This window comes from Lemur catta, chromosome 16, assembly GCF_020740605.2.
Source record: "Lemur catta isolate mLemCat1 chromosome 16, mLemCat1.pri, whole genome shotgun sequence".
Lineage (NCBI taxonomy): Eukaryota > Metazoa > Chordata > Mammalia > Primates > Lemuridae > Lemur > Lemur catta.
Window position 1 is genome coordinate 44742431 of NC_059143.1, and position 144179 is coordinate 44886609.

Genomic DNA, 144179 nt, shown 5'->3' on the forward strand with positions numbered 1-144179 from the left:
TTTTTCATTCAATTAGAAAGGATCATTTTGGTTTTGAAGTTTTTATTCTATTTTCATAATAAAACACTAAAAAAATAAAAAACCAAACTGTCGACTTAGAATTCTTTATTCAGTGAAAAATCTTTAAAAAAATGAAATTGAATTTGTTAAAACTTTGCCACCAGCAAGATTCCAGGACCAAACAACTCCACTGGTGAATTCTGCCAAAATGTAAGGAAGAAAAAAACACCAGTTTTATATAATATCTTCCCAAAATTTGAAAAAGAGATATTTGAAAATAAGACCAGCATTACTTTGATATCAAAACCAAGGACATTGGGCCCTTTGTGGTGGCTCATACCTGTAACCCCAACACTCTGGGAGGCTGAGGCAGGAGGATCACTTGAGGTCAGGAGTTTGAGAACAGCCTGAGCAAGAGTGAGATCCCGTCTCTACTAAAAATACAAAAAATTAGCCAAGTGTGGTGATGCGCGCCTGTAGTCCCAGCTACTCAGGAGGCTGAAGCAGGTGGATTGCTTGAGCCCAGGAGTTTGATGTTGCGGTGAGCTATGATGATGTCACTGCACTCTAGCCTAGGCAACAGAAGACCCTGTCTCAAAAACAAACAAACAAATAAAACAAAAATATTACACAAAAGAAAACAACAGACCAATAATCTTCATGAACATAGGTGCAAAAATTCTAAACAAAATTTAATCACATTGAATGTAACAATATGAAAAAAAAGACGATGCTGATAAAACCACATTATTTCTGTGAACAAAGCCAAATTTTGGATATCTGAAATTGAAGCTTTGATCAGAGTTTATGTAATGACTCTTGAAAGTGCGGACAATTGATGTAAATCTCAGAATTTACCCCTTCCATTGTCCCTCCCTTCCATTGATATCAGCTTCAATATGGCTTTGATTTGCAGCCAGAGGAACTTCATGATGTATCTCCCAGGGAAGAGCTTCCAGACCAACGCACTATGGCTTCCCTGCTACACTCACCACACAGAGAAAAGACCAGAGCGTAACCTCTCGGAAGTGAAGGGACTCTGAAGGAGAGAACCTCAGGGAGGGCCGGTCCACGCACACTCAGTTTTCCCTACAGTCACCTGTCAGATAACTCTTCACATGACAGAGAACAGTGGCTGAAGTCTCTTGCCATGGAAACACATGGCCAAGGAAATGGAGGTTCTTCCTCAACATGTAAATTAGAGATATTCCATAGCAATGTTTTAAGATTTTTTGTGTAAATAATGCCAGTTGAAAATAATGGCTTTTTTTTTGGTGTGTGTAACTAGTACGATCCAAATCAAACATGCCTTGAACACCTACTGTGTGTAAAGAACGTGCTTACCACGGGAGAACATGAGGATAAATAACTACTAGGATGAGCATATGATGCTGTACGAAAGCTTAACTGGTATCTGGCATGAATTTTTAGAAACTCACTCTTAGGCAATAATTAAAATATCAGGTGACAGTTCTATAAATCTGTCATTTAGATTAAAAAGCAGGTGTTTCCATTCCAGGGTGGAGTATTTGCCAATAACTCTCTGGAGATCTGTCCTATTCATATCTGCGACCAAGACAACAAAGCTCTAAAAAGGCAGAAAGGTTGGAAAAAGACATGAGCATGGTCTGCACTAGATTGATTCTACTTTCTATTTGGCCATGACTCTGGATTAATTTAAAAAGTAAAATATAATAGCAGCCTAGCAAATGTCGATCTCCAGTGTCCCATTGTTTCTCGACCCTCCTTTGTTCTGCCCTTGATCTTAGTTTGCCTGGCAAAGCTTAGACTAAAATGTCTGAAAACAGCAATGATGTTCTATTGGAAGAAATAAAGGAAAGAAATAAGAGTAGTGTTTAAAGGGTATAGAAAGAAATGACTTTCCTTTTCTGCTTCAAATTGGAGAAAAAAATGTGTGATGGGACTTGAAATAGTGTTTCCATCACAAACGCCGGTGGCTTATTTAACTTGGGAGGATTAATTTACTGTGGGTGGTATCCTGGTTTATCATCCACGGAGAGGTAATTTTAAAAATCTTTGACCTTGTCAGTTTGGGGGTCACTGCAGGTTGGAAGTGTTGTATCTGCTATGTCACCTCTAATTTTCAGGAGTTTTTCTTGCCTCAAGATGTTGACCTTGCAAATCCTCAGTATTTATTGCTGGTAGGTTTCTACCTACTACAATTCTTCCACTGAATCTTGAATCTCTCATCCATTTTTCTACTTGTAAAACACATCATATTTTCTAGTAAAGAGGCTTTATTTTTTAGAATAATACAAAAAGAAAAGAGGGATAAACTAACTTCTGTTACTTACAGTGTGCTCAACAATGTCCTCAGTACTTGATAGATGATCTCATTTGACACTTCGAGCAATCAAATGTGCAGTATCATTCTCTCTTGCAAATCTGGTGAGGGAGGCTCAGCCAGGTTAGGCAACATACTCAAAGATACACAGAACAGAGATTTAAACCCAAGTTCAATTTCAAAGACTTTTCATTCTACCACATTTGACCTATGACTATTTCTAAATTTAAAATCATCAAAAATATGCATCTGTACTGAAAATATTTTACACACTCACAACAAGGTATTTTCCCTTTAAAGATAATTTTTCTGACAAGCTCCCAGGAAATAGCCGAGGGAGCACCGAACTATCTACTTCCTTAGGAATTTAAGTCATAATTTCTTTCTTATGCCTTCAGTCTGGAATATCCACTTCAGTGTCTACTGTGGACTGAATTGTGTCCCCTTCATCCCAAATTCCTATGCTGAAATCCTAACTCACACTGTAATGGTATTTAGAAATGAGAACTTGGGAGATAATTAGGGTTAAATGAGGTCATGAGGGTGGGGCCCTCATGACAGGATTAGTGCCCTTATAAGAGACACCAGAGAGCTTGTCCTCACCTCCCTCCCTCTCTCTGCCACATGAGGACACAGTGAGAAGATGGCTGTCTGCAAGCCAGGAACAAGGCCCCACCAGAAACTAACCATACTGGCACCCTGATAAAGACTTCCAGGCTCCAGAACTGTGAGAAATAACTTAGTTGCCTAAGTTGCCCATCAGCAGTAAATATAGCCCAATTATAGTAAATACAACTATGTGGCAGCCCAGGCTGACTAATACAGAGTCCTTCTGAACTCAGTTCAGGGGACGGTTCTCTTCAGCCACTGTTTGACTTGCTTCAATGTCCAGTGACTCTTGGGCAGCCCAGGATCCTCTTGATGGGCCAAGAGCTGAACCACAAATGCAAAGACTTTCAGATATTTTATGAACAGTGAAGAGCTACTTTCTAATAAGCCACTGAGTAAAGGGTTACTGAGATTTGGCACTCATGAATTAAAATGATCACTTTAGAGTTTACTAGAGCTATGTACTAACACAGATGGACTCCAAATAGCAAAATTTGCAGTCTTACTTGTGTTTACACAGATACTTACAGTTGAAGATATTTTCAAAGAAGATGCTTTAAGTTTTGAATTAGTTGTTTTAATTGTTGTTATTTTTGTTTTTTAAAACAATTCTTATTTTGAAATAATTATAGATTCACAAGTCATTGCAAAGACAATACAGAGAGATCCCATGTACCCTTCACTCAGTTTCCACATTGGTTACGTGTTATGTAACTTTAACACAGTATCAACACGGGAGATTGATATTGGCACAATGTGTGTGCACAGTTCTATGTTGCTTTATCACACGTGTGGTTCCTGTAACCACCAGCATGACCAAGATACAGAACTACCCCGTCACTACCGCAATCTCCCTCAGGCTACCCTCACAGTAATATCCACCTCCTCCCACCATCTCTAAGCCCTGGCAACCTCTCACTTGTTCTCAATCTCTATAATGTTGCCATTTCAAGAATGTCATACAAATAGAATCATATAGTATGTGACCTTTTGAGATTGACTTTTTTCACTCATCATAATGCCCTTGAGATCCATCCAGGCTGTTGAGCATTAGTGTCCTATCGAACTGTAACAAATTACCACAAACTTAGTGACTTAACACAGATTTATTATCTTATAGTTCTGGAGGTCAGAAATCCAAAATCAGTTTCGCTGGGCTAAAGTCAAGGTTGTTGGCAGGGCTGTATGCCTTCTGCGGTCTCTAAGGAAAAGTCGATTCCTGCACCTTTTTCTCACTGCTAGAAGCTGCTTATATTCCTTGGTTCCTGGCTCTGCATCATTCAGACCTGTTCCCATCGTCACGTCTCTTGTCTTTGACTCTGTCTCTTCTGCCTCCCTCTTTAAACAGCACTTGTAATCACACTGAGCCCCCCAGGATTATCAAGGGTAAACTTCCCATCTCAACGTCTCTAACTTAATCACATCTGAAAAGTCCCTCTTGCCATGAAAGGTAACATAGTCACAGGTTTTGGGAATTATGATGTGGGTGTCTTTGGGAGGGGCCTTATTCTGCCTACCACATTGGGTCTATCAATAGTTTGTTTCTTTTTATCTTTGAGTAGTAATCCCTGGTATAGATACAGCACAATTTGTATAACCACTCACCCACTGAAGGTTTCCAGGTTGGGGCTATTACAAATAATGCTGTTATGAATAATCATGTACAGGTTTTTGTGTACACAGAAGTTTTCACTTCTCTGGGATGAACAATGGTATAATAAGTGCAGTTTAGATATTTTTTTAATTGCCAAACTATTTCCCAGAGTGGCTATACTATTTTATATTCTCACCAACAAAGTATGAGAGATTCAGTTTCTCTGCATCCTTGCCAGCATTTGATATTGTCATTATTTTTTTATTTTACTCTTCTTATAGATATATAGTGATATTTCAACATTTTCTTACTTTGCATTTCCCTAGTGGCTAGTGATATTGAGCATCTTTTCATGTGCTTATTTGCCGTCCATTTGTCTTTGTAGGTGACCTTATCTTCATGTCTTTTGCCTATTTTCTAGTTGGATTATTATTTGTTTTACTATTGAGTTTTGAGAATATATATTCCAGACATGAGTCCTTTGCAAGATATGTGGTTTGCAAATATTTTCTCCCAGTCTGTAGCTTGTCTTTTCATCCTCTTAACAAAGTCTCTCCCAGAGCAAAAGCTTCAAATTTTGATGAAGTGTAATTTATTGATTTTTTTTTCTTTTCTAGATCATGCTTCTGGTGTTATATGTAGGAGATCTTCATAAAGTTCTACATACTGAATATTTTCTCCCATACTTTGTTCTAAAATTTCAAAATTTTTTTGCTATAATCCATTCTGAGTTAATTTTTGTATACGGTTTCAAATTTAGTTTGTTGTTTGGTCTGTAGATATCCAATTGCCCCAGACCATTTGTTGGAAAAGTTATCTTTCCCCATTGACTTGCTTTTGCACCTTTGTCCAAAATCAGTTGAGCATATTCGTGTGTGTCCGTTTCTGGGTTACCTGTTCCATTCCATGTTCCATTGATCTATGTGCTCATCCCCTCCCAAATGCCGTGCAGTCTTGCTCCCCGTAGCTAGATAATTAGTCTAGAAATCAGGTAAAGTGACTGTAAGGTTTTGGATAGGCCGGCGCCAGAGAAAGAAAGACGAGCAGAGTTGAAAGGGGTAAGCAACGAGGCTTTACTGGGGTGCTCCCGGGCGAGGTTCACGGGCCCCAAGAGAGAGAGACCCGGGAAGTCGCATTGCCCAGAAGTCTGAGTGGGTTTATATATGTTTTTAGGGCTGGGAGTAGGGGTTTCTTTGTCAGGAAGATTTATGGTGGGGGAGAGCAAGGAATTTTCCGTTGCAGTTTTAGGGTGGGTATTGAGAAATAGGAGGGGCTGGTGGTATGTATGGATTCCAGGAACTGAGACCCTTATCAGGGTAACCATCCAGGTGTGACTATTCTTTAACTTAGCTGGGCCCTGCAGGCATTGTTTTTGGCAGGTCTTGTGGGCTTCTTCTTTTTCCATTAGGGAGGGGAAGGGTGCCCGCCACCAGCCTTACAGTGATTACTTCTTCTTTGTCCTTCTTTTTCAAAATTATTTTAGATAGTCTAGTTCCTTTGTTTTTCCATATAAATTTTAGAATAATCTTGTCTATATGTCAACAAAAAATCTTGCTAGAATTTTGATAAGGATAGTGTTAAAACTGTATCTCAATTTAGGGAGCACTGACATCCTTATTATATAGAGTCTTCCAAATCATGAACACAGTGTATCTCTTTTTATCAGTTTTTCATAGTTTTCAGCATACAAGTCATGTACATATTTTGTTAGATATACACCTAAATATTTCATTTATTCTTGCATTTTAATAATAAACTATTGTGGGTGTAACTTTATCATTAAAGTTTAATGTGGTTTACTTAGTTAGTCCTTAAGCAAAAATCATAAACTAAACTCCCTCCAGGGAAAATTCAGCCTGTAGAGAATTGTACTGGGGAGAGATTTCTCATTCAAAACTCCATACTTCTACCCTCTGTTGGAAAATTAGGAAATCTGGTTAACACTGGGCTTCACATTCTTACACTGCAACAGTTAGCTGAAGCCAAGTAGTGTCCACCCCTTAGAAGAGGCCTACTCTCTAGGTAAGCATAGCCCCCACCGCATGTAATAAATGCACACGCAGTGAGGTCTGGCCTCATTTCCTCATTGATTATCATTCTGACCATGGTAGGCAACTGAGTTTCCACTCCTGCTTTAAATTGAGTGGTGATTCATATTGGTCTCAACAATATTTTTGACTTATTTATTAACATTAGGTTTTCATATACCAACAATAGGGCATATAATACATGTAAATTATCCACATCCTCAGGTATTTACTAAGCAACTATGTATATGTATATAGTAGTATATACTGCATATATGTATATATGTATATATATGTGTATGTGTGTGTTTGCCCCTCCCCAAAATGTTCTTGTGGTACTTCATTATCATCAACTCTTTCTCCCTGGGCAACAAGAGAAAACAGAGTAAGTAGTCTTGGAGGTCTTTTACATAATCTACACAAGTCATTATTTTTAAAATGTATAAGATACAGTATTTAATATGGTCTTTCTAGTTTTCTAAAGCACCTAATAAGATATTGCAGATAAGATTAGTGTGGTTCTAAGAGGTTAAGTGATCTTTTCAATGTCACACAGCTACTGAGGGCCGGATGTCCCAATATTAAGCCCAGTGAACAGCAATTGCTTGATTGAAATAAAAATAGTATGTGGCAGCAAAGCTACCAATTGCATTCCAAAATCCAAACAATAAATTGGATGTCCACAAACGTGCACTAACTCGAAAGTATCTTTTCAGTTATGGTTGTCTATAAAGGTCAGGCAAATCCAATTCCTGATATACTGTCTTTCAAGAGTTGAAATGAAGGAAAGATTTGAAATTTGTTTCCTTTTGGCAGGAATAGTCACCCCTGATAGGAGACCAATGGACATTATTTCTTGCACCATGACAAGTCACATGCTGTACCACAAAACACTGTCCTCTTCCACCATTTTTCCCACACCACAGCTGTAGCTCACAGACACAGCCATTTCCTACTCTCTACTTATGAGCTATAATTCCACAAAAAGATCAAAAACTAGAGTGGAAATGACACACCCAGCCGAGGGAGTCTTCTGTATGGGAGCTCTTCTCCATGAGTTGATATTTTGTCGCAGGGACTCCTTAGGTGGAGATAAACCTCTGGTAAACAAACAGAGGTCCTGTCATTTTTCTCAGAGTACTTTTTCAGGTCTGAACTTGTACTTGCCAAGGTATTTTCCCAAGAATGTATCACCTGAGATACGGGAGGTTACATTTCAAAGCTCTACCAACAAGACTCTTGATTTTCCTTCTAGGAATGAGAAAAATGGATTTCCTTGGGTTAACCAAGTGCACTCCGCTTATCCCTACTGTTCGGTCAAGTGCATGACAGAGATGACAGAGTTAACCCAGTCCCCATTTAACCACTCAGCACCATCTATACATGGCCAGGGAGGAGAGTTCATTTTTAATATCCCACTTCTCCTAATCCATTATCCATGATAATCCATGTGTCCCCTGGGTACTTAATCATCAAAGCAACCATAAAGCTCTTTTTGAAGATCAAATGGTTCTTTAATTCATTTACTTACAGCATCCTGAGTTATAGAAAATTAATCAGAAGTGTAAATGGGCCACTAGTCCAAGTTTCTCCTGGAACCAGTTAACAAGGTAACAAGTCAGTAGTGGCTTATGTGCCAGGTGGGTCCAAATGCGGAGCAAATCACCCTGGCTGGTTGCTTTTCCCTGCACTCTTCCTTCTAACTTAGCTCCCACTGCCTGCGTGGCCTGCCTGCCCTCCTAGATTCATGGATGAATTAACAAAACCCAGCCCGCCCGGGAGCTAATTAGACTTTAAACTTTCCGGTGAGGGTGCCGTTAATTCTCATCTTCCCTTCTGCATCCAGTTAGCTGAAACCATTTAGGGAAATCACCCTAGGTCTTTGAACTCTCAAAGAAGTAAGAAAGCAGTAATTTTCATTAAGGAAAAGCACCGTGTTCCAGGCTAAGTTCCATCTTCCTTTATTACTGAGAGACTGTATCAGATTTTGCCAAAATGGCCAAGGACACGGGTGGCCACTGTGAAGCCTCTTGGCCTCCAGAAAACCCCAAGGTCATTATTATAGCTCCCTCTACATTTTTCAGTTACCCAATTAAGAGAAAGGATCATTATTTCTGAACCACTCAATAAAAGAAATCCCAATGCCATAATAACTAGAAATGGTATATTGGTATTATCCTTTATCAAGATTTCCTTTGCCAAAGGAGAAGGATTAACTTGAACAAAGAAAAACTGCTGACTCCAATCACGAGAAGAGGCTTTTTAATTATTCATTATGCAGTAACTGTTCTTTGGTTAAGGTAAAAAAAAAAAAAAAGGCTTCTTCTAAATAAAAACCCATTCACATTCATAGAATGGATGAAAAGCCCTGCATTTTCTATGTCCTTCCCGAATGTCTACTCAGCATGAGGTCTCTTTATGTGAATTTTATATACGAAAGATATGAAAGTACATTTGTGCTGGCTGAAACATCAGCCAGGAGAGTGGGAAGAACACAAATAATAACGGAATGAACCCAGGGACCCCGGGAGAAGGAACAGTAACCAGGGACAGGCAGCCCAAGGGGAGGGGTGCTGCAGACGGAGCAATGCTGGAGGCACCAAGGGTGGCCTTGGCCTCTGTGGGTGGGACCGGGGCTGTTATCACTCAGCCCTGCTGCTGACTGCTGGAGCTGCGCTCAGCCTGGCTCAGGGTGCAAGCAGGGCATGGAGAAAGATGCGATGTTGTTTCCTCTGCAAGAAAGACGAGTGTATGACTCCCATTGGGACTTAATGGAGAACCAGGAAAAAATCAAAGAGAAGGACCCAGGATAGGAAGTGGCTCAGCTTGAGGATCTGGATGAAGTAGACAGCTCTTGAGAATGTCTACCTTGCTCTCCTCTTCCCTGGAGCCGGATGCCATCTGAATCTGGGAGACCTGGGCTGGCCTCCTGAGCACATCCACCCTGGGCTTGCTGAGCATCCCTACACTGGACAAGTGCTTTTGTTGTGCCCTAAGCATCTGGCCTGAGAAAGACATCATTGATGACTGTTATGAACTGAATGTTTGTGCCCCGCCCCCCCAATTTATATGTTAAAGCCCTAACCCCTAATGTGATGGTATTTGGAGATGGGGCCTTTGGGAGGTCATTAGGTTAGATGAGGTCACAAGGGTGGGCCCTCATGATGGAATTAGTGCCCGTATGAGAAGAGACACCACCAGAAGACAAAGGAAGAAGGTAGCCATCTGTAAGCCAGGAAGACAGCCCTCCCCAGGAACTGAATCAGCCAGTACCTTGATTTCAGATTTCCCAACCTCTAAAACTGTAAGAAGGCCAGGTGCAGTGGCTCATGCCTGTAATCCTAGCACTCTGGGAGGCCGAGGCAGGATTGCTTGAGGTCAGGAGTTTGAGAGCAGCCTGAGCAAGAGCAAGAGCAAGACCCCATTTCTACTAAAATAGAAAAAATAAGCCAGGCATGGTGGCACGTGCGTGTAGTCCCAGCTACTCAGGAGGCTGAGGCAGGAGGATTGCTTGAGCCCTGGAGTTTGAGGTTGCTATGAGCTAGGCTTGCAGCACAGCACTCTAGCCTGGGCAACAGAGGGAGACTCTGTCTCAAAAAAACAAAACAAAACAACAACAAAAAAAAACTGTGAGAAATAAATTGCTGTTGTTTAAGGCACCCAGCCTATTGTATTTTATTATGGCAACACGAGCCAACTAAGACAATGGCTCATTCCTGAGAAGGGGTCATAACATAGGGAGCACTTATGGGTATAGCCAAGGAAATAATCTGTGAAAACACAAAGAATAAATCTTTATTTGCTCTTATATTTTGGCTAAAGAGAGCACACATTTGTACGGGCTTACTCTTCACTTGTGTGACTTTCACTCCAAGGAGCAAGGCTTGGTGAAAACATCCGTAAGGGTAAGAATCAAAGAGACAGTAATAAACCTCTGGAAGAAGAGTACAAACCTAAATTTATTTCATGACATTGGTTATCGTTCTCTGTTTATACGTGAGCACCCAGCCAGTCAGTGGCCAGGCTGTTGACCCTCACGTAAGTCTGGGTCAACTCCCTGCCTGCCCTTCCCAGCGGATTCCAACAACAACACTGTCCAAGACGGAGTGTTTTTTTTTTTTCTCTCTATCTCTCTGTGATTTACAAGGATCTAATTTTGAACCCCAGTTTCTACCATTTACTAGCAATATCACCCTAGGCAAGATGCTTAACGACAACGATTTATAAAATGGGTTATGATACTTGCCACTTGGGCTTGTAGTGAGAATTTAATGAAATAATATGTAGAAGGCATCTGGCACGATGCTTGGCAAAATGCTCCTTAGATATCCCAAAAGAGAAGAGGAAGAGTTTGTTAGTGGGAGTGGGCCATCCTTGCAGTGGAACGGAGGCTCTAAAAGGCAGTGTTAAGGAGTAGCATGGTGCCTGTCTCCTTTATGAGTGAGATTTCAGTCTAGTCACCATGGCTGTTCCTTTTGTTCCACTGCAGTGTCTCCAGCTGCCTGGAGCGTGTCTGCTTCTACTCTTGATTAAATGGCGAAGAGAGGATATTCACGACAAGCAAGAATTTTCTAGTTGTTGCCTAAAAGCAACAATTTTTTATTATTGCTACTTTCTTTTCCATTGCCAGTGCTTTTAATGGAATTGCAACAGTAATGTTGTCCCAAGGTGATGGGCCACTATGACTGAATATTATCCTCGGATTCTATTTCTTTTATTAAACAAGTGGGACACAGGCTCATCTCATGAATGCTAATGTGATCAAGATCGTTGCCCACTGGAAAAATGCGTTCTAATTGAGTCGTGAGAAAGCATGCCTTGCCATATCAAACAAAAGGAAATCAATAGCCTTCAAAGGATTAGAGCTCCCAGAGGCTGGATGGGACAAGGGAAGTAATACTATTTTGTCAAAATAATGTTTTTGAAAAAAATTTCAAAAATCTCTCCTTCCATGTATAGGATGGGTTCATTTAAGCATTTTATTTTTCTTGTCAATAAAGTGTCAAAGCGATTTGACCAAATGTTGAGGTGAACACGTGACTGCAGTCTCATTACACACACTCTGCCAGCTTGCTTAATGATCAGCTAGGTATTTTCCTCAAAGACTTGGCATCTTCCTAAATGGGAATCAGGCCAGGGTATCTAAGCTATACAGACTCAGTTCTCCCTCTTATCCCACCCCTCTTCCCTCTCACCACCACCGACCGATGTGACATGCTGGGGTGCCCCAGGGTCTTCATCACATGCTCCTCCAAAAGGAAAATCAGATTCCAGCCTCTTTTTTCTTTCTACCTTTGCATTAAGAAGAGATCCCTGCAATTTACTGTGATGACTTATGCAAAATGAGAACAGCCATGGCCAAAATGAGTTAGTGAATGTTCCTCGTGTAAGACACACAATACGGTGACACAGAAAACTGAGCAGGCACTTTGCCAAGACATGAATTGAGGTATTTACACAGGGCGAGTTGATGAGCACATCTCATCTTCCAATGGAAACCAAGCAGGAGCATTGCTGCTTGTAGAATATTAATGTTATATGCTAGAGGGCTAATATTGCATGCAAGTGCTTTATTAGCCTTGGCCTTGTAACCATGGGAGAGAAACACAGTCGGAGAGGAAAGGACTGTGCACTTGCTGAATCAGGTATTGGTCGAGCACTGCCATGTCCTAGCTGGCAGCTGCAGGGATTTTCTAGAATAAAAACAAGTCCTGGCCTCCACTCTACAAGGACAGGCTTCTGTGGACAAGATGATACTTTTGTTCATTGCTCTTGACCACTAGGCAGTAAGGCCCAATTTACTAAAAGCTATATTGTCCAAATGCCTGCTCGCGGAATTAGAGGTAGGAATTCTTTTGTGGCCTTTGAGATGGGTATGAACAGATATGAAGTCTTTCTTTACACACATGGTTCAGCTAATTATTAGCATCAAATGATCCAATTCTCTGATGTCCCATAAAACATCTACAACTGTCTCTCTGCTCATAGACAAAAGAAGTAGTTTGAAAACTGAGACTGCGATATGTAAACAGGAGTGACAAGGCATACGTGCAGCTCTAGAAGTTACTACGGCAGGCTCTGCAGATCAGAAACCCAAAGATCATTCGTAACCTTTGCTCCCTTGCCTTCCTCAACTATAGAAGCCAGAAGGGTAAAACATTTCATTCCTAGGCTCCCTCACGGCTAGATGTGGCTGTGATACACAGTTCTGGCCAATGAGATACAAGGAAGTCACTGGATAGAGCTTTCAGGAAAGTTCTTTAAAGGGACAGGCTTGGCTAGCACAGCCTACTGTCCGTCAGCCTTTCCTCTCCCTCATTTTCTTTCCTAAAACAGGTGTGACTCCTGCCGGTACAGCAGCCATCTGGAGACCATGAAAATGAAAGCCACTTGCTAAGAAGAGAATGGAGGAAGAAAAACAGGTCTTGTCCTTGATGACACCTGGAATTGGTGTACTTGTCCAGGATCATCTACCCCCAGATCTTCTGTCGCATGTGGCAAATAAACCCCTTACTTGTTTAAGTCTCATCAGTTAGACGTTCTGTTACTTGCAGCTAAATGCAATCCTAATGGATACACTTAATCTGAGCATTCGACATCTGCCAGCTCAGCTCTGTCATTCGGCCACTTATCCTGGCAACAGATGTTTGCATCTATCTTGACTGACGCCTCCCTGGGCCTGCACTACTGCTATGGTACTGGACAAAATCTGTCATTTGCCAGACTTCCTGAAAATAGTGAGTAGTGGTGATTATTCCAACTTTGTTTGCTATTTAAATTCTGAAATCTTCATTACTAGTGTATGTTTGCTTAATTTGATGAGGTATAGTTATTAGGAATAGAGGGAAAAACAAGGTGTTTTTTAACTACCCCCCAATCACAGCACTTCTGACACCAGATGTGTGGGGGATTCTATCCACACTGTCTCCCATGAGATGGTGTCAGATCCCACAGGTTAAGGGCTCAGTCCCACAAGACTGCCCCCCATTTCAGATGCCAATCGCAAGCCCCAGGTTGTGTCCTGTGCTTCTAGCTGAGTGGCGATTAATCAGGTTCCCATGACCCCCTTCTTGGGTTCGCTTAATTTGGGAGGACAGCTCACAGAACTTAGGGAAACACTTACTTATATCTAACAGCGTATTATGAAGGATATTAGCGAGTATACAGATGAAGAGATGTGTGGGACGAGGTATGTGGGGAGGGGCGTGGAGCTTCCATGCCCTCTCTGGGCTCACCACCCTCCAGGAACCTCCATGTGTTCAGCTAACTAGAAGCTCTCCCAACTCAGACCTTTTGAGTTTTTGAGAAAGCTTCATTACGTAGGCATGATTGATTAACCTGGAGGTTGGAGGATGGTGCTGACAGTCCCAACCTTCTAATGCCTTGATCTTTCTGGTGACCAGCCCCCATCCTGAACCTATTTAGGGGCCCTCAGCCACCAGTAAAATCATTAGCATACAAAAGACACTCTTATCACTCAGGAGATTCCAAGGGTTTTAAGAGCTGTACGTCAATGGGGACAAAGACCAAAGATGTATTTCACAATATCACAATGGCGTATGATTTTTCTGAATTTATTCTAAACCTCCTTTTCTTCCTAATGCTTCACATCACTTTTGTAAACAAAGTTCTTACAATTTCCACCTGGAGACTGCCACAGGGTCCAATTCCACCCACTCTTTCAATCACAAAGCTAAAATATCCTTAAAGATCATCTTCTACACAGAACTCTTCCCAAAGACTCCCTGTAGGCAATAGTTTTTATTCATAACCCTTGTATCAGACTCCGCAGCTAGCTGAAGGACAACAGCTCCTGCTACAGGCCCATAAATATTTGATGGTTGATCTTAACAGTTCCTAAACATGAAACCACTTTGTACAGCATCAAATTGTCCCCAAAGACTCTTCGAGCTGAATGGTTGGCTCTAGTCACTTTACTTACCATTTGTGGCATTCCTCCTTCCCCTTGAGGAACTTGACATAAATCAATAGGAAGCAATTTGTCAAATGTATAACGTGCGGCTTATTGGTAATTATCTTAAAACCACAGCATACACATGATATGTATGTGGAAATGAATGAAAAGTATCGCTGCCTAAGAGTGTAAAATCTTCTCAGGGAGAAGGCAAACATTGCCCAAGTGCCACACCTACCCCTCCAAAATTATTACTCACCACAAAAGAGAAAGGGTAATAATTAGCTAACAGTTACATGGCACTTACTATATGACAGGCTGTGCTGAGCACTCTAAATACAATAGCTCATTTAATCCTCACAACAACCCTATAAGGCATTTTTATCCCTGTTGTACAAGTGAAGAAACTGAGGCACAGAGAGGCATGGATATACTAGATGGTGAAGCTTAGATTTGAAAGCAGGCAGATGACTCCTAAGTCTACGCCTTTCCCACTATATTTTACTGCCTGTGGTGGACGCACTCTAGGCTGGGCCCCAGAACCCCCACCACTTGGTGTTCGTGCTATGTGTGATCCCCTCCCCTTGAGTGCAGGTGGGACCTGTGACTTGCTCTTAACCAACAGAATATGACAAAGGAGATGGGATTTTACTTCCATGATTATCTTACATACAGAGCTGAGCGTGGCCTCTGTCCAACAATCGGCAAGAAACTGAAGCCCTCAGTTCAACAACCCTCCAGGAACTGAATTCTGCCAACAACCATGTGAGCTTGGAAGTAGATCCTTCCCCAGTTGAGCTTTCAGAGGAGACCAGCTCCAGCCCACACATTAATTACAGCCTTGTGAGAGTCCCTGGAGCAAAGGACCCGGCTAATCCAGGCCTGGACTCCTGACCCACAGAAACTGTGAGATGATAAGTGCATGTTGCTGTAAATTGCTAAGATTACGGTAATTGGATACAGAGCAATAGACAACTCCTATGTGCTTCTTGCAGTAACTCTCACTCTGGAATGTAAATCTGGCTTGTCACATGTCGTCACTACCATTGGAGACTCAGAAGGGTGGGAAGGTGAGAGGTTGGTGAGGGATGAGAAATTACTTAATGGGTACAATGTACATTATTCAGGTGATAGTTATACTAAAAGCCTAGACTTCACCACTATGCAATATATCCACGTAACAAAACTGCACTTGTACCCCTTAAATTCATATAAAAAAAGTTGTCACTAAATGAGAAAACACGATTACCATTGTTTCTGTTAAAAAGCCTAAAAATATGCATCCAAGGGAGTCTAGGTGGAGGTGGAGAACCAAATCAGTGCTGTCACGTTCGTGAGAAGAGAGCTGACTGTTCTCCATCACAGCACACTGGCTCTGACCCTGGTTAACACTCGACTTTGAGGCTATAGAGATATGTGCTGCAAGAGAGCCGGCCAGCAGAGAGATGTATGATACCTTACGTACTTTTGAATCATTTTTTCAACATCCCCAATAGTTCTTATGGTCTTTGCTTTTAAGAATTATGTTTTTTGCTGTCATGTTGCATTATGTACGAGTGAGCACTTGGGATATGAGGAGCTAAGAAAAGGCTGACGACCCAGGATAAGGGGGTGACCCAGACCCCGGGAGGTGTCAGCTGGGGCCAAAGCCAACATCTGAATGTAGGACATCCGTGCAGAAGTGTGGGATCTGGGTGAGGCTTAAAGGATCAGGCAGGTATCAAAGGTTGGATTAAGTCATTGGTTCAGAATCTAGGGAAAATGTCAGTGTGTGAGGGACTGGAAGGTAAGAAGAGTATGCAAACGAGAAATGAGTTCATGGGAGATGCTGCATGATAAGCCCAGCGCACCAGCAGAAGGAAAAGCCTTGATGACCAAAAGCTCCCCTTGGCCTCAGCCCAGTCAATGGCATCCCCTCCAGAGCACATCAGGGAATGGTCCTCAAGCAAGGCTGAGAGAGGAGTGAGAGCCCCTAACTGGAGAAGAGTGGGGGGCACAGAAAGGGGTGGCTATTGATATTTGCCCATTGGCTCTGCCGTATCATAGATTCACATGACCATCCTTCTGGATGGTTCTCCAGGATGTGCAGGAAGGGAATGGAAGAACCAAGCATAGATTCTTCATGCCAGGATGGATCTCAGGGCTCATCTCATCATGTCCTCTCATTTTACAGACAAAAAGGAAACTGAAACCTAGAGCGGTTGGCAATGTGTCCAAGCTCACGAGAGGCAGTGTCAGAAGCAAGCCATCAGCGGGGCTCTCTTCTCAATGCCACTCCTGCCTTTAATCAGCAGGGACTTGAGAGCCAGAGCCCTTGGCCCTGTGCAGACAAGTGATACCACGTAGCCAAGTGCTAAATTGCACAGGCAGGCTATAAGTGCTGGAGGGGTTCCCAAGATGAATGAAAGAGTGTCGGGGTAATTGGAGATGACGTGTGAAGAAGGTTCAATCCAATCTAGGCCATGAAGGATGAGGAGAGGCTGTGTGTTTTTTCTAACCAAGTCTAAATTTTATCAGATTCTCCAACTTCCTCCTCCTCAAGACAAGGACTTTAAACATTTTAACATCTCCAAATTTCTGTATTTTCCATCTTTGACATGTTTGTCTTGTATATTATGTACAAGAGTTTGGAAATGTAGGAAAAACATAGCTTATTATTTTGGACAATCAACCCAACATGTTTTAACAATATTTTTGTGGACCACACCTTCTCCTTTCACGTTCTTCCGTAGGAAGTTTAGTAGTTCGTTCAGTGCGTTCAGCAAGGGTCTCTCACTGCAAACCCTCCCAGCTCTCATTTTCATGCTTGCCTAAACAAACAAACAAAAAAAGGCTTTCCTCCACCATTTTATCTAAAATAGCTCTTTTTACTCTAATTTTTTCATAGTACTCATGTAAACATGAATTTATATTGTGTGTGTGAATATAAAACATATGTATGTATTATATTATACACGTGTATTATATATGTGTGTGTTCCCCCCACTGAATTCTCAGTACCTAGAACAGTGCCTGAAAATAAATAGCTATTAGATATATAGCTCCCGATAAATGAACGGTTCTACATAGATGTGGGGTTTTGTGGCTGTTCAGTTCATCCTTCTCGGTGTTTGGAACTGAGCTCTTTCAATCTTAACATCCTCAGTCTGGAAACGTTGGCTATGTCCTACATTAAGTGGTTTAGGACTCTGTATTAGTCATGGTTCTCCAGGGAAACAGAGCAAACAGCACCCATATACTGAGAGAGAGAGAGATTTGGAAGAATCGGCACACGTGATTATGGGGTAGGCCAACAAGCAGGAGCCCCAGGGATGAGTTGCAGTGTTTTTTTTTTTTTATTGTCATTGTACTTTTCAAATATTAACTCATTTATTTCTCATAATAGACCTGTAATGTACTATTATTACCCCATTTTACAAATGAGAAAACTGAAACATAAGAGACTGACCTGTGTCACCACGATTCAAACCTGGACATTCAGGCTCTACAATCAGTGTTAAATGAACCCTCTAGTCAGCCTGTCACTGTGTTTGGCTTCTTCTCAATAAAAAATATCTATGCCAAGTGTTGTGGAAAAATGTTTTATATGTATTGTCTCATTTAATCCTTACAACAACCACAAGAGGTAGGTATTGCTATTTTCCAAGCATTTGCAGATGATGAAATAAAAGCTCAAGAAGTTAAGCTCTTTGACTAGTCACACATTCAGTAAATGGTGGAACTCATGACTCAGATCTTGGTCTTTATCACTCCAAAACCATTTAATATTTATGCATCTCAATTTTTCTCTAAATTTAAGAAATTTGGCTACTTTTAAGACATTTTGCAGCTACAGAGGCTTACCTATCTATATTTTAAAATATTCTTTGCTAAAATTTCAATAATTTTAGAATTAATTTGCAAAAAAGCATTTCATTTAAAAATGATTTTGCAGATAAAGCCCAGATATAGTCCATCAGACATTAATTTTTAATATTTTCTTATAGCTATCATGTGTCATCTTATTGATACCAATAGGAAATTCACAACTAGGTGGAGACAAAATTAGGATCAAAAGGAGAAAAGATACAAAATGCATATAACTGAGTTTATGTGAGAAATAGAGTAGAGAAATGAGGCATAATGAACCTGAGAATGGATTTGCCAAATGTTAATTGCAAAGTATATGGATTCCTTTTACTGCCCTGTGATTATCTGTTGGTTAGGAATATTGTGAGATGGTTTCAGTTTATAAAATATCTGTAGCTACTATTGCTTATATTCATGACAACAGAGACAATATTGAGAGATCATGTGGAATTTTATAGATTTACTATTCCATGCTTGAAGAACATAATTAACATTTTGTAATTTTTAGTTTATTATACAAAAAGGAATTCACCATCAACCCAAATTATTACTAATCTGAATTATTGAATGTTTACTGAAGAGACGGAGGGTATATAGAACCAGAACAGTAATTATCAACATAATATGATGAATGGTTAAAAGAGGGAATACCTAAGCCAGAGAGAATCTTTAACCAAAGCAACTTGATGGCATTGGTATTCAAAGAAAGAGGTAGTAGCGAGCAGATGCAAGCAATAATGGGGTGGTAGAGGATTTAAAAATGGTAATAAGATTGACTAAAATGTGGTCCTAACTTTTATTATCATCATGTGCTGGCAATTCTAAACAACATCAGTAATAAACTACTCTTCACTGAAAAGATCTTTGTTAGTGTAAATTCTAAACAGTTCTTGTTCTTGCTGAGTTTCATAATATACATATGTATTTTTTTAAAGCATAGTTTTGTTACTTATCCTTAAAAAAACATTGCATACTACTCAAAGTTGTTTTGAAAATTTCCAGCTATGTCATTGTGCTGAAATATGTAGACCTGACTATATAGGATCTTTTTGAAAATAATTTTTTAATATATAAAAATATTCTTTGGATATAATAGAAACACAAGTATTCTTTATTAAGATAGTAAGAATAAGTTTTGCACATATCCATTTGAATGTGCTGATTATATAATTTCTATGTCATCCCTAAATTTTGCTTTTATCCATTTGGATGATTAGATTCTAAGGAAGGCATATTAAAGCCATAAGCAGGGTTGGAGTTTCTAAAGCACTTCTTGTATTTCGTAGCTTCCTTATATCCTTCCTTGGCTGCATCCTACATCCAAGCCATCAGTGTCTCTTGTTCACTCTACCTTGGGTCATTACACCAGCCCCAGAACCACTGGCCCATTCCCATCACCAGCCTCTCCCATATGGATGGCTGCAGAGCCTACTCTTGCTTCTCCCACTGCTCTTAGAGTACCTGTGTCGACACAGGGGCCAGAACAACAGTGACCCTCTCGATACCTGAGATCACCCCTTTCCTCTAACAACAACCCTCCCATAGAATATCAGATCTCTCAGAATAAACACTTTATGTCTTTGTTATGGACTCCATGGCCCACCCCACCTTGTCTTGACTCTTATGCCCATCCCCTCCAGGCCTGTCTTTCTAAACCCATAAAACATGCTCCTCCATCTTGTTTCTCTCCTGAGAAAGGCACATTTCCTGTTTCTCTCCTAAGGAGGCACACTTCCTATTTCCCCCATGGACAGGACACTTCCTATTTCTCTCTTAAGGCAGGCACACTTTCTGTTTCTCTCCTGAGAGAGGCACACTTCCTGTTTCTCTCCTAAGGCAGGCACACTTCCTGTTTCTCCCCTGTGCAGGATACTTCCTGTTTCCTCCCTGTGCAGGACAGTTCCCGTTTCTCCCCTGTGCAGGATACTTCCTGTTTCCTCCCTGTGTGGGACACGTCCTATATCTCTCTTAAGGCAGGCACACTTCCTGTTTCTCCCCTGTGCAGTGTATTTCCTGTTTCTCCCCTGTGCAGGACACTTCCTGTTTCCTCCCTGTACACGACACTTTCTGTTTCTCTCCTGAGACAGACTCACTTCCTATTTTTCCCCTGTGCAGGACACTTTCTGTTTCCTCCAGATGCAGGATACTTCCTGTTTCCGCCCTGTGCGGGGCACTTCCTGTTTCTCTCCTAAGGCAGGCACACTTCCTGTTTCCTTACTGTGTAGGACACTTCCTCGAGTTGCAGTTTGAGTCCAAGGACCCTGCTGGCAGAATTCTCTCCTCTTCCACAGATCCCTGTCTTTATATTAAAGTTTTCAACAGATTAAATGAGGCCCACCCACATGATAGAGGGTAATCTGCTTTGCTTTAAGTCTACTGGTTTAAATGTTCATCTCATCTAAAAAATACCTTTATAGAAATATCTAGAATAATATTTAACCAACATCTGGGTGCCATCACCTAGCCATGTTGACACACAAAATTAACCTTCACAGACTAAATCCCACCCTACATGGGAAGTGCTCCATTTGTGCCACCCAGCCTTGCTCCTGTTTGGCTTGACAGCCTCTGTTTTCTCCTGGAACTGATAACTCCCAGCTGCCACCCACCTCTGGCCTCTCTAGTGGAGCTATTTCCTGCCCAGGTCTCCGACTTCACACAGGGATTCTAGTGTCCCACCATGGGCAGGGCAGGCCCTGCAGACTTTCCGAGGTAGCCACTGGAGTTTAGTGCCCACCCCCCTTATGTGGTCATGAATCCTCTGGGCCATGCAACTTCCATCCCTCCCCCCTTACTGTGAGTTTCCTCTGCATCCAGTTTCCCAGAGGCTTTTCCTTTTGTTTTGGAATAGAGTAGTATATTTAAAAAAAAAATTTTAAAGCAACATTCCATCTTACACAGCTAGAGTAGAAGGCGGGAGAATGTGTACACACTCCCTCTGGCATCTTGACAGGAAATTGGTAGGAACTACATAGGTCTGGGAGAGATGGCAAGACATCCTCGATGTAAAAAGCTAGAGGACAGAAGGGAGGAGCGTGCTCTATGCAGAGGAAAAGCTAAGAACATTCTAATGCTTGAGCACCTGCTATGTGCTGGGAGGTGTGCGGGTGCTGGAGACAGTGAATGCAAAACATAGGCATTCCTGTCCTCAGCAAGCCCCACCCCACTGCTAGACTAGAGTAAGCATGTAGGGCAGAGTGGCAAACAGGATTCCATAATGAAGGGTGAGATTTTAACCTCAGAAATCAGGTAAGAGGTTTTGACTTGGCCTCCTAGAAAACAGATAGCTGCAGGTTTTTGGAGCTTGGGAGATTACATCCTGAACGTTAAGTTTAAGGAAGCAAGTTTAACAGTGGAAACTAGAGGCAGTGTATCAGTGAGGGGTAGAGACATAATTCCTGGTCACTCTTTGGACATTACCAATTTAAGTTTCCTATCTCAGTGTAATTGTTTTTAGTACCCCTTTCAAAGTGTCCCATTTGAATGATAAATTACAAGGTCACCTAGCTAGAAGTTCAAGAGCAGAGGATAGGGCCTGTGGCCTCTTTGCCTTTGTGCCTTGAGCACACTGTCCCAGACACATGTAACAAGCATCTCACCATCTGCCAAAAACATTGATGACTCTTACAAAGGAATCAGAGCAGTTAGGAAGGTAGCAAGAGCTCGCAGGTAATATAGTATTTTATGAAAACAGAGTTTCAAGCAGAAGGCTGTGGGTAAGAGAATCTTGTCATCCAGGGAAAGCAAGAACACTGGAAGAACTGAAATGAACACAGGCTTCATAGACAACTCATTCTAGCTCTAGGGCAGGGAAAGTACAAGGCAAGCCTGGAGCATCCGGGGCGAAAAAGCAAGAAAGCACTGCAAGACTAAGGGGGCCTCTGTCAAAGGACACAGGACCTGGCTTAAAGGGGCTCCCACTGGCCACATCTGTGTTGGTTTGAGCATCAAAAAGAATAATGATGGCTTTGGATTTTAAAACGGAAGAAAAGAAAAGAAATCCTGAGTGCATACTGATGTTGGACAAAAAGGGATCGGGGGCAGCTCTTTATGACATGAGAACACCAGCCAATAAATGTAGAAGGAACTTGAAAGTTTCCACTTTGCAATCATCAGCACAATAATTGGGTGAAGCAAAGATCATCACTGCATGTTAAAACACCGGACAAGGTGTTGGAATAGGACATCTGCACGGTCTAAAACACTACTTGCTAATCACAAATAGGAACAGATACTATTAAAGTGGAGAAATTTGGCAGGCAACATAGTAACCAAACCTAGCCTCACGAATAACTGGACAAAATTGACATCATGATGTGACGCAACTGAAGTGCGCAACATTGTTTATATAGTATTCTTGCCAAAACACAAACTAAAAAACCCAATGTTTAACCTGAATCTAAACATGAGGAAACAAGCAAATAAGTCCAGAATGCGGACATTCTACAAGACAATTGGCCTGAACTCTTCAAAAAGGTCAACTATTATGAAATTTCAGAGAAGAGGATGGAACGTTCTAGAATCTAGATTAAGGGAGCCCAAAGAAATAAAACAATCAAAGACAATGTATGAAACTTATTTGGGTCCTGGATTTAAAAAATAAGAACAACAACAAAACTTCAAAAGACATTTTGGGGGACAATTGAGCGTTTTGAATATGAACCGTTTATTAAATGATCTTATTAAATCAAAGTTAAATTCCTTGTGAATAATAATGACTTTTTTTCCTAGGAGATACATGCTCAGGTATTTACAGTGAAAAGCATTTAGGTGAAATGTCATGATAAAGGCAACCTTCTTTCAAATTGCTCTGCCAAAACACACACAAATACACACACACACACACACACACACACACACACACACACACACGGGGTGGGGATGGGCCAACCATGGCAAAATGTTAGCAATTTGGTGAATTAAGGTGAAGGATAGGTGGGTATTCATTGCATTGTTTTTTCGGCTTTTCTATAGGTTGGAAATTTTTCAAACTACAAAGTGTGGGTAAAAACCAAGCAGTGAAAATGAAGAGGGTGTTGGGGCTCAGAAAATGACTCCCCAAAGTGAAGGCCTCAGAAGCAGCTTGACAAGCAAAGTTTCCCTCTCTGACCTTCTCTTGCCCTCCTGTCTCTCACCCCTCCGGCTCCCCTGAGGCTAGACACAGAAACTACAATCCCTCTTCCCCAAGGCGGGTCATAAACAACCAAAATCCCTTTCCCCAAAGCCGGCCATAAAACCTAAACATATTACCCTCACTTTCCCCTGCCTTTCTGTGTCAGAACTGGCCATTGGAAAGTCTCTGACCTACCTTGTCTGATTGTGGGTCCTAAGACCCCCATGCTTGAGAGGGTCCCGCCCCACACCCAGGAGGAAGGATGCTGCACAGAGAGGCCAAGAAGAACCAGAACAGCCAGGCCTTGCTGGGTTTCCCCACTCAGTCTGTTAGCATTAGATCACGCCCTTTTGGTCCAATCACAGTTCTACACAGATGCCCATTCTTCATTGAACCTAAGAAGTCCATAAAAAAGGACTTCGTCTCCTGCATCTTTGGATCTTCATTCTGAAGGCTCCTGTGTCATGTAAAACTACGATCAAATAAATTTGTTATGCTTTTCTGTTAACGTGGCTTCTGTCATAGGGTGCTGGTCATGACCTGCATGATGGGGAGGAAAGGGATCACCCCCTTTCTGCCCCTACAAGGGCATCTGCCAGGCTTCAGGGGTGCAGTTGATTTGGATGGTAGAGAGAAAGGAGGTAGCAGAGAGAAAAGAGGTGAAAGACTGTCAGGAAGAATGAGGCTGAAGAAATAAAACAGTAACCAAAGGAGTAAACGGTCAAATGAAAATGTTTTTGCTATTTTTCTTTTTTTAAATAGGAGAGTTGCAAAATGGTTTGAAGGTAGAGGAGTAGAAGAGGCCGACGCCAGTGAGAAAAAAGGACAAGCCAAGCTGGGAGAACATTATCTTGCCCAGGAGACAGCATCTGGCACTTAGTAAGCTTCATTATTATTTTTAGAGATAGGGTCCAGCTCTGTCACCCAGGCTGCAGTGCAGTAGCACAAACGTAGCTCATTGCAGCCTAGAACTCCTGAGCTCAAGGGATTCTCCCATCTCAGCCTCCTGAGTAGCTGAGACTACAGGCGTGTGCCACCATGCCCAGCTAATTTTTTTAAAAGAATTTTTTTGTAGAGATGGGGTCTCACTATGTTGACCAGGCTGGTCTCAAACTCCTGGGCTCAAGTGATCCTCCCACTTAGCCTCCCAAAGTGCTGGGATTACTCTGTATATTAATTAAGGGTTATAATTTTTATCATTGTTACAGTTATCATCATTGTTATTACATACCATTTTTAAAAAACTTAATAAAGACATCATACACATGCAAACAGGTTTCAACACCCTAAGTTGCATTGCCAAGTTAGTTCATTGTAAGATACACACAGAAAGAACTTCTACCAAGAATTCTGATTAGTGGTGCAATTCAGTTAAATTTAAGGAAATAAATCAATTTCATTTTTACATGAATAGGTAGCCAGGTTTTTAAAAGTTTATATTAATACAATTGTTTCAGATGCAATGACTGACTATATATGGTAAAAATTTGATAAGGCAACAAAATTATAGTTTCTATAAATCCAGAGCTCCATAGCAGGACTACATCTATAAACTGTACCTGTACTGGAAGCTGCTTTTGTAGGGACTGATGTGCTAATGCACTCTTACCTGAGTCTATTTATCATAGAGCAGTGCCATACTTTACTCATTGTTTCATTACACCAAAGTCCATGCTGCCTGTGCACCTCCAGGTGCCCTGTGTTCTCTGAAAAATGTCTTCATTCTCCCCCATCCACCTTCTCCAAAGACTTTTACCATGTCTACTTTCTGTGTAAAATTTACTCCATTATACAACAAACAATTATTTAAAAAATTATAGAAAGTATCAAGTGACTATTTAACAACTATAACGAAGTATTTCAATATTTTAGCAACTTAAATGGCTGTTCAGTGCATACCAGTCTATTAGCTTCCAACTCTTTCTACACAGCTACCTATCAAGACTTCATACTAGCCAGTCCGGCCCCTAGAAGAAAATCTATTGCCTATCCTTTAGATAAATTTTTAACCTTATTACATGAAGAGACCAAAAATTAGCTATTTTAAGGCAACTTCAACAGAACCGGGGCTTGTAGTCATCCTCCTCAGATCCCATAGCACAGAACCCATAGCTCTGGGGCAGGTGAAAATATGTCATTTGTGTTTGTCATGTGCCAGTGGCTTTCTCAACATCAGTGCGTGAAGCCAATGAATTGCAGTGTCCACCTGTTCTGGAGGAATTCACAGGGAAGTGTTCACACAATATCAACCCACCACTGGACCCGTTCCTGCTCCTTCCTCAAGCAGTACCAGGTGGGAATGCAACTAGCCCACCTCACTGCTGCCCATCACCCAACATTAAGGGGGCGTAAGAATAGCTTTCCTATCATATCCTCCTGTTAATGCTGCTGTTTACATAGAAGCCACAAACTGACTGCAGTGGGTTGAACAGTGTTCTCTCCCCTCGAAATTATGCTCACCTGGAATCTATGAATGTGGCCTTATTTGGAAATAGGGTCTTTGCAATCATGTCAAGATGAGGTTGTACTGGATTAGTGTGGGCCCTAAATTCAATATGACCACTTTTCCTACCAGAAGAGGGAAATTTGGACACAGACACCCTGGGAAGAAGCCCATGTGAAGATGAAGATTAGAATGGGGCATCTACTCATCATGCCAGCAAACACCAGCAAGGAAGGAATCTTCCCTAATGCCTTTGGAGGGAGCCCGACCTTGCTGCTACCTGGAGTTCAGACTTCTAGCCTCCAGAACTGTGTACAAGAACATGTTTCTACTGTTTTAAATCACCTAGTTTCTGGTACTTTGTTTTGGCAGCAGCAGCAAACTACTATGCCGACCAAGACACAATCCACTGCCAAGAGAGTTTCACACCCACTAGACTGTTAGCGTCATGAGGGCAGGGACCATGTCTATCCAGATCACGGTCATAACCGTACCCCATTTTCAACAGTGCCTGGTACACACAAGGCACCCAATAGAGTTTAGATGAATACAAGAGGAATTAGTATATCTGGTCCTCATAACAGCCCCTGGTTTACATTTGACTGAGCATCAGCCCAAAGCCTCACAGCAGGAGGGGGCTCCAGGCCCAGAATCCACTCCTTCACCCCCAGGGAAGCACTGCTTTTGTACATGTAAGTGTGCACCTGGACGTCCTGGGCCCACGGTTTGCAGTGCCGTGCTTGAAAGTCTCCAGGGTTGCCCAAGTGTGAGGTCATCCTGCTTGTGGGGCATCTCCAGGCTGTGAACTTGACCTGAGATCACCTCTTCAGATCACTTGGTCTTTCATACCAGTCTTGGTCTGGTAGCCACATGGGAGCTCCAAATTATCATATGAGCAAAATTCTTTGGAAAATCAAGTCAATGTGGTTTCTTACTCCTTTCTAACCATGACTTCATAGAGCTCCAGGTAAATGATGGGAGGAAAAAGTCACAACTTGAAATACTGAGCCGATCTGCTCAAGAAGATGTGGTAAAGGTCATATTGGCAGCCCCGCAACTCCAGTCAAGACACCTTTCATGTTACCAGGGACACGGGAAAATTGCAATTTCAGACATTAAGCATCAACAAGCCAGAATGATAGTCCAGGTTCTTGGCAACCATTGACAATTAAAAATGTTTCCGTTTGCTATGAAAACAGAGCCAAAATACCAATAATTTCTCATCCTGAAACTCAAATCCAGCTCTGATTTCCATAATTACCTAGAAATGAATTTTAAAAGTCCTTGGAAAATTCAAGGATCTTGTTATACCAAAGATGAAGTCAAATTTGAGTAATCCTTCTCAATACCTGCCTGCCAACACCGTTTGTTCTCAGGACTGCCATCCGGGAGAGAAAAATGCACTCACTGTGCTGCAGATTATGTTTAGGAACAGAAAGCAGGGATTACATCATGTGCACAAAGCCGGGGGCCTTATACTCAGACAAACCTAGCATTGTATAAGGCCAGGTTCTTAAAGGACAGGAATAAAATCTCAGCACTCCGTGCCTTTCAGAGCAAGGGTCCTCCCTCGCCCAACCCTGTGCTCCGGCAAATTTGCCCTCAAGACTTTTCCTCCCTCCAGATACATCAGTTTGTCTCCAGAGTTCACCGGCTTCCTTGATTCCCAAAATTTTATTACAGGAATTACATATCCTTCTGGATCAGACGCCAAAAGCAAGTCCAGGCATGAAACGCTGTGCTTGATCACAGCATTCATTGCCTTTCCTTCAGCTACCTTTCCAGAAAGGCTCCATCCCCTTTACGGACATCCATCCTCAGATCTCTGCCACCAACATTAACAACAGTCTTCCTTTGACCCCAGGTCTTCATGGAGTTCTCACCCCTGTCTTTCCTGTCCTCACAATCCATCTTCTGGAAATGGTGATCAATACCTGCTGCTGACTTCCTCGCCTCCAATTCACTCCGTAAACCACAGGACTCATCACTCCCCAGCACTGCACTTAAATTATCCAAGATAACATGACCACACCTTAGTAACCACCAAAGAGCACAAAGGATTCTTCCCAGGCCTTATTTTTTTTTCACTTTCATTTAACAATTCAGATTATTAATGACTCCTTGCTTTGAAAATCTCTTTCCACTTAGGTTTCTCACCACCATTTCTCCTTCTATCTCTGGCCACTCATTCTGTTTCATTTTCCGATTCTTTTTTTTTTCTATTTGCCTCTCACATTTTAGGGTTCTCTTAGGTTCTACCCCTGGTCTTCCTGCCCACATCCTCCATATATTACTGGGTAATATCATCGACACTCAAGGTCTTCTCTACCACACGACATCTTTGCCAATGACACACAAATCTAGGTTTCCACTCAGATATTGCACATACCCCAAAAAAGCAATGTGTTCAAAGCTGAATGCTTTCTTTACCCCAATATCTACTCTTTCTCTAATATTCCCTTTCCTTGATTATGGTGATACAGTTGACCCTTGAACAAGATGGGGTTGGGGTGCTGATGCCACTCCCCCCGTGCAATCGAAAATCTACCTATAATTTTTGACTCCCTCAAAACCTAACTACCAATAGCCTACTGCTGACTGGAAGCCTTACTGATAACATAAACAGTGGATTAACACTTATATTGTATGTTATATGTATTATATACTGTATTCTTATAAGAAAGTAAGCTAGATAAAAGAAAATGTTATTAAAATCACCAGAAGAGAAAATATATTTATCATTCACTAAGTGGAAGTGTATCTTCATAAAGATCTTCATCCTCATCATCTTCATGTGGAGTAGGCTGAGGAGGAGGAGAAAGAAGAGAGGTTGGTCTCATTGTCTCAGGGGTGGCAGAGGCAGAAGGAAATCTGCATGTAAGTGGACTTGCAGTTCAAATCCATGTTGTTTAAGTGTCTGTGGTTCTAGTGAAGCCACAATTGGAAGTCTTCTGTGACTTCTCCTCCAACTGCATATGCCTCTTGCCTATCCCAAATTGTCTGCCAAATTCTACTTCTTGAAGAGAAACAAGATATACTGTCCATGTCTTTGTATCTTTCAACATGCCCTCTACCTGGAATACCGTTAGCTACTTTTTTTTTTTCTGCCCAATGGCTTTCATCTTCCAAGACTCAAATACCACTTCCTACAGCTCGAGCATCACCTCCTCTAGGAAGCCTTCCCTCTGCCCCACCCTCAGGTGGCTTCAGGCCATGGCTCTTGTGCTGGGAGCAGATAATGTTCACCTCCTACAAGCTTGGGGGTCTCCACACCACACCCATGGGTTGACAAATGGCTCCCTTTGATGTTCTGGCCAAAAGCTGAGGTTTCAAACAGTGCTCAAAAAAGGCATACACTTTATAATCAGCTTTATTGAAGTATAATTTATATACATTAAAATTCATCAATTCTGTGTGTTGATGAGCTTCAACAAATGCATAGTTGCCTACCATCACCACAGTCAAAATATAGGTACATTTCTATCACCCCAAAAGCTCCCTCATGTCCCCTTGTAATCAATCTCCTCTCCCTATTTGCAGCATCTGGCAACCATTGATCTGTTTTCTTGCACCAAAGTTTTACCTTTTCTAGAACTTCATGTTGTAGGAGACTAGACTATGACACCCCCAAAACATGAAGGATTGTTGAGCCGAAGGCAATTAAGAGGCAGATACAGGAAAGCTCTCTTTTTTCACTTACTTATTGGTCATCTGTACATCTTCTAGGGTAAAGATTCTATTTAGATCTGCCCATTTCTTAATCAAATTGTTTGTCTTATTATTGAGTTGTAAGAATGTTTTATATACTCTGAATGCAGGTCTCCTAGGAGATATATATTTTGCAAATGTTTCCTCCAGTCTGACATGAGAAAGGTGTTGCATTTTGACAAATAAGAACTTGCTAATTCAGAATCCCTGGAAATGCAAACCCATGCAGCCTATGTATTGATGTCTGCAGAAGAACAGCCAGACTCTGGGGGAGGGAAGTAAACAACATGAGTTTCCATAATTTGGCCTTAAAAGAAGCTGCTCTCTGATTTCACCTCCATCGCCTGATTTTCTAGCATTTTAGTGATTCCAGTTATTTTCTCTCCTATGTTACTTTCTTTCTGTAGCTGTTGCCATTTTAGGCAGAAACATGTAGATGGAACATCTGTTTGTTTCTCTCCTGACACAAATGAACGCCCTCGCTTCTGCATTTCATAGTGAGCCCAAAATATAGTGTCAATAGCAACAAAGCAACTCATATGAAAACTGTTTCTAATTATTCCCAGTTCAACCTCTGGATGCCATATCATTGCCTCTGAGTTTTTCTAGGGACCAGCCTCCCTGACTTCTTGGGTCTTTGGAGGAGGTAGGAAAGAGAAAGTCGCCATCTGAATATTCCCCGTGATATACATCGTTTTATGAAAGCATTGACCCCATGGAAAAGAATTTCTGTTGGAAACATAAAGCAAGCTCCAGTGTTGGCCCAGTGGTACTTGGATCGAGCATCACATAGACCACGAGTTGACACATACATTAGAGTTTTTCATCACACCTGCCTGTTCTCAAATATCCAGAGGGGGAGAAGACATGGGTGACGACACTGTAAATTAGAATGCTGATGCCTGCCCAGTTGCTATTCTGCCATTCTTCCGTACTAGAAAGACTTGATGTAACGCACTCAGCTGAAGAAATTGTATTTCCCAGCCGCCCTCAGAGATAAGGGTGGCCATGTGACACAGTTCCAATGAATACAATCTCAACAGAAGTCACTGGCAGGGCTTTCAAGCTTGCCTTTCCTGCAGCAGCCATCTCAGGACTGTCCCTGAGGAAAAAGTCACAGAGTCACAGAGACTATGGCCTGGCACTTTGACCACTGAACCAACACCAGTAACTGTCCACCTCTGGACCTCTGGTCATGAGAGAAAAACCAACCCTCAGATTGTTCAAGATGCCGTTTTCCAGTTCTCTTTCTTGCTGTTATACACAGTCCCTGACTAACGACTTGGGTTCTAGCTCCTGCTCTTGACTGAGCAGTGGTGGGAGCTTGGGCACATCCCCTCCCTTCTGGGGTTTCTGGTTTCCTCATTCATGAGAAAGGGAGGCAAGGGGCCGACTTCTTGCTTCTCAGCCTGGCGTACAGAAATGCTACTGATTTTTGTACGCTGATTTTGTATCCTGAAACTGGACTGAATTCATTTGTCAAATTGAGGAGTCTTTGGCAGAGCCTTATAGGTAATACATCCACGTAACAAAACTATACTTGTACCCCCTAAATCTATAAAAATAAACATAAAATAAAATACAAAAATAAAGACAGGGAAGTAAGGTACAAGACGCCTCAGAACCATTCCCGCAGGAAGAGGCCACCACTGTGAGGCATCATTTCACATTCAGCGTATCAGACGCATTTTCCCAGATCAGGTGTCTCTGGTGACAGGAAACGCAGGCCATGGTTCTGGCGTGACTGAGATGTGCTGATGTCGCAGTTCTTTCTGACCCTAGGACTGCTCTCTTACTCGGCCCCAGGACCTAGTGATTTGATTAATGACTGATGGAGTGTCAGTTTTTGCTCTGAGGACAAGTCTCCCCAAGTTTCCAGGAGAGTCCCAATTTTCAACATATTTTTTTCTAGAACTCAGATGCCAGTCATCAAATAAATCTTCTGTCTCAATGTTTTTATACTTGCCAAGCCACATGCTGGGTAGGGGTTTAGATATGGCCTCCTGCTCATGGTAATGTCACTCTGCTCCACCCTAAAGCCCTGGCCACGCTGACCTTCTTTCCCCAACTCCTGGTGTGTATTTGGCATGGCGCAGGCAGATTCCCCTTGGCCTCGCCCCTGCTGCAGCCACCGCTATGGTGCCAGGTCCATTTGGGTTTTGCCAGTTTCCCACAGACATGGCCAGAGGGTGCCTCATCCTGGCCTTCTCCCCTCAGCTCCTGCTTCCAGCCTGGGTGTGTCTCCGACAAGGAGCTGCTCTGAACTCACGTGAGCCACCGGAGCGGGGGCTCAAGGGAGCTGCTTTCCACCAACGGTGCAGAATTCTTGGATAAATGCTTCCCTGTTTGGCCCCTTGGGCAGCCAGTTCTAAGAGCATTTTATGAGGCTTCTCAGAAGCTTCCAGCAGCACTGAGCACCAGAGGCTTGCAGCAGCAACCAACTGGACAATGCACCCTTGTTATGGTTTTCCCCACTCTGTCCCCAACTCTGTCCCCTACTCCTGCTCCCAGGATCATGTATACCCCCAAGTAAATTACTGGCAGGCCAGCCTTTCTTGGACCCTTTTTTCAGCAGAATTCAATCTGGGATAGAGGATACTAAATGAACAAACAAATAAATAAATGTGTGTAAATATTTGTGTGTGTGTGTGTGTGTGTGTGTGTGTGTAGGGTTTTTTCCCTGCCTTTCTAATTTAGGGTTTGGTCCCTGATACATTGAGTCATTCAATCCCAGTCAACCACCAAGTAATTGACCATGGTTACATTCCAGCTTATGCAATTGTTCCCTTCCACACGGTTTTGCACAACCCAGATTTTGCATAAGTCAAAATCTAGGTTATCACCCTGGATTTTAAAGGTGCAGAACCTGTAATACAAACATGTATGTGTATAATATCAATTAAAAGAGATTTCACTGCTGAAGTCACCAAAATATTTTCACATACAATAGAAGAAGGGCACTGGCCCCCTTACTAGGGGCTTAGCATTTTATTTTTTTACTCTATATCAATTGTCTTTGATTTACAAATGCCCCTCCACTCTCGTTTTCTCCTGCTGGCTTTTGGACAAGATTGGAAGGATGTAAGTGTAAAGACACAAACACCCTGGAAATAACATTGGTGCAGTAAGAAACCCCAAAGGAGCCCCATAAACATGAAAAGGACATGCCTGTCCTCTTGGGCTTCATGGCATTAGTTTATACTGTAGCTTAATATGCATTTTCATACATAATGCAACCTCTTCCACATCTCTAACATGCTATCAGCACCTTCTGCAACAATTTGAATAGGGTCAGGTTTGCATTAGGCACGGCTCACAGGACCTGGGGGCTGTCTTAGATCAGGAAGCATAAAGGGAAGCCTTGTTTGCAGTCTCTGCTCAGCCTCTCTCAGATACTAGGAGTGGAAGTTTTTCCTAGTTTTCTGATATTTATGAGTGGCCTTAGAAAAGAGTCTCCATGAGTCCATTTATTTTTAGCTATCATATTAAATATACCAGCAGAAAAATACAAGATGAAAAATCCCAAAGTTTGCATGCCTGCTTCCCAGCTAGAGTCACACTGCTTAGAAGCTGAACCCAGCCAAGTCCCGAGACATTAATATCCTGGGAAAGAATGGAGCGTGCTGGTCCCTCAGGGATCCTGTCTTGGGTTTGAAGGCATTTTTCACTCTATCAGGTGAAAGGAAACACATATTAGCCAAATACAGGCAGATTGCTCAGACGCCATAAGATTCCCAACAGAGCTCCTGAAAGCTTTTCTGACCGATCTTCAACTGCAAGCTTATGCCCAGGCAAACTGCACTGGAAGCTGATGTTCCAACGTGGCTAACAGCTCACCAGAAGCAAAGCAATCCAGACCTTCAACAGATCTCTTCTACGAAAGGCTGAGGGGGGTCGAGATGCTTGGGCTCAAAGCGTGTAAACCCCCACTCCAAGGACTGTTTGGACTCCCCGCTGGGTAGGAGGGTCAAGGGTAGGATACCAAGAACAGAAGGGACTCGCTTCTCAGAGTGATCACTCCCTCTGCTGACTGCCATACTGCCATTCCTGATATCTCAACGTTGTGAGCCTGAATTTAAGTAAAAAATCAGCTTTAAACAACCAGGGTGAGATCTTGTTTACATGCCTGGAAAGGTCATTATCAGCCTTTAGGCCACCATAGAAAAATGCAATGCCCTGATCTGTTAGCTTCTCCTGCTTCACAAAGCCCTTGAAATCTAGTGGGATCTGGGCTCAAGATTTGCTGGATCGGATGAGGAGGAGGAGCTGGAACCAGGACCCCATATGGCATGTAGGAAGAAGCCCCTCTTTCCTTTCAATTCCAGGGTAAACTGGAGAGGCGTCAGCAGTTCCTGAACACCTCTGCCCTCAGGGACTTCAGACAGGAACAAAAAAATTAAGGGACTTTGAACGATTGTTACCAGCAGAAGTCTGGAAAATGACCAAGTCAGGTATTTGCTAAGCTATTTAATGAGGCTGCATAAGCAATAAGAAGAGCTTGATAGAGTTTTAGGGTCACTGAAGTTTCCAGGGTGAATTAAAGAAAGCAGTGAAGTAAGAGGAGAGTGGATTTAAAAATTAACCTGTGTGTGAATGTACTATGTTCGGAACAGGAATTAAAAAGCAAACAAGGATTAATTGATCCTCTCCTCCCTCCAAAGCAGTGCGTTGGCATTTCAGGAGCAAAATGGATTGGTTGAGAATACTCTCTGCTGGGTAATTAAACAAGGAGGTCGATCAATACTCAGTAGCTGGGATTTAAATACCCATCGACAAGCAGACAGAGGAATCCAGAAGGGAACAGAAGAATTACTGGTTGGCCCAGACAAGATTGGGTTTTAAGATTTCTGCATTAAAAAAAAAAAGAAGAAGAAGTGGAAGAAGAAGCACCTTGCTCTCTGCACCTCTCTCGCTTTAAAAACCTCTTTGATTCAGTATGAACCCCAGCAAAAATAAAGATCTCCACTTGGAGCATTTCTCTTGGTGGCGGGTGACAGATGCAAAGGGCCCAATTTGTGATTACATGGTCCACTTCTGCAGCTGCAATTAAGCTGCCTGTTAAGTTCGCATAGCTAAATAAAAATTACAATCAAGTTACATATTAGCTACCTGGAGCCTGCCTTCCCAAGAGCTAGAGGCTGGGTGAGAGAGCCAACTTACAGCCGAGCTGGCCTGAGCTACCTTGCTCTTTGCTGTGATTTTTAAACCATATGGGGCATGAGCATCCTGTGTAGGCCCAAACTGGAGCTGCCCAGAGATGGCTCGTGGCTAATCTGATTAACGGGTCCACCAGGTGTGTGCCAAGACACTCAACTCCCAATCAGGTGAACCTGATCTAACTCTCCTACACATGATGGGCCCTTCTCTTAGCACCTACCAGGCATAGGTGGGAAATCACAGGACCAAGGACAAAGGCAGGAGCAGAATGGGCATGAAGGGGAAATGACCTGTTATGAGAAAGGGTTTAGGGCACAGAAATCGCCATCACTGTTTCATCTGTTGCTGTTGTTTGTTGGTCTTGGGATTCTCTAGGGAGAAGATAAAACTGAAGGAAAATCTAAGAGTAACAGCTCACAATTGGCCCAGCAACTAACGGCCACCTTTCAGGAACTCAATCGTGATTTCCTGGATTCCTGGGCCCTTCTGGGAGAAACCAGTTCTTTCTACATCTTGCTTATAAAGATTATAAGCTTTCTGGCTGAACAGAGTGAGGAAGAAGATGACCCTACAGTGAAGGGCTCTTGGAGACACAAATAGCTACAACACCCCAGAGGAAGCAATTGATTTTATTCAAGGATTTACCCAGGGATTACTTTGGGGTAGGTGTCTTGGAGGATTTATATCTTGGAGGATCCATATTATGAGATTCTAGAGTCATCTGAGATGAAAGTAAAACAGTGGTTTCCAAAGGCTGGGGCAGGGGGAGTACAGAGTTTGTGTTTAATGGATACAGAGTTTCTGTTTGGGATGAAGAACAAGCTCTGGCCGTGGATGGTGGTGATGGCTGCACAACTAGGTGAATGTACTTACTGCCACTGGAGCATGCACTTAAAAATGGTTAAAATGGTAAACTCTATGTTGTATGTATTTTGCTGTAATAAAAAATTCTAGACTCAGTGATGACAATGTTATTTCCTGCATAAACCATATAAACAGATGACCTACTGCTGAGGTTTCTCCAGGTTTTAAACATTGCATTACCGAGGCTGCCAAAAAGATAAAGACTTTAAGGAATTAGAGACACACCTGTATCCATTCTGCCGAGACTTTCACGTGAAACATTTCCCAAAGCACATGTGAGCCCAGGCCCCCATGTCGCCAGCCTACTGTGTGTACGTCTGCCTCAGTGCCCCGTGCCCTCCCCATGGCCAGGCAAAGCTGCCGAGGAGCCGGTGGCTTTCCAGCTGCCAACCACCTGCCGGGCTGCCTTTCTTTCCCAAACATCATTCTCTCTTTCTTTCCCAGTTTCAGGAGAGGATCTAATATACTCATTCACGCTGAGGTGTAAGGGCCTCAGAAGACTTACACAGCCCACCCAGGGATATTGATATTTACGTTTCACCTGGAAGCTAATTTTTTAGCAAGAAGAATTAAAATACAGAAATGGGAATAGAGTTTGCAACCTCTCCATCTCTTTTCTCCCAGCTGTGTTTTTCAGGGCTCAAAAGCACATAAGGCTTCTAATCAGATCCTGCCTGTACTTTTCAGACAAACTTGGAAATTTCTTTCCCAAAGTCTCTTCCCCTGGTCAGTTTCTCCATCACGCACTCCTTTCAGAAGCCCAGACCCGACTCTTGCCCAGAGTCCCGTGCCAAGTTGAGTTATTCCTTGGGCACAGAAATGTCTCCAAGGCACCTTCTAAATCTGTCAAGGCCAATTTAAGAACAGAAGGCTGAGGCCAAACGGAGAAGTTGGGGAAGCGCTGATGGGGAACAGAGCTAGCCCAGGCCTGAAGGCAAATTGTTACTAATCTGATGAGCGACTCTAACCAAAAGAGACCACGTGGACGTTGGCAAAGGGCACAAGGAAAGTTCTATCTTCACTCAAGCCTGTAGCCTGTCCTAGAACAAAGGAGCAAAGGTTCCTTAAACATAAACACAGCCAACTCTCTGGAGAAAAACAGTCTCTCTTTTATAGTATCTACAAAATCAGAACCAGCAGGGGCCAGACCCAGGAATCTGTATTTTAAAAAGGCTCCCAGGAGGTCGGGAACCAGTGGTCTAAATTAAAAAGTGGTATCAAATAAAAAGCCAATGTAGAGTGTTTTGTGTTGGCTTTTGTTCTATGCTATTGTGGACATCAATAGAGAATGTGACATTTATCTTATTTACTTATTTTTCAAAACAGCAGAAAGACGCTGAGATAGGAGATTATGCTCAACAAGGCAGCTCTAATGACCATAAAGGGTCTGTTGTATCACACTCAGATGAATCACCAAGTGTCAGCAGTGACAAACCCGGCAGAAATATGTTCCGTGCCTTTGGTTTTCTTCTTCTCCTGGATGCATGAAAACTCTTTTTCCCAAGCTGAGTTTAGGGGCAAGAGGTCCTTTTTCTTTCTGAATGGGAGGAGTCTGGGGGTGACACAGGGGGCCCAAAACAGAAGGGAGGCCCAAGGAAGTCTGCTATCTAGAGGGTGAGCTACAGTGGCACCGTGGACTCCTGCACAGAACTGTCCTCAGATTTAGGGAACAGCCGGGCAAGGCTGACTCTCAGTGCACAGGGAAGCTGCGCCTCTCTCGCGGGGAGTCCATGTCAGCACCCACACGTGGGGGAAAGGCCCCTTTCAGAAGGGGCACAGCCTTCCTCCATCTGAGAGAGCTACCCCACCAGCTCCCACAACCTCTTCCTCCCACTGCTCCCCTGTGCCTTGGCCTCAGCCCTCTTTGGTCCCTCTCCCAAACTCTCTATTTCTCCCTGTCATCCAGCCTTGAAATCTTTGCTTCTGGGAGGTATAATGAAAAGAGAAACGGACTCGGAGCCTGAAAATCTGAGTCCAGATCCCAACACTCTGACTTCTTGGTCATCTGGCTTTGAGCACATAACCGACACTTTTGCATAGCTCTGCACCTCTGTTCCTAATAACAATCCACCCTGGGGCTCTTGTGAGGCTCAGATAAGCTATGCAGAGTATACTTAGTAAGTGTATCAATCTCTGCACAGATGCACACACATGTCTTGGTTTTGACAGATCCTCTTGCTTGCCGCCATGTAATCAGCCCCCAGATCTTGCTGACTCTGGTCTCCTTTGGGTCTTCCCACCCATTCTGGCTTTTCCTTATTCATTCATTGCCACCACTGCCCTCCAAACCTACTCCCTCCAGTTGGCCTGCACTGGTTGTTCACTGTCACAGGATGAGCTTGTTAATCTTCTGGTAGCCATCAGTGACCAGACGGGTCTCCTCTCCCACCGCTCACCCAGGCAGCCCGTTACAATGAAAGCAAGTCTCCGACCAAATTCTGACACACAGACATGCCTGTCAGCCGGCAGGAACGCAAACTTCACACCACCTGCTTTGTAAGCTCAGCAAACGTCAGACCACCTGGTTTGTCCCCGCTCTCTGTCCTTTCACTTGAAGCAGACGTGACAAGGAGCTAGCAGCAGGATTCAGTTAATTGGTCAAATGACAGAATTCTCCTTAAGCAGATGGACACAGACTCTAGTGGAATTCTAAGGCCCCAGACCCTGCTCAGCAGGCTACCTCCACTCACCCTCGGGGCTTCTGCAGTGGACCAAAGTCGATTCTCCCTTTTATTTTTAAGGGGTGGGGAGGTGAAGGGGGAATTTCATACAAGCTTTTCTCCCACAATCAAGCTTTAAAAAACACCGCCACCCCCGCGTTCCAGCTGCAGGCCAAGGAGGAGCAAGCCAGGGATGGGACGCCGGGCGACCCTGGGGACCACAGCAACCAGCCCATGTAGCCCGCGCTGACGCCACAGCTGCAGCCGGGACCTGCAGGTTGAGCGCGAGCAGCGAAGGCTTGGAACCCCGGATCTCCTGTGACCCCAGCAGCCTGGACCCCGGGGTCAGGGGCCTCGACTTTGGCCAAGCCAGGGTTGGCAGCGGCACACGGGGGCGGGAAGCGGCCGTTCAGCCTCGATGGCAGGAGGTCCAGCACCCACGGACCTCGCGCTCCACGTGCGTGCGCGGAGCAGGTGCTGACCTGCGTGGCCCGGGCCGTGCCCCGCTGTGCAGGCGGCGAGCGTGGAGAGGAGCCTGCCGGCGCCGCGGGGGACGAGGACTTCCCGGACCCGCCTCGCGCTCTGCGGCCGGTGTCCCAGGCCTGGCGGGCAGCGCGTGGGGGACCCCCAGGCGGCAAGCGAAGAGCCTGGCAATCCCGCGCTGCAGCCGCCACCTGCTCGCGCTGCCACCTGCCAAAGAGAATTCCTTAGCCCCGGCGCATGGATCTCTGCGCCAGCCGCAGCCACTGCGGTGGGTCCTTGTGGGGCGCACAGAGGTAAGGCCGGGCCGGGGCGCCCACGCGCACTCCTGGTTGGCTTTGCCTTTACGGGTCTGACCGGCGGGACGGGGCCGAGCTTGCTCCTTTGGAGGTTGCGGCCAGACTGGGTTGGCTTGCCAGCCTTGGGCTACGGAGGCGGAGAACAAGTGAGGAGGAGCTGAGGAGTCCACCGACCCGGAAGGCTCTACCCCAAAGAAGCTTTCGGCTTGAGCTGCAAGGTGGGGTCCACCCCTCTGCCCCTTGGAGGGCGACCCAACCTCCCCTGAGTGAGAAAGGCGGAAACTTGTACCCACCCCGGGGATATGTCGTCCTGTGGGAAGACCTGGGGAAGTTCCACAGAGCTGTCTACCGGGGAGAACTCGAAGTGCAGATCTTTTACTGCAGCAGGGTTGCTGAATAAGACAGACGAGAAGAACAGGACTGGCTCTCCATTTGGCCTGTGCCAAAGGCTATGCACAGATGGTAACTTTCCTGCAGGACAGAAAATGTGAGCTCAACCCCTGTGACGGCGACAACAGGACACCTGCGATGAAGGCCGTACTGGCAAAGGAATGTGTCATTATGCTCTTAGAACGCGGTGCCCATCCCAATGTTGCGGATGCCTTGCAGCAACACTGCTCGCCCCTGTGCTGCGTTTAATGGTGATTTATCAATAGCAGCAAAACTACGGTTCTCATGGTGCCACTACGGAAACAACAAACAAGGCAAAAATCACACCACCTTTGCTTGCTCTGAGAGAAAGAAAAGTGGAAGTGGCAGAATTTTTAATAAAGGAAAAAGCAAATGTAAATGTAGTTGATGGCATGCAAAGAACACCACTCAGGCTTGCTATACGTTGTGGATCATCAAATATAGTCAGTCTTATTCTCCAGCAAAATACTGGTATCTTTGTTAAAGATTACCTTGACCAGACTGCAAGAGATTATACTGTTACTACTGGTTATCATATGCTTCATGAGCACATTTTGGAATATAAAGAAAAAAATGAAAGCTACAAATCCTCCTCAAAGTAGCTATCTAGGGTCTCACCGTATTGCCCAGGCTGGAATGCAGTGGTGTGATCATAGCTCACTGCAGCCTCAAACTCCTGGGCTCAAGCCATCCTCCTGCATCTGCCTCCCAAAGTGCTGGCATTACAGCCGTGAGCTGCCATGCCCAGCCTGTTTTTGTAAATAAAGTGTTATTGGTACAGGGCCACATGCATTCATTTAAAAAAAAAAAAAGTAGATGGATGCTGGGAATTTTGTAAATGAAAGAATGTTTTTAGCTTTCCAGTTTTGTTGTGTGTTCTAGTGCTTTTCCGTTCATTTATTCAGCAAACACTCAAACTCCTAACACAATCAAAAATTGCGTAAGCCAGGAAGAAGGTGAGTAAGTTAGATGGTGCCCTGACTTCAGGGACTCTCAGTCAGGAGAGGAGGACCTGACATTGGAACTGACAATAATAACTCAAGGACGTATGTGCAGAGGCTACAGTGGAAGCACAGGAGAAGCCTTCCTGAGAGGGAAACTATCCAAAGATGCTTCATTCTAAAGCAGAGTATTGTGCTAGCTGGACTGAGCCCTGGGGGATGAGTGGCGAGTTAGGCTGTGGTAAAGGGAGCGTTCCAGGCAGAGAAGACAAAACAAAACAAAACAAAACAAAATCCAACAATAATAGCTAAATCTATTACACTCCTACTCTGTTCTAGGCCCTTTCTGAGAAATGCCATGTATGTGATAAATGAAATCTGAAATCATGTACATCACTTCTTTCTCCCTCATAACCACACCCTGAGATAGATACTATTATTATCTTACATTTTACAGAAAAACTGGGCCCGAGAGCATTCAAGATGACTTGCCTAAGTCCACACTGCTAGGAAGTAGCAGAGCTAGGATTTGAACCCAGGTCTCTCTGATTCCTAAGCTATTTAAACTACAGTCTTTTCAGCTGCGCCATACAAACAGCTGAATGGGGCTGAGGCTGAAGTTCAATTAGAGACAGAATGGTGTGCAGTCAGGTTGCAGAGGTAGGTCAGCCAGAACGTGTGTTCATGGTTCATTTTCTCATCCTGAGCATGACTACCTGAATCTATCACATTTCTCTGTTTTTACCATGGGATTAAACACACCACAGGGGCTTGACAGAATTGAGTGACTGAGTTTAGAGGGAAAGAAGTTCCAAAAAAGATTATTGAGCCAACCACTACCTGGGTGGGTAGTGATTCATCCCTTCTTTATAAAATGAGCTGATTTCCCTTTTAAAATAGGGTTTCCAACATGCCCAGCATCAACAGATATTTGAGTGTCTTCCATGAGGCACACACTGTTATGGGCAGTGGGAATTCAGCAGGGCAGAAAATAGACAAGGTCTCTTCTGTTAAAGAAATTAAAACAACCTTCCCCTGACATGACCTCTCTTATTCTGAAAAAACGCCAGGGAAGTAACAAGCAACCATTGACCCTCGCAGTGGGCATATCCAGAGGTGGGCCCCGCATTTGCAAGGTTTCGCCACGCTCGGACCCACCTGGCCACGGCCAATCCTGTAGCCCCTGTTATCATTGCAAGATCCGCACCCCCCAAGGGGCCCAGGGCCTAGGCTCTTATGTGGCCACCAAAAACTTCTTCAGGGGCTATCTTGTGACTTTCTGAGGAGGCCTAGAGCAGGCAGGACCTGCTGGGTCAGCTCTGCCCCCCAGAGCTCTGCATGCTTTGGCCTAAGAGCCCAGCCTCAGGCCAGGCCGGGGATTTTTCCCCTAAGAAGAATGTACCTCTGTTCGAACTCCACTCTGCAGTAACGCCCATGGTGCCAAAAAGGCACAACAAAAAAAAAAAGTATTCAAACAAAGCATGTGATGTGGGGTCTGGTTTTCAGATCTCATTTTCTTTCTTACTCTGAACCCAAACATGCTGAATGGGGCATCTGGAAACATCTGGTTGTATCTGAACAGAGGTGGCAGGGGGATGGCAGGCCCTCGAGGCTGGCTGGGCAAAGGGTCGGGTTGGGGGAGGAAAGCAAGCCAGGTGCTCAGATGGAAGGTGGGGCAGAGGTCGCTTGTGTGGTGTCTCCCGTGGCAGACTGCAGGATCCTGCTGACCGGAAGCTCAGGTTTCCTCAGGAAGTAGCCCCTCTTCTCAGCACCCCCGAGGGACCAGCGTGTTGAGCTGACAGAGGCCTGGTCCCCTGCACCAGGCTCACCTCAGAGTCCTGTCCCACCCTGACCCTGTTCCCACCTCCCACCTCCCTCACAGATTGTGACCTTGTCCCCAAGTTGCCCCACTCATGCCCCGCCCCAAGGGCTGAAACAACTGTCCCTGCCAGAGGCTCCCTCCTGGGGCTTCTGGGGGCAGCAGAGGTTGTGTATCTGCAGTGTCAGCGTCTCCCAGCCTCCGCCCTGAGGCCCGGGGCATGAGGCATGAGGCTTGAGGCATGTTTTGAGAAGCATTAGTGTACCCTTACCTACCTTTTCCCCAGTCACAAGTTGCCCTGCCTGTATACAAGTTTGGGAAACAGATATTTCAATTTTCTTAGGCAGTTCTTGTATATATCAAAATTGAAAACGATCATTTCTTTGGCAACTAGAAACCTTTCATATAAAGCCTGGAATCAGAAAATTTCCAGCTTCTGCTGGGAACAATTGGCTCAAGCACCTATATCTCTTCCTATATAAAAAATTTTTAACACACACATTGAGACATACAGTTGACCCTTGAACACCACGAGTTTAAACTTATATGCTGACTTTCTTCCACCTCTGCCACCTCTGAGACAGCAAGACCAAGCCCTTCTCTTCCTCTTCTTCCTCAGCCTACTCAACCTGAAGATGATGAGGATGAAGACCTTTATGATGGTCCACTTCCACTTAATGAACAGTAAATATATTTTCTCTTATGATTTTTCTCAACATTTTCCTTTTTCTAGCTTACTTTATTGTAAGACTACAGTATATAATACATATACAAAATATGTGTTATGCTTAACAGAATTTCAATACAAAATTTTCTAAGAAGCTCAGAACAGATGCAGAGAATGTTCAAAGTTCATGTTCTAGTTCCTACTCAAGAAAGCATGTGTAGCAATATGTTTCCTTACCCAAAAATATGCTGGGGTCCGCCTGGAAGTCAAATGCTTCTTTGGCTTTCTGGGCAGATTACTGCATGGTCTTTGTCTAGGTCCACTTAACAACCAGTGCAAAGGCACAGATTTTACAAAACCCTGACAATAGTCATTCGTTCTGAATAGAAGACAAATTTCTTTGCCTGAGTAATAATTTTCTAGCATCTGTGGGAAAGTCTTACATTCAGAGAAACGCCACAGTTCTGGCACCAGAAAAGAAGGAGCCATCTGGCCCCTCTTGGGTTCCTTGGCTTGAGTTCCTGGGGCCATTGTTACTCTCGTTTGGGAGGCCTAATGCAAAGGCATTTCCTAGGTGAATGGGGACAACAGGAGACAGGTAATAAGCTGGAGCTTGTGACAGGAGGAAACACATGAGCGTTGAAAACCCTCCCTTTGAAAGAACCGACCACAGCTGTGCACCACCAGTACCAGGGGATGTAGAAGGTGGGGATGTAGGAAATCTGGTCATTGTCATGCGGTGGGGAAACTGCAGTGTTTATAAAAAGATTGCTCTGTGTGCTCTCTTGACAAATGGTGGCCCACGTGCAAGTTCTAGGAGCTATATTTAACACATTAACTGCCATGTGTGTTGTATTTAACTCATGCTAGTTTTGAGCTGGGGCCTCGTGAAGCATATGTAACTCACATGTCTCTTCACCTTGGGAGCTGTGTGAACTAATTTTCAAGTTGCATATAACTCATGCACTGAAAACAATAAAAAATAACAAACTTTCATTAAATTAGAAAGGATCATTTTGTTTTCAAATAAACACAGTAGACCCAAGGGAAAAAAATTTTTTTCTAGTGTGGCAGTCATGGTGTTAAAGGGGCAACTTTTTCCCAATAAGGGAAGCAGAGAATAAATTTCTATGAGAAAGAGGCAGAAAGGACATTTTTGGAAAAAATGCTTTTGTAGAAGCCAGGTCCTCTGGGGCGGGGTGTCCACAGATAATTGGTTTAGTGCCTCAGTAATTAGCCACTACAGAAAAACACTGCTGTAGAGGACGGCATTCCACAGCACACGTAAGTGGTGCAGTTTCGGGGTGTCAGTTCTACATTCCTGGAACCCTGGGAACCCCCTGTGTGCCTTGACAGCTGGGGTCCCAGGCAGTAGAGAGACGAAGCCCCTCCTCCCAGTAACGCCTGGAGTGCAGGGAAACCAGTGTAGACTTTTCTTCCATTTGCTTTCTTTTGGTTTTTTCTTTTTTTTCCCCCAATACTAAGTTGGTACCAGAGTTTTTCCATCTTCTTTGATGAGGTTTGTCCGTGTGCTTCCCAGACTCGGCCAGCCTCGGCTCTGGTGCGGCCTCGGTGGCTCCAGGCAGAAGTAATAACAAGCAGACAGCATCTGCTGTGCCCCTGGGACAGGCAGCCACCGGAGCCAAAGGCGCCTCCCGATCCAGGGTGTTGGGCACCTGACCGGGCAACCTCTTAAATCAAAGCAGAACTGGCAAAGAGAAAATTCTCTGCCCGAGGACACGGTTCTGGAACATGGACAATAAATGGAACATTTCTTAGCCTCGGTGGTCTAATTTTATTTATGAAATCGTATCATGTGCAGTTCCCTCCTCCTCGCTCATTGACTGGACTTATAAACAGCTGCCATCATGGCGGGCAGAGAGGAGGAAGCCCTGCCACAGCTGTAGGAATAGTCAAGGCTGGTAAACAGGTCGGAAAGCAACGGATGGGAACAAAGCTCTATGGACCATCTAGAATATGCCGGGCGAGCACTTTATGAGCATGATGTCATTAAATCCTCAGCACAACCCCTCGCACCCCCGCAACCCAGGCACAAGTTCAGGAATAAGAACTGAGGAATAAGAACCCAGGAATAAGAACTGAGGAAACAGAATCCCAGTCCCCTTTCTGGACAGATAGAAAAGTACCTTTGTCAAATGTACTACAGAAGCACTTATCAGTTCTTGCATTCTCAGAAAGTTTATAATGGAGCAGGAGGTATTTAGAAAAAAGAACAAAAAAATGTGCAAACATTTACAAAAAGAAGTTTCTTAAATGTCATTCTGTAGGCATGGCAGATGGCAGGTGGGGACTGCAGACCAAACGGTGCTTTGTTCCTCTGACAATAGTGACTTCTCCCGCTATTTGCCAATAGTGACTTTAAAAGCAGGAAAGGATGACAAATACTTGGAAAACATGAACTGAAATAAAGCTAATACTTCTCAAGTACTTACAACGTGTCCAGCACAGCTCCAAGCACGTGGCATTGTTGACTCATTGAACCTTTACAACACTATGAGGTAAGTGCTCTGAACAGGCCTATTTTACAGTTGAGGAAACTGAGGCACAGAGAGTTAGGCAGCTGCCAAAGCTTCTAAGGCCAGTGAGCACACCAGTCAGGATTCAAACCCAATCTGACTCTAGGGTCCCTACTCTTAGTAATTACACTGCTTTGCCCTGGGACATAACTAAGCAATTACACCACACAGAAACACAAAACTCACGCGACAGGCCAAAGGGCTAGAAAAGGCAGATTTGGCCTCATTCACTGCCCGTGTCATGGCCAAGAAAACCTATAGTGACTGCTGTCAGCACCAGGCGACATGGGAGACATATGTCTAATTAAAACAAAACGTATTTTTTAAGCCCAGCACACAATTCTCTTTGAGTTCTAAATATAGCTGGGCAAAGGTTCAGATTTTAGTTGGAAATGGCCAGAGGCGAAGCAACTGTTAAAAGTAGCTTGAATGGGGCAAGTTGGTGTTCTGCTTTCTGTTTCGGTCGGATTTCCCTTTTTAAGGAATACAAGAGACATGCCTGAAGTCAAGTGTTTGAGTAAATGTTGATGATATTTGCTCACCCTCCCTTGTCAAGCGGATGGTGCCCACATGGAGCACAACGCATCCTTAGCAAGACACTGAGCACCCAGGGGGGTCCAAGGGTGTCTCCTTGAGACTTGAGCCTTGATCCAGAGATGGAGGCTCACTGCCTGGCCGTGGCGCCCCCTGGAGTCTGGGCCTGCATGTGCAGGGGTGACAGGCAGCCAGCCAGGACGAGGGCCTGGCAATTCTAACGCACCCCCACTCCACCCCCCTGCTACCATGTAACCTGGAATGATCTCCTATCTTTCCATCTTGGGCAGGGCAGTGGGTTTGAGCCCTGGCAGACGCTTTGAGAGGGGGTACTCATGGAAGGCGGGTGGAAGAGTCGGGGTGTTTCTCTCATTCCTTGTCTTTTTCCTCCCTCTCTGAGGTAGGTGCAAGCTCCTGACATAGACAGCAGAGGCCTCCTTGCCACAGAGCGCCTCGTCACACTGCTGGGGCGGAAGGCAGCTGCTAAGAGCAGTGGCCAATGGGCTGTCACTGCCCAGCGGCCACTGCCCCTCTCTGCAGGCTCCTCTTCCTCCCTCCTTCCCTGTTCTCCCTGCAGGGAACTTCCAGCCATGCCACACACTGACATGGGTGGAGCCTCTGCCCCAGTTAATTTTACAACCATGGTCAGCAGCATCTCTGCCCAGCTGCCCAGAGAGGGGTCCTGGGAAGGCTTCTCAGAGCCCAAGGCTTTGGGGCAACGTCCAGTGTCATGCAGGAGGTTCCCATCAAAAGGAAGCACAGAATGACTGAGCTGTCAACACAGTCCCTTCCACCGCCTGCCACTGTCCCCAAATCCTCCACACGGGAAGGCTTAGATCATCTATAGGACAAAGGTGTCTAAAGTCTGAGGACCACTCACACAAAAACACTGAAAAGCTGGTGAAAAAAGGCAAATCCCAGCCCCCCTGAAGCAGAATCCCTGAGGGTAAGGCCTCAGAAATCTGCAATTTTAGTAAAAAGTCCCATGAAACTTGGAGAACCCCTGCTCTAAACAGCCTTGATCCCAGTGGGGGCATCTTAATAAGCAGGTGACAAAGTGACGAAGGCAGGATCTGAGGGGTAGGACCCACCCCGGGGAGGCCAGAGAGAGGGAGCAGGAAGCCCAGCCCTGCCCCTAGGGAGCTGCTGTGCCCCGAGGCCCCAGGGGCCTCTTCCTGGAGCCCCGGCTCCTGGGAGCACATCAGGAGGTGAAACCCCTCGCCCTCCATCCAGCCTCCTCAGTGCAGGGCCTTGCTGGTGTCAAGGACATACCTGTCCCAGGGTATGTGCGTTCAGGTGCCCTTGGTGGCAAGTGTTAGGATTGTACATCAGGAGAGGATGTCTTGCTGGACTCCTTCCAGATGGGTCACATGGGGCCAGATGGAGGGGCGCCATAGGTGGCAGTGAAGAACCACGCAGGGACGGGCTGGGCTCCCACGAGGGCACAGGCCTGCCCCGGAGGTGGAAGGGAGGGGAGACAACTGGGGCATCTGCATGATCCCCTGCAGGCTACCGGGTAGGCTCAGAGAGCGCCACGGGGCACAGCCCCTGTGAGTTTAGGATGTTGCACCATGCGGCACCCCCGAGCCGGGACTCAGGCCGGAGCAGCTCCAGGCCCCATACAGATGGCAGCCACAGCACCTGGCCCGATCCTGCTCCTCTGCCCTGTCCCCTGGGGTCCCCTGTCACCTCTCCACATTTGCTCAGGCCTCACAGTTAACCTAGCGCGTGTAGAAGGTGAATCTGTCTGTGGACCCAGGCTCTACGGGGAGCCAGCCAGTGTGGCCATGGACGCTGCCATATTCCTAGGGAGGTTCTGCGCTTGGCACGTGCCTGCTCCCCTCAGCCGGCTGCAGGAGTCTGCTAGGGCCGCTGTGCCAAGTGTGAGGCTGAAACAACACAACTGCGTTCTCTCACAGCCCTGGAGGCCAAAGCGTTGGCAGGGGTGGTTCCTTCCGGAGGCTCTGAGGGAGTCTGTTCCCGGCCTCCTCCAGCCTCTGGTGGCTGCTGGCAGTGGCTGGCGCTCCTTGGCTCACAAATGCATCACTCCATCTCTGCCTCTGTCGGCTCGTGGGCTTCCTCCCTGTGTGTCTGTGGCTCTTGTCCTCTTCTTATAAGGACACCAGTCATTGGATTAGGGACCCAGCTACTCCAGGATGACCTCATCTTAACTCAATTGCATCAACAAAGACCCCATTTCCGAACAAGGTCACATTCACAGGTACCAGAGGTTGGGACTTGAACATATATTTGGGTGGGGGGAAGGGGACTCACAACACTTGGATTGAAGAAGACTCAGTGACCTAAGATGTCATTTAACCTCCCTGGGCTGCAGCTTGCTCATTTGTGAAGGAAGGGGTTAAATTAGACTGTGCCTTCCAGGTTTAATGGTCTCTGAACCTGCTTTCCCCTCTGCTTACTCTGCTTCCCCCTCGGATTGGAAACGGGCTGGTGTCCGTCCCCTGCCCTCCCCCTCCCTCTCAGTCCCACTTGCGAGTCTTACAGCCGGCAGGGATTTTTGTCCAATATCCCAGACCCCACACTCAGTTTCTGGTGCACAACAGAGTAAGAGGTTTTCACATGCACACAAATCCCCGCAGCTCCCTCCTGGCCTGGCGGCCACTCACCACCCAGCTCGTCACAGGCCCTCCCGCAGGCTCCTGTCTCTGGTTCCTTTTATTTGTTTTCGTTCCCCACTCTCATCCCTGTCCTACACAGCCCAGTTCCAGTCTCTCTTTCCGCCCATTGTTTAGCTGCCAGCCAGCCTGAACGCTCTATTTGCCGCCTTTCTCCCCATAAGCACCTTTGCTTATACAGAACACACAGAGTTTGGCATCTTGTCCACAAACTGTCCACGGCTGCAGGTGCAGCGGGGCCAGCTTCAGGCCGGGACAGCAGGCCCATGTTTTTACCAAGATGTGCTGCTACTGGCCTGGTGTGATTCCCTCCCCCGCCCGTGCCTCAGTTTCTCTCATGGATAATGGAGTGAGACTCTATGGGACTAACAGGCTCCAGGAGCGTGAATGAGGGTGAGCAGGGGACCCCAAACGCACCCTCTTTCCAACTCATGTTTGACCCACTCAACTCCAAAACAACAGATGCAACTTCCCCAGATCTGTGGCTCCTCGAGTGGCGAGGATCAGGCCAGGGCTGGCTTCTGCTCGTGCAGCCCACCCCCCAACTATTGAGATAAAAGCTTCTAAGGATGGCCCCCATCTAGGGATCAAAACTCCAGGCTTCAGGGGCTCTGAGGAAGCACAGATGCCTGCATTAAAGGCAGAGCCCTGGTCATCTATTTTGAGTCTAAATTTTCGGAGGAATGCAGTCAGCTGTTTTGTAAACTGCGCTGACGCAAAGCTGTGTCATGGCAACTGGTGCAGGCAAGCTCTCTCAGGAGAGGCCGTGTTTACCCTTGTCACAGAGACTAGAGGTCAACAAAAATGTTACAGAGACTGGAGGTCAAGAGCAGGAGTGCAGAGCCCAGGGGGGAAGGTGGCAGGTTCTACCACTTTCCAACAAAGGAGGCCATGAAAGGAGGAATCCTTGGGACCTCCCTATTCCTTTGCCACGTCCTTTCCCGGGCACTTGCATGCATGACTTCGTTTCAGCTTCATAACTCTCGCAGCATGGCAATCACCGTTTCTGTTGCTGTTTTAGCTGAGGGGAGAGAGGGTAAATCATCCCCCAGATACACATAGTGAAAGAGAAAGTGAAGATTTGGGCCCGATGCCACGCTCTCCTTGTGGTGTGAGGGGAGGGACGGCAATACGGCTGTCCTGAAGGGGTAACAGGTTTCAGGAAATGATTTTGTTTCATCTTAGGAGAGAGGCACGCACACTTGTCAGGGGGGAAAGGAGCTAGCAGCAAGGGGAAGAGGAAGGACTCCAAGACCAAAAGGAAGGTCAAAGCCAAGAGGAGGGCTGTTCATCCCTTCTTCCCAGAGTTGAGGAGGGGAGGTAAAAATCAGAGATCTTTCTCCATTTGGAACAGTTTGCAAATAGCCTCACGGTTGCACCTTCCCACTGCCTCGGACGGGCCTCTTCTCTAACAGGGGTCAACCAGCAAGGCCTCCTGTGGCATCTTTGCTGAGTCATGGCCAAGTTTGCCTAGAAAAGCTCGGCTATTGCTGATTCAGTGTTCAGTCCTCTCACTACCGGCCTTCAGTACCCCGGATGAGGTCTTCAGTAGGAAAGGGCAGAGACCAACAACGTGAAAACAGAGAGAGGGCATCACCTGGGTCAAGTGTGGTATTTAAAAACCTAGAAAAAAATGACATTTTTAATTCCTCTGTCATCAGAGTGAGTCTTTGTTATTATTACAGAACTTTAGCGCCCCAAGATGACACCTTTTATTCCTAAGTCTGCTACACACGATGCTAGAACCTGGCTGAACACCGCAAGCTCCACTTCAGAGGGGGAGAAACTGAGTCACAGAGCAAGCACCAGACCTGTCCAAGCTCAGCGGAGTCAGAGACTCAATTGAATAATGGTCTCAGAGAAAGGGTGAAGTTCAGTCTTCCAGCAATGGGCTAAGGTGTCTTATTTTGTGTCAAGTAATAAAAATTCAGGATTTTAAAGTACATTCCCTTACTTACCCCGGAGGGCTCAAGCACTCTTTCTTTTTGCTTTTTATGACTCTGTTTTACCTATAGACGTAAGTGGCACTATAAATCCCGAATAGCTTCCCACCTGCTGCTCCCTAGCGAGGCTTGCAGTGATTACTAGATATAGTTCCAGGCTCTGCAAAATGATAGGAAACTTAGAGAGTTTGCTTTCTGCTCATGTTTACCAGGGGGAGAGGGCAATTTAAACAGCATTTCATTATCTCAAAAGAGGTGGCAGTAAATATGTTCTTCTGTTACCGAGGACAGGTACTTAACTAATTGCTATTACTGGAGATGTTTACATTGGAATTAGAGTAAAACTTTCAAGTTCGAACACTTTGCCTTTCCTTATTAGACAATCCTGCACTAAAATGTCACTCTTTAAGACCAGTTGCAGCTGGAACTCAGTGTTTCCTTGAACAATGGGGGGAAGTAGGGAAGGGAGGATTGCAGCATCTCACCTGCTCCAACCCCCATGAGGCCCCACTCACGCCGGACCACTGTCTAGGCTGCCTCCCCGCTTCCAGATGGGAAGAAATTGGTTGACAATCTGCAAGTTGTCTTTTAAAGAGGACAACACCTGCTCCAGGCCCCAAGTTATTAAGAAGTACACATTAAACCAGAATCTCATTACAGCTGTCAGAATTGCAATGATTGACAGCTGGGAAATCTCATTATGCATTTCCGCAGTATTGCAGCAAAGCTTTGATTAGTACTTAGGTATTCACACTTGCAAAAGCAGTTCTTTCATTTGCTCTTAAAGAATTGTTGGTAATGCTCAGGCCCAGCATTGAAACTCTACAGTGTGCTGAGGAGGAGGCCGGTGCTGCACAAAAAACCAAGATATGTTCTGTTTTGTTTCTCAATTTTAACCTGGCTGGCTCACCTCTGATTTTCCCTCTCTTGGACAAAGAAGGAGCTGAACAGAAGTTATTCAGTCTGTGATTTGTGCCAGGAGATGACACAGACTTGCTCTTGACCTCTGGAAATCATTTCCAAATTTCTATATGTATGGAATGAATGGCAAAGCCGGCCATTTTAAGATGAATAAATCGAAGTGCCATCTTTATCTGCAACCAAGAAGGATCACATCCATACATTTGGTTAAATAAAACTCCACAGTTGCAAGAAAATTAGCATGTGGTCAGTAAAGATATTTTCACAGAATCTTGACTTAATATTTAAAGTCATTGGTGACTAACGGTGAAAAATGAGATTTTTACTATTCCTACCCCTTTTGGCAGAGCATATAGCACTGTTGTACTACAAGGGCTGTAAGTTCCGCTTACTGGAATAGTTTTTGGAAATAGTGATTGTGTTGGTTTTTGAGCTGTCGATTCTCCACCCCAAATCCACTATTCCATGCCCTGCTTTGCGATTCTGCAGTTGGGATGCCGTAAATCTCATTTCTCCTTTTTTCTGCTCTGTTAAAATAACCCTTATCTGATGTAGAGAGTTTTATTTTACTAATACCTATTCCAAATAAAAAGAGATTTTTGAAATCCAATATTCATTCCCATCACAACTCTCCCACCTGGGGCACTTTATGGAAATGGAAGGCTTGCTGAGGCCTCTAAGGTCAGGGACTGCCCTGTAGATTAGACTGTCATCAGCAATAAGGAGCCCAGACCAGATGTGCATGCCGCAGCTCTATCCCAGAAAGACCTGCTCATTCTACGAATCTTGTGATACACAGATAATTACAGAAAACCGTTGCAAATCGCCAAGGCCACATAAAACTCTCTATTCCCTGCAATACCCACCCCAGCTAACTAACCACTCTGAACACGGACGAAGTAAACACTGGGAGCAGTGGAGCCTGCAGGGCCCTGAGTTGTCTCTTTGTAGGTCTTGTACAACAGGACACAATCACTCAAGTTCCCTTGCAAAGCACCACAAACCTGAGCCCTGTACACCCCTCCTGCGCAGCGGGGAGGGCAGAAAAGAGGCTTTGATGAGCCAAGCGGCCAAGGAGTTCTCACCAGGAACATCAAATTCCACCTCCGAATCCCCAAACCAAACTTAATAATTTCCATGTTAGCCATTTTTAATATATTGACAGTCAGTCTCTGGACACCTCCAGAGACTTTCTCTTGAAATTTCAATATTCATAAATGCTATTGATAACTGTAGCATTTTCCCTGTAAAACACATAAAAGAAAACATGACGAAACAGTTGAGGACGCTAGGTAAGTCACTACGAATGTGAGTGACCGGCCCCCACTCCCCCGCCCAGCCTCTTAGGGCAAGAGATTCAGATCATGTCTCAAGAAATTAAATTCCTAAGTCGCGGCTCTTCTAGGTCATTTGCTAATGGTGCCCAAGAATAGTCTAGCAAATAGTCAAAGCCGGGAAAGTTAAATCTACAAATGCCAGGGGTCTAGTCTGTGTATTTACATTGGTTGGTCTATTTTGATTAAAATCTAGTAACTAAAGCTCATATGAAGTGAGCATGCAGCACGATGCATTGAAAATAGAAGGAAATTTGGAGGTAAGCTTTACATATAAGTCCTCTGGCACAGAGTTTGACCTCCCAAAGCCTTGGTTCCTTCATCAGTAAAATAATGGTATCTACTTCCACATGCTGTCGTGAGGAGAAATGCAACATCTTATGCTGAAACACTCTACCACAAGGAGAACCTCTAAGCCCAGGAACTACTTTATGGCCCCTGATACCTCCACGGCTAACACAGTGTCAGGCATGTAACACATGTTCAATAAATGTTTGGTGACCGACTGAATGCATGAATGAATGATATGATTTACTGAAATGTCCTGACAGCATTGTTGTGCTCCGAAGGAGTTTGCATTGATCTTAAAGGAGCCCCTGTCAGGAGAGAAGCAACCCAGACACTGGAAGGATTTGAACCACTTCGAGTCTTAGACTGTGTTGTAATTCGTTTCAATATGATCTTTCTCCTGAGAAGCTTTAAAGAATTTTCCAGGAATTATATCATTAATCATGGGTCCTGATAAGAAAGAGAGCAAGAAAACAGCATCCCAGCTACAGCAGCTGCATTGCAGGGAAAGAAGCCGAGGGACAAGCCTGTTTACCTCCATCTGCTGTCCCCTGCCCTTGGCCTTGTGGGACTCAGAGGTTAGCTGTTTCCAGAAGTCAGGGAAAAAGAATGGCAAACACCTGTCTTTGGGCTAGAAGTAACCTACCTGCATTTCTGCTGGCAGACTATATTCTTGTTTCTTCTTCACTCTTCTGGAATGGAGAAAAGCCGTGGATGTTCCCCACTGACCCTTGATATGGTGTAGCCTGATGGTGGAATTTGCTCAGTAAATACCATTGCAGGTTCTGGCTTCTCTATAAAACAGCCTCAGTACTGAGATGAAACAGGGCATGGAGATCATTTGGCCAATGTCCATTCAATCCTCTTATTAACATGTCTGGCCTCAGCTTCATGCTTCTAATAAAAACAAGACCCCACAGCTTAGACTGTGGAAAGGGAAGGCGCTGACTGTCCCCTGTTCCTCGCCAGCCCTGTTTCACAGCCACTGCAAAGTTGTCACAGTCACAGGCCAGATGAATTTCCCAAGTACTATCAGTAGAAATGTTGTTGCTTCAAGGAATCCGAAGATGCTGTTTATGTTGCTCAGAGCACTGGGCGTTACACTTAAATGTTAGGCAAAGCTATGAATAAAACTCAGGCCTATTTACATGTGGCCATATTCCTTCTGAGTCTCCTCGGTAAGACACCAAGGATAACAGCAAGGAGAGAGGCCCCTCACAGCACCCTGAAAGGGCAATCCAGTAGCACCGCCGCCAGCAGCTACTTAGGAGCATGGAACGTCATATCAAGGTGATTAGTTATTGGAAGTAGAAAGTAGTAACCTGGGATAAATGGCAAAAAACATTTTTTTTTCCCTGAGCAGTCATACATCAGGGATGTCAAAAATAATAGTTTGACGTTAAGTTCTATAATCATGAGAGATTCTACCAACGTTCAATGGTTCCTAATAACATACTAAATCTGCGACTGAATGTACTTTGTAAGGCACATTTCAGTGAATTATCTAGAAGCCTGTCCTTCCCCCTTGACCATGAGCTCCTTGGGGGCCTCCCATAGAGTAGATACAGGAAGAATGAAAGGAAGGAAAGGAAAATGTGAGTCACTGCTGAAAGGGGCATACTAGAGAAGACCCCAGAGGGGAGGAGAGGACTCTGGGAGGGACAAAGGAGAGCCAAGGAGGGTGTACATTTTCAAAGTTGACCAGCTCCTTGAGTTGAGCTCAGAGGTCTCCCCAAGCAGAGGCAATACATGACAACAAATACATATTTACGTTCACCTAACATCACTTTCACCATCTTTTCAGGACTTGCTCATTGATAACCAATTTCCTTGGGCTTTCTGGATGCTTCTTTCAGTCCCTGTTAGGCAGAGCCCTGGAGGACGGAATCCCAGATCTGCCATTCGCTAATGCTTGGCATCTCCTTAAACTACAGTTCTTCAACTGAAAATAAAGATAATAATAACTACCTGGGAATATTGTGAAGACTAAGTGTCCAAGGAAGTAACTATCACAGTTTGTGATAGCACTTGATTGGAAAAAAAAAAAAACCACTGGATATGTGCTATATTCTAGCAACCTTCTACTGCTATGGGCTGACAGCTGTCAGATTCTATAACACACTTGGGAGGTGTGAGAAGATGGGTGGCCCAGAAGTGTTAAAAAGTAGGGATTATTACAGGAGAGTATTCATCCAAATACCCACACGGCACCATCGTTCTCTCTCCATGAATATTATTGCTCCTTCTTCAGTTAAATGATTGTTGTGAACTATGACTTTTCAGGGTCACAGAGTGGAGATTCAACAGAGCAGAAGACTTACGGGCACACAAAGACCCTGTCTCTCCTGTGATAATTCAGACCAAAACATCACCAGCTTCATCTTGGATAGGCAAATAAAAAACTATATGCATAGGAAGCCTTTCTCATCTATATGTTCATCACTTAACTGAATCATCTCAGAGGCCTGTTCAGAAGCACTGGGAAAGCACAGCAAGGATATGATAAATTCTTATGTCAGGAGCAGCGGAAGCAATGTGGTACAGCCGCATGGGCGCTGGAGAGCCGGAGAGGCGGGTCCTAGTCTTACCGGTTACATAGCTGTAGGCAGGTTCCTTAACTTCGCCAAGACTTGGTTTCTGTCTTTGTAAAATGGGGCCATTAGTGTATACTTTGCAAGGTTGCTGGGAGAATTAAATGAAATGAGGTCTACCAAGCCTATGGCACATAAATATTTGTTTTTCCTCCTCTTGAATTCCTCTTATGATGACACATCAGGTTTATACCATATCATCAATCATTAGCTTATTCCATTCATTATAATATAGGCTGATAATCTGTATTCTTACTTAAGGGCACAAGTACTTTGCCTAAGAGAATTAAAGAGATCTGGCAGTAGTTTCAATTACCCTTCTGTGATGCAAGCTTCCGGTGGACAAGGAATGTGTCTTACTCATCTTTTTATCCCACAAGGTGTCAGACACAGTGCTGGTCACCTAGCGCTGCTCAGTAAATATTTGTGGAAAGTGAATCATTTGTCTCAAAATATTTAGATGTTCCGTTTTATTAGTTCTACACGGCATCTCCAAAATAAATCATGGAGAGCCTCAAGACACATCTTGTTCAGTGGTTCGTTTCCACCTTGAGTTTTTCAACTCTTGGGTTTCCAAAGGGACCTACAGAGTTGAGAAATTTGGGAATTCTGTCATTTATTCATTCTTTTCATGTTTTCCTTTCTCCCTGTTGGGTAAGGCAGTGAGTAGAGCCACCAGATAGTGTGATAGGATCCCAGATCTGTTGTTGGCTCCTTGTGGGACTGCAGACAAACTTTGTTACCTCCTCAAAACTAGATTATTATTCTGATTATACCCAAATTTATTTAAATGAAACAAAAGGGATGGATCTATTATTCCAGGGATAAGTATAGTAGCTCCTGCTTCTGGTTATATTCAGCCCAGCAGAACCATTTATAATTGCAGATAGAAAAAGTGGTGACCACAGGTATTTGAAGTGTTCCCTCAAACTCAACTCACAAAAAGGATATTTTTTTTTATTTTTATTCTCACTAGCTTGCCCAGGCTTCCAGAATCCCTTGTACTAGAGAGAGGTTCATTCTCTGGGGTTAAGGCATTATCCATCTGCCATCCTCTTTCTCAAAGTCAACAGTCAGACTATTTGCTTATGAGTTTGAAAATAAGAGGCTTGTTCCTCAAAAGATTAAACACAGAATTACCATATGATCCAGCAATTCCACTCCTGGATTTATACCCAAAGAATGGAAAGCAGGGATTCAAACAGATACCTTTACACTAATGTTCATAGCAGCATTATTCACAATAGCCAAAAGGTAGAAACAACCCAAGTGTCCATCAACAGATAGATGGATAAACAAAATGTGGTATATACATACAATTCAATATTATCCATCCATAAAAAGGAATGAAATTCTGATACCTGCTATAATACAGATGAACCTTCAAAACATTATGCTAAGGGAAATAAGCCAAACACAAAAGGACAAATATTACATGATCCCATTTAAGTGAGGCACCTAGAATAGTCAAATTCACGGAAAGAAAGTAGAATAGTGTTGCCAGGGACTGAGAGGAGAGGGAATGAGGAGTTATTATTTAGTAGGCACAGAGATTCTGTTTGGAATGATGAAAAAGTTCTGGAAATAGTGGAGATAGTTGCAAAACATCATAAATGTACTTAATGCCACCGAATTGATACAGTTCCATTGTATTTTACTCTCTAAATTCTTGAAGTATGGCAATTGCTATTACACCACGATGAAATTATTTTTGGTTGATTGATGGTAATGATTAAATTTAAAATTCTAATAGGAAAAAAAAAGGAAACTGGATTCGCCCACCAAGTTCACCTCAACCTTAAAAGGGAGGGGTGGGAAATGAAGTCAGATGACCGAGACAAAATGATTCTGATCCTCAGAAGCCACAGCTGTCTCAGAGCACTTTAATTTCTCCATTGATTGATTGACTCCAAACCACGGCTAAATGTCTGAGGCGCAACTTCTCATCCAGAAAGTTCAATTATATAGTGTGAAGTTAAGTGAAGGAGTGTTTTCTGTTGAGGGGATGATGGCGAGAAGAATCGGTTTTAAATGGGTTTTTGGAAGGAGGAAGAGCATGAGGAATGGGGCCTACAGACTCAAACACTGAGACTGCCACTGAACAGCCACCTCGGATCTGGGGGACCCGGAAGATGAAAGCGTTGTTTTATTTTGAAGGCACTTTCAGCAGACAATGGAAATGACATTGGAGGACTAACCACAGGAACTTGACCTTTTACTGCCCAGATAATGTAGGCAACCAGCTGCTGGGATGACTTAACACTGAATATTTCACAAGTCTCATTTCAACACCTAAGTGTGTTAAGGTCACGATCTTGTGAAATGTCACACCTACGCTCCTTAGCACAAAGTTTAGAAGAGGTGGTTATTGGAAGTCAGATGGGCCACAGAGGGAAAGTGAAAACTGCAGATGTCTGACAATGGTTCCTATAGAACGAGGCCTGTCCAAAGGAAAGAGTATTTGCTGTGTTTTTAGTAAACACACCATATCAGAAATCTCTGCTTCTTGCTGAATTCTTGGGCCCTAAATCGCTTCTGCGAAGTTGTTTTCATCCCGGCTCACTATTGAAAGATGAAATTCTGAGAAAAGGTTTTTCTTCTCCATGAGTCATGTTAATTGGCCTCCTCTGAAAGTAAGGGGGCGCCTGCATTGATGAACAGCCTTATCTGCAGAGAGCAGCCTCGCAGGACAGCAGGCAGAATTTGTAGTCGGAGTTTGCAGCGTCAGCTGGGCTTCGCCTGGTACTGACTCCAGCACCTCGCACAGGGCCCTGCAAACGGCCTTCCCCACCATCGCTCACCTTGGAAGCTTCCCATCGCCCTTTTGTCTTCACGTCCACTTCCACGCCTGCGGACCATGCTGTAGTCTATCCATTTTTCCCACAGGTTCTCTTCTAGGGGCTGCACGTATCTTTGGGGACTGAAATGGCTCCATTTTCCTTACTCCTGTTTTCTGTCTCCCTTGGCAACCTGCCCTTTGCAGTGTGTATGTCGGGCCTCTCTGTTGATAAAAAGAGGCCCTGGTTCCAGCCTGCTGAAAGCAGAGCCAAATCTCAATTTTCCCCACCTGATTTAGCCTTTAATAAGATTTTGGAACACACATTTGGAGTTGGATCTGAATTCCCATTCCATCATTTACGACTTATCTCGGTCAAGTTCCTTAACCTCACTATGCTTCAATGTCCCTTTTCTATAAAATAGGGCTAATAAGGCCTATCTCAAGGGATTTTTGTAAGAACTTAATAAAATGTCATATGTCAAAATGCCAAAACCAGCTGAATACCTAAGTGGTAGTTCAACCTCCTTATTAGCTGGAGCCTGCTGGTGTAATATATTGCCTGCCTTAGCAATTATTTCAAAGATTTTACTTTTGTTATTTATTGTTTGGTTTTTCATTGTTTTTAGTTGTTTAATTAAATATCTTACATATACCAAAAATATGTATATGTTTAAGGTATAAATAATAACACGATAGCCCCTGAACCTGTTTTAGAAAAACAGTGTTACTATTACCTGTGACACAACTGAGCCCCCCATCTCCTCCCCTCTCTGATAAACAATTATTTTTTAATTTGAGGATCACTCCCTTGCTTTTTTGTTTATGGTTTTAACTTCATATTTGTATCCTTATTATTTTATAATTTTTGACTGTGCACTCATGTTCCTTAGAACTTCATCTTTGGGATTTTTTTCAGGTCTGCATGAAAGACAGTTTTCTCCAGAGAGGACTTCTATTTCTTTTGCCAGATGCCTGCGGCACCAATTGACCCTGGCCTACCCTTGCCTTAAGGTTTAAGGAGTCACCAAATGTTGTAAATTTTTGGCAACAAATATGTAGGAAGTAGGCTTATAATTCTGAATTCTCAAGAAAGATTCATTTTCCCTCTACTCAGCTCCAAGATTCAAGATGGGCAGTTTCCTGGTAGCTTCCCCTCCTCCTTCAGCCCAGGTGTAGATTTATTTCCAGTTCACCATTACCCTCTGGACATTGCCCTTTGAGTCTCAGCTTTATGCACAAGACCTTTAATCATAGGTGGGTCCTGGGTTTTGTCAAATGTTCCCACCCCTACTAGGCTTTGAAAGCCAAGCTCGAGTTGACTGGGTATCAGTAAATACACTCATGGCGAAAGGCTGATTCAGTGCTCTATCTACTTCCATAGGTTAAAGCTTTACTTGGCTTTTGGTATCTGAGTATCTCTACCTTCTTGCTCGCTCATTGATGCATTTGAAAATAATTTTTCAATAATTTCAGGGGCAGAGTCAGTATGGTATCCAGCCTAGCATGTTACCAGAAATGGAAAGATACCTTTAATTTTGGCAGGTTTCTAATGAAGTGTGAATTAATTTGACAATGTCCAACCACATGTCCAGTAAAATAATTTAAAAGGCTTGTTTTTTCCCCAACATTTGTATGAATTGATGTGCAGCTGCTGCACGTGTAGCTTTAAGTCAAGGAGATGGGAAGGGCAGTAGGGAGGTCATGTACTTTCCTGTCATCTCAAGTAAACTTTCAGCTAGATATTTGTCCTACTCCTCAAACCTCGTCTCATGTCCATCTCCACACAGATGGACTATTAAAATATTTTCAGACATCCCTAATGGAGATGAAATGACTTTGAATCCCTCTGCTTTGCTAAAGCTGAATGTATCTAGGAAAATATAAAAACATTAGCCTAGATATTTTTAGGCAACATTTCAAGACACCTGGCTATGCACATCATCCTCATAACCCTCATAGGTTATAGAATCACGGGGGTTTAGAGCTGGAGGTCATTACTCCAACATCATGTTCACTAGCTAACGAAGTGAGGTCCAAAGACCTCAGCTAGAGCTAAACCTGCACCTTATACGTTGTCTCGCTCATAGGAAACAACTGGGTTTGATTCAAGTGGCCTGAATCCCAGTCCAGTTCTCCCTCCACCCAGCCCCACTGCTAATGGCACTATCCATACAACCCAAGTCTTTTCTCACACATTCACCTAGAGAAACTTTTTCCATAGCCCAATAAAGCACACAGGAGTATTGTTAATTTATGATTTAAAGTGAATTTCAGCTTCTATTTTAGGTCACATCTTTGATTTGGCCACTCATAATTTTTAAGTGCTTTTCATGCACTTTATAGCCCATTGGGAGCCTGTTATATAATGTGCACAGTACATTCATGACCAATTTATAGGGATTACTACTTTAATTAATTGAAGAGGTTAACAGTTTTGTATATTTGATTTTATGGCACATATTTCACATAGCCATTATTTATTTGATGTTGCATTCTGGATCAGAACTGCAACCTCCAGTTATAGCACAGTTCCCATGGGAAAATGTAGCTTGCTTTATGACAGTCACTTTGTGACAACATTTTCTAGAAATGAATGATGGTCTACATATAATTTGTAGCATTAAATTTATGGGTAATGGGATTAGAGCGTGTGGCCCGTGTGTTATAATTTGAGGGGTAGTGTGAATAGCGCAGAATTTTGACAGTTTTCCATGGGAAAGTCAAGGTTTGATGATAACTTGGTGCAGGAGAGGGAAGTAAAGCATTTAAAGAAAGATTACACATTAACTAATGTGACATACAATGATCTCATGCCACTAGACAAGAATGCTGAATTTGTTATTTTATAGCAGGCTGTCTCCAGGTATATTGGTTATATACTTTTCATGGCTGGATGGAAAATTTTGCTTACATATATGATTTGCTATGCTACTTTAGACAAGGAACAATAATGACTCAGATGTGAATTGGTTTTTACAGTTTTAAGAGAAGGTACATTAGAGATTTAGGGTGTTGGAAAATGTCAGACATGAGTTATGGTGGGAAAGGAGGCAACATGAATATAAGGAGAATCATCATTTGTTCGAGGGAATTAAGTTAAATGTTGACTCAGCATTAAATACTTCCAGAGGTTCGCATTTGATTTTGTGTCTTTTATAGTATTCACAATGGTGACGTCTGTCACCATTTACTGTTAACAAATCATTGAACACACAGTAACCTGCTACGGGAGCCCAGGTTTGCTCCATCACTGCAAACTCCTTCCCACGCAGTGTCACCAAGAGCAGCAGGTTGTGGGCGAGCTCTGTCCCATGAGGAACAAAGTGGCTTCCAATAGCAATCAGTTATTCAGCAACGGGTGTTCATCTCAGCGTGAATGATTAAAACCTACTCTCATTATCTAATGATCACTTAATCTATCACTGCTCACCACGCTCCTAGAACAAGTCCTATGAAATTTTCTAATTTAAACCCAGTTGGTAAGTAACATTATTCATAAGGTGGCCATGTAGGTTTATCTGCCTCCTTAGGACCATAGGCTTCCCAGCGATGGGGTTTCCAAGAAGAAGCTGGAGGATTTCTAGGGCCACGTTCAAGACTGTGTTTCCCATATCCCGAAGGAAGATGAACATGACCATAAGCGAGAGTTGGAGGTGCTCAGATGCCTGGGGAACATGGGACACAAAGAGCAGTCAGAGTTGTGAACTTGCCACTTCAAGTTAAAGCAAATTCAGCCTGAAATTTGCCTGTGCAAAACATTCACCCGTGTGGTATAAGGAGAAAAGCATTTGTCCGAAAGTCGGGAATTCTAAGTTTAAGTCCTAGCTGTGTCACTGAATAAATGTATGATCTTAAGCGAGTTTCCTCACCTTTCTGAGGGGCTGACACAAGACTGAGTAATCCCTTCCAACTCAACCTTCTGCTGATTGCCTATTTGGACTAAACTAATCCATTTTCCATTTCTCAAGGAGATATTTGTCCAAATCAAGGTTCCCCATCTCTCTCAGCTGCCCCAGGTATGGCCAGGAATGCAGGAGAGGCATCAAGAGACATGGGACCTGCCCTCAAGGACTTTATAATCTACCCTAGATCAGACAGTCCTCACCCCTAGGAAAGCAGGAATTAACCTGTGCAGTGCTAAGTGTAATTGATACCAGAGAAAAGAATGTGGCGAAATCTTGGGACAAATTCATCAAAGTGCACAAGAAACAGGGCTTGGATGATGCTTGAGTTGGGCCACCTAGGCTGGGCAGGGTTTGTTGGGGCTGGGGACACAAGGGTGGTTATTTCAAAGTGGGAGAGCAGCATGAATGGAGTCAGAGCAGTAGGATGTGTGGGGCTTCTGGAGGGAACAGTGACTCACTTGTATGGGGGCAAAGGTGAACGCTGGGGTGTAAGACTGACTGGAAAGTTAGTAATGAATCTGATAATGAAGACGTTGAAAATATTAATAACCCAAAGAGTTCATACTCAATGCAGGAAGTAGGCAGGCACTGGGAAAGCTTGAGTAGGTGGGTATGGCAGGGACTGGGGTATGGTGAGCTCTGCCAGGGGAAGGTTAGATAGGTATCCCTTTGTAAACTGGAGTCACTGATAGAAGGGGAGGGGAACAATAAGAAAAAACAAGATCAGAAGAGCAGAGCAGAAGGAGGAGGGGAGGAGAGAAGGAGGAGGGGAGGAGGGAAGGAGGAGGCCTCTTGCCAAACACCCAGGTGGTTCCTGAAGTGAGGCCGGAGTGCAGGAGGGTTGTCAGGCTGAGCCTGGACATGAGAGGAAATTGTTTTTGTTTTGTTTTGTTTTTGTTGATAGGGTCTCTCTCTGTTGCCCTGGCTAGAGTGCAGTGGCGTCATCATAGCTCACTGCAACCTTGAACTCCTGGGCTCAAACGATCTTCCTGTCTCAGCCTCCCGAGTGGCTGGGACTACAGACATGTATCACCACACCTGGCTACTTTTTCTATTTTTTGTAGAGATGGGGTCTCACTTTTCCTGAGGCTGGTCTTGGACTTCTGAGCTCAAGTGATCCTCCCGCCTTTGCCTCCCAGAGTGCAAGGATTACAAGCCTCAGTCACTGCACCTGACCCGGGGAGGTACCTTTTCATGAAAATAAGAAGTGCCCTCCCTTGGTCCAAGGCATTGGATCCCAACAGTTCTTGAGAACTTCGCTCCATTTCTCATCCTGTCTCTTTCTCTCTCCTGGACCCCTGAGCCTTCCTTTTCTCCTGGTTTTCTCCCATCTGCACGTGAACATGCTTCAGCCTCAGCCATCTAAGAGAAAACAAAAAATTCTACATCCACTTCCAGCAATTGCGTGCTCTCTCTCTCTTTCACCCCTTTACAGCCAATTTTCTTCAAATAATTTTGTATACTTTGTGTAATCTATTTCTTCATCTGTCAACCATAACTTTCAGACCTGCATTCTTTCCACTCTGCCAACCACCCCGTTCTCCTAAAATTCAACAGATGCTTTTTAGTGCTTATCTGGCTGGACAACCGAGCAGCAGTTTATCCTGCGGACAACCCAGCCCTTCTTTAAATAGACAATTGTCTCTGTCCCTCTCCTGTCACACCAGGCTCCACGTTCACCTCCCACCACTGGCTCTGTCCCTGCCATCCCCACCCCGCCCCACAGGCTTCCTCCCGGGCTGCTCTCCTCCCCCCACACCCCGCTTCCATTCTGGCTTCAACTTGGTTCTCGCTCCGCACACACTCTGCGTGCCCAGACCCACCCTTTGGCCTCACGGACGGGCATAAGCTGATGATCCCGAGTCAACACCCATGGGAGAGGTCCCACTGCAGAACTTTAGACCCCAGAGACACTGGCCCCCTGGACACCTCCCCTAGGCGTCCCACATACATTTCAAACTCTACATGTTCAAATCTGAACTCCTTTTGGCCTCTCCCCACCTGTGATGATCTGATATGTAGACAATGGTTTTGCCCAGAGTTCCTGACTCCCAACTCCCATGGCCCTCGTTAGAGTGACTAAGACAATAAGTGTTCCTTTGGTTAAAGCATTTGGCCTTGTGTCCCTGGTTCCTGAAGCAGCTTCTGAAGGGCCTCAGAAGCAGACTCAGAAAGCAGAATCTCTCCCTCTCTGACCTTCTCCTGCCCTCCTTTCACCCGTTCCCTTTTCTCCCCAAGACAGATCACAGAAACTAAAATATACTTTACTCTTCCCCTGCCTTTCTGTCTTGGAGCAGGCCATAAAAGAAATTCTCTGATCTGCCCTGTCTGACTGTAGGTCATAGGACGCTCGTTTCAGAAGGGGTCCTGCCCCACACCCTGGAGGAAGGATGCTGCACAGAGAGGCCAAGAGGAATCTGAACACACAGGCCCTGTGCTCAGTCTGTTAGCATTAGATCACAGCCTTTTCATCCAGCCACAGCTCTGTGCACTGTGTGCCTCCAGCAGTCCTATCCCCTGTGAAGTCTCCACATAGGCCCAAGAGGACCAGGTGTGGAGAGCTGGACACGTGGGGGCTCCTGGAGGGTGGCATGTGGGGGCGGGAGGCACGGTGCCCCTTCACATGCCTTGCCCTGTGCATCTCTTCATCTGTATCCTTTGCCATATCCTTTGTAATATATTGGTGAATGTGTTCCCTGAATTCTGTGAGACACTCTAGCAAATTAACCGAACCCAAGAAGGATTCAGTCAGTCAGAAACTGAGGTGACAGCCTGGGGCTTGGGATTGGCATCTCCAGGGAGATAGTGTCGGAATTGCTCGAGAGGACCCCAGCTGGAGTCTGCTGCAGAAATGATCACTTGCTTGGTGTGTGGGGAGAACTCCCCACGCATTGTGTAGTGAGAGCAGAGGAAAACCAGTTTGCTTTCTCCACACACCATCACACACAGACCAACTCCTCCTCCAGTGTGCCATTTGCTGAAATGGCAGAACTATCATAAAATACCCAAACCAGGAAGTCCCCTCTTTCACACCCACTTCTCATCAGGAACATCACATTCATTATACCCCTCCTGGGGCATTAGCAAGTCCTCAGGTAGGCCAGTGCCCCCGAGAAGAAACTTGACAACGTTCTGCCAGTGACAAGCTCAATAGTGTGCAAAAAGGAAAATGTTTAATGGTGGTCTGATCTTTGTATTAGGAAAAATAATTTTACTATTCAAATGAATTGACATTCACCTGTAATAAAGAAACACTTAGGGATGATGTCGTTACTCTGGTGTTGAGCAGGTTCTTGGAAGTCTGCTTCTGAAGCATTTGAATTGTATTTGTTATAAAAGTGTATATTTAATATTGGTGAATGTGATAAGTTATTTCTAGAAGTCCCAGGAATAACACCTGTTGTTAGGTGATCGGGCATCGGTTTGAGAGGCTCAGAGCCCTGATAAGGAGGCCAGGTCAGCTGGCGCTGGCCTGTGAGGGCTGGCTAAGGGCGGACCCTGTCTGTCGCCTCCTCCAGAGCCTGTGGGAGGCTGGTGCAGGTTCACAGCCTCCCTCTGATGCTCAGACACTGGGCTCACCTAGAGGGAGTGCAAACCCCAAGGAGGGCTGCATAGTCTTACCTGCCAAGACCCTCCTTCCCAGCCTACTTGGGGCAAAGAAGGTATCTGGAGGGTGGTGGCAATAAAACCATGCCAGTGGCTGCTGAATTGTCTTTGCTGTGACCAAAACCTCTTAAGGGGTATTGTAGGCAAGTTGACTGTGTCCCTGTGCCACCCCCCAAAAAAATGTTCAAGTCCTAACCTCCAGGTCCTGTGAATGTGACCTTATTTGGAAAAAGAGTCTCTGCAGATGTAATCAAGTTAAGATGAGGTTTTGTTGGAGTAGGGTACGTCTAATCCAATGCCTTGTGTCCTTATCAGAAGAGAGAAATCTGGACCCAGAGACACATAGGGAAGAAGGCCATGTGACAATGGAGGCAGAGACTGGAGTGATACATCTCCAAGCCAAAGGATGCCATGTATTGCCAGAAGATACCAGAAGCTAGGAGAGAAGTAAGGGACAGATTTTTCCCCGGAACCTCACAGGGAGCCTTGATTTCAGACTTCTGGCCTCCTGAACTGTGAGACAATACATTTCTGTTGTTCTAAGCCACCGGGTCCATAGTGCTGTATTGTAACAGCTCAACGAAACAAGCACAATGGGTCATCCCTAGAGGGGCAGAAACAGGAGCCAAAAGGGACACCCAGACACCTCTGCCCCGGATTAAATGGCAGCTGAAGCAACACCCCGCATTTCAAACGGCTCTGAGGTCCACCTACTTCTCTGAACGAGGCCTCTGTGCATCTTGCCTGGATTCTGTAACTGTCCCCTAACTGGTCTCCCTACTCCAGTACCAAGGGAAGGGAAGACGTTAACAGTCACAATGGTCACATTACTGAGAACTATGTTCCCGACACTTTCATACGGTGTTCGAATAGTGTGCAGAGTGCAGGCAGAATCCTAATGAGGAAGCTCCCCTACCTTAACCTTCACAACAGCCCTGTGGAATGAGTAGAGGGATAAACCTTATTTCGGGCCATGGGGGGACCGAAGCCCAGGGGAGGTGAGTCATTAGCCTGGGGCCACACAGCTGAACCCTGGCCAACTGGAACACTTACTTCACTGAGGTCCAGTATTGCCTGGGGACAAGCACAGTCTGGGGCTTGAAGGAGCATTTGGTGCCTGTAAAAGAGACAGAGATCCCCTCTCAAGACAATCCTTTGGAGCTGGGAAGAAGCAGCATTATCTTTATTTCTCAATGGAGATGCTGGAATCTGAGATTTACCTATGATCTCAACTGAGCCAGAAGGTCTGGTGACCAGAAACACCACATTCTGTACTTTCTTTTCCCCTCCTAACCACTGCTGTTCCCTCCTCCAGCCTCCTGTACGTCTCAGCGCCAGAGGCAGGCAGCCAGATCTCCAAGGGTGATCCGAGGCTAGGGCTTTCACGTGTTAGCAGTAACTTTCCCAAGAGTGCAGTGAGAGCTAATGTTTATAAAGTGCTCTGAGAGCCACTGATAAAAGATGTTAAATGGCATTAATAGAACACCTTCTGCGGGCCCCAAGTCTCATGCGGGATTGATGGATACGGGTCTCTCCTGCACAGTAGGTGGGCTCTTTGCTTCAGATGAATGGAGCTCATTAATTAGGATCCTGCCTGCAGTTTATCTCCAAGGATGCTCAGTTATTACCGTAATTAGGACCCTGAGCCAACCCTGAGACTATCTCACTGTAAACATATGAGCAGAGGGGGGGGGCTGTCTCCTTGAACCCATTGTGCTCACAGTCGCTAAATTCAAGCCCATTGTCTTGCACGGACAGGCAGCAGAGGTTGTCATACAGTAAGCAGAGCGCTGATTTTGAGGTGCCTTCTTCCCGTATGATTCCTTAGTGATTAACACATTGTTTAATAGTGCTTCCCTATTTCCAGACATTAGCACGATTCTGGACCTGTAGCACTTCTATACGTCATTCCACTCAGCATCTAATAGACATTTTAAGGCATAATCAAACTCCTTGACCCATTTGCCATCAGGGGGCTACTTCCATTAGCCAGAAAAGCTGCAGCACCTTTAAGCTAATCCTGCTCAAACCTGGATGCACATTCAAAGCCATTAGCGAGCATTAAAAAATTCTGATGCCCGGACCCCAGCCTCGGAAATTCGGATTCATTTGGTTTGGAGCGGGGACCAGGCATCAGCATTTATTTGTGTGTGTGTGGGTGTGCACGCACGCGCGTGCATGTGTTGGCATCTTTTTTTTTCTCTCTCTTTTTTTTCAATTAGTAGACTTTAGTCTTTACAGCAGTTTTAGGTTCACATAAAAATTGACAGAGAATATACAAAGTTCCTATGTATTCATACCCATATATCACATAGAATATTTTTAAAAACACCCTGAGTCATTCAAGTGTGCAGGCAGAGCTAAGAACTCAGTTTTAGTGCAAACTTTGCCTACACTGCTGGAATCCACCAGCCTTTGTTTTGTTTTCAAGACAAGGTCTTGCTATGTTGTCCAGGCTGGTCTGGAACTCCCGGGCTCAAGCGATCCTTCCGCCCCAGCCTTCGGAGTAGCTGAGATCACAGGTGCACGCCACTGTGCCCACCTCAGTAGCCTTTTTAAAAATAATATCTGATTAAACTACAGCCCAAACTCTTCTAGGTTTTCTCAATAGTTTTCCTTAAGGTAACAGCTCAGGCTTGAGAACAGAACATGATTGGCATTCATTCAAATGAAAATGACTCCACACAACATCGCGTTCGTGCCTTCGAATTGCGTAATGAATGGTCTTATCAATTATTACAGGTCATGGAGAGTTCTCTTCCTTATTAGATTAGAAGGAATATAAATAGAGATAATACAAACAGTAGCAGTGTAGAGCTCTTTCGGAATGATTGATGATTTGCAGAACTTAAGGAAAATTAACATATTACTTCTAAAAAGGAGTTATTGGAATTTTTTTAACATTAGGAATCATGTTGGAAAGATAATTAAACAGGGAAGGCAGCAATCCAGCTGACAAAATAATAGAAAATATGAACAAATGTTTTATAGTACCCTAAAGGAGCTATACACTTAATCAAGTCTTTTGGGTCCATAATCATCATTCATTCATTAACCAAATATTTATTGAGCACCTACTATGTTCCAGATTCTAGGTGCTGTGGAAAAACAATAAAACCAAATAGATAATAGGGCTGCTCTTATAAAGCTTATATTCTGGTGGCACGTTAGAATATATACTCTCCCACTTATCAAAAAACTGCTGGAATTGTCTAACAACAGTTGGGTGTTTGGAGAAATGTAAACTACCATGTCAATTCTAAACATTATTAATGTTAACATCGCTATGGCCTTTGATCACACCAACATCAAGGTACAAAAGAAACTCCAGAATTCACTATGAAACAAACACCCTTAATTGTTGAATTTTGACTTTAGAGAACATTAGCATGCTTTGATATTGGTGTGTTATAACAACTGGATTGTTGAAGTATAAATCATAAATCATATGTAGAAAAGAAATAAATTCAAGTTCCTTTCATAGGTGAACAGCTTGTGGGTATGTTGGGTCTGTTTAAGTTGATAGATGTCCATTTTAGAAACTTGCTGGGAGGAAACAGTATCTTTATTTAGTGAAGAGTGGTGGTATCTATCAGCTAGTTTTGCTGCATAACAAATCTCTGTTAAATGAAGTAGCTTAAAACAACCACCATTTTATTTAGCTCACACAATTCTGCAGGTCAGTTGGGAGTTTCTTCTGGAACGGCTAAGCTAGTCTCCGCCAAACACTCTCATGTGCTATAGTCAAATGATGGGATGGCCCCACTTGTATGACTGGCAGTTGGCAGAGTGACCGGTCCAGAGCCCTCACTGAGGTGAACCATCTCTGTTCCACATGGCCTCCCGTCCTCCAGTAGGCTAGCCTGGGCTTCTTCACATGTTGGTCTCAGGGTTCCAAAAAACAGAAAGAACAAGAGTCCCGGTGCTCACTTATTTTTCAAGTCTCTGATTATGTCACATTTGCTATTATCTTGTTGACCAAAACAACTCACACAGCCAAGCCCAGTGTCAGTGTGAGAGGGGACTACCCCAGGGCAGAGGAGGAAATGACTGTGGCCATTTGTGCAAACAACTTACCCCCGTATCCCCTTGCTAGGGTACAGGTTTTTAGTGAAGAATCTCCCAGAAGTTGCTATTTTATCAGAGAAGTTCCCACCTTGGCCTGGGCCCTGTATACGCTCAGTTCTAATGGTTCCCAGTGAATATAGCCCAAGGAAGATGGCACCTCGCTGCATCACTGCCCTTCGTGCCGTTCTAGGATCTGGAGGCACACACCTCCTGCATTCCCTAGACAGTGCTACGTTCCAGCTCAGGAGGTGAGGCTTTCCTATCTTAAAAGGGCTTTATAAATGTCATACACACTCCTGATCTCCAAGGGGAGTCCAAGCCCCTGTGTCTTTAACATAAGAGAAAGATGTTTATGACACTGTTGTGAATGTCTCTCTCCCAGGACTCAAACCCAAACTGTCTTCCTCTTTCTTCAGCTGGAAGTATGAGTCACTGTTAGAACCACTTGTAGGGGACAGAACATGCAGAATTCACAGGGACGGCACCAAGCGAGAGGTGCAGGAAAAAGAGACGACCACACCTCTCGGCCGGCTCAGATTGACTCTCTCCCCTCCAGGAGGAAGCACAGTCAGGAGAAGAAGCCCAGAAGAGTCTCCTCTAGTATCTACATCTTCCTATTTGGAATTTAATGGAATTCATTTAAAAATTTGCTTTGTCTGGGATTTGGATATCAAGTTTGAATATAATAGCCACGACTCACTCCCTTTCCTTGTGCAGGAGATAGTACAGTCTAGCAGTGAGGAGACCAGGCTCTCCGCAAACAATTCCCTCCAGTACTGCTGCCACCACTTATGACCCGTGTGACCTTGAACAAGGTAGCCTGTGCAGGCCTCAGTTTCTTCATCTGTACTAGTCAGGGTTCTCCAGAGAAACAGAACCAATAGGAGATAGATGGACGGATAGGTACACACACGGAGAGGGGAAGAGAGAGAGAGAGAGATTCATTTCAAGGAATTGGCTTACGTAACTACAGGAGCTGGCAAGTCTAAAATCTGTAGGGCAGGCTAGCAGGTGAGCAATTCAGGTAAGAGTTGACATTGCAGTCTTCTAGAGTCTGAGTTCCTCGGGACAGCAGGTTGGAACCTCAAGGCAGGGTTTCTATGTTGCAGTCTTGAGGAGAATTCCTTCTTTTTCGAGAAACCTTAATCTCTGCTCTTAGGGCCTTCAGCTGGTTGCATGAGACCCACCCACATTATGGAGAGTAATCTGCTTTACTCAAAGGTTGCTGATTTAAATTTTTTTTCTTTTCTTTTTGGAGATAAAGTCTCTCGCTGTTGCCAGAGCTGGAGTGCAGTGGCATCAGCCTAGCTCACAGCAACCTCAAATTGCTGGGCTCAAGCGATCCTCCTGCCTCAGCCTCCCGAGTAGCTGGGACTACAGGTGTACACCACCACACCTAGCTAATTTTTTCCGTTTTTAGTTATCCAGCTAATTTCTTTCTGTTTTTAGTAGAGATGGGGTCTCGCTCTTGCTGAGGCTGGTCTCAAACTCCTGAGCTCAAGGGATCCTCCCACCTTGGCCTCCCAGAGTGCTAGGATTACAGGCGTGAGCCACCACACCTGGCCTGATTTAAACGTTACTCGCATCCATAACATACCTTCTCAGCAGTATCTAGACTAGCGTTTGACCAAACAACTGTATGCCATAGTCTAGCCAAGTTAACACGTAAAATTAACTATCATACTATCATTAAAGGGAAGAAAAATAGTACCTGTGCCATAGAATTGTGATGCAACAATGCACACAAAGCAACGAGGATGGATCCTAGCATTAATCTAAGTTGTCATTGTTATTGCCTGTCCCCATAGATACAGTAAATGCTGCTTGTCATGTAAATTTGGGGTGAGCAGGTTTGGGAGACCCACGGCAGGGAAGCTGTCTTATTCCCTTATGGAACCAGAACTGAGCGCTGAGCGTTTGGGGTTGGTTTTAAACAGATGTTTGTTTTCGAAAGAAAAGGAATTTTAAAAGAGGTCTGATCCTTTAAGACTGAACGATTGCTTTACAGACCCATCGCCTAGCAACAGGAAGATAATACGGTCTCTCCTCCAACAGGTAAACCTCTGGCTTACCTAATTGAAATTTCAGGCTTCCTGCCACACTCCTGAAAAACTATCGCTTTAAAGGGATCAAACCGTACAAGCCAAAGTCCGATCTGAATGTGCTACGTTTCCAATGGTAGGCTAATGAGATTTTCATTGGGAGAAGAGATTTGAAGTTTTACAGCTCATAATTTAGGTAGCTTTGTTCCATTGGCATTCACTGACTCTCTCAAAACGAATCTGCAGTAAAATTCCTATTTGGCTCCTGCCTGGGGATCAAAGATAAATGTTAAAGCAGAAACAAAGTGTAAATTGCAAGAAAATAAAGAAGTGTCTAGACTTTTCACCAGGTTATCTGTTAGTCCTCCTCCCCCTCCCCAGCCCCTCGCCTCCTGCAGTCATCACAAATGCTACCCGTTCTGCTGCCCAGCAACGGCTCATTTCACGCTTGCCCTTCCCCTGCCACTGCCCTTTTCAGAGCTGCTAACTGGTCTCCGACCAGACTGTCCTGATCTAATCCACCTTTCACACAGGTGGCCTGTTTACTCATGACCAAACACAGCTTTTCCTCCTTCAACTTCTCTGCTCAAAGGTTTCAAAAGCTACTATTGCTTTTTTTCAACCAAGCTCAAACTGGCTTGGCATTTAAGGCTTCTTGTGATCTGACCTCAAATTTTCTTTCCAAGCTTATTTCCATCTTTACTGTTCACCAGTTCCAACCAAACACAAATTTCTTGTCCTCCTCAAACACACTCAGCTTTCTTGATTTCTGCCTCTGTTTATGCTAGAACCTCTTCAAATGCCTTCTCCTCAAATCCTAGTAATTCATCTAGGTCGAGGTCAAATGCCACTTCCTCCAAGAAGCCTTAATTTCTCGTCTCCTAAGTACAAGTAGACTCTTGTCTTTCAGTTATACTTATATTGTGAGGTTCAAGACCCAGTTCTGCTACTTTCTAGCTGTGTTACTTTGAACAAATCACTTACCATCTCTGAGTCACAGCTTGTGTTTGTCTGTTTTGCAAAATGAGGTACCCAGTGATTGTGAAAGTTAAATAAGTTAAATCATGGAAAGTGCTTAGCCCAGAGCCTGGCACATAGCTGAAAGTCAGTAAAAAAAACTTATTTTTTTTAAAAAAAAATCATATTTAACGTGTATTATAGTCCTTTTGTATAGTTGCCATCTTGTTTCTCCATTGTAAAATCCTTTGGGGGCAGAATCTACTATCGTAATCCCACCTGGTCCTACTCTCCACAGTGCCTTCCACACATTAGGACTCAAAAACATTTTGAATGAACAAAAAATTTTTTTCAAAATGACATTCATCATGACCACGCAAAGCAAGCATTGCCTGTATTTGATTTTACTAGAAAATATTAAACCACGCAGAGGCAAGACATTGAAACTCAATTTCCCAACCATTTGTCTTAGTCCATTTGCATTACTATAAAGGAACGCCTGAGGCTGGGTAATTTACAAAGAGAAGAGGTTTCTGTGGCTCACAGTTTTGCAGGCTGTGTGAGAAGCATGGCGCCAGCATCTGCTTCTGGTGAGGGCCTCAGGAAGCTTCCAGTCATGGTGGAAGGTGAAGGGGGAGCAGGTGTGCCACACAGCGAGACAGGAAGCAAGGGAGGAGGTGCCAGGCTTTTTAAACAATCAAATCTCGCGGGAACTCATAGAGTGAGAACTCACTCATTACCTACCACAGGAGGGCACCAAGCCATTCACGAGGGATCCGCCCCCCCATGACCCAAACACCTCCCGTTAGGCCCCACCTCTGACATTGGGGATCAAATTTCAACATGAGATTTGGCGGGGACAAATATCCAAACTATATCACTATTTTCTTTGGTTTCATTTTTTTTTCCTTTAAAGATCAAGAATGTTTTTCCTATAAATGACCGTGACTTCTCAATGACAAAGAACTTCTTTCAGTCTGTCTTAACATTGCTGGTTTTCATGGTCTTCTTTCTTTGTCTCCAAAGCACCACTCTTCCTAACACGTAAGTCATATCAGTTATTGAGTTATAACGTTTAATTCAACATCAGTTCACACAAAATACCGTAGCACGAATCTAAAAACAAACAGCTGATTTGTTTTGGTAAAAATGCCTTTGCCATCTTGGGGACAGCCTCCTTGTGCAAAGATAATCAAGCCAATGCAGGAGCCATGAATTCCTCCCCAGGGCTGAGAGGTAGATTTGAACGAGTCTGTCACATCGTCTGCCCTTTGAGCAAGGACAGGTACTGGCCAGAGGATGGGACATGGTCCAATGCTACAGGATATGGCAAATGCTTTGACTTTCCAAGGGATGAAGTCCATTTCTTGGCTGCATTCACACGATGCTCTAACCAACTGGATTCGTGAGTTAGTTTTGTTCTCGATGGGACTCCCTCTTTGTAGCTCTGACCTGCGTTGGACAAATGAGCTGCTGAAGGAAAGTTCTTCCTTTTCCTCTCGCACCCAACCCTTTGCATTTCAAATGACCCTAGTTCTACTGTGTGCAGAATTAGTTACATTGATATTAGATACCATGCATTTACTTTGCACAATTCCTTAATTTTGCAGAGGAAATCTAAGAGATTTTTCTCCTCTCCAGATAACTTTGCTCTGTCAACAGTGATTGTCCTGAGCCTTTGGGTGCAGAGGAGAGCTGCAGGAGGGCTGCCCTGATTAATTAAACCCTGTTTGCTGAGAGCCAGGGGCAGCCCCCATGTGCTCCCCGCCCCCTCGGCCAATGCAGGAGGCAGCGCTGGTCTGGGATTACGAGAGAGTGTTCCTGTCCATTCACTATTTTAATTTTAATTTTTACTCTTTTATTGGGAAAAAATACATATAATATTTTCCATTTTAACCATTTCTGAGTGTACCAGTCAGTGGCATTCAGTATTCACAGTGTTGTGTAGCCATCACCACCATCTATTTCCGGAAACTTTTCATCATTCCAAACAGATGCTTGGCACCCGTTATACAGTGAATCCCCATTTCCCCTCCCAGGTAACCTCTATGCTACTTTCTGTCTCTACGAATTTGCTGACTCTAGACACCTCATATAGGTGGAATCATTCAAATTTGTCCTTCCGTCTGGCCGATCCCACGAAGCATGACATCCTCAAGGTCATCCGTGTTGTAGCATGAGTCCCATTTATTTTTTATTTTGTTCCTTTCCCCCATGTGTCCCTCAGCCTGTGTGCTATTTTAGTTATGAATATATACAAAAGGGATAATGCTTTTCGCATTAAAACTGCCCAATTATACATCATTTGAAGCTTTAATTCTCTTAAAAGGAAAGGATCCCGATGCATCAAAATCCATGACTTTCACACTGCTTAGATTTTAACCCTCCCACCACTGCCTGCCTGTGTGGCCCTGAGAAAGTTACCTAACGTGTCTGTGCCTCAGCATCCTTATGGAAACTAACGAGTCTTAGGGACGCTCATGTCCGATGTTCTTATAACATGCATATACATGAACAGCGTAGCACCCATTTATTCAGAAAATGGTTAGTAATTTCATTCCATGTCAGGGACTGGTTGTAGATAAAGGACTATCGACCTTTTTCAGTATATAAGTATGTTTACGTAATCTAAACAATTTACTTAAATTAGTCCTCGTTCGCTAACCCAGACTGTTGACTGGCCAGGGACTGATCGCTGGTGAAGGACTATCCGCGGTAAGAAAGAGCTGCCCTGAGCCCACGACGTTCCCCTGCGAGACACACAGCGGCCTCCGCCTCAGCCTCCACGCTGCAAGTCGGAACCCAGAGCACACTACACAACAGGACCACAGTGACAACTCTCAGTGGGGAAGCTGAAAGAAACATTTGGAAAGAAAGCAGAAAAGGAAGGGGAAGGAACAGAGAGGGAGAGGGGATAAAAGAAGTAATCCCAGCAGAACGTGGGCCATCTGGTGGAGGCCCAGGAATCCTGACATTCCTTTCAGTGACCCCCGGAGAGCAGCAACCTTTTTTTTTTTATTTTTGAGACAGGGTCTCACTCTGTCACCCTGGCTAGAATGCAGTGGCATCATCATAGCTCACCACAACCTCAAACTCCTGGGCTCAAGCGATCCTCCTGCCTCAGCCTCCCAAGTAGCTGGGACTACAGGTGTGCACCAGGCTGATTATTCTATTTTTAGTAGAGACGTGGTCTCACTCTTGCTCAGGCTGGTCTTGAACTCCTGACCTCAAGCAATCTTCCTGCCTCTGCCTCCCATTGTGCTAGGATTACAGGCGTGAACCACCGCGCCCGGCCAGTGTAAACATTTCTGATACCCAAGCACTGTAAAAGGCGGTACAAGTGGGAAAAAGTATATAAGTTAAGATCCTAGCCTTGTACAGGCAGATCACAATCTCATAGGGGCTGGAGGCACATACGCCACTGAGTGTGATAAGACGGTAAGCACAAGAGTAGATGGCCTTGCCATATGGGGCACCACAGAGAAGGGACGGCTGAGCCTCTTCTCGTAGGGTCAGAGAAGCTTCCCAGTGTATGATAAATAAACACCGTGTTTCTCTGATTAGTCTTTATGGTCATTCATTCAACAGGTATTTAATGAGCATCTACTGTTAACTAAAATGCTTCCTTAACCTTAACACTAACCCCTAACCCTAACCCTAACCCTTCCCAGACACGGGCGCTGGATTTTGAAAACTGAGTGGCAGTTTCTCAGTTAGACTGGACTGACAGGGAGGGAGAGACAGTGCATGGACAAACACATCGAGGGAACATTTAGCGTCATTTAACACTGCTGGGGCTCAGAAATAGACTGGAGAAGTAGGTGGGGGGCTCCCGAGGAGCCCGGGGCGTTGTGTTCAGCTACAGGGACCATGGTCCTATTGACAAGAGGGAGCCGGAAAAGCATGTAATGAGGAGAGGGCATGCTCAGAGGCCTGTGTTTTTGAAAGAAGGCCCTCACTAGCTTTGGTAAAAAGCAGATGGTAGAAGAGAGCAGAAGTCAAGGACATTAGTGAAGAATGACTGGAACCTCCTGAGAAGCATCTAAATCAAGGCAGTGGCCATAAGGAAATTGCAGAAAAATAAATGAAAACAGGGCTTCTTCTATTAGTCTTTACAGTCATTCATTCAACAGGTATTTAATAAGCATTCACTGTTAGCTGAAGCGTTTTGTTAATGTGTGTTAGGCTTTTAAGCTTTTTGAAGCATTTTCATAAGCTTCATTACCTGGCTTGATTCCCAGAGTTATTATGTGAGGCAGGAAGAGCAGGTTTTATCATGCCCACTTTGCAGATGAAGAAACTGAGATTCAGAGAGATGAATTCATTTTTCCCAAGGTGATACAGACAGCAAGCAGCAAAGCCCGGGTCAGGCCCAAATCTGCTTATTCTTCCACTCCCACCCTATGGTATCATCAGCTCAAAACCATTTCCCTATTTATGCAACCCTGGGACATAACAGTTTGCTCAACAATCGACTATCAGTCATAAAAATGAAAAGTTTCAAAGAAAGCTGAAACTCTTAGCAGACTGTAGAATTATTGGAGTTACTGATCTGGACACAAATGGCCTGGTGCGTGGGAAGAAATGCAGAACTGGCTTTAGTTTGATTTTTTGTTTTTTTCTTAAAAATAAGCAGCGAATCCACTTTTAACTACACATGGCACAGTGAATAAGGAGGATTTACGAGGTGCTGACGGGATGCTTTTGTCTCCTCTCTGCTGCCAGGGCACCATCTCTACATTAGATGGAAAGGCTAGTAGGGCCGTGAAGATCCGTCTCCATCAGTAAGAAAACCCAAAAGTACTTGCTGACCTGTTCAGGCTTAATTTGCTTTCAGGCACCTCTGCCATCTGTGGGAGCTGAGAGGGGCACTGTCGTTCAGCCCATCAACATGTGCTAATTTTGTTTGGTGTCCCCATGCTCCTGCACCCCAAACACGAGTGTCTTCAAAAAGCCAAGTTCACATCTTCCACCTCTTGCTAAGCACATCGTTTATTTGTTGCTCCCAGACCTGCTTGTCGGAAAACATTTTCCATTCAGTTAAATCTAGCCGATTTCACCAATGTATTAACATGACTGGGTCTGTGTTTTATTGCCGTGAAAAGAGATTAGTCCTGCTGTGCTAAAATTTTCCATTTAGAGAGAACTTCGGGCCAAGAGGACCATTCAAAGTTTTGAAGCTGTCTTTTAAAAATCAGCCACTTTCTCCCATCAGACTTGGCGAAGGCATCAAAGGGGCTCTGGCCCACCTGGTAGAGGGAACAGCCTTAAAAAAAAAAAAAAAAAGACTATGTTGCCAGCCTGTTGCCTGAACCCCCATGAGGGAGGCTGCCAAAACTTTTGAAAATGTTTACTACAGGCCAATTCCTCATCCTTCAGATAAGAAAACAGAGGTCTGGAGAGCTAGGGGACTAGCTCAAAAGCAAGTGACAGGGACAGCACAGGTCCCCCACAGGTCTGCTCAGCCCAGGAGGAAGCATTCCAGTTTGCTTTTGATTGTTTTGGTGTTAGTGCTTTTCTCCGGACTGGGAATCTTCAGAGGATCTTCAACTCTGGTTCCTCTCTGTTTTGTTCCTTCCTGAACCACCCCCCACCCCGTCCCCATCAGTGAGGACTAGCATTTTTTCTTTTTTCCTCCTTGAACCCAGGTTGAAATTACCAGAGACTTTCCGTGGACACAAGAGCATCAGCCTTAGAGCCTTCTCCTTATTAGATCATAAAATAAAGAGCCCTTGGGGGGAAGAGCCCAGGCCTTTGCTGAGGTCACCTCCCAGGTCCCCTGCACGGACCCCTCTCTGGTTCCAGCCTTGTCCTGGGGCTTAGCCACACTTCTCTTGTTGTGTATGTCAATACAAAGACAAGCGGTGTGAGCCTAAAATGCCAAGATCCAAGGAAACTGCACGACTGGCTTGCTTACCCAAGCATTTCTAGAAGGGAAGAGCCCTTTGACTGATGTTTCAGACTGTTTGCTATCCACCTATCACCCGCTCGTGCTTGCCAATCTCCGGCAGATCATTTATATGTGCCCAGAATCCGTGGGTAATGGGCGTGCGATAAAAATAAATGGAATAAATAAATTAGTTCCTGAGCTTCTCAAATAAATCCAGTTGAATTAGATGTATCTAAAATCACTCAGTCTTGAAGAGTAAAGTCGAGACGGTAATGAAATGAGAAACAGGCTTTTTATTTGAAGAAAAGAGAGAAAAGGGGGGGAAACTTTCAAAAGGCATGAACAATTCAAAAAAGAGAGTCTTATTTGCACAGAGAATCAGTCATTGTTATTTGGTGGGAGGGGTTCAGAACCCTCCGTTGAGATTTGAATGCAGGTCTTTTCAAGTGGAATCAGTAATAGTTTGTTACTCGACAAATACTGCACAGGCTCAGAGAGAAGGTAAGTTTCCTTCCCCTCAAAATATTACGCTTCAGAAAGGAGGAAGTAGCCTGAATTCACTTTGTTACCACCTTTTCTATTATGAGGTTCAGATACTAGAACTAGGGTGTGTAACCCAAGTATTCTATTAATAGAATAGGCTAGGAACAAACCTCACACACACACACACACACACACACACACACACACACACACACACACTGTAGCAATCCTTTGCTGAGACCTAACAATATACCCGGCACTGTCCTAAGTCCTTTCTTTGCATTAACTGCTTTATTCCTCACAACAACCCATAAATCAGATATTATCAATATTATTATCCCCATTGTAATATGAGGCAATTGCTGGTTTTAGATTCTTATAGAGGTCACCTGATAGAATTGGTTTTTTCTAAAGAGGCAAATAGAAAAAAAGTAAGATTTAAAATGTATTGCATAATTAAGGTGAATTCTATTCAAAGTAGACATTTCACCTCTACATCTATAAAAGTTTATATATTCAAGTTCGCCTAAATTTCATTTTTCCTGTTTAGATCTTCTCACTGGGCAGATAAGGTATCACTTTGTAATTTGGATTATGTGATGCTTTGGCATGTGCAGGATTTACTGAGCACCTACTATGTACGGAAGACTGCTTTGGCAGCTATTGGGGAAACCGATGATGTGTATCTGATCTTACCTTCGATCCAGTTACGGTGAAGACTAACACACGCTCACACTCACTCATGTCCTCCCTCCCCCGCCCAGAGCCAGGACTGGGGTGAAGCAAGGGGGGCCCGAGCACCCCCTATAATATTCTACCCCAGGCGCCTTACCTGCCCCACACCCCTGCTGCCTCCCTCCTAAACCCACACCATGCACCACAATTAAACACAACAGAATGGAGTGCGATAGATAATGTATTCAGAGTAATGCACTATGGCGAGAACACACACCATCTGTGGTGGTCGAAGTAGGAGGGCTGGTGGAGACCTGACATTAGTTAATTCTGATTAACAATCGAAGTTGCCAAGCTGGTCAGCCTTGAGCACGAACATTTTGAGGAAAAGGAAATGACTTTATTGCAAGAAGACAGGTGAACAGGAATAGCTCATTAAAATGGCTTTGATGGGCAGGAAGGAGAAAGTGAACTATTCCCCACAGCAATAGCAAGAATCTAAGTGCAGAAAATGATGAGATCCGCAAAGAAGAAAGTCTCAACCACCCGAGTATTCCAAAACTGTCAGAGCCTCCAAAGCCTGATGTTACTCGGTTGCCTCAGCAGACAAGATGACTCACACACTCATTCATTCAGCAAATGCTGACTGAGCAGAAATTCCTCTCCTAGGCGTGCTGGGGGACGCCATGGCGAGTGCCAAGCAGGGACAGGGCTACCCCAGGCTGCAGCAACATGCTCTCCTCTGTCAGTGATGCCTAGGTCAGAATCTCTCAAAGGAATCTGCCCCATCAAACCCCACATTCATTAATTCTGCTTCTCTGCAAAATTTACATATTCAGCCTATCCTATTTTTTTTAAGCCAAACACCATTTCCCATTTTATATACACAGAAGTTTTTGTAAAACAATAGCTGCCTCCATATAAATCAAAACCATCAATGTCTTCTTTGGGAAAGGCTGGAGGAGCTGGGCTGAAGCTTAAGGAGATGCAAACATTTCACTTAGGAATGAATTTTACCTTGCCGGATGTTAGGTGATAAGGCAGAATGGTAACGGGATAAACTCTGAACCGTTTCTTGGTGTCTGACATAAAGCTAGGAAGGAGGTGTGATTTGTCCTAAATGGTGAGAGTGGGGGGATGTAATTTAATAGGGAACTTAACCCATACACGGTGGGAGTTCCTGTGTTTAAAGTACATAAAAACCAATAGAAATTTATAGAAGCACAGATAGTCCTTATCTTGCCTATATATTGAGCATATTTGAAAGTAAATATTATAACCATTGACTTCATTCCATGAAATTTATATTTCTATTAAATTGTTTTATGATATGGAAAATTGCTTTATTTTTCATTTATGTGTCTTGCCCATGTTCATAAATTCCTTTATTTATTCGCCTAATCCTCTAGACAGGGGTTCTCAAAGCCTGGCCTTCAGCCCACAGAGGGCCAACAGGTTTTCTTAGCAGGTGGCCCACCAATCCCAAAGCTTTTTCTTAAATGCCTGAGTGAGATCCACTCATTAATAACTGCCTACAGATGTTTTGCTAAATGTGGCATTTTAAAACTTAAATGAGTGTTTTTCAGAGCTTAGAGAGGTTCCAATTCAGTATTTTACTAATTCAGAATTTTACTAACATTGCAAGGCTCCTACTGCACAAGTACATGTGCAAAGAGTTGAAATTCCTACAATTTGGGGGCAGGATACTTATTATCAGTACTGCCTTAAATTGATCATGTTTTTAAATTGCTGCTCTGCTTGCTTCTTAATAGCCAATTATTGTCACTTTTGCTCATCATTATCAATTTAGTTTGTTGTGGGCTGTTTTCAACCCCACAATATGTAGTAATGAATATTTATGAATTTTTAGCCTGTAATTTTCCACAACTAGATTCTGATATGTATGCACTGCATTCAAGGATGATTCATCCGTACCCTCGCTGCTAAATCGGATGTACACATATTTCCCCCAAAATCTGTTCATTGGTGATGTGTGTAGTATGTGATTTTAGCATGCAAATTACTTAAACTATACATATCATCAAGGTAAGTCTAATATAATTATTGGGTTTCTTTTTGTTGTTGTTGTTGGAGACAGAGTCTCGTTCTGTTGCCTGGGCTAGAGTGCCATGGCATTAGCCTAGCTCACAGCAACCTCAAACTCCTGGGCTCAAGCGATCCTTCTGCCTCAGCCTCCCGAGTAGCTGAGACTACAGGCATGTGCCACCATGCCTGGCTAATTTTTTTCTATATATATATTTTAGCTGTCCAGATAATTTCTTTCTATTTTTAGTAGAGATGGGGTCTCGCTCTTGCTCAGACTGGTCTCCAACTCCTGACCTCAAGCGACCCTCCTGTCTTGGCCTCCCAGAGTGCTAGGATTACAGGCGTGAGCCACCTCGCCCAGCCCAATTATTGGGTTTCTTTATGTTTGCATGGTATTATTTTAAAATAAAAAAGCAAACATGAGCTAATGGTTTAATCTTCTAACATAATTAATAGGCACTTAATATATAGTGTTTTTTATTTGTTTGTTTTGGGCCAGTTTTTATCACTTCAACACAGAAATGAATGGGGTAAATGAAAATCTTGAATCATTTTTCAAGGCCAACATTCCCCTGTGTTCTACCAGATGTTAGTAGACATTCTGGAAATGATGGGTTCTCTACCCAAATGAACTGGGAGAAAGGGACCCAGATTATGTCCCCCTTTTAGACAGTCACAAGGTCCTTTAGCATATTGTGATGGTTAATTTTACGTGTCAACTTGGCTAGACAATGAATGATACCATAATATTTGCTCAAACACTTGTCTGAATGTTGTTATGAAGGCATTCTTTAGATGAGATTTACATTTAAATCAGTAGACTTTGAGTAAAACAGATTGCCCTCCATAGTGTGGCTGGGCCTCATCCAACCAGTTGATGGCCTTAAAAGTAAAAAGACTGACATCCGTTGAGGAAAAGGGAATTCCTCCAGAGGACTGCCTTTGAACTCAAGCTGTGGCATCATTTTTCCCTGAGTCACCAGCCTGCGGACCTACCCTGCAGACTTTGGACTTGCCAGGCTCTTGTCTCTCTCTATCTCAACACACACACACACACACACCCCATATTGGTTCTGTTTCTCTAGAGAACCCTAAAACACATATTAAAGGTTCTGAAAAGTTCTGTAATTTAAAAATCCTGTTTAACCCAGTATTTCCCCCAGTTCATTTAACCACAAAACACTTTTTCATGTAATACCTATTAATACTAATATCTCAAAACATAACTTGGAAAACGCTTTTCTCAAGATTATACCTTAGACAGAGGTTTATCTGTAGCCTGTCAGCAACACTGGATTCTAAATCTGTTTGAGTCATAAACTAACAGGACAAGTATTGGAACAAAAGATTCCACACATATTTTCTTCTGCACAGGGCACAGGCAGAAGAAAATAACTACATGTTATATGAACACAACGAGGCAAATGTCCATTGTAGATCCAGTTTCACATATAATTATGTCTTATGAAAAAATATTTACCTGTGAGACAGACCCCATAGCTGTGCTTTCATAGAATGCTCTTTTATCGATGTCTTGGTCTGTTTGGGCTGCTATAACAAAATACTATAGACTGGTGTCTTATAAATAATAATTTATTTCTGACAGTTCTAGAGGCTGGGAAGTCCAAGGTGTAGGCCCAGGCAGAGGCGGTGTCTGGTGAGGCCCATTTCCTGGTTCACAGACGATACCTTCCAGCTGTGTCCTCACTTGGTGGAAGGGGCAAGGCCTTTATAAAATAGACTCTTGAGTCTATTTTATAAGGTCACTAATCCCATTCATAAGGGCTCCACCCCCATGACCTAACCACCTTCCAAATGCCTTCTCCTTCTTATATTATATCACTTTGGGGGTTAGGATTTCAGCACATAAATTTTGGGAGGACACAAACATGCAGATCACAGCAATGGATATTTCTGGGGCCTGGGGAGTCACACTGAACTATTGGCAATTGCAGCGTAACTGGCACAGACAATGCCATGGAGAAGTCCCCATGGAGAAGTTTCCACACTCCACGCCTCTTTTTCCTCTGTTGTCCCTTCTTGAGTATGTTTCCAGAAATGGCCCTCACTAACCCCAGTTCATCCTTCAGATCTTACCCGAGAAGCCACTTCCTCCAGGAACCCTTCTACTGTATCGCCACCCCAAACCCACCAGGCAAGGCTGCTCTCTTCCCTGTCACATGCAAACACCCACACCCCTGCACTAGACTTAAACATTATTGATGATCAATGTCTGTCTTTCCCGTAAGACTGGAAGATCCACATGAATGTTGGGGCTCAGAACATCATATCCCAAAATATGGCACCTTAGATACTGAGTATTTTAAGCAGAAGGAAATTAAGAAAACTGCAGAAGCAGGAAGGTCTCTCTGGCCTTCTCCCCACCTCCTCTCTACTGACGTGGGCCACAGAAACCAGAAATCCCCTCGCTCCTTCCCTGAAGCAGGCCTTAGAACCTAGGAAGGTCCCTCTCTGGCTTTCTCCCTCCTTTCTCCCCTGAAGACCCCGCAGCGACACATGTCCTGCCCAGTACCCAGAGGGAATAAATGCCACTTGGAGACTCCAGGAGGAATCGGATCAAACAGGCCGTGCGAAGTTCCCCCAGTTTATCACCATCAGAGCACATCCTTCCATCCTCCAGCCCTGCATCTGCATGACTGTCTGTCAAAATACAGCTGCCCCAGGGTCTGTGGGGCTTCATTTCTGAAGGCTCCTGGGTCACGTAAAGCTTATGTTAAATACATTTGCTATGCTTTTCTACTGTGACTCTGTCTCTGGTTGCAGGGGTGTCAGCCATGAGCCGGGGGACGGGTGAGGGAAGACACTACCTATCTCCCCTCCATGGACAAGCTGCTCCCGTCTTGCTCATCTCAGCGGCCCCCGAACCTGGCAGCCAGTGGGGACTCTGAAGGAAGGGACAAAGGACTGAAAGGAGCATCCTTCTGCCTAATTTTCCTCATGCTTCCATAGAAATATCTTTCTTTAGAGCTAAATCAGAATGTTTTACCATTACTCTGATCTTTCCTTAAAGATCTTCAGCCTCCTAACCTTAAAAGAAAAAATCTCTGCCAAGAGTCCATGAAATGTTCATGGGTGTGTGTGTGTGTGTACACATGAACACACCTATACACATCCACACGCATGTGGGCACCCACATACATCCACACATTTCCTTACTCTTGCAAAGAATAACCAAAACAAACAATCATGCACCAAGCACAACAGTGTGAAGAGAGACGGGGACACGGGGCGCGTTAGGTTTGCACAGTGAGAGAGGCCGATTCCAACCATAGCTGTATCATTTTCTGGGTCAAACAAAATTGTGCAGAAGTTTTCAAACCTATAAAAAGCAAAGCAGAGGCTCGGTCTTCACTCTAGAATTGCTTCCTCTTCCCACCTCTGCCACTTACCCCGCCTAGTGCTACACTGTGTATACGGAAAGTGGGTTTCTCTTCCAAGAATTATCACTGGAAACAAAAGCATTAAGAAAAATAATGCATTGGCAGATAGACAGGCTTTCACTTCAGGAAATTTGGCCTAGTACTGGAGGGCTTGAGTGTGTGTGGAAGGACCTAGGGTGAGGGTGGCATGCAGTGAATGCCTGTCCTGGGGACACACGCAGTGTCCCTCGGCCAGACCTGCAGCTACTCCTACACACGCACTCCTCCTCTGCAGGGAGGGCCAGAACAGCAAGGATCCTGGAGCCGACACGGCCTCACCCTCTCCTTCCAGCCCCTTATCTAGAGGCAGAAAACCTGTGCCACCAACAGTGTCATCTGAGGAGGTTGCCAATGTGGGCATCCCCAGGCCAGATGCAAATGTAGGGCTCCCCCGTGGTCCCTGCTCCTTCCTCCTGCTCCCTCAGGTCTACAGATGAGTCTCTGGATAAGGCTATAGACACCATCACTCCTGCACAGGGGATCTGGGAGGAGCTAAGCCCTGGAGAAGGCCCTTCTGCTTTCTTCCAGGAAAGCCCTTCTCTAGGGGAGAGAAGTGCACGCACGAGCAAGCAGTTGCAACAAAAAGGGAATTCCTACCCACCTGCCCACCTCTCCCCCACGCTACTTGCGACCAGGGAAATTCACACAAGAAATGTTTAAATATGCTAAATATGCAGAACCATCTTTAAGCCAGAAAAAAATAGAAAAAAAGAAAAATAAATAAATAAATGAATATGCTAAATAAACTTCACACTTTCAAAAATCTAGACTCCCTAATACAATACTCCTTGCTTTTGTGGTACAAGAAGTGGGTATCGAATCACAGTAACTACTCACTTTTAAAACTATGGGGATTATTTTTTAATTTCCCAGAGAGCGCCAGAGCATGCCCACGCCATCACCCTTGCATGTCACATCACTGACAATCCTTAATTAGGATTAGGCCACCTGCTAAACTGAATTGAAATTCGTTGATGTGATCCAGTTATCAAAAGCCAAGATGCTTTTTAGCAAAAGGCTCTTGGAGATGCCTTCTTCCCATTAATGAAAATATTTATTGAAGGATAGCTTTCAGGACCCACAGCCAAGAGGCCAGGCCAGTCTGCCTCAGCCTGCAGAGAGGCCGCATGATGTGGTTCTCTATGCAGTACAGAGTGATGGCCCACCTGGGGCCTGAGGCCTGCCATGTCATTTCTAAACAATGGAGGGAAAAGGGAGGGACACCAGAAGCCATGCAAACCCAAGCTGCAAAAACAAGCTTGGCTTACTCATTAAAGATGCGTTCTCCCGCCTCTCAGAGGAGCCACTTGAAAGTCACCTCCACTTAAAATCCTTGGCTCAGGAACACCATATTGGGTAACTTGCTTTGTTACCCAAATCTATAAAACTCTTAGAATAACTGATGATGAAAATCCCAGCCAATTTTTTCTCTTCATGGGGTAGGGGGGGGAAAAAATCCAATGCATGAGTCTATTTGAAATCATTTTATGAATTTTAATCATAGCAAATGTGTTTTAACAGTAGTCATAAAATCAACATTACCACATATACAAAGGACAAGACACCAGTTTGGCATACAAAAATACCATATATTAAAATTGGGTTCATTGGAAAAAACTCAGGACTGGCTAAGACACCATCTATAACAGAGAGAGCAAGCAAGGATGCTTTTAAGACATTCAGATTTATAAACAGCAGCTTGATATCCCCCTTACGAAGTCAATATTTGGCAACATTTGGACAATATTTTCTACACAGCCCAGCAGCTCATTTATCTATAGGGCTATTTGGCCCTTAAAAAAAAAGCTCCTAAAATAAATAATCCACATAATTGTAAATGAAACATGTCAAGGACTCGAGTTAACAGCCTGTGAGCAGCATTCATGTAGCCATTTGACTGGAGTATTTGTCATCAAGAGGGCAGGGAACCCATCAGTGGAGCTGTCCACATGGAAGGAACCCGGGCAGCAGCTACAAGGCTTAGGTTGGGAGTTTGTAACCGCCCTAAGCTGAAACCAGCTTCCACACCTGTAACTGTCAAGTGAGGCAAACACGAACAAGGGGGTGGAATAAAAATAATAATAATAAATGACAACAACCAGGATATTTTCCCAGCAGTATTAACACACTCAAGCCAGGATAGATCCACACACCGAAAAGGCATCGCATCCCAGCTGGAGTTTGTACCAACTCGGCAACCAACACTAGAGCAAGCTCTGAAGTTGTCCAGTGTGCCGACGACCTAAGCCAAGAGCATAGCATAGGATGGTGGGAAAAATGGGGCCCCCTTGGACCTTCTCATCAGCTGAGCACATTCCCCAGGTCTTCAGCTTAAGCGCCCTGACTTGCAATTGGCAGTCCACACCGGAATGACAGGGTTCGCTTGACTAAGTTATTCCAGCTGTCCTGTGCTTCTTTTTCCAGCTGGTTTCTGCCAGGACTGACCTTCAGCTCCTATGCTACTATAATCCCATCTGCAGCTATAATCCTGTTACAGATTTTCCTTCCTTTATTGAGTAGTTCCTTACTCTCTGGGCATATCTGCCTGTCTGTGCATACAGACCCAGGGCCGCATCTACCTCTCCCACAGGTCTACTCAATAGCTGGGTTGTCTCTCAGTGTAAGATGCCCGCTTGCTGTTCTCCCACTATTTAAATAGAGGTAACCAAGAGATCAATTTGTTCCTTTTTAAAAGGCCTCTGCTGTACCTATTTCCTTCTCTCTATAGCCTATATTCCTCCACCACCATCCTATTCAACCATCTACTTCTGGATTCTCAAAAAGCAAATGTTGAATTAAAAACTGACCATCCCTTTGGAAAACTCTTGTTAGAATAACCCAATAACTAACACCCAGGGAGATGACAGAAGACTTCACATGGGCTACTAGCCTTTCATCCTGTAGTGCTGAATTTTGTTCTAGAAGAACAAAGACAGTCACAGGGGACACCCCTACAAAACAACAAGAAAATGCATGCTGTTTCAGACTTCAAGAGGCCCCTCAGTACTGTGCCCCAAATATTACTCACGGTCCCCAAAAATATCATAATATGAATAGTATCAAAACCCTTAGACCAGAATAATAAAATCCAGCTAACGAGGTGAGTGTTTCAAGCACCACTACATCGTAAGTGAGATATACACAGTGGGATACCCCAGGCAGTGAATCCTGAAAATAAAAAAAACCATTGGCTCGACTAAGCAAGAAAACATGTGCAGAAAAATGGGAACCACATTGCAAGAGTTTAGGAATAATGGTGCACTATCCCTGACCATTGAGCAGAGCCAAAAAAATAAGATATTTGGAAGAAATTAAATGCCCCACCTGCATATGTTCCTCAATGGTCAATGGCTTTCCAATAAAGTGTATACAGTAGAACCCACCTCTTCATATATTTGAAAACTCTCAAGTGTTTATACAGACACTCCCAAAGGTAGCTGGTTTGACATAATATATGCAGCCCATAGCAACTGTTAAGAAATTAACATCTAAATTCAACATTGTATAACTACAAACTGAAACATGACTGACATTTTTTTACTTGATTTTTAATTCCAATTACAGCTAAATCGTGTATGTGATTGTGTGTGTGTGTGTGTGTGTGTGTGTGTGTGTGTGTGTAGTAAGTCAAGTTTGTCAGAAAAATCAATGGTTTTAATTTCCACTTACTTTTTTAGAAGTGTTTCATGTTGAACAAAATCCAGCAACTGATCATCATTGCTTTTGAAACAGACCACTACTTTCAAAACAGTTATAGAATCATCTTGGCTATCCCACTCTTCTCTAGAGTTTCTGTTTTGGTAAGGACTACCTTGTGGGTGACAATTTACTGAGAATGATGGCAATGTCAAGGAACAGCTTCTCCATCTAGGTCAAGGATGACAGATCTACTGACAGACACTTCTCAAGTGAAAACAAAATGCTGACTGGTTGGTAGCATCATTTTTCTAAGGGAAGATAGAAATTGAAGTCTTTCGCATATCACTCCTCTTAAAACAATTACCTTTGGACCACTAACTTCCTTTGACGTCTAAAGAAAAACTACCATTTTGGTAAAACTTTTAAAATAATTTTTGAAGCTAAAAACAACAGTCTTGCCCATTGATGAGTCCTAGGGAAAAAAAAAAGTCAACTCCAATTCTGCTAAATTGAAGTAAATGCATTTGGTTTCCATTCCATTTGGAAAACAACGAAAAAGCAGACTAACCAATTTTGACACAGGATAGGTTTTCAGATCAAGGGATGGGAACTCTACAAATCAAAATCTACACTGGAATAAATGCCAGACTATCGGCAAGAGTCTGATCTCTACACAAACATGTCTCACGGTGAATTTTCTGCTTCCTTTTATTCACTTAAAAAGTAATTCTAATAGCTTTAGTAACCTTCAAATCTTTAAATTTCATGGGCAATGTTTTTCACTGTTAAAAAAAGTGCTTTTGTGCAAAGCTTCAAATCTTTTAGTTATAACTAAAATTAAAAAAAAAGTGAGAGAGACTAAAACAATGTCAAAGCTGGCTCTAAAAATAGTACCTCCATTTCAGTTTGGCATCTGAAAAATGACGCCCACATATGCCCACACCAAATAGAATGACAAGCTGGCAGACTTCAAGGGCACACAAAAACACTCTGCACCACGCAAAACATGCTTGCTCTTGTGTTCCGCACCTTACTAATGCAGCAGTGACGTTCGGGTGCGATACTGGAAGTGAATAGGGATTTCATTCGGCTTTTTTTTTTTTTTTCCTGTAACATTTACTTTTTGGCCACAAGACCCTAAACACAATTTTCACGGAACAGATCATGCATAGCTTGCAAGTCAAACGTTTTACAGCTACTTTCTAACTACTATTTTTGGACAATAGGTTCACATGCAGCTAATGATCCCAGAAAAGGGGCTTAATAAAGCACTCTTTCAGCTTCTCTGATCATTCCTTGGCCCAAAGTATTTAATATATCAGTAAGTAACCCCGAAGGGCAGTCAATACGTTTTTACTGTCATACTTGAGATCACACACTTTTTAAGGCCAGAAAGAAATTTTTTTCTTTTTGCCAACTGCATGTTACTAGCCCACAAACTCCCCTCTTAGCCTCACTGTTACTCCATTAATACCTTGATGCTAGATCCCCATGCAAACCATTCAGACTGTGCTGTTCAGTATGGTAGACACTAGCCACATTGGGCTACTTAAATTACTTAAAATTAAATAAAATTTAAAATCCAGTTCCTCCCTCATACAAGCCCCATTTTAACTGCCTAACAGCCAATGTGGCCAGTGTCTACTGCAGTGGACAGCACAGGTTATGGAGTATTTCCATCATCACAGAAAGTTCTATTAAACAGTGTCAATCTAGAAGATCCCATGGGCTGTACCAGCACGTAGTTTAACCTTCCAGGGACCCGTCTGTAAGCCATGTACAACATTAAATTTAATTATATTTTTAAAGAAAATACCTTAGAGCTTGCTGATCATTAAGTATGACTGGAACTGAAACCAATTTGCCTTTTCATCACAACTTATGCCCCAGGTCATTACACAAAAATTTTCCAAAGACAATGCTTTTTGGTAGCAAACTTGGCTCTACTTAACATGTTAAGCATTCTCTTGCTTATGTCAAGATCATGAATAAAGATGAAAATTCATGCTTCTTATAGATTACTATTTACACAACACTCATTGTCCTTTACACAGAAGGGGGGAGGGTGTGGACACCAACGCTTTGCAATTTTAAAAATTCAGATCACACGGTCTGATAGTTTTCTTTCAATGTCTATATTCATCCCTAAGTCAACCCTCCTTTCCTTTTCCAGAGAGGTAGATGCTAACTGAAATGAATATATAAACCTACAAAATATCCCTTAAAGCAATAGTTGAGTTAGTAAAGGGTATTCATCAACCCCGAAAAAGGTCAGAGCCAGACAGAGATATCAACAGATCTAGGAAGGAACGAGAGGACATTGCAAGGCAAAGTTCTCGTCCCCCTTTTGCTGCAGAATTACAAGCTGCCACTCACCTCTTCGGGCCTCAGTGGACTCATCCGTACAATGAAGCCATGAGAGGTTACTTCAGCTCTAACTTTCTGTGCTTTCTAGTTGTGACTTTTCATTGATGTGCCAATATGAATTCTGGCTGCTTGTGTCACTGGACTTGCATCACATGGGGTAGATGGTTTGTTAGTGTCATTGGTAAAAGCCAGAAGAGGCCAGAGCAATGGGATTGCAAATCACATTAAAACATCGTTAGGCCTATAAAAATTCTATCTGGCAGGCTGAGACATCTCTCTTTTTCTCTCTCTCTCTCTCTCTCTCTCTCTCTCTCTCACACACACACACACACACACACACACACATACACACACGAATGCACATCCTAACAAGCAAGTACACAAATAACTGCAGGCAGAATCCATTTAAACAATGTGTCTTATGTCAGTAAGACTCACATAAAAAATTCTGATTTTGGTCGTTATTGTTAAGATAAATTGTAAGGTCAAGAATCTACCATACAGCTGATTAATTCTGCACTGCTTAATTGCAGTTCTAGCACAGGACTGGTTTTTAGGTAAAAGTTCTGTGGACATTTTTACTCTACAGTTTTGCACTAAGAAACACAGGGCTGTATCATCACACACATTAGTGTCTATATATAACCTACTTTAACAAGTAGAACTCTATCACATACTACACTACAGGGTCGGTCATTTCATACTATACACAAACGTATGCGGATATCACTCATAAAATTAGTTTGAATATGGCACAGCTTAATATTGCAAGAGTAAAGTCCGTTTGAAATGTAGCATTCTTCATACAACATTTCTGTGTGTGTGGTTTTTTTTTTTCCTCCAAGAGAAATAGAAATTAGGTCAGATATGCATTACAGCAGCCTGGGAGAGTCTGAGAAATTGACACTAACCCAACAGTATATTATGTTACATAATAGAGGATAGTATTCAGCTAACATGATACCTAAATTATTAATACCAAATAAATCCTAGATTATTGTTGTATAATGCCCAATAGCTTACACAATAAAATGGCATTTTAACCTAATTTCTAGTTTGAGCTTTCAAATACATTTCCTAAAGGTCTTATTTGACAAATCTGAAAACTTTGAAAAACCAGAGCTCATAATTTTATATTGAGTTCTCATGCCAATTAACAGTGTTAGGTTTGTATTCTAGCCATTATATTTTTGTTTTATTTCACATTAATTCCATCATTTTAATATGCCTATTTTGTGCTGCTTGAAGATAACAGTTAGCATGTAAGGAAATGAAACTGTCTCGATCTCACAGGCTACTTTCTAGCCTTGCTTTTTGGAACCAGCAACACTATTTATCTTGCCTTCACCTCCCCTCACCCTCCCCACCATTTTCATGGAATCAATGACACATAAAAAGTTACATTTCAGTGGAGTCCTTGTCACATACCACTTGTTTCACGAATTCCACAAAATGAAAACAGTAAAGCTCACGGCTATTTCTGGATGCACATGCACCCAGGGATAGGAATTTATCACTTGATATTAGCAGATCTTTCTTCATGATCATCTATAAACCGTTGCACATTTAGGAATATTTGACAGTTGATGAGGAACTGGTCCACTTACATTGGGAATGTGAGTTGTTAGTTTACCACTTTTCTCAATAAAAACACATCTTGAAATATAAGAGATTCTCTCACGTAGTCCCACAAGAGAAAAACTGGAATTCTAGCTGGTTTAAATCACGTGGAAAAACATCTTCCAGGAAATAATCACAGACCATCTATTAAAGTGCCCATCCAGTTTTGCCATCAATTAACGACACTCATGGCCGTTCCAGTATTCCAAAACTGGGAGAGAAGAGACTCTTCTGTTATCCTCCATTTATGTCTTACACAACACAAGACTTAAATACACAGAAGAGGAGCAAGTGTTGGAGGGAACAGGTAGGGGACCCCTCACTGGGAGGGTTCACCAGAGCAGAGACGCGATTCATTCATGCCCACGACGTCTTAATCCAAGGATTCTTCTGAAAAGACTCAACAACCTGAGGTAAATCAAATTAGACACAAACACACACACACACACACACACACACACACAAATACACACACACACACACACACACAAATACACACACACAAACACACACACACACAAATACACACACACAAACACACACACACACAAATACACACACACACACACAAATACACACACACACACACAAATACACACACACACACACAAATACACACACACACACACACACACACACACAAATACACAATATTTACATTTTAAATTCTCATTTTGTGAGATGGCTTGAGAAAAATTGGCATACAGGTTTCCTGTGGGATTAGGCATTTCTCATTATTTCTCGGTTTATTGCTCCCCTGTTGGGCTTTCTGTTTAATAAACACGTAGCGAGCTCTAATTACAAGTGAGGAGACACGAAGGTGCATGACAAAACACAACACACTGGAGACATCTGCTCAAATATTTTCTCTAAAAAACGATCGTCCACTTAACTTATTTTGATCTTGGTGCCATTCAAAGTGTATAAAAAGCCTCAGCAACTAAATGAAGACTGGATTTCATTTAAAAAAAAAAAAAGTAAAGAAGCCAGCACTGCATGTCTTCACTGAATTTTTACATGGATTCGCAGGTTTGATTCTACTTGTGTACACAGCATCTTTGTCTTAATCTACCGCATTTAGAGAAGATCACATTGTACGCACTTGTACAGTTTGACGTCTAAGTAGAATATGTCTATCTCGTAACATGATTTTGAAAAATCATAAATTACAGTCCATTTGATACATGATTATGAGGATGCATGCAATCATCTTCAAAGCTGTTGCCGTTAAAACTCAGCACAATTCTCCTGGCGTCTTGCTGACACCTCACCTTCCGCCCTTCGTGTCTGTCTTGGGTGAATCAAGTGGCAACCCAGAGGCCAGCACTCGGCACCAAATGGTCAGTGTCGCCCCCCAACTTCTCCCCGGGACCCCGTCACCAACACCTGCTCAACCCCTAAGTTGGCACCCACAAGAGGCTTCCTGGTGGCCCCCCCTTCAGCCACAGGATATCACAGTGAAGCGCTTAGAAATGCAAGACATGTTGTGGAGCACGATGCCCAGAAGGAAAACCAAGACGCAGGCCACCAAGATGACAGTGCACACCCCCGACCAGGTGGAGCTTTTCACCACGCCCCGCCGGTCCTGCTCCTCCTCCACTGCCTCGGGGGCGGCCCCGCCCTGCAGAGGCTGCTGGTCAGCGGGGATGGTCACCACGGTGACAGACTTCTGCTGGCTCCCAGGCAGCAGGCGGCAGCCCATGTCTCCGGGTAGCAGCGCGCGCTCCTTGGAGATGGGCAAGGGCAGCATGTAGCACCCATTGCTGGGCAGTTTGATGAAGACCGGGGTGTGCTCAGAGGTGTGCGGAATGGCAATGACCGCCAGGACCTCGGGGTCGTCAGGGAGCTGTGACACGGAGAAGCCCGGGGGCAGCTTGGTGATGCCGCGGCACCAGGGGCACCTCACGTCCTTCTGGCTTGTCCTCATCTGCTGGAGGCACACGGAGCAGCAGGTGTGTTTGCAATCCAGCAACTTGGGCCTTCGCCGGGGGCTGTAGTAATTGAAACAGATCTGACATTCCAGCAAGGAGTCCTGGGAGAGCGTCTCCATGGCGGACTGCGAGCTGGAGGGCAAGGCCAAGGTGAAGGAGCTGGTCCTTGGAGGCCACCACTCTGCACCTTCCCGATGCCGGCAAGCTTACAGGCTTCTAGCATTCACGGGTGCATTCATGTCTAAGGGAGACAAAGAATGCAAACAAAATTAATTATTTCAAGTAAGCTGAGATGTCAACACATCCCAGTTGCTCCAAAGTCTTGACACTGGGGTCAAAGGCACAAAAATTTCCCACTCATGAGGCTATAGGATTCCTGCAATGTCCGGAGGAAGGTGAATGAAAGTTGTCTTGGATAGCAAGCAAATATTTTGCTCAATGATAAAGAAATAAATATCTCCAACAGGTGCAGACGATGCTTCCATATTTCATACAGAGGGAGTCAGTTGTCTCTGTTTTGTACATTTCACCAAAGCCCTGGCTGTCCTTCTAAAATAGACTGGAGAACCTCTCTTGCTTCCATTAAGTCTGTAGCATTTGCTAGAAGTAAATTTCTTTCCTTAGATCCTCTGACCTTCTTTTCCTGTCTCTACTTACCCTCCTGTAATCTTAATTGCCAGATTCAGACAACTTTACAAACCTAAATACAACTTGTAACTAGCGCACTCATTTTATGTAAGTGGGTTAGGACTATTCATCTCTCATAGGTAATTCAAACAACTTCATATGCATGAGAAGCACATGAAGGCATCTTTTATCTGCCCCATCAAATCATTTGAACCAAGGTAATTTGTATCTATTGGTTTTAAAAGGGACAAAAACAGAACAAAACAAAAAACCCAAACCAACAACAAAACCAGAAGCAGCAGTGAACCTTAAGGCAGCGAGGGTCCTACAGGCCCATTCATCACAAAAGCGTCACGAATATTTTCCAGTCATTACTATTTAAGCTCACACCCAGGAACAAGACTAAAAGCTGGTACAGCTGACCCTTGAACAACACTGGTTTGAACTGTGCGGGTCCACCTAAACGCTGATTTTCAAAATAAATATAGTCAGCCCTCCCAACTGGTGGGTTCCACATCTGCAGCTAAAGGCAGATCTAAAATACAGTATGCATGAGACGTGAAGTCAACGTACATGGAAGGTTGACTTTTTATATGCTCAGGTTCAGCAGAGCCAAGTGGAGACTTAGGTATTTGCAGATTTTGGTATTCACAGGCCGTCCTGAAACCATTCCCCCAGAGATACAGAAGGAGGACTGTACTATTGATTCACTAATCGAAATCAGATATTATACAGTAAAAGGTTGTCAAGGAAGACTGGCAAGCAGCCCTCACCGTGAAAAATACGAGCAGTGTTAGCGCGGGGCAGAGGCAGAGTCACTTAGCCCCACTTAACGGAGGCGTGGGAACCCCTCTGCCACTCTAGTGGCCTTTCAATAAAGGGTGCCCAGCTCTGTTTCCTATTGAAAGCATCCAAATCATGTGTCTCTGGATGGAGCCACAATGACTTTGGGTAGAACTATTCAACTACTGCTGTAGAAATAATTGCTAGGCCTAGAACCACACCTATACCCAGAGGTGGAGCTAATAACCAATAGAAAAGCTCCTCCACAGTTTTCTTAAAAATGAACCTTCTTTTTTCTAACTCTCTTTGTGAAGTTGAGGAAGCACCTCCTCCCCATGATACACAATTTGTCAAAATCAAAATTAAGAATGCAAAAAAAGCAAACCAGTTTAAAGACAAAAAAATAATCACTGATAAAAACTAGGTGACCATCAAAAGATCTACATATTTTAAAATATTTCAGCTGTATTCAAAGCACCCAAATTAAGTTATTGAAAGTAAAATATGGTAATGTAGCATTCAGAAAGTTCATATCAGAATCAGCTACATCTTTATCCACCAATTCAAGAACTGTTTATTATCTATCATGCACAAAGGACAATGCTAAATACTGTGGGACAGTGGTCCCCAACCTTTCTGGCACCAGGGACTGGTTTCATGGAAGACAATTTTTCCATGGACGGGGCGGTCGGGGGAAGGAGGCAGAGCTCAGGCGGTGATGCGAGTGATGGGGAGCTCACTTGCCTGCCACTCGCCTCCTGCTGCGTTAGGGGAGGGGGGCCCTTTTCTAAGTTTCATGGACGACAATTCATAGACATGGGGTGGGAGAGGCATAGCTCTGTGGCCCAGTCCCTAACAGGCAGTCTGCAGCCTGGGGGTTGGGGTGTGCAGCTGTAGGATAGAACTCAGACCCTGCTTCTACTCATAAACAATTTAAAGTTAGGTAAGAATGAACATGAGAATATATTGTTCTTTCATTCATTTATTCATTCAAATTCTCACTGAATATCTACTATGTGTCAAGAATTACAGTATTTATTTTTGTCCCTTGTAACTAAGCCTTGTCACTGCCCATAAGAAAGTCCAACCCTTGAGATTGGACCTCGAAGTACTTATGCAATTGTCACATAAATACAGTGTCCCAAAGGAGCTGGAGGAATCTGGGATGGTTTAGAAAAAATCTGGATTATGGATAGGAATTAGACATGTAAAGTCAAGGGACAGGCTATTCAGGTTAAGAAATCAGCATGGGCAAAGGAAAAGAGGTGATCGGCTACAGAATTATTTTTATATTCTATCTGTGACACTGGTTTGAGGACTTTTTTCTAATACTAGAGTAACTTACAGATGTCTTCTCTAAGAGTTTCCTATTTTTAGGCCTTATGTTAGGTCTTTGATACAGATGTCTTTTAAAGACATAAAACTCTCAGAGATCCTACAAGCACACTCCCCAGACCCAGCCAGGGACGGCAGATTCCACAGGGAGGGAAGAAATGAGCTTAGTCAGGCGCAGTCCACGATCTGGGGAGCATGGACAGCTTCGAATGCCAGGCCAAGGGGACTTTAGCGTGGGCAATGGAAAACACCAGAAAGGTTAAGAGTAGGAGAACAATTTATTCAGGGTTTTCTAGAAAGACCTGTTGGGAGTCTATTATAACATTGGCCAAGAGGTAAAGAGCTGAAGGGAATAGTAGTGATCAGGATGAACAGATGAGACCGGAGGAGAGGTCTCTGGAGGATGGAGTGTGCTGTAAAGAGTAGGATCGTCGCTTAGAGGGAGGAGAATCAAGGTGCGCTTCTTTTTACTTTTAGAATAGAGAAATTTGAGTAAAGAGGGGCAGAGGAAGCGAGTCGAGGTGCTCCAAGCCAGACAGCCTGGTCTGTGCCGTCCAGTATGGTGACCACCAGGCACAGGTGCAGGCGGAAGTTAGCGTGCAGGGCTTAGACAGGGGAGAGTGTAGGGATCGCTACCCAGGGGAACGTGGAATGGCGGCAGAAATCCCCAACGTGCCAGTGAATAGGGTGGCAGTCTTCTAATTGTATACCCAAGATAATACATTGATTTTTTTCTTAAAAACAAAAACAAACACAGGGTTTATTGATGAATCTTGCTCTCCTTAGTGTTCAAGCTCATTGGCAGAGGTCAGGTGATAATATAGACTCTTGGGAGATGTGCATGTGGGGGGGGGGGGGAAGGTAGCAGAAACAACAAAATTGGGGATGGGTACAAAAGAAAGTACAGATTCTTGCAATTTTATGAATTTGGAGAGACCTTTCCTCAACAATCACACCCAGTACAAATCATTCTCAATGTAAATGCAGTCGGGGACAAAAATGTTTCATCACATCAATATCAAAACAGTGACCACCAGTTTATATATTAACCTTCCTTCCATGTTATTTATCTTGCCTTCTGTATAACAATGTGGGAAGCAGCGTAGCAGAGTGGGAAGAAAAGGGGTTCTGGCCACAAAGAATCTTGGGCTCAAATCCTAGCTGTCACTAACCAGCCGTGACACCAGAGCAAGTCACTTAACTGCTCTGAGCCTGCTTCCTCGCCGGCGAAGCAGGGATGACATGACGGAGTTGTGGCTGAAGATCAAGTGGGTTCGGAGAGTCCAGGAGACACAGGGGAGGGCTCAGAGAGGGCAGTGCCGGCCCTCTCCTTCCTCTCCACTGGTACAGCTGGGGCGTCTGCCCAGAGGCACTTCCTGGCTATCAAAGAGCTGCCACTTGGAACAGCTTGGGAGCAGGGACGCAAGTGTTCTTCTTGGCCCTGCCCCAAGACCTACACACCGTCATTTTTCACCAAAACCAACAAGCAATTTTATTCATGAATTTATGTTCCAAGTAATGTCCTCTTAATTTGTGTTAAGCTCCCTTAAAATTAGATTATATTACTCAATTCGCAACTCCATTCAAGTAAGTTCTAGGCCTTACGACACAGGCTGAGCATAAAGGCAGAATGGGAAAACAGTTCCTATTTTCAATGCCCAGCCACTCAAGCCATTTTGACAGCAGCCTCTCTGATTTATACGCTGATTTGTTTTACACGAAGCCAGCCTGTACTGCATTCTAGTTTATTTTCTGGAGCATAATTAGTAATGATGATGATTAGCTAGGTAAAGAAGTGGAAAATTTATGAGGCTATGGACCGAAGCTAATGATGAATCATTCTTTTCCTCTCTCATCAGAAAGTCTAAAGATGTGAGTCAAAAACAGAAGAATGGGAATGGAAACAAAGTCCACGTAAGCCAGAAAAGGATTCAGAGTTCTCTGTCAAGCGTGTTATACACAAACTCATACTGCTGATTGCTTTAGGAACCTGAGTTTGGCATTGCATTCCTTACAGGAAGAGCAAGATGTGATACTCAAATAAAATACTCATTAAGTTTTAAAAGGAAAGAGTACTTTGGTAGAATGTATAAGCACAAGTATATACGGAAATATATGGGAGCAATTTTTAAATGTCACTACAATTTATTTTAAAAGAACCTAAAGTAAAGATCAAAGAGAAAAACATCACAAGGAGAGGAACAGAGAGGCCCAGGGAGGGCATTCTCCAAAAAGTTATGGCTCACAAGGTAGAACTTATTTGCAAACCCACCTTCATAAAACAGTACTTAGTTACATAAATAATATCAACTGTACAATATTTAGATAAACCAAAGCGGGTATGTGTGTGTGTTACTGTTGTTTTGGGTCCACGGACGTTTGGTGTTTTGGAGATACTTTACAGTATCAACATATTTTCATACGATAAAATTTCTTCTTTAAATTATATATAATTTTATACATCTTCATAAAAGATGTAGGTGTGGTGAACTGCTCCCATGAATATGGTGGGTGGTAAAACAGCTACAGTCTACAACATTGAATTTTTATAATCCCAGTTGCTTTTAGAAGTCCAGGCATATGAGCCTGAGGATAAAAAAGCCAGTGAAGTAAATAATCCAGATAGTTTTACTCCGCTTACACTGTTAAGAATGTTCATACATTCTGCGACAGCAGGATTAATTATGAAGCCTCTCCGTGAGACTGTGGCATGATCTTGTATTGATTACATCTGGCTGACCTTGAATTGTTCCATTCCATAGTCTCTATGAGGATCTTAAATTCAATGGTTGTGTTGAGAAAAATCTCCAGTTCAGAGATTAAACCAGGCAGTATACTCCTTTTCTCTTTCCACTGAAATAGCCCATCTTTTTGATAAAGGCCATCCATTTAAATCCTCAAGAAAATATAAATATTTGAAATGAGATTAAACAAAATAATTACAATTCCATTTCATCCGTTATTTCAGCTGGCAAGACCACTTAGTTATATTAGATCTTAGCAAACACTCCAATTAGTGGCAAGAATGGGAATGCCCGGTGACAGATGTGTCATTGACTTTTTGTCCTCTGGGAGCAGAGAGCAGTCCTGGACACGATTGCTGTGCCCATGTAGAGTCCAACTGATGTAACTATAGTCGCTTTAACGGAGCAAGGCAGTGGATTCCAGGACTTTGACAAATCTCAACTGAGAATTCCATCGGCCTGAGCTCTGCTATTTGCACCGTTTTCTCCTATGCGCATCCTGGCTCGCTGTACGTGACGAAGCAAAGAATCCAGAAAGTGAAAACAGTGATTTAAACATCTTGGGTGTCCAAGGGGGAGGCTGACACTGCTGGAGGCCGCCTGGATGAAAAGAAGAACGCAGCAGACCAGCCAGAATGCCAAGGTCACCCCGGGGACTCACCACGCAATCGAAGGCCCGGCCCTGCCAGCACTGCCCAGTGGGACAACTGTGGGCCCGACAGGCCTGGCCACAGCCTAGGTGCTGTCCCCATCTGCATGGGCCATGGAGCCATGGGCATGCCATGCCAGAAGGCACGGCTGGGGTGCCTGCCAATTCTGTCGTCAGAAACACAACCGACTAATCAAGCAGTCACGGTCGCCAGAGAGGTAGTTACCCGGCTACAGGTACATTTATTTCATTTAGGTCAAGTTAGCAAAAGATGAATGACTTGGACCCCTCCACAGTTTGGAGGGGTATATTTAAGATCAAAGTATACTGGAATCAAGACACTTTTAGGAATTAAAGCCACATGTCGGTATTGTAATGAGTGATCATAACCACTGATTTTCGTTTGAATATCCACCAGCCATTACTACTAGGGATGGGGAGATACGGCTTTGGGCTCTTGTCCTGCCCTGACGTATGTGGGTTGCCTTAAGCAAACAGCCTCTCCATGAGCCGCCCATGTCCTCACCTGTAAAATTAGGACTCTGGACTAGATGGTCCCCTCCAGTACCTTCTAGTAAAAATATTCTATGACCTAAATAATTGCTGAATACATGGGCGAGTTTCCAACCGCATGACAGCACTGCCAGGCTGCTGGCTCTGTGCTTCTCACACCTCAGAAATAATTTACAAATATTACCTGCCAATGATCTTGCAAGAATGCATTTACATGACATAGGGGGAGTGGGCATCTAAACTATTTTAAATGGGCAGCAACTCACATTAGAAAGTTCTTCTTTTATGCCTTTGGTTTAATGAAAGTGTCTAGTTAGAGCCAACGCCCTAACAGAAGCAGCCACAACTTCGATTTTTAGCAACAACCAAAAGAAGAATTCTTTTATGTCTAATCAATATCCTTCCCAGATCAAGTAAGATATCCCTATTACTCAAACTTGTTACCAGATGAAGGTGGTCCCAACCCTCCCTTGGAAAGAAGCTATACAGCTGTCCAGCCCACGCAGGAGGCCAAGGTTAACTCTGGCATTCATCAAACACGCTGCTTTATCTTCACTTGTTCCGACCACCCAGCGGCAGCCTAGAAAAACCTGCTGATGGTCGTTTTAAAGCAGAGAAGAGCTACACAAGACTGTGGGGGAGTCACCGGCTTCCTGGAGAGACGGAGTGATAAAAGATGCCATCAGACAGACAGACAGGCAGAGCAAATAAAAATGATTGACTACCACGCCTGCTAGGATTCTGTGTAGAGTCGAAATAACTGACAAGTCAGGCACACAGGTGAAGCCAAAGAGATGAAAAACAAACCTAAGTCTTACCAACAGTTGTACATCTACAAGACATGTGGTGGTGGGTAAACAAATATTTACTGGGAACCCACTGTGTACATTATTCAAGGTACTGGGGATGCCATGAAAAACAACAGTCCTGTTACAGAAAGTTCGGCACTTGTCACCAAGGCTGTGTCAGAGGAGGACAAGTGGGTTGAGGAGAAGGAAAGAGGAGTTTATAATTTGCCGGCAAATGAGGAGGTTGGCAGCCTCCTGTCTCAAAGTACCAACCTCTTGTTTCTGAGCAGAAGCACTGAGTTTTATTATCAATCCCATAATCCCATTTCAGGCTAAGGTGATCTCCTGACCTCTGCCACGGCAATTCCCTTGAGCCACTAAAAAGAACAAAGGACACTCTCCTGCCTCTTCTGAGCTCTGGCCTGAGGCAGGAATGTAGGTTTTAGTTCTCAAAAAGGGTGAGGGGGGTTGGAAAAGACAGAAACCATTTTTGCCCTTTTTCAGGCCATTCTCTCAGTCACCGTCCTGCCCTCAAACAACCAGAAGAGAAGAACGATGCAAAGAGAGCCATGGAGAAGGGGGAGGGTAGACAGAGCACTGAAAAGAGACGCTTCCTCAGCTGATCATGTGTCATCAATCGATCACGCATAGGGATTAGACAGAACCTCCAAAGAACCATCACTGCCTGCCGGAGCCTGCCAGACACTGGAATTCAAGGAACCTACAGGCCCACTGTTCTTTCCATTCCAGAGACAATGGAGAGGGCAAGAAAAGTCAAGGGAAGGACACCGAAATTTCCTTTATTTGATTAAACATCACAGCTGACCTTGTCTGCATCCCCCGGGAGCAAAACAGGCTGTGAGCCTGTCAGATGCAAGGGTTTAAGGTGTTATCTCAACGTGGGTCTAAAGACAGCCCCGGGCAAGGGGAGCAGCTAGTCATTGCTGGGGGCTAGGGCGAGGGCTAGGAGCTGTGCATGCAGGACAGCAGGGGTAGGCAAGCCCCCTGGAGAGCAAGGCCTCTCTCTGCTACGGACCTCCAGTGCCCCCAGTCTCCAAGTGCAGGACACAGAGGCCCAAACAACTTCCCATACATCAGTTTACATTTTTATAAAATGAACCATACATGTGCATTCCCCCCTCCTAATTTTTTCCCCAACCACAAATTCCAGAACAAACTGAAACCTTAAGTCAATATTTTTTAAAAATGTTTTCCCATTATATTTTATTTACATCAGAGACCCACAACCTTTTCCTATAAAGGGGCAGGGAGCACTTTCAGCTTCTAAGCACTGAGGATCGTACAGTTTTCTTTTGTAGATACTCAGCTCTGCCATGGAAGTGTGAGAGCAGTCACAGATGATACGTCAAGGAAAGGGCAGGCGAGGCTCTGCTCTGTGGGGACCCACTGGGAACCCCAGAGCTGGTACGAAGATTATTTTAATCCAAAGACATTTGAGATTCAATAGATACAGAAAGAGCTTCCCTTATTTGACTAAAAGAAGAAACATGAGAAATGAGACCATCACCAGGGTCCTTTTGTTACGACAGGGGAGGGCACATTCATCGTCTGTGGTGAACGTATCTTGCTCTTGCTCTGTGAACCTATCTTGTCTTTCCCTCAATCAACTTCGTTCCACGCTTAGCCTTGCTGTTGGTGTGTCTGGTCTTTCTTCGGCCGAGAGCACACCAAGAACCAAGAACAGACAACTACGACCCAGCAATTATGATAGCTCCAGATTAAAGGCAAGTCCCTCTTTGATGGAACTTCACAAAGACATGATGATAAATTACTCCAAATAGCCTGAACTTTGGACACAATTCTAGTGTTCATTTGCAGCTGAACACATTAGATTTGGCCAGGTTAATCTCAGCTCTGCACAGCAGTATCTTAGGGTGGTTCACCTTTACCATCTAGAAGGGACATTAGGTGAACTCCCCAAACACATGGAGCATGCCTTCGGAGTGCCAAAGTTCACATGTGATTTATGATGAGTGGAGCGCCATTAATTTGAGGCGCCTGCGGCTGGAAGGAGCTGCAGGGAAGGATAGTCTTGGCTCATTTGAAAAACAAACAACAAAAACAAAAACACCTAATTGCTAAGACTTATTTACTTTCACACATTACAAAAACACATACTTCTTAAAATTTCTATCAATGACTCAGAGAACATTCTATACTCAACATTTGAAAACAATGATAAATTAAAAGCTGGTGGGTTTTACAGAGATTTTCTTAAATAAGTCTATTATTCCACAGCCGTTCATAACATTATTTTCTTTGAGCAGAGAGTGTTTATTGCTGCAATCTCCTTACCTACTCTCAATATTGATGATTCATCGCATGAGTTAAGCCTCAAACTGAAGTTGCAAAGAATTCCTACAGGCATCGGCACTAAAATTAAGCACCACAGGGAGTCAGCCATCAGTCTGCTCATTACTTCTGCTTTTTCTTACTTCCAGCTGCAGTAACTCAACGAAGGTTGATTTTCCATTTAGGCAAGGTAAGGAAGAAAGAATAAAGAACAAGCCCCGAAACTAGATATTGAACAGTGCAACCAAACTCCATCCATCATTAATCCATCTTTCCTAATCTAACAATAAATCCAGATTCCTCCTCTTGCTTTCTTAAATTTATTTTTAAGTTAACTTTGAGGCAAAGTCTATCAACAATAAAATGCATATATTTTAAGTTCACAGTTCAGTGAGTTTTGACAAATGTACTCCTGTGTAACCAGTATGCCAAGCAAGATATTTCTATCATCCCAAAGGGTCGCCATGTGCCTCCTCCAATTTATCCATCCTTCTTGCCCCACTCCTGTCCCACCCCTGCCCTACTCCTGCTCCCAGCAGCCACTGCTCTGCTCTCCACCTTGAATTTGTGCATTTAAAACCCAATCTAGCCCAGGCAAGGTGGCTCACACCTATACTCCCAGAATTGTGGGAGGCTTAGGGGGGAGAATCACTTGAGGACAAGAGTTCAAGAACAGCCTGGGCAACATAGCAAGATCCTCCATCTCTACAAAAAATTTTTTAAAACTTAGCTGGTCATGGTGGCCCACAACTATAGTCCTAGCTACTCAAGAGGTTGAGGTAGGAGGGTCACTGGAGCCCAGGCCTTGGAGGCTGCAGTGAGCTATCACTGTGCCAGTGTACTCCAGCCTGGGCAACAGAGCAAGACTCCATCAAAAAAACAAACAAACAAACGTACAAAAAACACAAAAAAACCCACCCAATCCATAGGTATTGGTCTAGGAAAAAATGGTAATTTTAATATTCTGAGTCTATTTTTAGATGACCTAGCACTGTTTTTAGAAATAACGTCTTCATTTAACTTCATATTCATAATTTGCCAGAGAAAACCCTGGAGTAACAAATACTATTAATGCATTCATTCAAATATGTATTGAGGAAGCAGCACTATTCTAGGTTTGGGGGACCTAAAGAGAAAAAGATGGGGCCCTTCCCTGCTAAGGCCAGTGGGGAACACAGACGTCCCTGTGAGACATGAAGACAACTGTAGTTTAATGTGACCTCGGCTTCAGGCAGGAGTATCAGGAAGAGCTGGAAGAACCTGTGTCTGTCTGGCGCAGCCAGGAAAGGCTTTTCAAGAAAACACGTAATTTTAACTTCAAGGATGAGAGCTCAGCACGTGCAAAGGCACAGGGACCAAAATGAGGCAGGTCAGCCTGGTGGATACGAAGAGGGACCAGGCCTGTGGCCTCCAGGAGGCAACGCAAATATCTCCGCACCAGGGCAACGATAGCAGCTTCTGCCCCACGGGCTGTCAAGGCGAACGTGTGGGACCACATGGTAAGACAGGGCCTGGCACGTGGTTAGCTCGTCCTGGTAAAACTGCTATCAGGTGAGGCGAGAAAGAGATGTCTGGGCAGAGCAGAAGGCCAGTCTGCCCAGCAGGGTGGGCTTCGAGCAGTCCTAACTGCATTATTATGACTACTATGGTTAGTACCATTTTAACCCTTTGGAAGTGTCCAGTTCAGTGGCATTAAGTAACTGTAATGTATAACCACCACCACTACCCATTTCCAGAGCTTTGTCATCATCCCCAGCAGAGCTCTGTCCCCACTCAACACTAACCCCCTGTCCCCTTTCCCTGGCCCCTGGGAACCTCTATTCTACTTTCTGTCTCTATGAATTTGCCTATTTCTAGGGACCTCGCAAAAGCGGAGTCATACAATATTATTCCTTCTATCATTGTCCTAATATTTGCCTGGCTTATTTGACTAGGCATGTCGTCAAGGCCCACACACGCTGTAGCATGTATCAGAACGGCCTTCTTTTTTATGGCTGAGTAACAGTTAGTCGTGCGTTATTTGTTCAGAGCTCCTCTGGCCGCAGACTGGGCACGCACTGGCCGGGTGCCACTGACAGGAGTCGAGGCTGGAAGGAAGCGTAGGGACGGAGGGAAGGGGAAGGGCAAACCAAGAGGGTTTGGAGAGTGAGGGAGGAATGTGGCAAGATCCCCAGGTTTCTCCTTGAGGCAAGTGGATGGAGGTGGCATTTGTGAGGGGCGCAGCTCTGACAAAATGCAGTGAGGAGAAGGGTCTGAAGGTGACTGAGATGGCCAACGTGCTCTGGATCTTGAAATTTTGAAACTACCGAAGTCCTGACTTATACGTGAAATTTAGACAACTATGGAGACACTAACTTCACCACATGATTTTACTTATAAGAAGTTTATATTTCACCAAGTCGATTATCAGGCAATAAAGAAATAGATATCATCATTAAGAGGCCTTCTATAATAGAAAAAAAAAAAACGGGGCAGGCAGAAGAGACGATGAATCACAAATGTTTAAGTTTATAGAGATTAAACTTTAATAGCATTCGGAGTCTTCTCATCTCCGAAAAGCTGCAGCAAAACGCTCGTGAGAGGCTCTGGGGTACCAGGCCGGAGCCTGGAAACTCAACCAACCTCAGGTTGCCAACCAACGGCTGTCTCTAGGCCACAGCCCTTTCTGGTCTTGCAAATTCCTTTCTCTCTCAACACCGGGCTGTGATTACAGAATCAACGGGGGAAATGCTAGGATCATTATCTCTGCCTTCCTGAGCTCCTGCTTCCTCTTCAGACAGACACGTCTTCACAGATGAATGAAGCTTACCTCATTTATCGAATAGTGCCAGGATGAAAGAGCATGCCTGGCTCTCACGTACTCTCTTATCACAATAATAATAAGAATATTCGACTTTTTAAGGAGCCAGAAATGGAAATGTGAGTTTAATGAATTATTCAAATTTTTATATCCAGGGCCACATGCAAAGTATTTAAACTGTAAGAAAAAAAAAATTAAGCAATTTAGAACACAAGGCTCACCCTCTACTGGCACCACCTACCCTCAAAGCAAAAAACATTGTAAAAATACAATTTCTATGTCAGATAGATAGCAATGATTCATTTTACTCAAAAACTTTACATGTAAATGACTTCTATAAAAAAGGAGTTGTCCTGTTAAATGAGAAAGCTTAAGTCTCATCAAAAAGAAACAATTTACTTCCAAAACATTTTTTAAAATTATGTAACCTACTTAGAATGTAAATAATATTCTAAACATAGTAAGTATGTGTGGGTATATATGTGTCATGATCTATAAGTATATTTATCTATATTTATACTACTTATAGATCATTTTCTCGAAACTAAGAGACACAATTCCTAAGCCTTAAGCTGGTTTTGTTAGAGTCATTACAATTATCCTTCATAACATCAAATGTATTCAATTTTAGAAGTAAAACATTCAAATCATATTTTTAAACTAGTAAGACTCACTCAAACATCAGAATTAATTGATAATAAACGACTTAATAGTAAAATTTCTATCAACACAAAAGGATTTTTGTTGTTGTCGTTAGAGTGAATTCATGCTAAAGCATTTTGGATTCCTACAAGTAGGAAAGTCTGTATTATTTGTTCATATTAAGTGAATATTTTATTTTTGCTATCTATGCATGTGTATACATATACTACTTAGCTAAAACTACTTAAAACATAAAAATATCTATTTTTACAGAACAAAATATTTATTTGCCCTAGGTTAATAATGTTAGTTAACAAACTGAGTCTCATTTGGTGAAAACTGCTATCCCATTCAGTAAAGCAAAAATATTTCCCACATCGTCATGCATACCCTCTTGAATTAATCCTGTTTAATCTACCAACAGCTTATTGGGTTTCAGCTTTCATTTGTGAAAAATATTCTATCTTTCTCAGAATAGTCACAAAAAGTATCTAAAAACAGTAAGTTAATATTTTTTAAATTACTCAGATTCTACCTATGAATTTCAAAAAACAGCCTGACTTAACAAGCATGTATTTTGTAAAAGTAGAAAATCATTAAAAAAAAAATTGATAGGATTTTAGAAGCCACCCTATATTTAGAGGCCACCTGTATCATTAGGTCTTGCCAGATACCAGGAGTGTGTTTTTAATCACCAAATAGAAATCTGATGATAATACTTTTTGCCACTTGGCATATCATTACCTTCACTCCACACAGAGATATTGCTGTAGCTTTTGTCAGCTGTTCCCATTTTATGAGTATCTATAACAACATGATAAATCTGTATCTGCTTAATTCAAGATACTTATCAAAGCAGAAAAAATGGTAAGGCATGTTTTATGTCACTGCAATTAAGCAATGACAGCATACTTCTTCCCATTCCTGAGTCTATGCTTCTACCAACAGAGAAAATAATTATTTCCCTGCTTTATGCATATTCTGCTGCCTTTCATAGAGATGTGGCAATAATGGAAGCAAAAACACCAAACACAGATTTAAATGAAAATAGATTTCTCACAAACCATTAGCTGATGTAGGTCACAAGAATGAGATTAAATTGGCTTATTGAGACAGCCAGTCTATTTCAGAAAATAATTCTCTAATGCTCTCAAGTTATTGAGTAATGTAAAATAAAACAAGGTCAAATTTAACCTGCATCAAAAAGAGGGAGGAGGTCGCAAAGCCTCAAAGAAATTCAAATCTAAGGTGATTCACAGTGCCCCATTGCTAGGGCTGCAAATCCAATTCCAGCTTCCGCCAAGAACTCCTGCCCTTCAAATGATCATGTTAATTGTTGAAACTCCTCTGTATTTCCATCTAATGAAATATCAATGAGACCTCAGAACCACAGACACACACACAAACACGATTTCCTGAGGAAGTGATTCTGGAGCTAGCATAACTGAACACCAGGGCCGTCTGTTAGTCTCATCTGTTTGTTTTCCTTTAGCTGATGGGAATCATTACGAGGGCTCTCAGGGCCAAAGGGACTACGTATTTTTAAAATGTCATCTATCCCTGAAGCTGGATTATAATAAGCAGATAAAGAGACAAGAACATCGTGACAACAATTTGAAGAGATTTTTCTTTCTGTGCCTAAATCTAGAATGGGGCAATACATCACACTGAAGGTCACCTCTCTCAATTACGGCTACTTTCATAATCTGATTGTGTAAAAAAAAAAAATCAGTTTTATCCACAAGATAAAATTATCAAATACACTGGGAACACCAACTTCTTTAATTATGAGTGTGGTCAGCAAAAAGCTAATGCAAAACTGCTCTATTCCACAAATCAACAAGTCGTCATTCATTCGATCAACCGCCCAATGATTTATGGAGTCCCTAGCAGGCACCAGACACTGGAGCAAACGATGAGGCCAGTGATTAGTTGTCCAGTCTTATTTTTGTTATGTCTTGGCTTGAATCCCACACTCCAGGCACTCTGAGTCGCTTGCACTTCTCTAAAAGCAACATGCCTCTCTCATCGCTAAGCCTTTCATTCTCTTAGCTTGGGATGCTGTCCTTCCCTTTTTGGTCTGGAGAAATTCAGCCCCAGTGTCTTATCACCTCCTCCAAGAAGTCTTCCTTTGTCCCTCCAGCCGGGTTAGATGTTGCTTCCATGTTCTCCTAAGACTCAAATTGCTTATTAAATGATAAAGAGAAAAGTTATCTTTAAAATGGAGGGATCTGGCAGAGATCACCTTAACCAAAGATCAAGTTTAGCATCCTCAGTAGTGCAAGAGACTGACATCATACTTCGTGAGATGATGCAACGGGAAGAACACAACATCCCTTATGAGGCATCATGCCCGAATATTCATCTTGCATCGAGTCACGAGGGGATGAGACATGTCAGACTGGTGTTGGCTCCTCAAAACTATCAATGTCATGGCAAGGAAAACAAAAAGCAAGGAGATTGTTCTAGATTATGAGAGACTAAAGAGACAAGGAAACCAAATGTAATGCACAAACCACAGTGAGATCCAGGATTGGGTGGCGGGGGGGAAGCCCACAGCAAAAGACATTTTAAAAGACATTTTTGAATACGAACTGTATATCAGCTGATATTATTGAATTAATGGGAATTTCCTGGGTGTGGCAATGGTGTTGTGATCACGTAGGAGAATGTTCTCGTTCTCAGGAGATACCTGCTGGACATATTCTGGGATGAAGTGTCATGATGTCTGAAAATGTGACAGAATGTTAAGACTGGTGACTTTGTACCACTCTCTCCACTTTCGTGTAGATTTACTACAGGCTCATCTGCATTCCCACATAACAAAATAACTCAGACAGCTCTCCATCCCACCTGCTCAGTTGTTCCTTTTATTTCTAAGATTCTTGGTTGGAGAGAGCCTCAAAACAGGGTTAGCAAGCCTCTCACATTTCTAGAAAAGCTGCCAATCACCCTTTAAACAACGTGTTTGAGGATGCACAAAAATAAAGCTTCCCAACTTTGTGCTTTTCTTGATTAAAATTCTATTTTGCACAAGTGAAGTGTCCAGCAGACGTGCTGGCTCACAGCATGCAAACACACTCTTTCCTCCAGAATTTTTTGGGGTGGCACACAGGGTCCTTGGGGATCTGGCCCCGACAGTACACAAGCCCCTTCTCCCACCCCCACGTGCCCCAGGCTCTGCACACCCTCCAACCTCTGGTTCTGCCCCTCTGTGCCTGTCTTTGAAGGAACGTGCACACAGTTCCTCCGACTTGAAGGCTTCCCTCCCCGCTATACAAAGTTGGAGGCTCCTTCTGCACCCACAAGTTCCCCAGCCCTTCATCAGCCCCTATTAAACGATTCCCAGGCTGCCGTATAATTACTTGTTCACTCGCAATTCTCATCCCCACCAGACTTTGTTTCCTCTAGAACAGGAAACACATGTTCTTTATCTTTGTAAACTGCAGCATCTAAGCACGTGCTAGGCATTCATATCCTTCGGTGAATTAAATTAATATGAAACACAAACAATCCTATAATTCAATTTTAGACTCCTCTTTCGGCTTCTCATTTGCTTAGGCGTGCTCAAGGGACCAGAGCAGCAATCACAAAAGACTCCAAAGATCAGCCTTATAACCAACGACAGAGGAGTCACACTTAAATCCTCACATTTTGGACCTGTACTTGGGGCCAGTCTGATTTGCATTAGCAGAAATGGATCACAGAGAACCAAGATTCAGTGAAATGGACCTCAGTGTGAGCTTAAACCAATCTCCCTTTTTACAATGAACTGTTGTAACCCTTCTGAAGTCCCTGGCAGCCACCCCCAACTTGGCCCCAAAGCATCTCTAGATAGCCACAGAGTGTCTCCAGGTAGCATTGACATCCACGGCTGGGAACAGAGGGAAGAGCTGCTGTTCACCTGGATGGCACCGGAGGGCCGGCAAAGGGCAGCACACACCCATCAATCGATACACGTCTGCCTTTCAAGCCCCACTCGAGGCCCAGCTTGCACCTCCACATTCAGATCTGCCAAAGTCCTCCCCAGCCTGTTCTCACGACTCGACTTCTTGACTCCCACGTACTCCTTCCTTTTGTGGGTTGATGCTCCTTTACCCTAAGCTGACGACAGCACATCCCATCTGTTCTCTCTCCCTCCTTGTCCCTACTGGAACCTGCTTCTCTGCAAAATATATTACAATCTGCCAGGTCACTCTCACCTTCCTACTTATCCAACCTGAGCAGAACTTTGCCGTCATCTCCGAGACTTCCATAAACATAAATGATTACCCACTGGACCCCACTTTGTTGCAAAAAACAAATAACTTTCCCCCTCCAACCATTCGATAGGAAGCTGCAGATCTGAGGTCCCATTACCTCCATATGCTAAGAGTATTTCCTACATAACTGCAGTACGACCATTAAAATGAGGGAATTAACCTTGGTGCACCACAGATCCCATCCAAATTTCACTAAATGTCCTTCTCATCATGCAATGGAACAGAGTCCAAGATCAGATCACATGTTGCATTTACTTGTTACGTTCCTTTAGTCTTCTGCAATCTGGAAGAGTTACTTAGCCTTTCCTTGACTTTTATAACCTTGATAGTTGTAAAGATTACCAGAAGTTATTTCATAAACTATCCCTCAATGTCTGTGTGTCTGATGTTTTCACACAAATAGTTTCAGGTTACACTTTGGTGTTTTTTGGGCAGGGGGGAAAAGGAGGAGGATATTACAAAAGCTATGCTATAATTTTCCAATTCCATCCTAGCGGGTGGTTGTGTTAACTTTGATCATTGTGGCTCCTTGGTTTCTCCTCTTCCCTTTGTATTTTATAAGTATTTTGTGGAGTAATACCCTGAGCTATATAAATATCCTATTCCTCATCAAACTTTTGCCCACCAATTTTAGCATTCTTTAAAATTTCTTGCCAGTGATGATTGCCAAATGATGATTTTTTTTAAAGTTAAAATCTTCCCTGTCTTCATCAACCTGTTTGCTAAAGTGACATAAGGTCCAAGTCTCTTTCTTTCTTTCTTTTTTTTTTTTTTTTGAGACAAAGTCTCGCTCTGTCACCCTGAGTAGAGTGCAGTGGCATCATCATAGCTCACTGCAGCCTCAAACTCCTGTGCTCAAGTGATCCTCTTGCCTCAGCCTCTTGAGTAGCTGAGACTACAGGAGTGCGCCACGATGCCGGGCTAATTTTTCTACCAGGTCTCACTCTTGCTCAGGCTGGTTTTGAACTCCTGAGCTCACGTGATCTGCCTACCTCGGCCTCCCTGAGTGCTTGGATTACAGGCGTGAGCCACCGCACCCAGACGATGATTTTTTTTTAAATACCATTCTTTCTTCTACATTTATTAGTTGGCATTCTTTTGAAGGTAGAATATTCTCATTTGTTTATTTATCATTCATTCATAGTGACATGGACTCGTGGATTTTATATTACTCAGGGAGTTATAACCTATTACTGCTATAGTTATTTTGATGCTGAAACTGTCCCTGGTTTGGCCAGTGTCTCTTGTGCCCTTTGGACTTGTCCCCATTATTCTTTGAGCATTTCCTTACTTTGTGGCACAAAAAATGTCTTGTATTTCCCCTGCCCCGGGCCCATATCAACCATTTACCCAAGGAGCCCTTTCCAGTTAGTGAAAAATGCCGGTTAGAAACCAAGAACTGGGTAATAGGTGTGCTCACTGCTGCTGGGCACACCACTCCCAGGCCCGTCTGTGGACACAGGAGAAAACAATATGTAACCTATGAGACCTAATGGAGCGGTGGCTCACGCCTGTAATCCTAGCACTCTGGGAGTCTAAAGCGGGAGGATCGCTTGAAATCAGGAGTTCCAGACCAGCCTAAGCAAGAGCTAGACCCCGTCTCTACTAAAAATAGAAAAATGAGTTGGGCAGGGTGGCGCATGCCTGTAGTCCCAGTTACTTGGGAGGCTGAGGCAGGAGGATCGCTGGAGCCCAGGAGTTTGAGGTTGCTGTGAGCTGGGCTGACGCCATGGCACTCACTCTAGCCCAGGGAGATAGAGTAAGACTCTGTTTCAAAAAAAAAAAAAAAGAGACCTAATGGAGATGTCTGCTATGTTCTGAATGTTTGTGCCCCCCTCCTAAATTATATGTTGAAGTTCTATCCTCCAAAGTGATGGTGTTAGGAGGTGGGGCCTTCGGGGGGTTAGGGAGTTTGTTCACCCCTTCTCCCATGTGAGGACACAGCAAGAAAAGTTGTCAATGAACCAAGAACGAGGCCCTCATCAGACACTGGATCTGCTGACACCTTGATCTTGGACTTACTTCCTAGCCTCTATAACTGTGAGAAATAAGTTTCTGTTGTTTATGCACCACCCAGTCTAAAGTATTTTGTTATAGCAGTCCTAATGACTAAGACAATATTTAAAGTCTGGCTCCCATGAAGCAGGCAAGCTTCAACATCAGTAAAATCTCCCAGGATCCTGGTCGGTCTTTTCCTCGTAACCCCCAACCTCAGGGGCTCTGGCTACAGAGCAGAGGATGGGGGAAGGGTGCTCTGGCTCTCAGAGGTCCTTTTCTTCCAAAGCCTAGTTCCATCCGAGTGCATCATCCTTGCCACTCTGTGTGTCTGCTTCTAACTTTGGGCTTCATAGATGGCCTTTCAGAGTCCCTGGGCCCCAGGCAGCCTGAGAAGCATCCTGCCCCCTGCACAATTCTATTCCAGCTCCCAGGACCCAGGACCCAGAATGGCACAGGCTTAGCGCACAGAGACCTATCTGTTTCAACCTATTTGTTCCAGAGGAGAATTCTCCCATTGGAAAACAGCACCAAAAAGGATTTATATTTTTAATAGTGATGCTCCATCTTTCCCTATATTAATCTCTAATAGATAGATAGTTTAGCAAAGTGACATGTACCTTTTTAGATTTGTGGGGGCGACATTTTGATCCCAAGGTCTGTTCTCCTCAGTTAGTCCTCCGCTTCTGAGCTTCTTTCCTTTCTCTACCTCTGAAACCCCTGTTTCTTAAAAGCACCATTGTTACTCCTCTCTCTATTGTTCCGTGCAGCTTCCATCTCCAGAAGCACCTGTCCACCTGGGTAACATGAGATCACACATAAGTCTTCCGGTTCCTACTGCCTCCTGCAGGAGACTGGTGAGGGGTGAGAAAGACCCACAGGGTACATAGAACAGACACTCATGGGAAAGGTGAGCAGAAGTCACACTCAACCCGTTTTAGATTCTGTCCTCTGCTTTTTAGAAATTCCTACGGAGTTCCATACACGATGGATGTTTAATAACATTGTCAGGCTAACTAGCGGTGATTTCTAGTTTCCCATAAAAAGACATCACAAGGTCTAAAACTTTGGCTATCATAGCGTTCACTTTTCCAAGGTGGGAGAGGCACATAATAAATATCTCCAGACCCAAGATGTGATATGACACTAGCTATTAAGGCTGAAGGAACCAATATCCATGAAATAGTCCCTTATCCATTAATAATAGTTCCAAAGTGACACATTCCACCACTGTGCTGTGCTGCAAATCCATATTCTTTATTTAAGAATAATAAATAAATGAGCTTGAGCTGGCTCTGACTATTTTTGGCGCAGAGAAGTGAGGTCTTCGTGACCGTTGTTTCAGACACGAATCCATTCTCAGTCAGAGCTTCCCTTTCTAGCCTAGTGATTCTTAACTCTTTGAAATTACGAATCACTCTTGAGAAAGGGATGAGTGGTACAGACCCTTCTCCCCCTGAGGGGGTAGAGCTGCACAGAAATACACATTTGTGCACAAACAGAACTGTGTACATAATTTCAAGAAGTCCAATCACTGAAGCCCCAGGTGAAGAACTGTTCTTAGGCCAATGTGCCAATGAATCACCAATGCTGTTTTTAGTGGCAAGGTTCTAAAATGGGGTCAACAACTTTTTTATATGGGAACAGATGGTAATATTTTAGGCTTTTGTGGGCCATACAGTTATCTGTTACACCTACCCAACTCTGCCATTATAGCAGGATGCAGCTACAGACAGTACATAATAAATGAACATGCTTGTTTTTATTTATAAAAACAAGAGATGGGTTGCATTTGACTCCAGGGCTATATTAAAAGTTTTATCTTTAAAGCTAGCACAAGGAACATAATAGCCAATTACAAAACTAAAGTCAGTTCTGAATTTTTTTAAGGGTTCATATTTATTTTCACCACAAGTTTATCGTATTCACTTTGTTATTTTCTTAACCAGCAATTCCACTTACTACATTTTTTCCTACTGAACAATTTGTTATCAACAACCCCTTGTTCCATTTTCCAGCCATCACGAGAGTCAGAATAATTCCACATTATACACATTTCCTGAAAGACCCTTTGTGGCCTAGTTTTCTAACTCGCAGTTCTATTAATTGACAGCTGACCACATACCACATACCACAAAGCTGAACACATTCTTTTGCATCCCCAGTGGCCCATTTCTCTTCTGGAGGCTGCTGTCATTGCTTGAGCAAGTCTGGCAGCTGTCACACTCATGCCAATAAGTCATAAGGGCTTTGTTTCCCTGGAGACTTGTTTTCACAAAAATTAGGACCCGCACAAGGCTCTTCTCTGGCCTCTCCCTTCCTTCATGGCAAGAGGTCAAATGCTTGACTACTAAGTGCCATTGCGGGTGAGCTTTGCCTAGTCTCTTCCTGTTTCATGACTGGGGTTGCCAACCCCTTCAACCACAGCAACCCGACCACACACAATGGAAGCGGTTTACATGGAGTTCCTTCCCTAGTGTCCTGAATTTGAAAGTTCAGATCTGGCCAGGTGCTTGCCAACCTACTCTGGGGGAAAGATTTGAGCATGCTGGTCAGGTACCAAGAGTACCTCAACAACCGTTGTTGAGTGACTGAGAAAACTATTTTCTTTTCTAATCATGGGCACCCTACAGAAAAGCCAGCTCTCACCAGAAACGACTTAGGTGGTGTGTTTCTAGCCACTTTCACTGATTTTTCAAATCTCACCAAATCAGATATTAACATTTTTTAGGATTGCTGACTATTGTTTAAAAACCTATAGTACCAACCGTTGTGGAAAACAGTATGGCGGTTCCTCAAAAAATTAAAAAGAGAATTACCATGTAATCCAGCAATTCCACTTCTGGGTTTATAACCAAAAGAATTGAAAGCAGGGTCTTGAAGAGATATTTGTACATCCATGTTCATAAGAACATTATTTATAATAGCTAAAACATGAAAACACCCAAGTATCCACAGACAGGTGAACAGATAAGCAAATTGTGGTATTATCCATATAATGGAATATTATTCAGCCTTAAAACGGCAGGAAATTTTGACACATTACACCATGGATGAATCTTGAGGACATCATGCTAAGTGAAATAAGCCAGTCACAAAAAGTCAAATACGTTATGATTCCACTTATAGAGGTATGGAGTCACGATCATAGAGGCAGAAAGTAGAACAATAGTTGCAGCGGCTGGGGGTGGGGGGACAATGAGGAATGATTATTTAATGTGTATAGAGTTTTAATTTTACAAGATAAAAAACGTTATGGAGATGGACGGTAGTGATGGTTGTACACCATTATGAAAGTATTTACTACCATGAACTGTATACTTAAAAGTGGTTAAGATGGCTAATTTTATATGTATTTTATTACAATAAAAATAAATAAGGAGAAAAATAATAAAGAGAAAAAAAAAAACCCTATAGCAACCAGGTGGCTAAAAAGCAAAAGTTTAAAACTTTGCAAGGCACAAATGATGCTTACCATTTTATATGAAATCCAAAGTCAAATTCATGAATAAATCTCTTTAATAAAATCTCATACAACTCACCTAAGAGGAGTTATGAGAAACAGAATTTTGGGGACTCATAAAAACCAAACCCTACTGCCATCCTTGGCCATGGCTAAAGGGAACATTCATTCCCTCCACCTGGGAGGACGAGTGCACCAGCTTTGGTGCTTTTGTGTGCTTGCTGGTGTTATTTGTGTGCAAGAAACATATCTGGGACCATGGGATACTCACAGGAGCATTTCTGACCTAAAAGATAAGCTTAGTTTTTGAAATCACGAGCACAAATAGGCTAATGTATTATTCACCTTTTATCTACTCAATAACTCTGGGGGTTATGAGAGAGTAAAAGCAATAAGAACATGGGTCTATAGGTCGTACGTGCTGAAAATCTGTATTTATAATGAGGGCAATAAGATGCAATGAAACCTGAGTTATCAAGGGAATGTGCAAAATGCATTTTAATCTAGTTTTTAAAGGCTCTGATGACCTTTGGATATTCACGATGGCCTTGCAAAAAAGGCATTTATTCACCTGTTCACCCTAGTGATTAACAATTTATGTAGGGCAAGTAACAAAGAGCATATTTCATTCATTCTATGCCCTCTCTTCCTCCGGAGGGCCGTAAGTAGACATGAGGACTGCAGATGTTGGTGCCACTGTGGGATTTTTATACAAGTAGGGAGGCTGGGTTAGGATGATTTTCTTATTCACCTGCAGAGGTGACAGTTTTGGCTGTGCTAGATAAGATGGGAAATGCTAGGGATCTCAGATAAACCTCTATAAAACAATGAAGACAGCTTGGAGTGCCAGACCTCTGGCTAAGCCCACACGCCGGCCCGTGCCCGTGGGGCTCAGATGCACTTGGCCACCCAGGAGCTTTTGTGCTAGAAGACATCGATCTTTCTTCTACTTAGGCGTGGAAGTCTGAAGTCTATAGTCAAAAAGTTTGCTTCCTTGAAAGCAGGTTTTGAAAAGTTTTTATATCATTTCATTTTAAATGGGTAGTTACACTCATACCTTAAGACATCCCTAAGTTTATGTGAAGTCAATCCTCCACCAAAACAAGGTTATGGATGACTGCCCTACAATACACTCGCAATCGCTAATCTTCAATGGGTAGACTTCCCTTAGCAGAGGCAGCCAGAATGACAGTACACCCGATTAAAACCTTCCTCTCAATCATCATGTTCATTTGATGAACTTGAGCCAAAAATGTAGCCAATGCTCACTGCTATGGCCTCAGCATGCATGTCCCCCCGAAATGCATATGTTGAAATCTAATCACCAATGTGAAGGTATTAGGAGGTGGGGCTTTGGGGAGGTGATTAGGTCACCAGGGCTGAGCCCTCATGAACGGGGTTAGTGCCCTTATAAAATAAACCCAAGGGAGCTCATTCACCTCTTTCCTCCATGTGAGGACACAGCTAGAAGGTGCCATTTATGAACCAGGAAACAGGCCCACACCAGACACCAAATCTGCCTTGATCTTGGACTTCCCAGCATCCAGAACTGTGAGAAATACATTTCTGTTGTTTATAAGCCAAGCAGTCTGTGGTATTTTGTTATAGCAGCCTCAAAGGACAAAGACGCACACTTTATGATTCTTGATACAACCATGCTCTCTCTTGTTCTTGCCTTTTCCCCAATCTTTCTTTCAAAAAAAAAAAGTCCCCAAAAAACTATCTTGGAGAGCTGTAATGGTATCATGAAATATAGAGTCAAAGGCACAACAGTCACTTATTACTAAATAGGAGGCTCCCTGCTCATCTCCCCTTCCCACGGTGCCTGTGCGATCTCGTCCATTCCAATCTCGTTGCCACTCCAGGCCTCTGTTCATGCTTCTTCTGCTGCCGAGACTTTCTTTCCACCTCCCTCCACCACGGCCTGGACAATTCTGTGGCTTAGAGGTTGAGGTGAGGGGGAAAGGTGGTGGTCCCAAACTCACTGATGCACGCCCGCTGACACCTCCTCCTTCCATTCCTCAGTCTTCTCCCACTTAATTCCTTACTGAATGTTTGCTAGAGACTATAAGCCCATGAGTACTTGCTGCCACCTACCCTGTGCTGAGAAAACACTTGGCACACAACAGGTGTTCTGCACATTCCAGTGAACTGGTAGAAACATTTATGAAAGAAGCACCAGGCACAGAAATATTAATACTGCTCCCCTCTCTTCAACAGTGAGGCCAGACAAAAGCGATGTGAGGACGTCTAGAAGCACTAAGCAGTCCAAAGAGGGAGCTCTGCTTGAGCGGGCTGGAGGCCCAAATTGGAAATTCACTAGTCCAAATTGGAACATCAGTTCTTGTTACCAACTAGCTATACAGCCTTATGCAAGTCAGTTAACCTTACTGAGTATCTGTTTCTGCATCTGTAATTCAGGGACAATCATGTCTACCTCAAAATATTGTTTTTAGGATTAAATAGTGGTAACTAGAAAGGTATTCAGCCCAGTGGTGCACACAATAGATGCTCAACAAACTCTGGTGTTTTTCCCCGTACTTACAGTCTATTTCAGTTGGGAGCAACTGTAATATTGCTAATAAGAAAATAGAACTTTCAGAAATAAATCAATAGAAAGAAATGGAGAGAAAGGCAAAGAAAGAGGTACCAGAGTAACATTTAAAAGCAAAACTATAACTAAAAGGGCAGCAAAACTTTATCATACAAGCAAATCAGGGCTTTGGGAAATGTGCTATTTTTATTTGCATGGGGTCTGCTTTCTGTGGCTGACTTGAAACTTTCGTTGCATAACACACAGCTCTGCTCTGAAAAAGGTTTGGTATTGTTAACAATCAGAGCTGGCAAAACTGTGGCAAACGTCTTTCGGCTCAGAAAAAAATTCCCACGAGTGCCCCTGAATCTGTTAACGATGCAGAAGTGGTTTTGAATAAGTGAAAAATACAGACATTGCATATTCTGCCCCGAGGCTTACTCTCAAAATCACTACCAAAACCATGGTGTAAATATTTATTTTTCTTTTCATCATGGGGGTACAAAAGCTCAGGTTACATTTATTTTTCTTAAAACACACCTCAGAGAAAGTAAACCACCAAGGGTGATATAATTCGAAACTTAAAACTACCAAACACTGACAATAGCCATGCATCAGAGATCACCACCAGGGTTTCCCACAGATGTCATGAAGTTAATGTGCCCAAAGTGGAATTTTTGGTCCTCGCACACCCGGCCCCTCCATCCACTCCCAAACCTGCTCCTTGCACGGTTGACCCCCTCAGCGAATGGCCTGGCCTCCCCACTCACTCTCCCTCTGCCTGGAATCTCCTCTCAGATACTGATGTGTTTTACCTCTTCGTTCCTTTAAGACTGTGCTCAAATGGCACTCTCTTAAGAAGACCTTCCTTGACTGCCTTTTTACAAACTGCAGCATCTCCCAACACTCCCTTGTCCCCTTTCTTTGATTATTTTTCTCCAGACACAGATCACCTCCTAACATTTTGGAAAATCCAATCTACCCATTTGATTTTGCTTGGAGTCACCAGTTATCTCCCCAGAACATAAGCCCCATGTATGTTTCATTCAGTGCCACATTCCCAACACTAGAACTGTGTGCCTGGCACATACACACTCGATTTCAAAACTGCCTCTGGGCTTCTCTCGTACCAGCCTGAGGTAGCAGGAAGAATGGGCTCTTGCTAACTCTGTCCTGTCTCTCTCTCTCTCTGACCCACCACACCAGCTACAGTTTTCCAGGTTTCTCAATATTTTTGCAAGAGGTGTCATTGCTTCCACAATTTTTCTAACCATGAATGATTACATTACATGTTTAAACAATTCCACATCCTAAGCGAGAAGCTCTAAGTTTATATGTCAGATACAGTCAAAGAAAAAAAAATTAATACCACTCCACTACCATCGCCTTCCCCTAAGTAAAACCGGAAGTCAGTCAACAGATCAGCAAGCAGCATCCACAGGCTGACCACACAGGGCACCCCGGTCTGTGCGTGGCCTAAGCTGGACGAGGCTACGTTCCTAAGGAGTCTTTGAAAAGATGCTACGGACAGAACTGTATGTAGGTCTGTGCAGGGTTAAAGGTCCTATCAAGGTGCCCACAGAAAGCCCCGACCCATTCCCAGGGCTGAGGGGGCAACACAAACTATGACCAGAATCAGTAAAACTGGTAGCCACGGAAGAGGCCCTGCCCAGCAGCAGCTAATGTACAGATGGACAAACGAGGCTCAGGCCGGGAGGGGCGCAGAAGGTGTGGCGGGGAGGAGGGAAGTCCTCTGAACTCTCATCTCGTCCTTCAGTCTCCTGCCAGTGGCCTAACCCAACCTGAAGCCAGAGGGCGAGAAGGCTGGGGTGCTGCCCAGAGGTCTGGAAAGATGGGGGAATGTCCAGCCCACTCCTGTGAGCCAACGGAGACCCTGGACTCCTGCCCAGCCCAGGGCAAGGGAGCCCGGAGAGAGGCCATGAGCATTCCTCCCTTCCTTCCTTTTCATTGCCAGCTGTTAATCCCCTGGCATTTGGGAGCCAAGTCTGTGCCCAGCTGTGCTATGGTCTCCTCACTCTGTTGAGGGAAGATGGATGGAACATCAGGGGAGTTCTGCCCTGGGGGGCGGTTAACAGCTCGTAATCTAAGCACTAAAGTCCCTTGGCCAAGGCAAATGGTCTCCAGTGTTCAATACAGAAAAGCCAAGACCCAATTACTATGTGGTATGGCCAGAGAGTTTCCTTTTCAGAAAACCTTCATTTTGGTACCTTGAGGTGGACCCCTGAAGAATTTGCCTGAACCCATAATTATACTTTTGACAACTTGGCTCTCTTTCCTAAAGTTATGTCAAAATCACCTTAAGCGGCAGTCACTAAGCACTTTCGGCTAATACCTGCAAAGTTTTGTAGGTGCCATTAGCACCCATTCCTCCCTGCAGCCACAAGGAGGGCGAAGCAACCTGTCCAAAGTGACCACCGAGCTGATGCCAAAGCCTGGGCAGTCTTTTTTTTTTTTTTTTTTTTTTTTTTTGAGACAGCATCTCACTCTGTCACCTGAGCTAGAGTGCAGTGGCATCATCATAGCTCACTGTAACCTCACACTCCTGGTCTCAAGCAATCCTCCTGCCTCAGCCTCCTGAGTAGCTGGGACTATAGGCACATGCCACCAGGCCTGGCTTATTTTTTTTCCTATTTTTTGTAGAGATGGGGTCTCACTCTTGCTCAGGCTGATCTCCAACTCCTGAGCCAAGTGATCCTCCCACCTCAGCCTCCCAGAGTGCTAGGATTACAGGCATGAGCCACCGCACCCGGCCTGAAAATTCTTAAACCTATAATTTCAGATTACCCAAAACAAAATGGATCTCTCTACCATCAACTAATTTGAAAGCGTGCAATTGTGTGGCCTGCATCTTCACCCAGTGAGGTAGAGAAGCACCTGGCTTCCAGGTTAAGTTCTATTAGGTAGTTTGTTACCTGAGGCAATTCTCCTTCTCAGCACTCAGTGTTTCTATCTGTAAGATATCTAAATATGATGCCTCCTCATCCAAACCTGTCAGGGACAAATTGGGGTGAACTAGCTAAGATTTTGCCCAAGGCAATAATGCAATAGTGTGGAAAGCATTCGTAAGTCAGACCTATCTGGAATCAAATGGTAGACCTTCCACTGAAAGGTGTTTGAACTTAGGCAAGTTATCTAACCTTGTTACTCCTTAATGCCCCTCATCTGTAAAAGGAGAAAACTAAGAACGCACCAGCTCAGACGGTTGCCTGGTGATGAGATGAGACTAAGTGCGCAAAGCCCTTGTCTGGTACAGAATAACCACTTGAAAGCAAAATGCTACCATTATCATCATCATCATGCTCATCATTTCTCATATGTGGTTTTAAGTAAAATTGGTGAAAGAACAAAATTGCTCTGAGCATTCTCTACAATTATTCTATATCCTTAAAATAATTCGTTTCTACTCTTGGGAATTAGAGTTAAAAATAACACAAGTGGCTATTATGATCACCACCAAACTTGGTTAATAGCTCTAATCACTAAAAAAATTCAAGTTACTAACAGGCAGATGCAGGCTACATATACTTGGTTAGAGCATAAGAATTTTGTACTATGGGAATCTTGGAAAAAGAGAATTTTAGTTGGGACCATTTTTTTATGAAAAAGGTATAAATTCATGACAACAAAGTAAAGCTGTTTGTGAATACTACCCTAAATACAGGGGGTTAAAAATACACAATTTTATAGTTTATCCAAAGTGCTTTTTTGAGCTCAGGGATCTGACGAAAGCTTACTCAGGCTCCTACCCAACATTTGCACTGTACGTACCTTGCCCTGAGGCTGTGAGGTCTCCAGGGACTCAGAAGGCTGCACCCAGGCAGGGACCATGTACCCGACAGCTAGCACAGCACCGGCCGTACAGAAATGTCCAATCACCAGGTTTGCTTTGAGACATGATTGTGCTGCCCATCAGACCAGAGAACCATGAACCCTCCCCAGGGGACCACTGGGTGCATCAGCTTGGTACCCAAGATCATCCTCTGATACCCACAATTATAAGAAACATGTTAGGATATGACTCTGGTTGGTGCAAATAACTATTTGAGGTCTTACACTTCTGACCTATCAGCAACAGGCTTTACTCACCCAATCCCTCCCTCCCCATCCCTACCTTGTGTCGATAACTTAAATCAAACTTTAAATCTTTCAAGTTCTTGGCAAGAGTGTCCACTTTGCATAAACATTGTATCTACAGTGTATCTCCTATCAATAGTAGGTGCCCAATAGATGTTTATTGAAGGGAGGAGGGAGGAAGGAAAAGAGGAGAAAACACTTAGCAAACTCCTGAGCTGCCCCTTCAGGGTGAGGCTATGGGGAGAAACCCAGGAACTGTGCCCAGCTTTCTATGCCCTGTCTAATCCTTACGACAGCCCCATGGGAGGATATCTCATTAGTCCATTTTACAGATGAGGAAATGGAGGTACAGATAAGTTAAATAACTTCTGGGGTGTCCCTCAGACAGTAAGTTTCAGAGCCAAGATTTAAACCGAGACAATATAATCCAGACTGTCGACTAGTCACCCAAATTCACCTAAGGCAACCTTGACAAAACCAAGTATTAATGTTTCCATTTATAGTTAAGAACATTAAGCCCTATTGGTTAAGTAGCCAGTAAAAAGTTGTATGGTCCTAGAGCCAGTGCCTCTACTTGGTCATTAGGGAATCCTTAGAATCCTAGAAAAATCAAACCCCATCTGTTCTTATACAGTAGTACCTGAATATAACAAGCTTATTCTGTGGGCTTTCTGATATCTTTCCAGCTCCACCCAGCAGTCTCATGGAAAACATAACAGCAACATCTGCCCGGCACCTTGTGATTTATGAAAACAATTTTATCTATAATAGCATCCCTGTGACATACATAAGGCAGATGACGTCACTGGCTGTCGAAGGCCAGGGCACACTCAGTGACAGGCAGCCCAGTTCCTGCCACAGCGGCACATCTCTTCCCGGAACACCCAGGAACACAAGGAAGGCAGCAATGGCAATTTTCAAAGACCGTGGCTTCTGGAAACAGTGGTTCCAGAGGAAGAAATTTCAAAATGATTATTTTCTCCTCCAAACTGGAGACATAAGGACATAGGACATAAGTAAAAACAACATTTATCAATTCTCAAGGGACTCACCCTTTGAGGAGAACGCCTAGAGGTCTTCTTTTTCTCTCCCTCATTGTTGCTTGTTTAAAACCTCCGGAGAATTAAAGGAGAAGAGTCTTGGCTGACTGAAATCGTGTCTGCCATCAGGATGTACCAGTCTGTTTGTTACACATGCTCGGGAGGGCTGGGTAACTAATACTTTTGCATTTCTTGCCAGAATTACACCATAGCTCACAAACTGATCTGTGCGTATCACTGAAAGATATGAGACAGAATCCTGGACAGACCATTTCCCCCCAAAACTCAGAGGAACATCTAGATTGCCAGTCTTCAAAGAGAACTGATTTATAATCTTATAATCAGCAGACACAACAACTCTTCGGTGGTCTCAACCTCAGCAACACACTGCAGTCACCCGGGAAGCTTTAAAAAAATTCCAGCCCTCCGGTCGGTCCGACTTCCAGGGGTTCCGATTTAATTGTACGGTGGCACAGCCTGGGCGTCAGAACCTTTAAAAGCCCTCCAGGTGCCTCTACTGAGCATGCGGGGTTGAGACCCACAGGTGCGGACGGTAAGGCACACACCTGCCTGCTCGCCTGAAAGGGGCCTCACAGGTGCTAATGACCAGGAATAATTTCACAAGTAAGAATTATTCCACAACATGGGTTTAAAATTTTCAGACACAATCTGTTCACTGCCTAATTACGAAGTCTTTATTATCATTCTCCTGGTCGTCCTGACTTACTTTAACCACCTTAACCTGGAAATAGAGATGAATATTTAAAAAAAAATCCATTTTGAAAGTAATAACATCTCTATAGCACTTTGAGATTTATAAATATATATGATACAATGTCACATTTAGCCATTACAAGATAGGTACGTGTATTAGTTTCCTGTTGCTGCCGTAACAAATTATCAGGAACAGCCGGCTTAAAACAACATGAACTTACTATCTCACAGGTCTGGGGGCCAGATGTCTGAACTTAGTCCCCTGAGGCTATAGCGGAAGGTGCTGGCAGGGCTGGTTCCTTCTGGACGCTCTGAAGGGAGAACTTGTTTCCTTGCCTCTTTAGCAGCTAGTGGCCGCCTGCATTCCCTGCCTTACGGCCCCTCCTCACATTACTTCAGCCTCTTGCTTCTCCCCTCACAGCTCCTACTGCTAACTTGGACTTTTCTATCTCTTTTTTATAAAGACCCTTGTGATTACATTGGGCCCACCCAGATAATGCAGGGCAGTTTCAACATTTCAAGATCCTTAACCTTCTGCCATGTTAGGTAACATATCACAGGTTTCAGGGATGCAGACAAAATTCAGCCTTCCACAGAGTAAGGCAGACGTCCCCATCATTACTGCTGTGCCCATGTCCCCTGCCCACTATGCCCATTTTTCAGCTGAAGAAACTTATGCCCAGGGTTGCATGACTTGCCCAGGTCCCACATCTGGGACAGGGCCAAACTCACACCTGAGCTTATAACCACAAACCCCACTTTTCTTCCTGCCACTCCTGGTAGCCTCCCCACAGTAAGGTGGTGTTTGCAATATTGTTTTCTTTTCCAGGCTTTCACCATTTTGTTAACAACAAGGGTTTTCATTCTGCCTCAGTTATTATCTCTGTGCTTTGGGCAATACACGCCAAAGGGAAACTAGCCGAGCCCTTCTCTACGGTCCGACAGAACCAGCAAGCCCAATGAGCCAGTCATGATACAGACTATGATGTCAAAACCATCTGAGAGATTGGTCATGCAAGAAGGTATATCGGGAAAAAAGCAGCGAGTTCTCAGCAATCTGAACTTGCTAAGACATACCCGTGCATAGCGACAATCTTGGGGGAAATGTATAAAAGGTGACACCATGTCTTCCATGTTTGACACAATCTATTTGGAATTAAACAGAAAACCATCCTCTCAGTGATTTTCCATGGTTCATTTCTCTCTTCCTCTCAACGGAGAGAACTAAGAGGGCTCGGGGCTGGTATCTGGAGTCTCAGCTAGTCGTCTTCTGGAGTGGGGTGTTATGTTAGCTGGGGTAACCAGGAGGGAGTGACTAAGATTTTCTGCATGAAACCATTCTACTATGATGGTCAAACTTCTACAAATAATTTGGGATTTCATCTCCCTCTCCTTCCACTAACGCAACAGGGAGCAAAGAACCCAGTGCTGGATCATAGCCACTTTAACAATGGGAGAAAGTAAACAGCCAAGCAAAGCTCACTGCCAAGCATACATTTTGCCTATGTCTGTGATCAATCTGATGTGAAAATAGAGGGGAAGAAAAAAAAAAATCGATGCTGCATCAGAATGCAACTGGTATAAAAGCAGCATGTTACATGACTTTTCAGAACTACACAAAATTCATCAACTCTGTCTCAAAAACTATAAAGCAACAACAAATAGGGCTTTCAAAGTTCATGCGAAAGAATTCAAACAACCAGAATATTGCCAAATCCATACTCTGAAGCTGTCATCTTATACAGCTGTAACCAATGTGTGGAATTATTTTAAGGGGCAGCAAGATTCCCTGACATCTAAGAAAGAGTCAGTTGTGGTCACTGATTGAGAAAAGTAAACCAATGCATTTTGTGAAGCTTTGCAATAGGGTGGCATCATAAGGGAATTCTGGTTTGCCAGGAGTCAACCATAAAAATGCAATAAAATTAGGATGTTTTGGTCCATGCAACTCATTATTTTGACAATATTATAGCCTTAAAAATAAACTGGCTAAACTAAAAGAAAGTACATCTACTAAGTATTCATGACTCCACATACTTTAACATGACCACTCAATGTTTCCCTACATCCAGGTATTTAAAGAGCCCTGGGTTCTAGTCCTGGCTCTGCCACGAGCTCTCTGTGTAACCCTGGACCAGGCGCTCAGCTTCCCTGGGTGGCGGGATTCTCATCTGGAAGGTGAGAGGGCTGGACAAGATGACCTTCCAAGGTCTTTTCCAATTCTGACTCTAAAAGCTTCCAAAAGATCCATTAACAAAATTCACTGGCTGATTTCTGTCTGAAATTAGATTCTAATTGAGTTGGTGAGTAAAGTGACGGCAATGAAGCCAATGTTGAAGACTCTTAAAAACTAAATGCTGGAGAACACACGGAAGGTGGAAAACAACACGGTGAAACACACAACAGGTTCTTCTCCGAGGAAAGCTACAAAGCCTGGGCATCTCAAGAGTTTATTTCGAAGATGCCTGTTGGGTGCGTGTCTGCAGGAGAGGCCTCTGCTCTCATGCCACCTCCTGCACTCAGAGCCCCCCAGGTACAGGCACAGAAGGGAGGGGTGGAGTGGGGGGACCCCTCTGGCCACCGAGGATCCAGTACTACCTTCCAGGTCATTCTCCTCCAGGGACTGCTAGTCCTTGGAGTTGGAAACTGCAGCATTCAGGAGATGTGCTACCCCTTCCTCCTGCTGTCCTCAGTCATTCACATCCTTTCTGGGGGGAGTGGAGGAGGCGGCAGAGCAATCTTTGCACTCTTGAGGGGTCTGCAAAGTTAGCCACAGAGAATGAAAAGTGGAATCACAGAGCTATTGACTTCTCTTGGCATTTAGTTCCCTGAACAGCTAGCTGCACGTAACAAATGTGTTTGCTTAAGTGGGAGAGCCCAGGAAAAACGTGACAGGAAAATTGAGGACCAACTATAAAACTCATCTTCAAAAAGCCATAATTATCACAATAGTGTCACCTAAGCATTATTTACAAACATCCTTACACACAATCCCTCCTCTTCTAACACCCCTCATCCAGATACGGTGCTATTACTCAGGACAACATTTTAAATTAATTAAGTAGTAAAACAAGGAGAAACCACCATTTTCAATCAAAACTCTGGAGTGAACATAATTAAAATAGATGCAGGGGAGTAGGCATAAAAGAGAGAATCTCGCTTTTTGCCTTTGTGCTGACAATTCCTAGTTAATGCTTGTATAATACGCCAGTTCTCAAGCACTATCACCACCACCCCTGACCCTGCAAGAGGGAGAAAGTGAAAAAATTCTTATATTTTGCAGATGAGAAAGCCGAGACTTCAGGAAATTAAATGATTTGCCTAAAGTCGAGTCACAGCAAAAACCCAGATCACCAAATCCCTTATTTCAATGCCTGCTCCGGACACCACACACTACGTCCACATGATTTTATTTTCATGGTAACTAAAATAATTTTTATATCAAATCTTGTCAAATATTTTCCCTGGAACTCATTTTTTAACCATTAGGGCCTTAGAATACTCTGGTCTGAATCGCAACAAAATAAAGCAACTTTTCAATAGCCACAAAAACGGCTTTTTCTCCATAAGCAGCAACAGGTAAGAGAACGCTCCCCGCACCCTGTCGTTATTGCTGTAATTCTTCTCCGAACCTACTGTTACTTCTTTTAAATGATGAACCTTCTGTTTTGTGGCCGTGTTCTGCTCACACTGGGGCACAAAACTAGCAGACAACCCCACACGACAGTTCCCTGTCTTTTGATCACCTGGCCAGGGACTCAAAACAGGACCGTGGTCTCTTTCCTCCTGTTTGTGGACGATAGCCTATCACAAAACACCTTTCAGCCTCAGCCCTGTTTGTTAATCAATAGTCATTTAAAGTAAATTTGTCATGGAAGTGTATGAACACCTACCTTCAAGAGCATTTTCCAAAATGACGCATTTGTCCTATGATTATGAATAATCAGACAATTAAACAACAGCAGCAGCAGCAGCAGCAAAAAACAACCCTAGCAATGCTGAGGCAGTGGGGATGGGTTTATCTGTGTTTTGGAGTCTTCTCTGCTATCATCTATTGAAATAAATGAAGCAGGGCCACCCCTGGCAGGGGCTGGGAAAGGCAACTGTTGGTCCCATCTGGAGCCCACAGCTCCCTTCTCACAACAGCTGGCATCCCCCTCCCCAGCCTCACATAGGCCCACCCACTCCAGTTTCCCAGCCCAGCCCTAACCTTGGAAGGGACACCTAGGTGGTCCGCTGCAACCCTCTGGGACTCCACCCAGGTCCCTCTGACTGCAGGCTTCACTGTGACCTCCTGCCCGGGGATCCTGGACACTCGAGTCCTTTCTTGTTTCCTTAGCTCCCCAGGCCTGACACCTGCTAGAGTCCTGCCAAGCCCTCCTACCCCAAGCCCCCTGGACCCGATCCCCTGCAACTCTGTATGCTTGGATGGGGCATCTATCCCTGACATCCAGCCACCTCTGGAAATATTCCCCTGACATGGTCTTCCTAGACTTCCCATCACAACCCAACACCCCAAAGGGTGCCCCAGGCCCCCAACTCGCCTGCAGCCCCAGGGATCCCACCAGGCAAGGCCACGGTACCCATCCCTAGGTCTGGCAGGGCCTGACAACAAGACCAGCAGTTCCTCAACCGACCCTGTGCCTCGTAGACCTTGCTGTTACTGAAATCCCCCTGTCTTAGCCTAAAATCTCTTTATTCCATGGAGACAAAGCTAGAGAGTGGCTGTCCTCATCATCACCCCTCGCTATTTACTTGAGGTCTGCCAGCGGCCTGCACACAGCAACCTATTAATTGCCTTGCAGACATCATGATGCAGCAAATTCCACTATTTTCACAGAAATGAGAAAATCAAAAACCTATTTTAATAAGAAATGTGCTGAAGTTCAGTCAGCAAGACTGGGGCAAAACGAGGACTAAAGTCCGATCTCCTGGCTTCGTTCTTACTGTATGAATCATATTTGGGGAAACTCCATGGTTTTTATGCACCAGGTGACATCAATTACTGACTACGGGAGGGCAAAGGAGGCACCTTCCAACCCAGATGGGCCCATCCAATGTCCCTCAGCTACGTCCATATGACGGACACGGGCTGTTGGCTCCAAACCAGTCACTGTGGCCACTAAGAAGCCACTGTGCACTCATTCCACCCTGCATAATGGGATAGAGTATGCCTTTGCTCAAATTCCCACCTCAGTACTTCTGATAAAACCAATTGTTTCAAATAAAACTGGAAGGACTTTTGTACTTCCCACCGGTACCATCTAAGCCTCTCGGTTTCAGGCTTAGTTGACTTAAGTGAAATAGGCAACGGAGCATGATAGGGCCATTGTGGCGCAAATTCAAACTCAAAGTTGCCTCAGAAATGCTGAATAACCGTCACACACCACGTTCCCAGGGGCTCCGTGGCACACTCAGGAGAGACGTGATGACGTGGCTCAGCGTTCTGGAGAGACGCAGGGGAGCTGCGTTGTTGTCTAGGGTGACACATTCTGCCTTCTGGGGAAGGGCTGGAGGCTGCAGTGTGAGGAGGACGGGTTGAACTGCGTCCCCCAAAAAGGTATGTTGAAATCCCCACCCCCAGTACCCCAGAATGTGGCCTTACTTGGAAATCGGGTCACTGCAGATGAAATTAATTAAGATGAGATCACCCTGGAGTAGGATGGGCCCTTACTCCAATATGAGTGGTGTCCTTAAAAACAGAAGAGACACATGCAGAGAGAAGGCCATGTGACAACAGAGGCAGAGGGCAGAGTGACGCACCTGCGAGCTGGGAGTGCCCGAGGATAACCAATGACACTGGAAGCTAGACAGGCCGGGAAGGGTTCTCCCTCCGAGTTTCAGAGACCTTGACTGGGGACTTTCAGCCTCCAGAGCTATAAGACAATGAGGTTCTCTTGTTTGAAGTCACCTAATTTGCGGTACTTTGTTAAGGCACAAAGTAGTTACACAGTTTCCTAGGATACTAATATAAGGAAGAAACAAGCAACTGAGGAATCATAAAAACCTCTCGATTCAGAAGCAGCACCAAATAGGAAAGGGAAAGGACAGTCATAATGACGTTTCGGTCAACGACAGACTGTATATACAATGGTTCCAAAAGATTTTAATGGAGCTGAAAAATTCCTATTGCCTAGTGACATAGTAATCATCATAACATCATAGCACAATTACTCATACGTTTGTGGTGATGCTGGGGTACACAAACCTACCGCACTGCCAGTTGTATAAAAGTTTAGCACGTACAATGGTGTATAGCACATAAAACTTGATAATAAACAACTGTTATTGGTTTATGTATTTACTATACTATACTTTTTATTGTTATTTTAGAGTATAGGCCTTCTACTTATAAAAAACAAAGTTAACTGAAAAACAGCCTCAGGCAGGTCCCCAGGAGGCATTCCAGAAGAAGGTGTTGTTATCACAGGGGATGACAGCTCCAAGTGTGTTACTGCCCCTGAAGACTTTCTAGTGGGACAGGATGTGCTGGCGAAGACAGTGATATTGATGACTCTGACCCTACGTAGGCCTACGCTAATGTGTATGTTTGTGTCTCAATGTTTAACCAAAATTTTTTAAAAGTTAAAAAAAAAAAATTCAAATTTTAAAAATAGGGGAAAAAAAGCTTACAGAATAAGGATGTAAAGAAAGAAACTATTGTTGTGCAGTTGTAAAATGTGTTTGTGTTTTAAGCTGTGTTATTATAAAAGAGTCAAAGATTTAAAAAATTAAAAAGTTTAAAAATAAAAAATTTACAGTAAGCTAAGGTGAATTTCTTATTGAACAAACAAATTTTTTAAGAAACTTACTGTGGCCCAAGTGGACGGTGTTTACAAAGTCTAGGGTAGTTGCAGGAATGGCCCAGGCTTCACATTCACTCACCACTCACGCAGTGACTCATGAGCAACCCCAGTCCTGCAGGCTCCACTCATGGCAAGTGCCCGTTACAGGTGTACCAGTTTCTTTTACCTTCCGTACTGTATTTTTACAGTACCTTTTCTACATTTAGATAGATTTAGATGCACAAATATTGATCATCGTGGTATAACTGCCTACAGTGTTCAGTACAGTAACATGCTGTACAGGTTTATAGCCACTACGCACCTAGGTCTGTGTAAGTACACTCTGTAATGTTCACACAATGATAAAATCACCTAACAACACGTTTCTCAGAATGCATTTCCGTCGTTAAGAGATGCATGACTATACAAGTTGTGCTCAATGTCTTAATCTATTTAGTGCTGCTATAAAGGAATACCTGAGGCTGGGTAAGTTATAAAGAAAAGAGGTTTATTTGGCTCACGGTCCTGCAGGCTGTACGAGAAGCATGGCACCAGCATCTGCATCTGGTGAGGGCCTTGGGCAGCTCCCACCCATGGCAGCAGGCGAAGGGGAGCCCGTGTGCGCAGAGATCACATGGCGAGAGGGGGAGCAAGAGAGAGTGAGGGGAGGTGCTAGGCTCTTTTTAACAGCCAGCTCTCATGCAAACTAACTGAGGGAGAATTCATCCCCCCTCCCCCAGGGAAGGCATTAATCTATTCACGAGAGACCTGCCCTTATGACCTACTAGGTCCCAACTCCAACACTGGGCATCAAATTTCCACATGAGATTTCCAGGAGGCAAACATCCAAACTCTCCCACTCAGGAACATCTTTCACGCCAGTGGCCACCTACTTATTTGGCTGAATTGGAGTAAAGAATACAAGGCCCTGAGCCCCTCAGAAGAACCTTCCCTCCCCAAAGGAGCTGGACGAGTTCTCTAATTCAGGTCCTCGGTAGGGGAAAGACCAGGGCTGGGGACCGGAGGAATTGAGGCTTTCTTCTCCCTATTTACACACAGAGTCCCGCCTCCTCCACCAGACTCTCCTCTCTCCTCTCTGCCTCATATGCTATGTTCACAACCATCATCTCATTTAATCTTCACGGCAATGCGTGTGGCAGGGAAGGAAGCAAGATTATCATTCCCATTGCACACACAAGGAAACTAAGGCTCGGGCGGGATCAGAGACTGCCCACAGAGATGGCTCTCCCGAAAAGAACTTCACTTCACAAAGCAAGACCAAAAGGCTTTTTAGAAAGGTGGGAGTGGAGGGGTAAGAAACAGTCCTAAATATTATCTTCAAAAATTAAAAAAGACAGGCTAACCAAAAGTTCTAGAAGCTGTCCGTGTCCAAAACAAACCAAATTTCTTGGCCTTAAAACCTCTGCACTTGAAAAGTAGCCCCTTGCCCGTTTGCAGTTGTTGAGGTAACAGTGCTGTAGACACAATCTGCCAATTGTCCTGCCAACTTTTTACATGGAAGTATCTTCGGGGAAAAAACTGAGCACATTTTGCAAACTTGAAACGTAAGGACTTTGGTCTTTGCATTCTATCTCATTTTGTGCCTCAAAATCTTCAAGCAATCCTGCATGTGACCACGTGGTCTGTCCACAACCGGCACGATGCACAAGGGTGCGTTTTCCTGATGCCGGGCTTCAGAGAGTGTTTGAGAGGCCGGAGCATTGACCCACTAGTGTTCGACTCACCTGACGACTGGATGAATCCTTTCCTCAAAGCAACAGACAAGGGAGAGAAGGCAGCCCCAGAGGGGAGTGGCAGGTGTCCCAGGAAAGGGTGGGACTGAACGGGTTAAGCTGAAAAGCACTGCAGATAAGAAACCTGGGTGGAGAGCTCTGGCTCTAATCAGCTGCCTTTTCCAGATATTCTAATCTTTCCCTTTCTGAAAAACACCCGGTCACTGGTCACCAAGAGAACTTGACATCACCCACAGAACACTTCTGACATCAAACGCATGGTATTTTTTCCACATCAACAACCAGTTCTCCAACTTTCCGGGTACCAGTCGGGTGCCCAGTGATTCAATTCAATTGTGACACCAACTACCCAGAGTTACAGATCACACGGGTGAAGGGCTCAGTCCCACAAGACTGTCCCCACCTCAGATGCCAGTCTCAGGTCCCAGGGCTCCCGTACTTCGGACTGATTGGCTATAAATCAGGGGTTCCCACGACCCCCTCCTCAGGTTTGGTAACTTGTTAGAATGGCTAGCGGAGCTCAGAAACAGTTTATTTACTGTGACAAGTTTATTATAAAGGATACAACTCAGAACAGCCAAATGGAAGAGGTTCATAGCACAAGGCACAGGGGTGCGCAGGGCTTCTGTGCCCTCTCGGGACATGCCACCCTCAGCGCCCCTCCACCTGCTCACCAACTGGAACCCTGTCATTTGAGGGTTTTATGGAGGCTCCATTAAGTAGGCACGACTGATTAAGCCACTGGCCACTGGTGACTGACTCAGCCTTCAGCCGCTCTTCCCTACCAGGAGGTCCAGGGGTGAAGCTGAACGTCCCCACCCTCTAATCACAGGGGCTGTTCCTTTGGCAACCAGTCCCCACCCTGCAGCTAGCTAAGAGCCCCCCAAGAGTCACTTCACTGGCATAACTCAGGTATAGTCAAAGGGAATTTATGATGAATAAATAACAAAAGATGCTCCTCTCACCCCTATAACTCAGGAAATTCCAAGGGTTTTAGAAGCTCTTGTGTCTGGAACCAGGCACAAAGACCAAATATGATATGCTCTCATTACCCCTGTCCCTCAGGAAATTACAAAGGTTTCAGGAGCTCTGTGCCAGGAACTGGAAGATGAAGACTAAATATATACATTTCTTATTATATCAGAATATCACACCCTCAAAACCTGCAGGCAAGTGGTCCGGCACATAGTATACCCCGATTCCTACCAGTATCGTTCTAGGGAACCACATCTACAAAATGCCATCCCACATGGTGTCAGCTTGAAAATATTAAACAACACTGAAAAAATTTAAGGTTTCTTTTTCAGATTTAAATGTCTGCTTATTTCAAAATGAATTAGTAGTTCTCTGGGTTTCATAATGTTTAATTCATTAATGATAACGACAGCTCGAGAATTTGAAAGGAAATTGCTTCCAGGATAAAATTAAATGCGAAACTCTAAGCAGTGATTCATGGCTGCTCCTATCTAAATTACTAATCCATGTGACAAACCTGGTTGGCAGCACAAAAAAGCAATACTATTTCCCCCCATTGCCTTTATAGACTTTGCTGAATTGTTTTGCAAACTGCCTAAACCCAAGTCCTAGATAATCCCCTGCTAGCAGCTTCCATTCCGTTGTGGAATTTAGTACTTAGAGTCCCTATTGCCACAAAGAGGTTCCTAATGGACTAATACTTTCATGGCTCAGAAAAGAGTTTTCTCAACCTTAGGGATTAGACATATAGCCCAATGGATGTCAAGGAAACTCATTTTAAGTTGAAGGCAAATACTTCCATGATATCTGTCCCAACTCCCAAAGAAACCTACATAAATCCTGCCATAAAACTCTTAAAAATGGCTATTTTCTTTTAGTTTGCATAGACGGCTAGCCAGCTAAGGTTACATATCTCCCTGTTAGGACAATTAGGCACTAGAGTAACCATGTTGTCCCACAAAAAATGACCATGTTGTCCAAAAGACAATATAATGCTTCCTGAAGTTCACCAAGCCCAGGTTACCCTGCCTCCTAAAATCTCTGTGAGGTCCATTCCTACCTCTGCCTGCGTTTGCATCCTAGGTTAGGTGGGGGAATAGGCAAGGATATTCCTGGCCACGTACCCCACCCCACTTCCAACAGTGCTCAAAGGGCCAATGTTGCACAGAGCTCACCTTGATGCCTAGATCACACAGAAGCCCTGCAAACTAGTCTCTCCCCCTAGTTTGTCTGCAGTCTGTCCCCCACGCCAACTCTCCTGTCTATAGCTCCAAGATGGCAAGTCAGATGGCTCCTAGATGGATCTGTCCAGGGTGACCCGCATGGAGGGCTACTCCACACCAGGTGCTTTACACATGGTGACTCCTTTATCCTCAGGGCCAAGGCAGGATTCACCCCCCCCCTCAGCCCACTTTTCCGTACTTTGAACCATCTGACGATGCCAGACCACAGCTCCCAACAGAGTGAGACCCACACACCCCAGCAGGGTCTGCTTGCATTTCCAGCCTCATCTGACCCACACCCTCCATCTCCACCCTCTACTCCAGCTTTTCCAAACTATTTGCACGTGCTGTTCACTCTGCCTCCTCTCCTGGGAGGTCCCCAGGGGCCCCTCAGGTTTCTCTTCTCCTCTCCCCCTCCGTGTGCTCTTATAGTGCCACGTTCATCCTTTACCAACCACTCAGTGCTTTGTGCTGACATCAGAGGTGACAGTCCTAGGGTGTGACCTTCTCCAAGGCAACAGCTCTGGCTGTCCCAGTAGCTGCCCCTCTGTCCCTATTGCTCAGCAGGGCATAGCAAGATGGTCCACACACCTTTAGCGCTAAGGAATGTGCTGTGGCAAACCGTCAGTGAAACTTTTAAAGGCAAACACAAAAACAAAACACAGACTTAGAGGCTTGTCCCAAAATGACTCAGTTAGGTCCCTTATGGGTATGGGTGGGGATAGGAAGCGGTTTAAGGGACTTTTTAAAGGTTCTGCCCATCAAGGATTTTTTTCCCCATCAAGCATCAAACATTGCAACCAAGAGAGGAGGACACACAGATGCTCGCCCGCTAATGGGTTTATGAAGCAAGCCCATTTCAGATTTAAATTTGGCAAGAGATGATCCTCAGAGTGGGAACTCAAGAGTCTCCAATGCATTGTAAAAGCAAAGAGATGACAAACTGAATCTTCAACTCAGTCTGGTTTTGATTGTTGTTTCCTATGAGTATAGGGAGGGGAAGAGGGAGCAAAGAGATATTTGAAAGGAAGTTCAGTTTTTTCATTTTAAGAAGGGAGTGCACGCAGTATTGCTGCAACCGTTCTGGCCACCCCTATGACAGGGAAAACCGTATGTAAACCTGGCTGCACTCCGCACAGCGCTAGTCTTACCATTCGAGGATACATTTCTGTGGCATTAAATAAACCCAGATATCACTAGCAATGCAGCAGGCAAAACAAAGATAACAACTGAATTCATGGTAATCATTTAAAATGTAAAATACCATTCCCAAATCCCATAAAATGGCCACAGATGTCCGGTGCACACTAATCTAGGAGGAACCCCACGGTACTATAAAAATACACAAAATGCACATAAAAATACAACTCTACTATTATGTAAATTTAACCTTAAGCTAATATGCTACCTAACACAAACAATGTATTAAATCAATTTTGCTCACCTTCTTAGAACTTAATGAGCCTCGCAGGGGCGATTTGGATACCCCACTCCTCATTTACAAAGCTGTCCGAGGAGACGCATGTTAATGCTCTTCCTGTCTCTCTCCCCTCACTTTGCTCGTAGCCAGCACCGGCAGGCAGAGCCCGCTGTACAGAGGCTGGCCTTCGAGTGTTGTTGTAGGATTACAACACATACCTGTGCTACGTTCAGGGAAAAGCATTTTTAAAATATTTGCCAATATTCCTCTACTCCTGCCAGTATTCAAAGTCTCAAGAGCAGCTGCACCTGCTCAGTATGCTTCAGAGTCATCCAGTCCATGAATGAGAAGCATAAATCAGTATTTTGCCTTGTAAGGATGCGGCGGAAAGACGCAGAGCAGAAGAGTGTGTAGGCAAGTCAGGAATGGGCATCACAAGGGCAGCTTCATGGAAAGATCGACAACATACACAAACCTTCCCACGTGACTCAAAATCAGGTTGACAACGAATTGCCTCGATTTGAGGCTCTTAGGGGTTCCCGCTTCAATGATTAGATAGAATAACTAAAAAGCGTTCCTCATTTGTATGAACACAGGTTTTTCATAAGCATTTGAGGTTCTGAGAGAAGATTTTTAGAACATTCTAACATCCTGCAGGTCATCTTGTTTGTTCTATGAATTTCCTAAGTTTGCCATTCCTTTTTTAGGACAAGTTAAAGGAAAGCCTAGTCTTAACCACTTCAGTGACCACAAAAATCCTAATTAGTGAAAGCCAAAGAAATGGGAAACTTCTGGCCTCAAATTTCAATTGCTAAATCTACAAACGATTACTAGGTAGGGCCCCAAAATGTCAGGGGCCTTCTTCTGTTCACACTTCCAAGTAATCAAGTGTTAGAGGAAAAGCGGTCCCCAGGAAAGATTCACCTTTTGGGATACAGAAAAAGAACCCCTACTTCTGTACAAATGTGGCCCACAGAGATCTTGTCCCCCATCCCTGACCAGAGATTCCATCACTGGAAGGAACTAAATGTAGAATGTCCCTGTCACCCCATGACAGGACTAGAGGTGAATACCTAGAGACTTGCTTTATAAAGAAACGCACATTAGTCTGTATTTTTCCCATTTGTGTAGGTTCACTTTACATTCACACCTTCAATAAAGGACACAGCAAAGTTTAACATCAAGAACTTTCTCAAGAGAGGAAAACTCCGCCCCCCCACACCTCTGAAAGCATATCACCTTTGACCTCCGAGAAGCCACTTAACCATCAACTACCTCAGCTTCCACGCATCCATGAACTTGGCACAACAATGGTAAAAAGACAAAATGAAAAAGTTGATAAGCAGATGTAATTTGGACGAGAAACCATGAGAGAAATGGTGTAATTAGGATTTACTAGAAGCATTTGTAGTTTCTGATATAGGTTCATTGGTTGACTCTGACTTCAATCCATGGAGGGAAAGATGAGCAAGTCCGCCCACTCCAGCTAGGCATCACCACATATCCCGTTACACCTAGGAAAGCACTTCCATGCCTTCCAAACCTCATCCTCTCTTGGAAAGAAATAATTTGAAAATATGAAAATGTTATTTTACTGTACCCATATTTATCACTAATCCCCTGCTTTTAGGATGATAAGAAACTTCAGTGGGGACAGGGATGTAGAAAGCACAGAAGGCAGGAAGCCTCTGGTGGCCAAATTCCACTGCAGCTGTGACATGGCCTCTGTGCTCTAAAGAGAAACAGGCTTCACAGATCAATGAGGATGGGATTCATTGCTGTAAACATACACGGCATTTTGGCAAATCTTCACGTCTGACACATTTCCTGTCCTTATCTCCCACATGGCTTTTTTTTTCCTCTGGGTTCCCAGCTGCTCCATTTTTCTTCCACCCCTGGAAGAAAGGGGAGACCGCGCCTGTCACCCCACCCCCTGGCTCACCATCCTTTGAGAAGAGACTTCAAATCCCTGCCAGCTCTGTGGCTCCAAAACCCACTACCATGTTGGCATCTTGGCCAAGTATGAACCCCAAGTGCTACCCCCTTTAGGTTTTGCTTCAGGACATTATCTCTCTTTTTTTAGAATAAAGAGAGAAGAGTTCTTTAAAGGCTAACCAAGAAAGAAAAAGGATCAAAGTCCTTTTTTCCTACCATGGTTTGTAGACCTCACTTCTTCAGGTCCAACCAAAAAGTGAAGTGAAATCCAACTAAGGTGCCAGCTTCAGTCCAAGGCAAAATCATCCAGGTGAAGTTGAGTGCCGGACCTTCCTCTTGTGCCCCTGCCTCTTTCCTGACTTCTGATGCTCACCTGGCTCCTCACTTAACCCCTCCCTGGACATCCCACCCACCACGCCATCCCCAGGTCTTAGGACAGCCCATCTGTCTAGACAATGTGCCAACTCGCGGACTTCTCTTTCACATTCCCTCCAACAGACACCTCACTTTCCCCCCATCCTGTATTCCACCACCCCAGGGCCCTGCACCTGCTTCCCAGAGGGCTGTCTGGCACCTAATTCAAAAAATTGGCTACTACAACCTTATGGAAGTGAATGTGTTACCCTTCACAAGGGCACTGTCATTTTCGCATAGGACTCACGGACATAAAACCCAAATTAAAAAAAAAAAAGGCAAATGATTTATACTGAATTGTCTGCATACCAGCTTCTGACCTCAGACACATCACTTAATTTCTCTGGGCCTGCCTCTGGGTCCTGCCTCAGACTATTGTTCTGAGAATTAAATGACACATACACAATACTTACGCAGCACCCAGCACCTTGCGAGTGCTCCGGCAGGTCAGTTATCAGTATTAACCTTCCCCACGACCTCCCGGGATAGGTATTGCTGGGCTCATCTTAAATCAGAACACAGACGCTCAGCAAGATGGAGTAATTTGCTCAGGATCACAGGGTTGATAAGAAGCAGAGGAGGGATATCACCTCAGCCTATCAAGTGACCAAAAATCCATGCTGTTTTCACCACACCATTAAGAAATGAACCTCTAATGGTAAGACCATGGCTACCCCACAGGCAGTGGGGTTGCACTGCAGGGTCTGTGGTCTGAGGATTTCCTCAACTATAAAATGGGAACAATTTACTTGGTGATAAGCTGCTGACAGATAGATGTGTTCACGGCAAAAGCTACAGTGTCTTGTGAGGGAGGCTTCTAGAAAGGATCCTATATTAAGAAGGGCAGCAAACCTAATGGTTGAAGATCCTTCTGATATTAGAGGTGGACACTTAATAGAACATTGATTGTCAGGCTAGAGACTAACAATGCTTGTTTAAGAAACCTACTATCAGAGCCAAAAATATTGCTAATGATCCTGATAATGTCTGGTTAAAAATTCTGAATTAACTCTTGGCAGTCCAATTTTTAATCTCCAAAATATTCCTGCATACCTAGCCATTTTCATGATATATTAATATTACAAATCTAAAGTTAGACCTCCTTCCTTTCTGGCTTGCCCTACATTTGAAAAGCATTCACTATTCTACCGAAGCAGACTTCCCTCAAAATAACCTCATTATTCTCTACTTCCACAATTATGTCATTGATATAATTACCACCATCATGACTTTAGCAGCTATTTGTTGTGCTATAATTTCCAGATGAATCTCTGGTGTAGAAACAAAATAGCCACAATAAGATAATTAATTACAACTCTACTATTACTAAAGCAGAGTGGCTGGAATTAAAACTAAAATTTTTAGTATTTCACTTTTAATACCTTGTTCATCATTGTAGTGAGCAAATAATTACTATAAAGGTGCTTATTGTTAGTTTATTTTGTTTCTGATAGCAACTTCTTTTAATTAGTCCTTTGCAATAACTACTACTCCAAAGTTTTGAAAGACCACTGTATTGTAACGGACTGCATATCAATGCTACTACTGATCAGACTTCAGGATTCCGTCCTGGTTCTGCCACTTACTAGCACAAACCTGAGCAAGCTACTAAACTTCATTGTGCCTTCTGTCTGCTCACCAAAAAAACAGGAATAAAAACATAAAAACAGAACCTACTCCTAAATTATTGTGAGAATTAAATTGGGTAACTTTAATGTAGAGTTTCACAGAACACCTGGGATTTAGTGATTGCCAAGTATACTAGCAATTATTTTTTTAACTTATAAAAGCACAAATATCTCAGAGGTTTAATATTTAAAATTTTACTCAAAAGTCTGCAGTCTCCACACAAAAACAGACAGACCTCACATCTTACATCAGCAAAGCTCCTGCCACCAGCTGCTGCTTTCTCTGCAGACACACTCCGACTAGTCAAAAGGCAGTTACAAACATCCACCTAACACGTGTTCTGGGGAAATAAAACTTCTTTCTCCACAACTCAAGGAAAGTGGACTTGTTTTCTGAGAAAATGGAACAAGCTGAGCCCAGGACAGCAGATCCTAACTAATTGGTACTAATTACTGGGCATTTTTTGAGGCTGGTGAAGCTGAGATTTTATTAGTAAACAAACTTCACAAGGGAAAAGTAAAGCTCCTGCCTCCCCCGTTCCTCATACCATACTAAGTGAATTTTGTCTAATTAATTTAATTTTAGAAATATAATAACTAATTTCAGACTTCCCTTACTGTTTGACTCCATTTGGGCCTCAATGTATTTTGGTTCTTGAAAAACCAACCCTAACACCTTAAATGAAACCAAAGGCAAAGGCACATAGTAATTTGCCCCAAAAGTACTTCCTCGCTGCCACAGTTTGACAGCACATTAACTGACCAAGGATAAGAACAAATTAAGATGTCAATGTGCCTTTGGAATAGTAAACAAATATAAATAAACAGCAGACAAATATAAGCCAATGGTGATAACCAACATATTACACTTCTGATGAAAGATCTAGGATTCAGCTACCAAGTTGCAGTGAGTGTGCACAGAGACGAAAGAACATTTCTTGATGATATAGCCCTCAATCAGCCAACCAGGACCACTAAAAATACCATATCCGAAATTGTGTGGGAGGTATTTAAAAAAGCATTAGATCACTGCAGTCCTTAGGAGACAAAGAACTAGTGAGAGCCATAAGATAACAGTTCACACCAACATTTACTGGTGAGAAAAATAAGCTTAGTGCCCAAGACACAAAGATGAATCAGAAGGACCCAGTCCTCACAGACCCACCTCCATCAGCAGGGCAGATGCAAGATGCTGGAGGCAGCAAAGGTCATTTCCAGCTGAGATCATCAGGGATTGAGAGGTGGGATGTGAACAGGTTATTGAAGGAAGAGCTAGGATTTGAACAGAAGGACAGAGGAAGGAAGGGAAGGCAGATGTTCTAAATCACATGACAACCTGGGCAATGTCTGGGAGCTGAGGAGTTCACCGGTTTGAAAGAGGAGGGACTCTTCCCACCAGATTCCCAATATTCTAGGCAGGGCCCCATAGAGAACAGTCCTTATACACAGTCTGTAAAGTATTGTTAATATTTTAAGTCCAGGAGAAATCATAACCAATTTGGGAATAATAAATATAAATTAAGCTATACCATAACTTTAAGTAACACATCACTTTTAATTTTCAATGCATGCCAGTGTCCTCTGTTCCAGAAAACAATTTTATTTTCTCTGTTCCTGCCATCTTTCTGACCTGTCCCCTTTCACGGCCAGCTCTCT

General features: G+C 43.9%; 1 protein-coding gene and 1 long non-coding RNA gene across 2 annotated transcripts in view; both read right to left on the bottom strand.

Annotated features, from left to right (window-relative positions):
- Positions 1–550: 550 nt before the first annotated feature.
- On the bottom strand, positions 551–73642 carry LOC123621791. The gene is made up of 3 exons (XR_006729260.1): positions 73547–73642; positions 2316–2406; positions 551–589 (listed from the first exon to the last, which is right to left on the bottom strand). It is a non-coding gene; the product is annotated as an uncharacterized LOC123621791 (long non-coding RNA).
- A 20132-nt stretch (positions 73643–93774) lies between these two features.
- Positions 93775–144179, bottom strand: part of RNF152 (ring finger protein 152) — a 67168-nt gene continuing 16763 nt past the window's right edge. Inside the window, exon 2 of the mRNA XM_045527676.1 lies at positions 93775–95334. Coding sequence (XP_045383632.1) covers positions 94601–95212 — 612 coding nt within the window. The 5' untranslated portion in view covers positions 95213–95334 and the 3' untranslated portion in view covers positions 93775–94600. The remainder of the gene's footprint in view (positions 95335–144179) is intronic.